The sequence below is a fragment of the Micromys minutus genome, assembly GCF_963924665.1.
Source record: "Micromys minutus genome assembly, chromosome: 2".
In the NCBI taxonomy this organism is placed as follows: Eukaryota; Metazoa; Chordata; class Mammalia; order Rodentia; family Muridae; genus Micromys; species Micromys minutus.
Genome location: NC_137971.1, coordinates 24,168,977 through 24,313,155, shown reverse-complemented (window position 1 = coordinate 24,313,155; position 144,179 = coordinate 24,168,977). Strand labels below are relative to the sequence as shown.

The 144,179-nt window shown below is 42.8% G+C and overlaps 1 protein-coding gene and 1 pseudogene across 6 annotated transcripts; one reads left to right on the top strand and one right to left on the bottom strand.

Annotated features, from left to right (window-relative positions):
- The first annotated feature begins 23,992 nt into the window (after nucleotides 1-23,992).
- On the top strand, nucleotides 23,993-131,984 carry PCGF5 (polycomb group ring finger 5). 5 transcript variants are annotated; one of them, XM_080911964.1, is made up of 10 exons: nucleotides 23,993-24,108; nucleotides 90,677-90,964; nucleotides 108,333-108,429; nucleotides 110,347-110,402; nucleotides 110,502-110,561; nucleotides 113,300-113,448; nucleotides 116,362-116,460; nucleotides 119,151-119,240; nucleotides 123,143-123,200; nucleotides 126,706-131,984. In XM_080911964.1, the coding sequence occupies exons 2-10, from the start codon at nucleotides 90,853-90,855 to the stop codon at nucleotides 126,741-126,743; spliced, it is 759 nt and encodes a 252-aa protein (XP_080768090.1). In that variant the 5' UTR covers nucleotides 23,993-24,108; nucleotides 90,677-90,852; the 3' UTR covers nucleotides 126,744-131,984. The 5 variants fall into 5 exon arrangements, with proteins under 5 accessions (XP_080768090.1, XP_080768091.1, XP_080768089.1 ...); XM_080911965.1 differs by lacking the exon at nucleotides 23,993-24,108 and adding an exon at nucleotides 88,563-88,675 and having other exon boundaries at nucleotides 110,505-110,561; XM_080911963.1 differs by lacking the exon at nucleotides 23,993-24,108 and adding an exon at nucleotides 88,563-88,675.
- Nucleotides 63,494-63,913, bottom strand: LOC308417029 (cyclin-dependent kinase 2-associated protein 1-like; annotated as a pseudogene). The gene has a single exon. The product of its transcript is annotated as a cyclin-dependent kinase 2-associated protein 1-like (transcript).
- Nucleotides 131,985-144,179: the final 12,195 nt, after the last annotated feature.

Sequence of the window (144,179 nt, the reverse complement as noted above, 5' to 3'; positions counted from 1 at the left end):
TCCACCAGAGACCCTCCCCATTCCACGATGCTTTGTCTGCTTTGGTCATTGAAAACTCATATCTAGTTTTCAGTAGTAGTCAGCTCCCTTAACTGAGAAAGCTTCCCTCGTCTTCCAGTCTGTCCGTTTCACATCAGTTCAGTCTCGGCCTTTAGTTCCAGAGTATGTATGAATCCAGTATGTCTTTCTTGTCACCGTCTCCACTAAAGTTCTGGACCAGATCCTAAAGGGAAGTAGGAGGTGTTAGAGCGGAGGAGAACCAGAGGATAATCCCAGCCAGATGAACACTATGCAAATTTCTTATGATGTTCACATATATAAAACAACACAGTCTTGTGCTTTTTCTAATGAAAAGATGACTTCAAAGCTGCATGTGCTTAGACTGTCTCTGGGATGGGCAATCACGCCCCCCCCCATTTGGAAGAATCACATGGAGAGTCTCCCATGTGACACCTGAAAACTGGGCCAGTACCCTATTCTAATTCCATGTAGCCACTGTAATTATTATTGGTTTTTCTAGAACATAATGCCTCTGTCCAGTGCTGATTCTTCATGGTCTGGCATTGGACAGTTTTCAGAGTGGGCTGCCTTTATGTCTACTTATAGGGATTTTTAATCACCAAGGAGCCATGTTTACAACCTATTTCTGTTTAACAAACATCCTGAATTTTAGCTCTTTATGATTTACTATAAGTCGTGATTTCAGAGCCTGGCCAAATAGTCCTTTCTCTGGTACTCTTTAGGCTAACTCATGTATCTGTATGCAGCAGAGAGGTGGCTAAGGGGTTGATGGAATGGCTAGGCATTTCTACCATGACCTATCATCACAAGATAGTCTCAGGATCTCAGGAGAACATGAACAGAAGCCTTAGAAAGATGTCTTTCTGCTGCATCTCAGTAGTCAAAGCAAGCCCTAAAGTCAATCCAGAATCTAAGAGAAAGGAAATTCATTCTGGTTCTTGACAGGAAGAGCTACAAAATCACGATGCCACAGCACACAAAAGGTTCAATATTGTGCCATCATCATAAGCAATCTAATGGACCCAAGGGAATATGAAAATATGCCTCTAATTTTCAGGATAATCCCTTTGTTTAAAAGTAATTTATCAATCAGGAGATTTTAATAAATTATAATTTTATCATAATATGTTATGAGTATATGATGTACAATAGTAAAAGACTAATAATTAAAATTAAATTAATATACTTCTCAAAATATAACATCCCTAATACTTTTGAGGTTCCCTAATGCTTTATTACAGTCAATACCCCCATTCCTCAGTGGTGGCCATGGTCCTGTATGTCTTGCTAATTATTCCACTGTACTATTTATATTTTTATCACAGGAGTTGGTATGCTTAAGCTATATATTGCTTACTTTCTTTTTGAACACCACATGAAATGTATCATTCTTTGACTTGCTTTTGGCACCCCCATATTGTGATTGTGATTCATACATGTTGCTGTGCAAATGCCGTAGGTTTTTCAATTCCCACTTCCATAGTTTGTGCTTGTGTAAATACGCATCAAATTATTTAGACATTTTACTCTTAGTGGACTTTAGATTTCCTCCTACAACTTGCTGATATGCATTTATAATCATTCATTTAGCGTGTAGAACCAGTCTTAAAAGAAACTTTTAACCTAAAGAATCTCCTTAAAATATAACATTACATACTCACATAGTACAGGTTATGATAAAATTAAAACTTGTCAAAACAGATGATTGATAAATTAATGACTTATTAGTTAAGGGTTAATCCTGAAGTTTAAGAGATATGTTTGATCCCCTTCTGTCTGTTAGATGTCTTCAAAGATGGTACAATCTTTTCCACGATGTTCAACTTTACTAGGCAAGCTACTTTCCAGCTTACACCCTTCTAACACCTTGTGAAAACTCCCAATACTCTATCTCTAAGCCAGCACATGACCCTTTAAAGTTATTGTTTTTCAATCTGGTGACAATTCAGCATGTCTTTTTTTTCAGCGAGTTTTCTGGGGGTAGGGGTGAGAATATTTTCATTTACTTATTGGTCGTTTCTATTTATCATTCTGTAAAATGTTTGTAGACACATTTTGCCTGTTTCAACTGTCCGTTTACTCTTAAAGAGCCTTCATACTTTCAAGACGCTACCTCATCACGTATACTAAAATATCTTCTTTTCCACCTCGTGGATCAGTTTATACAGTTGCCAAATGGTATTTCTCTCTTGGATATCACTGGTTTTATTTAAAAGCATTCCAAATCTTGGACTACAACCCTTCATCTTCGAACCTCAGGTCTTCCTGGGAAAATTCCTTTTCTATCCAGGCACTTATACAAATAGACTTTGGAAGGTCCACTCATTACCCAATGTCTCAGAAGATTACAAATCCTAGTTTCTTGGAAAAGGCCCTTTGTACCTCAAGTTGTGCCAGGAATTGGCCCGAGCAATCTACAAATGGAGCTAATGAGTCAGCCATCACAGAGAGATGACCTCCACACTCCACAGCTGGAGTGACGGACCCTCCCTAACCTGCCATACAGGAGGGCGGGGGAAGACTGGCGTAGAAGTCACACATACACTGGGAATCTACCTCTGTGTGCTTTCCAGTCTCAGTTCTTTTATGCTCTTACTCTGGTTCCTCGTCACTTTTCTTCTTTCCCCATCAGCAAGGTCCTATTTCCAAGCCAGAGAAGCACAAGACAGCTGTGTATGTGATCATCATATTGACAAATAAGTCAAATGTTTCACTCAGACCTTGATAGGAACTGCAGGTCCTGCCCTGATTTAGACCTTTGCAAAGCATGTCACACAGGAAATGACCTGCCTATCTACCAGCAGGGCTTTATTTGACTTATTTATTTGTTCCCCTTTGTGTTTGGCATGAAAAACATTAAGCTCCGTAGCCTTCTGAACCTTGCTCCCAGAGACCTGCAGCTTTACTTGGAAGAAATCATCATAGGCTCTTTTCCTCAAACTCCAAACACTCACCAAGCTTTCCTGCACCTGAGAGATTGAAGATAGGGTCTAGGTGTCAGGACATACATAGAGTTAAGAGAGAGAGAGAGAGAGAGAGAGAGAGAGAGAGAGAGAGAGAGAGAGAGAGAGAGAGAGAGAGAGAGAGAGCTTTATAGCTAATCAGAATATAAAGGCATTTATAGTAAGTCACCTTTTTTTCCCCAAACATTTTAAAAGAGTCCTCTGGGCAGTACCTAGAAATTCCTCATCAGGGCTCTCTTTGCAGGATGCCTGGTGGGTGGTGTTCACACTGTATATGTTACTTTCATCCAAGGCACAGTTTTCTCACTCCATGCCCCACATCCAGCCCCTTGGGGCTCCCATCACTCCCTAAGGCTCTCCTGCTTTAACATTAATCTTTTCTCCACCTTTGTTCCTCTACTCACTTCCCTGTCATAAGGCAGAAGGATCTAAGTAAGTATTTTGGCTTTTAAAAAGGGCAAGAAAATACTCCCTAAGGCAACTTTTGAAACATAGCCCTGCAAACTGCCTAAAGGCCAGGCATCCGGGAAAGCTTAGCGGGAAGAAATACAAGCAAAAATTGTCCCAAGCTACTGCAGTCCTTGACTTTCTGTTGCGATGATAAAACACCAACTAGAAGCATTGTGGGTGAAGAATGGGTTTATTTGACTGATGGCTTACAGTGCATCACCAAGGAAGGCTAAGACGGAAGTTCAAAGCAGGAACTGAAGGAGAGACCATGGACAAATGCTACTTACTGGATTGCATCCATAACATTCTCAGCTACCTTCCGTAGACAACTCAGGACTCCAGCCCAGGGGTGGCTTTATCCATATCATCCAACATCCATTGTGTTGGGCCCTCCCATATCAAACACTAACCAAGAACATGCCCACATGTGAGAGCAGGTCAACATGATAGGGACAATTCCACTCTTCTCCGGTTTTCTCTTCTCTGGTGACTCTGTTTTGTGTCATGTTAAGGAAAATTAGCTAACATGGCTTACCTTGTCTTACTAGCCAGAAGGAAGCACCTCTGAAGCTGGGGCTCTGGGTCTTACTCATAGCTGGTAGAGTCCGAGGTTGGGATACGTTCCCAGGATCAGGGCTGCAGTTCTAAATCAAAGTCAGTAGAACCCTAAATGTCCGCACCACTTTGTGTCTCCCATTGCCTTGTGGCAAATTCTGATATTGTTTTCTGTATCCATATTTAGATCTCAAATTCTCATCTCTCTTATTACAGTCACATATTCTGACTTGCTAGTTGCACAGCAGTTCCTACCAGAGCAGAGAACCACACATATATCTCCTTACATAACACATCAGACTCTACAGATGCTCAATAAATACCAATCCAAGGAAATCACGACTTAAAACAACTCTCCATCTTTCCAAAGAAAGATCCTAATTATTCCTTCTTCTCTTATAGGTAGCGCCTTCAGTCCTGAATAATTATAGATACTCTTCTTGCATTAATCTTTCTTGTTTGCAAAAAAAAATGTATTTCAGCTGCAGAAGAGTCATATTTTAAATGAAGCAGATATGTAAGTTTTTATGAAAGACATCATGTCTAATTTCTACGGTAGGCAGATGAGACTGTATTTTCTTTGCTATCTTAGGTGAGCAGGCCTCAGCCTATGCAGTAGATGCAGCCATTAAAGAGTAGCCATGGGGTTCTTGGAATACTCTTAGAGGAGCGTCAAGGTAAAAGTGATTTTCATTATGATACTGAGAAGCTATTTGCTTTGGTCGTCATAGGGTTTGTATTTTACATTATACATCAGAGATGGGCAGAGCCAATGGAGCCTTAGCAATGGCCATTGTTAGATTCTTCGTGCGATGCTCTTGACACGTTTTAAAGCCAATTTTACCTAAGTGTCCTTGCTGGGTCAGTAAGATTGACTACTAATGTAATCAAGTCTTGGCCATTGATAACATGTCTCTTTAATGCCTGAGTGGCGAGTGGGAAGTGCACACAAAGGGCTGTTGCCTCATTATGAATCTAAAGGTTTCTCAGGGGAATGCAATCATGAGGCTGACCCGTGGGTTCCCCTTGCTGCCTTTTCCACAGAATACCAGTTTGAACCTGAAGGAATAACAGGCAAAATGCGGTGTAGGACTTGGCAGACACTTCCCCCAAAAGTAACGATGTGAGCCTGTCATTTCAAAGACGTAAAATTGAAAATCCAGACATGGTGGCATGCCACAGTGACCCGGTACTCTGCCGGCTGAGCTAAGTGCGTCATAAACTCCAGGCCAGCCTGAGTTACATAGCTGTCTCAAAACAAAACAAAACAAAATCACATGTTACCGAACAGAACTTCAAACCTGAAATCAGTTTCACAACTACATTCAAGCATCATCTAATATCAGGGACCGGGGACAGTCAAAATGCAAGACAAATAAATCACTTGCTTTTACAGCACATGACCAGTTAGTTAACATGGGTTCAGTTTCCCATTGTAACTAACGTCTAAAAAATACTGGGTTGGTGGGATGGTTCAACAGGTAAAGGCGATTGTTGCTGAGTCTGGTTTAGGAGGTTGTGTTCAACCCCCGGGACAAACAGGATGGAAGGAAAGACACTTCTTCCATGGATGCAGTGACATTTGTGCACATGCATGTGGCTATGTGTATGCATATGTGCACACATGCATGGAACACATATACACACACACTAAATAAATATTTTAAACCTAATCATGGTCAAGTTTTAGTATATCATCAAAAATATTGCCCACTTTGTTTATTTACTTATTTATTTGTTTTTTTAAAGAGAAAATGAGTTTCTTTTTATTTATAGGGATGAACATCCTAAGGTTTTATCCAATCCCAAGAAGTTAACTTCAACATGAAATAAAACCAGTATGTTCTATTTATACATTTATATATTCATATACATGTACATGTACATATACATAGTTAAAACAATAATGATTAAAGAATAAGAATTCATAAATAAATGAAAATACAGGTCCTCTTTCATTTTCTAGATATAAATCTTTTCATCTTTTTTTCTATTTTTATTGGACAAATTTTTCAAAAAAATGTAAGAATAGAATAAAATTAATGAGCTATATATATTGCAATATCCTCTCCAACTTAAATCACCAATTTGTTGCAATATTCTCTTCAACCCAAATAAACCCATTCAACGAAAACACAACTCAGTAATTAGGAACACAAGCTGTGCATCTATATTGGGCGGATTTACCACCACACTCTCTATCCCCTCCTAGGAGATCCCTCATCACTTGTTGTTAGCCATCCTCCTGTTCCCGCTTTTTCCTCTCCCTCTCCTCCTCTGACACCTCCTCTTCTATTTCCTCTCCTTTTTCTCACAACCTGTTTAATCATGTATTGACTTAACATAAATGTACATATATATTGTCAATTTCCCGAAGGTAAAATATTGACATAGCTCTGGAGGATAAACTAGAGCACAGTAATCAATAGGCATGTACAGTAACGGGCAGCTAAGAAGTCTAAGTTACTAAGAGACCCCAAAGACTTTCCCCATACTCGCTCAAACAAAAGGAAAACTTGGCGGGTTATATATGTTAGTCACATACTCATATCTTTTTAAAATTCACTTTACATCTTGATCACTGCTGCTTTTCTACAGTCCCTGCTCCCCTCCCACCTCTGCTTGTCCTCTGCGAGAGTGGAGGTCCCTGACTGGTGTCCCCCTACTCTGACACATCAAGTCTTATTTATTTGTTTTAATTCTTTGTGTGCATATGAGCCTGTGTGAATATGTGCACATGAGTACAGATACCCGTGGAGGCCCAGAAAAGATGGCAGATCCTTTGCAGTTGGAATTACAGGCAGTTGAAACCACCCAACTTGGACGGTCTGCAGGAGCAGTATGTACTCTTTAAGCACCGAACCCCAATAATAATACAGAAAGACTGAAAATACTTCGTGTAGCTCAGTTATAAACAGAATTGCAAGGATATAAAACAATGGCCTGCTGGCTTTTAAAAAAACCATTACTAAAATTGTTCATTTATATTTATATTAATGTGTAATGAATGCTTTATAAATTTCACACAAACAATGATTTGTTGGACTCTTCAAACCATCTTGATTTTTACCACAAAGACCAGAAACCACTTGGTAGTCCGGCTCAATTTGAACATCTGTTTATTTGATCATTTACTGACCAGAGTAAGATGCACTCACTCTCTTTGAGGTACAAACCAGATCATTTTGTCTAACCCTTGTCTGTACTGGTTTCTGTGGAATGCTTGGGTTCACATGACTTGATGGAGGAACAGCTGTGTTGAGCTATATAGAGATGCTAAGTGTTATCTGAAAACACAGTTAATCTCCCTTTCCAGATCCTTCCTTAAAATGTGGAGTCAGATTGCCCTCTGTGCTTGTTTACTGATAAAAGCATACTTGCAGCATTATAAACTTTCTGTTTCAAAGACAGTCACCCGCCCTTAAGTAAACTCTGCCCTGGGTTTCACAAAGTCTTAGCCTGGGATTGTCTGCCTAACACGCTGTAATCAAAGGCTGATGTCAGTTAAAGTCCAACGTGGTCACAGCTTCTCTTGGGAATCCTTCTAGGTCTCCTTAGAGGAAGATTCCATCGAAGAGTTTATGATTAATTTGGTATCTTTGTTCTTACCGCTCATGTGGCTTGTTTGTAAAAGTATTAGAGATGACTCGTGTTAGAATAGTGTTCCCTGTTTACAGTGCCATTTTATCCTCTGCCTCATCTTGATAGAGTGCTGGTGTAGACAATCTGTGCTTTCCTGTGTTTGATGTCTACAGATTCCTTCCCCCCTCCACTGAAGCCCTCCAACCTTCAGTGATTTCTTTCACTGTGCTTTAAACAGTATAAGTTTTCTTCTAACATCTAATTTGCAAAAAATGGTGATATTTGTTGCCAGCAAACATAGTTTTAACATCTTCAGATCCTCCTTTTGTGTGTGTGTGTTTTTTTTAACTAACTTCAGGAATTCATTTCAGCCGAGTGACTTAGGGCTTGCTTCTTTTTTAAATTGAGTGTATGAATGATGTGTTTTGCTCTGTTTCTGTCTTAATTGCCCCCCCCCCCCAGTTCTGGATTCAAGCACATGGTCACTGTTACATGACAGTGCATCCACAGGTATCATCCCAGACCCATATGACTGCAGGTGGTCCTGATTCAAGAATGAGAACTGCAATGTGTGCAAATCCTTCAGGGACAGTCCCCAGTTCTTATCTCCTGCTGCTTCTTTCCGTCCTCACTGCAGTGAAGAAGCTCAGGTGCATCACTAAATTCAATGAAATATCTCAAGCACACACTGGGATGAATGGTGTGAGAGACAGTGTTATAGAAGACATCAGAAAGGTTTGAACACACCGGGCCCTCTGATCTCTACCCAGTTCAGTCAATGAAGGAGACAAGTTGACAGGAGCCATGGGATTTGGCACAAACACAATACTTTGGGACCATAAAGCAGGCCAACACTTACCAGAACGGTACTCTCAGTGGCAGCTCTGTTTAAAGTTTTCAATAATCCTCTTTGTTTAGCTCCTTTTTCTCTGACTATACCAGTCTGCCTGCTATGGAGCCCAGGTAGTAAACACAAAGACACTGCATAGATTTCACCCTCAAGGTTCCACTGGACGACCTCTACTTCCCAGCAGGCTTCCTCTGGATAGTTCACCAGCGGCCTCTTTCTGCGTGGCTTTCTAGTGTCTATTACACAAACACGCTGTGGCCATGCCTGCCACGGCCTTTGGAGCTGGGCATTGCTGATTTTGCCACTACCACTGAAGTTCTGGATGCCAGGATAATATTTTTAAACAGTCTTGGAGCCAGATGAGAGCCAGTATGCTTTTGGCTGTTAGAATGACTTATATTTCTGTCTATCCCTTTTTGGAGAGTCACATGGATCAAAGAGATGACCAGAGACACCATCATGTGTCAGAAGGACTTGTTTTTCTCCTCATTATAAATTCTCTGCCATCCTCGATGCATATAGATATCAGAGATTTTAAACAATCTTTTAAAAACTTTCTATATTTAGTTATTTATTCTCTCTTTCTCTCTCCCTTTCACTATAATATATACTATATATAGTATATGCTCATTCATGGTATATATCATAATACTGTGTTTACTCAATGCATTTATATAGATTTTTTAAAAATATACTCTATTATGAATATTTAACAACTTTTTCCCATATCAATGTTGCTTTCTTATCCTGTCAACTAATGTGTTTTCCTAAGTTTTATGATATTTTATAATGTGAATATACCATAACTTGTTTGTTTGAGACAGGGTCTTGCTATGTAGCCCTGGGTAGGCTGGAGCTCATTATGAAGACCAGGCTGGCCTTGAACATGATTCCATCTTCCTTCTTTCCAAATACTAAAATTATGGCCACGCACCACCATGCCCAGTTAGATGTATTATAACTGACATGATCATTTATCTACTAAGAAATATGCATATCGCTTCCATGTTTTGCTTTTATTTTAAACAACTAATTGCACATGTGCATATTTTATAGCTAATACACAAGCAACAGGATTTTAAAGTTTCCACCCATCAGATTGCTTCTCACATACAATGCTTTGGTATCGTCTATCCATCATCCCCATCATTCACCTTGTAGCCTTGGAGCAATGTATCCCTGTCACACCACTGTTTCCCAGGGCAGTGCACAACAGTTTACGAAAGAAGGAGGGATGGAAGAGAAGGCAGGCTGGTGGGAAGAAGGCAGGCAGACAGGCAGTCCATGCACTTTAGTGTGCACCCATTATGCAAGCTCTGTCTGCTTATCTTCTCTGTGACTCTTATGCCACTTAGCAAGGCATCAGGCTGCTTCAAGTCTTAGTCTGATCAGGAAGTCAGGATACAGATGGATGGGAAGGGACTGTAGGAATTTCTTTTCCTGAGACTCAGAATTGGAAAAGAGTCAAAATGTTTCAGATTACTTGCAAAAAGTGCCATCATGACTCTTTTTTTCTTACTTACTTTGCCCTGTCTTTGCTCTTAGCCACGCAACTATGGCCACAAACCTACTCCTGGTTGCTCACAGACCCAGTGGTCTGGTTACCTATCTAAGTGACATGAAGACTGTGCCAGTGTCAGATTTGCTCACCACTGTGATTCCAATGTCCTGCAAATAGTAGGTAGTTTTAATTTTTTCTAAAACACTCATAAGGTGACCAATTGCTTTACCTGAGATGAAGGGGCTCTCCAGTATATAGAGCATTCAATGCTATATCCATGAAGTAGACTGAGGACAATGGCTATTGTACCTGACAATAAAATTTAAAAAAAAAAACAGAAAATCTGAGTATCTATAGTCAGCAAAGAAGTAAGTCACTGTACACATGCACACACATGCACACACATGTACACACATGCACACATGGACATGATGGAGTACACATGTGTGATGGTTTGTATATGCTTGGTCCAGGGAGTGGGACTATTAGGAGGTGTGGCCTTGTTGGAGTAGGTGTGTCACTGTGGGCATGGGCTTAAGACACTCACCCTAGCTGCCTGGAAGTCAGTTTCCTAGTAGCAGCCTTCAGATGAAGATGTAGAACTCTCAGCTCCTTCCTGCACCATGCCTGTCTGGATGCTGTCCTGCTCCTTCCTTGATAAAAATGAACTGAACCTCTGATCTGAACCTGTAAGCCCCAATTAAATGTTGTCCTTTATAAGACTTGCCTTGGTCATGGTATCTGTTCACAGCAGTAAAACCCTAACTAAGACAACATGTAATCTCAGCATTTAGGAGGCTGAGGCAGGAGCCTCATGTCAGCCTGTTCCACACGAGGAGATTCTGTCTCAAAAAGCAAAGCAAACCACGAAAGTAGGTGAAATTTTACTGTGGTTGTTGATGACTAATTAATCAAATCAAACAAATTTAGAGTTAGGATATAAAACGGTGTCTCACTGTAATAAAAATACAAGGGCATTTGGGAACATAAGAAAACCTTCAAACCACCAAAACTATGTGAACCTTAAATATGAAATTCTTCTCACACTCTCCCTAACAGAATCTCAAAGTGAGAAGCCATAAAGAAATTTTCTTTATGAAATTGCAAGCAACTGCAGTATCTTTTCTACCAAAAATAATCCAAACAGATCAGAAGACCCTCATTGCTCTGGAAATAGTTTCAAAAGAATACTCATCTGATGAAATAACTATGCAAGATAAGGAATATAAATGATTAATTTGCATTACATTCAATACTTGAAAAATAATTTTTCTTAGACACCCTCAATAGCAGCACAGAGCGCTACTCCAAAATAGCATTCATTACAGTCAAAGCACAGAGGAGGGAACAGTGATGTAAGTTATTCACTAAGTAAATACCTGCAGGTAGGCATGTATGTGTGACCTCCAAAAGCCATACACTGGAACTTAGACCCTAAGAGGTACGTCAGGGTTTGGAAAACAGGAGGAGTGACTAATGGGCACAGGGCTTCTTCATATGATGACAGTAATATTCTAAAGATGACTGTGGTGTTTGTTGCACAATCTTGTGGATACAGTTAGAACCAATGAACTATATACACTTTAAACAAGTGACTTGTATAGTTTGTGAAATGTTCCTTACTAAAACTGTTAGGGGGAAAGAACTATAGGTTAGGAGGACTGCTTATATAAATGACTACAAATCTTCAACCCTGCCTGTGTCCACACCCTTTGCTATGGGAGTTTCTTTTTCCTCTCACCAGAGAAATGGAGAAATTTCCCTACCTGCTGAACATGAGCAGACTATGTGATTTACCTTGTCCAATAGGATGAGGGGAAGTGACTTGGTGCCTTCCACTTGATTTCCCCTTGATGCCGCATCAAGGGGCTCTTTATCTAATATCACCCTAAACCAGCCAACAGCCTGTCAGTTCTCAGACATGTGAATGAGTCCACTGTAGCTAGAAAAACTACCATTCAACTCATTTCTGTCAACTTTCAAAAGTGTAAAGTAATTGGATGTTTGATGTCTTCATTAGGTGTGTTTATGGATTTTCATCATTGGTGTGTGTGTGTGTGTGTGTGTGTGTGTGTATGTGTGTGTGTGTGTATGTGTTGGGGGGTATTTTCATCTGCAGTGAATATGGACAACCAATACACTAGGATAATGTAGCATTCAAATATCATCTCAGGAACTTAAAAGGAAAGGATGGGGAAAGTTAAATCCAGACTTGACTGGCTACCACATTTCTTGGTAAGAAGGGAGGACCTGGGTAGATAGGCATCCATTCAGATGTGTGTGTATAAATGCATATGTATGTTAAAATGATAGTTAAAATACAATATATTCTAGTTAGTATCTACAACAAATTACAATGACATTTTTCAATATGAAAAGTCAGGGCCAAGCAACATCACATCAATCCTTTTCTTACCCCAAAATTTTAATTTTATTTTACTCCTGAGAAAATGTCACAGTAATCCAGATTGTGGGGAATTTTAATAGAAAATTCAACATCACTAAGGAACAAAAAGTTAAGGAACTTTCCCGCATTTGAAGGAAAAAAATGGCAAGTTAAAAACAGAATCTCTGTGGTCTACAATCTAAAAAATAAATTAGTAGGGATGGTTGGAAATTTTTCGATGAGAGCTGTAGAATACTTAATAATAAAAAGTGTCAGATTGATATTTTCTGTTTTAAAAATGGTTTATCAGTTATCGATACTTGGACGAAGCTGGTTGAAAAGTTATGTGAGCATGCTGGGCGCTAGTTTTATAACTATAATTATGTTAAAACGAGAAGTTTTCTGAACGACAGAGCAAGTATAATATGATTGATTTGTAATTTTTAAAGAAGGACGCACAGAAAGCTGCCAACAGCAGTTTTGTCCCCTCCCTAAACATTGGCTGACATGAGGTGCGACAAGCAGACAACAATCAGAACATCCCTGCTCTCATGGACTTTCTTTCTCACAAGACAGACAGAAAATGTACCAGATCATTTCAGTGGGTGCCAAATGCAATGTGGAAAACAGAGCAGGCTCCGAGATAAGATTGGATGAACTGTTCTAGATAAGGTGGTCAGGGACAGGAAGCAAACTGTGAAGATCTGGGCAAGCATCTAGTGTGCTGGGAAGAAAAGGCCCAGCCTGCCCCTCTTCAACCAGTGTGAAAATCAACAGAGTGCTTTTACAGGGAATGGAATATGATACAGCAGACAGTTTTTAAAAACTTTATTTTAAAAAACAAAGATAAAAGAAAAAAATTTAAACATTTTTGCATAAATGTATACAAATACAATTGTGTCAGTGCACAGCAGACATTTTAAAAAAATTATTTAAGGTGCAAGATCCCTCAAGGAGGCAAGAGTGGCAGAGAGGATAGCCTTCTTGTTTGTATTTTCTGTAGTCCAGGGGGTGGTGTGGTGAGGGTCAGTAATGGCGGGAAGCAGTGAGTGGTTCGGGATATATTTGTTGGAGGGAGAGTTGGATAAGTCACTCATTAGTCAGATGTGAAGGCTGGGAACATAATCTAGAACAATTTTTTTTTCCTTCTTCTTAAATTTGGGTGGATGTTGGTGCCATTTAGCAGAAATTGATAGTTTTCTGATAGGCGTGTTGGGAGACAATGACAAGCATTCTGCTCTAGAAATGATAGATTTGAGGTATTCTAAGACTTGCAATATTTCATATTTTTGCAATGATTGCATAACATATATAAGTATACATTTTGAAGCTTACATTTAGAAAAACTAATGAAGTTGTACAGTGATCAAACATGCCAAGCCAGAGAAGGTCTCTCCTGAAAAAGTCACAGCCAGGAGTTAATATACAAGACAAATAACTCCATCCTAAAAACAAGCAGTGTGCAATTCACAAGTCCTGAAATGTGTTCTCAAGGATGACCAATGCTGAGCATCTGGAACGGACCTTCCTTACACAACCGTCGCCACACAGACTCGAGAGAAAATTCAATGGAATTGTGCAGTTGTTTACCAAGTACCGGGGAGAGATGCTGACCATGTGTGCAGTATGCAGAGAGATCGTTGTAATTTCACTCTCTCTACAGTATCAGTGCAGAGGAAACCCAGCAGCCATGACAGGGCCGTTATTAAGTAGACTCTGGTATACCGGTACCAGTATTGGGCGCTATGTTAAGCGCTCAATAGCCTAGTGCTCAAACTTCAGTTCCACCACTTGTGAAGCCTTCTTCAAGCTCTGTAGCATCTCTATGTTGCCGGCATGCATTCCATAAAACAAACATAACAGGATCTTGGTTTTCCTCTCCAACTACGGACACTCAGACCACACCCCCAGGTAAACATCCAACAGCCTTATCTTGGTCTTGAAGACTGCTTTCAATGGATTCTACCAGACACCACGATTGTACTCTCCCCTTAGGGAAGTCCCTGGGAAGAAACACACCACTGTTCGTAAATTGCTTAAAGAGAACTTGAACAGGAGGGGGTACGGGGGGGGGGGAATGCAAGAGTCAGCGGTTATTCTTGAAGCACCTTTCTTAGGAGGCTTCCAAAGTCTGCCGTAATCCTTACTTTCTCGGTAACTCGAGGCTCAGTGTAGTGCTTCGAGGTAAACAGAACTAATTGCCACGTTTTGGGTGATAAAAAAGGAAAAGAGGTTGTTTTGAACCTACTGTTGCTATGTGGAATTCATATATTCTTGGTATCTCCGGCCAGCTACATGTTTGCTACCTGGCTATACACACCACTCTCTATTTGTATAGTGAGCTTTGAGAGGGGTGTTGTTTTGGGGAGAAAGAGGAGAAGCAAATTATGTTTCCACCAGTTGGGATTTTGTACATCTGATGGAGAGTTATGGCAAGGATCTGAATTTGTAAGGTCCTTTCCTAGTAAGAGGGAGCCAATGTGCTGGGCTTACCCTGCTCTGTGCAGACACAGTTATGAATCTTAAGCTCACTTTGTTGCTACATTTTTGGGGGGTCTGGCTCTTAAATATTTCATATTTATAGACTGAAACGGAGATTAAAATTTCCCCACTAAACTGAAAGGCTCTAAAACAAGAATAACCAGAAGGCCATGGCACTCACAGCAACTGATACAAGGCCATGTGTCTAAGTGTGAAAAATAAACATTACCCCCAGAGCCATTTTATACATTAGATGAGTCCCCACCCGACATGTTTGGAGAAATAGCTGACAAATGCACGGTGGCTGAGAAGCAGAGGCTGCAGGTGGTGGTGGAGATATCTGTGTTTTCACCTAATTTCTCAAAGAACATCTTTGATGTACAACCTGGTTTAAGCAACGTATAAAACACGTTTCATTTCTCCTTCTAATTCAGAGCCACTCAGACTCACAATGTCATTCTCCTTTATTCATCTAATAGTTTTTCTGCTGTGCACAATTTGGGAAACAATCATCAAAACAGGAATCTGTGTTTGCGTTTCATCCATCCTGGATCATTTGAAGCCCTTGGGACCCGAGGACTCCATTTGTGACAGTCAGGGTACAGAGTCCTACTCCAATAGGCATCTCACTTCATGGTGAGCCAAAGAGGCTGGAAAAGGGTGGAATAAAGTTTGACTATACCAATAACACCCACCAGTTTTCCTTCTTTAGCATCATTTCCGACATTAGGAAAAGGTGGTCTGGTTTATCGCCTGTTTCATGTTAGTAATTCATAGCCTCTGCCTCCACAACGTGGAATTCCTAGGGTGATTTATAGCCTTCACAGCCTACACATATTCACGCAGAATCATGTGTGCAGCTGTTTTTTCAGCTCCTGGTAGGTATAGAGTTTGTAGCTTGATCACCAAATTTCCTCCTCAGTGTTGCACTGAGCTCTCTGAATCTGTCTTCTCCATCTCCTCTAAAATCACTCATTCACCACCGACTGCCTTTTCGACGGCTACAAATTGCAAAATGTTTCCCCTGGAAACACTCTGGTCACTGCATCTCTCTGGCTGTTGCCTTTCTACTCAGTTACTTTTTGGTATTGGCTGTAAGATTGGGATCCCAAGACATCAAAACCCATGCCCTGTGGGTCCTGCAGGGTTTCAGTGTCTGTCATTTTCAAACTCAGATAAGCCACTCCGACTCACTCTCTCCATGTGCTTACTGTGTTTATTAAAATTGGGACAGACATTCTTTTCATATACCAGGAGTTCTGCCCAAGACAGAGCAGGCAGTGCAGAGCTAAAGTCACACTGTCTCCACTCAACCAAACTGCTAACTTTCTTGATGGGGACCCAGCTTTGTTCTAACTTTAGAGCTAGGGTACTGAGATGTCCTCGATTTCTTGTATGTGGAGGGGAATCTAAGCAATGACTGTTGAATCCAACATGTTAGTTTAGGGGGAAAGAAACCCCACATGAGTAATGTTGGATAACTGCTGGATCTGATTTTTGTAAAGACCAAGGTCAAAGAAAGAAAAGAATTATCAAAGTTGTCCAGGCAGCATCCAGCTACCCACAACCCTGTGACCTGTGGGGTTTTGGATTGTTTTCTCTTGGTGGGCAACATCCACTACAGATCCAAGGGTCCTGTGAGGAAGTGGCCAAGTTTCCCTACAAAAGCCCCATGAGGACTATGCTTTTCTAACGAGTTTCTGATGCTTCCAATCGATTTCAGAAACACCAGAACCATGCCTAAATTTATCTGCACCCAGGGTTTCCAGGCACACAAGGCTCCCTGTTCTATTTCATCCCAACCCTCTGGGTCTTACCTTCTTTCTTCCCCCTCTTCTGAAATGGTTCCTGATCCTTAGGTGCAGGAGTTGTTTTGTAGATGTGTTTTACAACTCTGCATTTTGTTCCCCAACTCTGCATTTTGATTGACTGTGGTTTCTGTAAGGCTCTGTGTACTACAAAGAGAAGTTTCCGACTACACTTATCTGTGGGCATAAGGACAAATATCTAGAACGGAGCTAGAGATTCTGCTGGTTTAATAAACTAAAAGCTACTTTTAAAGTAAAAAACTAAATGAGAAAGGAGTTTCAAAATGCGGGTCCACCATTTTCATCATTTTCTGACTATATAGTTTGGTCAAGTTGCTTAAAGCTCTCTCCAAATTCTAGGTGTCATGCCAAGTACTGAGGGCTGGATCAGGAGCCCATTAGCTTTGGGCATTTCTTTAAAGATACGCCTATAGTGGGAAGGATGTACAGGTGGGAGTTAAACAAAAGTTCCAGCCCTGGCTCCAATTCTGGGCAAAGTTACTTAAGTTCTCCTCCTTTCCCTGTGTGTAAAGCAGAAACACTATTAATCCCTTATAAGATTATGGTAATAATTAGGTGGGGAGCACAACATAAGGTCCACAGGACACACTCAGGAAGAGCTAGCTGTCACTGTTGTAGTTAATTAACTTTAGGAAAAAGTCTACACTGAGCGAAAGCAATTGAGAACCGTGCAGCTCATGTTTGCCGTCAATCTTAAATAGCCTACGACTTCTCTGATGGAGAAATTCCAAGGCAAGAAATAATGGCATCTAAGTTCTGAAATGATAACCGAGGAGAAGAGACACAGTCTCATTCATTGCTCAGAGGGAGAAGGAGAAAAAAAAATCCTTGGGCCAAGTATCTTATCATCTGGAACATCTAGTTTTGGAACAAACTGAGTATGTGTGATTTGTCTAATCAAAACCAAAGAATAACACTTCCCAAGTTGGTTCAATCCTTTGGAAACACATTGAATAAATATTGACTATTAAGTTCAATTGTGTTCACATAATTGATGGGCCATTAGCTCTCTGCCAGTACAGAATTAACAACTGAATATGCAGACATACCTTCTCACAGTGTACCCCAAGAGTTATGTCCTTCACAGGACTAAATCTGCAGGATTCACATCAGTATCAAGACACTGAGAATTCTTCCAGAAGCAAGGCAAATCAACCCTAAACCGTGTGATTTTTTGTTTCTTTTGAAATCTTCCAAACTAGTTGAGGAGACGCTGCATCTTTTGTACAATAACTGGTAAAATGAAGAAGCATACTTCCTCAGATTTCCAAGGGTTTCAGAGTACTTATCCGTGCCCGTGCCTGCAGTGGAGAGTAGAGATTTCCATCTGATGTCATTTTAAGTCGTCCCCACTGTGACCATAGATGACAGTTACTACATCCCCACCCTATGTCTTATAAAGAGCCAACATCTAGACTCATCATTCTGAAAATCTTGAAACTTGGAAATAAGCAGGATTATAAAAACAAAACAGCAGGAAAGGTCTGAGAACACAGAAATATAAAACCCTGCCATAACTCACCATCACGGCCATCAACACTGTGAGATTGTACTGTGCAGTAGACTCTGAAGGAAGTACCACTGGGAAGGAAAGATAATCATTGGGAAATACAGACTTCTCTGCTTGAGCATGATTCTCTTCTCATTCTTGACATTCCTAGCCTCTGGAAATATGTTTCAAAGAACCACTAATATGAGAACTTAACCATTTGGGAGAAGATACTTGTAAATTCTACGCATTAGTATTTTCAAATGTCTTAACCAGTTCATAAGGAAGAAATGAAGTCTGTGCCTTGGGGTTGCCTCAGGCTTCTTCTTGCTATAGGTCATGTAGCATTCCATGTGGCTTCTCTGGATCTTAGTTCCTCCCTTTCAAAGGAATGTGTGAGCTTCTGTTATCTACAAAACTCCTTCCGGCTTTAGCATTTTATAATTCTAGGATCTATAAAAATCTCATTATTAGAAGGCCAAGGTCAATTTTTGCTATTAATCAAAAAGGCCAGATGTCCAAATATAAATGGCCAAATGCTAGGGGAAACACACACACACACACAGACACACACACACACACACACACACACACACACACACACACACACACGAAAAGCAAGAGAGTAAGGAAGGCACAGAAAGCCATGCACATTTCAGAAATACAAGGTCAAAGAAGAATTTAAGGAACATCTGAAAAGGACTTTCAGCCCAGAGATAGGATACTTTGTTTCCTTTTTAGCATCATTAAAGGACAAAAGACGGTCAAGTGGGACCATTTGATGACTACAGTGCACAAGATACTAAAGTAAAGAAATGAACAAGTTTCAAAGACCAAAAGAGTAATCTGCCTGGAAGCTGCTGGGGAGATTCCATTTCCTAAATTATCTTCTGGAGTAGAAGAACAGTTAAACATGGAAAGTGTTCTGGCCCTAAAGGAAGTGCCAGGAATAACCACAGAACAGAGCGTGAAAGGCAGAATGGAAGTGGGGGACCAGGAAAGTGAGAACATCCAGACAGCACTGAGTAACCATCATTTGTGCCCCTTAGAAAAGCAGAAACAGACATACTGAGTACTCGTCACTGAAATATTCACGTCTCCTTGGGGTGGTGCTGAGACCTGACTTCAGAAGGGAAGCTGAAAGGGAAGCTGGAGAACTTTTTCCTTCTCTGTAAAGCATTACTAGTATTGATAAATAAAGAACCAAAGAGAACTGCCATCTATAGGTTCTTTACAAGAATCAGACTGTAGGATACAGGTTTACCTGGTTTTAAAGCATTAGCTCAACCATCTCTTCGCTAGATGACCTTGGGCAAGTTTTACAATTCCTCCAGGCCTGAATTTTCTCATCCAATAATAGTGATATCTACATCGTAAGCTTGATATAAGATTATTTTATGTGAAGACCTCAATTCTTAAAAAGACTCCAATAAATACCTTTGGACTAAAGCAACTATTATTTCAAACGCTTTACACTCACAATCCCATTATTTAATTCTCAAATAGTCTTAGGATTATTTTTGTGCGTTCGTGTGTGTGTGTGTGTGTGTGTGTGTGTGTGTGTGTGTGTGTGTGACCAGTCACCATCTAAAAACACTGCAGTTCATGGAAGTTAAATATGTCCAAGGTCACAGCATCTGGTTGCTAATATATTTCAGGGTTGGAATAGTTTAACAATCATAAATGCATACTTGGTTGAAAGTTATAAATTCATGTTGAATTTTGGTTTATATGTCAAACGTTATTATCTTATTGTTAGTGTATAAAGTTGGGTTGCATTAAATGGTCCTGCTAGGCTCACTGTGTAAGAAACAGAGGTGAGAGGAAGCAAAGCCATTCCCACTGAGCTAACAGGACAGTAAACTGAAGAGGTCTTGGGTTACGGTCTAGTTCAGACCAGAAGGGTAACAGCTGAGGGAGACAAACTGAACTGGATGTGCATAAAGAGAAGGAGGAGCCAGAGATCACCCACTTCCATTCAAAAGTGCCCAGTGGGTTTGTAGTGACAGGGAGAAATGGAGGGTTAAGGGAAGGTGGCTCATTACAAGGTATGTTTCAAAGATGGAGCGTGGATGTATGAAATATAAGATTCACCACTGGCCCCCCCCCCAATTTCTCTCTCTCTCTCTCTCTCTCTCTCTCTCTCTCTCTCTCTCTCTCTCTCTCTCTCTCTGTGTATGTGTGCCACACCATGGCTTGCATATGGAAGTTAGAGGACTACTTGGAAGTTAGATGGAAGTTAGAGTTCTCTCCTTCCGTCAGGGATTGTGCAGGGCTCATCACATCTCTTGGGAAAGCATGTTTGCCTACGGAAGCCTTCATGCCACTATCATTTTGTGTCTCCGTTTCCTCTCTAATGAAACAAGGAGTTGATCTAGAACTTTCTGCTTTTTTCCCCACTTCCTTGAAAAGGCAAGTGAGTGAAGTGTAGGAAAATGAGGAAAAAGAGATCAACTATTGAATCATAAACCTGTCTCAAAGTAAGACAGAAAAGTGGAACAATTACTAACTTTTTAAGATTACGGAAAAAACGTGTCTTTTAAGAACTGACTCGTTTCAGCTGTATTTATCATGTAGACCAGGTTTTTCTTGAACCTACAGCAATCCACCTACCTCTCTCTGCCTTCCAAGTGCTGGGATTAAAAGTGTGTGCCACCAAGCCTGACTGAGACCTTCTTTAAACAGCAGACTAGTGGAGGGTCAGGTTCCCACAGATGCTTACTATACACTAGAACTGCCCCTATCAGGAATTCTCAATGAGGGCCTTAAAAACTGCAGAGGCTCATTCCGGCTCTGGTAGCTTCTAGTCTGACACACACGGGAGGCAGGATACTATGCCCCCGGATTTGTTGAGCCCTCCCTCATCCACTGCCAGCATGCAAGAAGTTGGCAGCTTGCACAGCTGAAAAGAAAAATATTCTCACGGACCTCCGAATTTTACGCTTCTGCCTCTAAAACCGTAAGGAAGAAATATTTGTTGTTAAAGTTCCTTGCTCTGTGGCTGTCTATGTCTACGTCAAAACTGACTATAGAATGTTTTATTTATAATATTTAATTCTCACAGAAGCCACTGGAGTAGATGACATTATTTTTTCCTGATATGTTGAAGGAATAATATGTGAGTTCAAAGGTCACACAACCCAACATTTATCACAGAGGGGATCTGAATATGGGAGGACTCTAACGGCCAGTTCAAGATGTTCAAGTACCCAAATGTTGCAGCCATGGATCTCTTACTTTAAAAACATTTTGGGCTGGACAGTGTTAGCACGTCTTTCTGGCTGTAAAACACGATACTTTGAGAAATAAGAGACTATACACATATTTAGGGTTTGATATAGGTTTCTGAACACAGTCTTTCAGGGGACTGTGATATAAAGACACACTTCTGAGACATTCCCTATTTTGTTAGCCCTCCTCTGCACGTCAGCCGAGTTGGAGCATGTTATTTACTGTTCCACCAAGAATGCTCTTCCCTGATCACTTTCTGGCTTTTCAATCTCATCCACACTTCACGAAACTGATAAGATGCTTCCCCCTCCCGTTAGAATTCTGGGTTCGGAGGGAACCCTAACGTGAAGTGCAGGGGGATGTCAGCAGGGTCAGCAGTGACCTGCATGAGAACGGTCTCCTGTGGGACAGACAGCAGGCAAGCCAGTAAATTACACCCAGGGGTGCTCGGCTACTGAGTATCTGTGAAGACTGAAGATCCGCCGCTGTCTATCAGTGGGTGTGGAGGGTCACAGCACCGTGGTGTCTAAATCTGAAGGCCTTAATGGGAAGGCGGGCATGACTTTTCATACCAGTGCCTGCAGCTGACACGGGGTGTGAACCCAAAGAGGGAGAATGGGAAGGAGACAGGAAGGAAGCACAAACAGGAAAGTGAGAAAGGACAGCCTAAGGAAGAAGCCATGGAGGAAAGGGGAAGACTAGGAGGAAGAAAGTAAACGCATGGGAAGGGTGAGGTGCCAGGGTTGGGGGACTGGGCAGGGCAGGGTGTTCTTCTACACTGAAGCTGACCTGGAGGATGACCAGAGGCCATTAGGAGCTGCACCCAAGCTTCCTCCATGTGCTGACTGTGAGGCCGAGAAGGAAGGGCAGGAGGAAGGACCCTTTGCTTTGAAAGGAGAAGCTCCACGCTGTGATATCTGCCCCACTGCTCTGGGTGTCTCCTTCCCCCACCCCAACGACGAGCCCTTTGGGGGGAGTTGCTTCTATTGGCAGCTAATCTCAGGGTGGCCTTACCCTCCCAATGGTTGCAACTGCAATTCCTTCGGTGTGTTTGTAGCTTGTTTGAATTAACTGAGGCAGAGACCATTCATCTGATGCTCCTCATCAGATGTTTTCTCAGTGGGTCTATATACAGCAAATCAAGAGAGAAATCCAGCCATCCCAGCAGTCACAAAGGACCAGGGTCCATCTCACCACAGACCAGAAGTATTTGATCAGCATAGATGAATCTATCTATGCTATCAGGGCTGGAGGACTCTTAGTATCCCTAACCATCTGTAAAACGACTGAATTTGTGCCTATTGCTTCATGACTTTTATTCACTTTGCAGAAGAACTCAGTCCCATTCCACCTAGAGCCGATTACCCTCCTGAGTACAGAAGGTGCACAGTTAGATGTGGGAAGCGAGTGCAGAGACAGGAAATATGGAGGAAACACTGGGGTGTCAAAAGCTTCTGCTTCCGACAAGATGGGGGTCTGTGCTGTCAGTTCAAAGTTCCCTGGGCCCAGTAGAATGACAGACACTGAGACAACACAAGATTGTTTTCAGTTTCGTTTCTCCCAGGCTGCTGGAGCCTTGGTGAAATCTGGCTACTTTCCTCAAGAAACGTCGTACAGAATGAGAGGGGAGGTGTGCCCAGGACAGACACTGATCCCTAAGTCAGACCAATGTCAGTCGCCGGGGAGACCAGAAAACTCACCTACTATAGTAGGAGGAAGGAGGAAGCTGAAACTAGGAGCACAGGAACAGGTAGAGGGGAAGCCCAGTGCTCTCTGGCAGAGAACAGAACAGGATCCAGGCAATGCAAATCTGCCAAAGCATTGAGGCATTGGCATTTAGCCTCAGGCTCTGAGGTGACAGTTGGGCGGTAGGACTGAAGATGTGGAAGTCCAGCTGTGAAGGAAGATGAGACCATGGGAAGTCTCAGAGGATGCTCAGCATCTGGGGGAAGAGGTCACTTCTGCACTTCTGGGAGGGACAACTTTTGAATGTCACAAGGGAGCTAGGAGATTAAAAGCAGGGAAGCGGGAGAAAGAGTACTGTGAGCGCCTACGATCACCTTCAACAAGAAGCCTCGACCAAAGACAAATTAATATTCTATCTGCTCAAGGCAAGCTTCCTGATGGGAGTTGGGGTGGAGGGGATGAAGTGGGGTATCTATCTAATCAGCCCCTGGAGCATAGGCAGTCACCAAGCCGGAGAAGTTTCAAGTTTCTTTTTGCCAAGGTCGCACTACTACAGGTGGGCTGCTTCAAGCTCCAGGAGCCTGCTTCGCTCCACGCCCACCCTGCCCGCCACCCCTACATTCCCCTCCAAGCCCAGGGACCGCGGTGGGCTGTGCCCGGCAGGCGCTCCGGGAGCTACGCAGCGGCGGCGGTGGCTGCTCCAGAAGGCCTGGCGGGCGGCGGCGAGAGGCTGTGCCCCAGTTTGTGTCCAATCAGGGAGTGCGGGCTGTGCCCCGAGCCGGGCAGCAATGCGTAAACAAACCCTCTGGCAACTCCTCCGCCCCCTTGGCGCGCTCGCCCCGCGCCCATCTCTGTCGCCTCCGCCGCCACCGTCACGGTCGCCGCGGGCTCCTCTGCCGTCGCCCTTGCCCCCGCCCTCCCGCCGCGGGGCCACCCGGACCTCCCGCCCGCGCGGCTCGCGCCTCGCCACCGGGTCCTGCTCCGCCCCGCCCGCGCGGGCTGCTCACCTACCGCCCCACGCGCGCGCGCTCGTGCACCACGCGCCCCGTGCGGCCCGCCCGGAACGTGGCCTCCTGAGAGCTAGGTAAGAGAGATGCTTGGGGACCCGGGAGGCTTCCCGGTTTGGGGAAGTTTTGGTTTTTTTTTTTTTTTTAAAGCTCGGCCGATCTTCCGCTGGGCCTGGGACCAGATCCCCGCGGGCGCCGCCGGGAGAGCTCGGCGGGCAGCAGGGGTCGCGCGCAGCCGGGGGTCCCAAGTTGCCCAAGCCGGGACACGGGTGCTGGCAGCGCAGCTGGGCCGGACGGGCGACGGAGAGGGTCCCCGGGAACTTTCTCCTCCCCGGAGGCGCGCTTGCCAGGGCGGTCGGCGGCCCCGGCCCCACGGCGGCGGCGGCGGCGGCTCCCGGGCTGGAGAGAGACAGGGCATGGTGTTTGAAGAAGCTGACGCAGTTGGTGACGCTCGCGGCTTCCTGAAGGGGACCGGCCACGATCGAGTGCCTTCGCGAGGGGACGCGCGGAGCGGGCGCTCGGGGCCTTTCTCCCCTCTCCTGGAAGCTGCGTGGGGAGCCCCTCGGGCTCCGGGAGTGAGCACCTCTGCCGGGCGGCCCGGGCAGCGCGCTCCCCGCTTCCGTTTGGATCGGCTGGGGCTATTATATAAGATGCCACGGAGAGCAGAGGGGCGATCGGGAGCGCGGCGGCGAGGGCGGCGGGGACCCACCTGTGCGCCACCGCACGCCTCGGGGGTCGGGTCGGAGCCAGCCCTGCCCTCCGCGCCCCTGCCTGCCCCGGGACACTCGCTCCCCGCCACCTCGCCCGGCTCCCTGCATCTCTCGCTGCAGGCGTCTGTACTTTGAAACATTTGTTTAATATTAAGGAAGCTGCGTGTGCGGCCGTCATAGTACGCCGGGAACGTGTGGCTTTGAGCTCCGGAGCGGTGAATGAATCATCGCCCCGGTGGACCGCGCTCCGATGATTCACGCGGGCTCCACACGCGCGCGCGTACTCGCTGTGGGCCGCCCTTCTGCGAGGGATGACGCCCGGAGGGGCGGGGGGAGCTCGTGGGAGAGGGTGGCGAGGTTTTTAAAATTTCAACCTGCCACAGTAACTTTCGGGGGTGTAGGGCTCCCCGATCTTCCCCGGCCTTGCTCCGCGTTTTCTGGAAGGGTAACATGATTCCACCTGGCTGGGTTAATGTGGCAGAGGAGGCGCTGATTCGCTGCAGGGCCCGGTCCAGTCCCATTCAGAATTTGAACAGTGTCAAGTAAGGGAGGTCTGCAGCTTGGTTGGAATTCTAGTAATTGCGTCTACTTAAGCAGTTGCCAAGTAATTAGCAGAATCCTTAAAAGTGAGTCAATCTTAAACAACTGGTCCCTTAAGTAAATGATATAAAGATTAGCTTTTTTTTTTTTAAGTTTAAAAAGGCCATCTCGTTTTTTATTCACGAATACAGAATGTTTCCTGCTGCCCTTGTTTTTGAAGGACTACAAAGCAAAGTTTTCTCATCCTCTGGGGCTCACCTCCAGTGTCAGGGCCTCACTAATACTCTTGAGCGCCATAGTTTCTTAGTTTTTTTATCTGCTCCCCCAAGCTACTCCATAGCCCTCCTATTTTCTTAATAGCTCCTAATTGCTGATAATATTTTGTAGAGGCATTATGTAAGTCCGCTTTTCTCCTACAAGAACGTAAGTTTCACAGAGGAGAAAGTGGGAGACCACTTGCTTATTCATATATACATTCGAGTTAAGAGACGCCTCATATAGATTCGGGGCACCCCCTGTTTGCTGACGAATATGCTGAACGAATGCATTCTTCCTCTCACTCTTGGCAGGACCACCATTGCCTTTGGTGGGCAAGTTATCAGTAGGGTACAGTTCTGATTTTCTTTTTACTGTTGTGATTTTCTCGAGATCGATGGAGTTCCCCTTTGTGTTGTTAAGGGCAGGGGATGGCAGACCTTTGAACATCCTGTTGTAAGATGCTTCGTGTGAAGAAGTGAGGAAAGAAAAATATCGGTACTAGTTTAAAGGGGAAAATGCTGACGTGAAATCAGCAGAATTAAGTCCTCACTGGCCTGTATGCTTGTGTGCATTGGAAACACTGGTGCTCCATTCCTCTTTCCTTCTACCTACCAACCAGTCAGCCTCATCAGTGGTGAAAGAGTAATATGGTGTGGTATTAATTTAAACAAACCCGAAGCTTTCTCCGTCAAAGGCCCTAACTCTAACGTGCTGTTAATGTTGGTAACAGACTAGTAGCTAAAAGGTGTTGCTTAAAATTATCCTTTAAAGGCCTCGATTGAATATTACACGGATTAAAGCTACAAGGCAGCCAAGTATGGGAGGATGATGTGGATGTAGTACGTGATACTCAGAAGACTACCTAGAGAAAGTATATTAGAAAGAACAAGCTCCGGGGCGTATTCCTCAGCCTCAGTCTCACATGTCACTCGGCCTCAGCTGACAGTCTAACAGTACTGTCAGCCCTCCGTGTTTCCCTGGTCCACTGCTAAACAGGAGGGGCCCTCCTGCTTCGTCCTAGTAACTGGTCATTTCTGGAGGTGACAGGACCTGGGACGCAGCATTTTAGAGCTAACTGCAAGAGATCTCCAAGTTGCAGGCTACATTCTTTCAGGGTCCTCTCTGAAAAGTCTTGGGCAGTAAAGGGATTTGCTCAAAATTCAGAACTGGGATTAGAACCAAGAATCTGAAGTTTATGTTGTTAGAAGCCCCCGAGTAAGTCCAAGCGCCAACAGGTGGGGAGGAATTGCCCCTCCCACAGATTGTCTGCCTTCTGCTTGTGGACACTTTAGGGGGGTGGGGGGGATCATGCCTCACTTGGATTTGGACCCTCCCATGTCTCCCATCCGAGGGATTCAACGAAAACTTGCTGAATCTGGTTGAACAAATAGCTTTTCAGTTAAGAACCTATTTAAGAAGTAAAAACTAGGAAAGGGTTTTTTTTCTAGCAAATAAGAACAGGGCTTTGCCATTTTGTGGTGGTAGTGCTGCCGTATTGTTTCAATGACTCTTAAGTTTTAATGAAAGTGGCACGGAACTTTTCATGCGCATTCCCTCTCAGTTGCCATAGTGGTATTTGGAGACACTGCAGAAGACAGACATTTGGCCATGTAATGGGAAAAAAAAAGCCTGAACTTCAGTTCTGTGTCTAGCAGGAAACCCTCTCTAGAGTGAGGTACTTACTTGACTTTGGGAGAAATTCTCTCATCTTGTGTGTGTGTGTGTGTGTGTGTGTGTGTGTGTGTGTGTGTGTGTCTGTGTGTGTGTGTGTGTGTGTGTGTGTGTGTGTGGTGTACACTGAAGGATTGTGTGAGTCTGGCCTAATGCTGGAGAACCTGGTTTAGACAAGGCTCTTGAGTTATATCTGGAGGCTGGGTGTGGCTGTGCATACACCTGTAATCCCAGTACTTGGGAAGCTGAGCCAAGAGGACCATCCTCAAGGTCATCCTGGGCTACATAATGAGTTCAGGGCCAGCCTTTGCTGGATGAAACCTGGTCTCCAAAGCAAACAAACAAACGAGGAATAAAGTAAACACTAAGTGCTGCACACACACTCCACACGTTTGCATCTGTGGGGCTGACCCGGAGGGGTTAAATGACCCCCATGACCCCTGAGGTACGGCCCAACTCTTTGATTTTAGGAATCGGTTACATTTGTGCTGTTCTACATTTTTAACTAAAGTGATTCCTATATCCTAACTATAAACTGCAAAAAAAAAAAAAAAAAAAAAAAGCTTAGTTTCTAGGCCTCCCAAGAATTTGTTTTAATAAACATTGATGAATTAACTGCATTTTTATTCTATACACTATGAGATTAACCTGAACATTCTCTCTTAGTTTACTAAGAAAGGCATATGAGATGTATATGGGATAATCAGAGGCCATGAGAGCCTACAAGTTGCTTAGAGAGGGTATGACGGATAACGTAGAGCCATTGGAGAGTCATGGCAGTTTTAGAAAAGGAAAACAAACCTACGATTAGCCAGAACATTAGGGAGAGAATCGAGGGATTTTGAGCAAGATCACACAGGAGTGGAATTGGCGGAAACTTGAGGAGGATGGAATCCTGTATTGGAACTTGAAGGAAAGAGTCCACAGCTGTATCGGGAACTGGAAGAAACGTGGTTGAGTTGAAGGCTGAAGAGCTAGAAGAGCGTTTAACGGGAGGGGCAATACATGGACATATTAGGGTCATATTATAGAGCATCTCCTACGTTGAGCTAAGGAGCCTGTTGGGTTTGTCCTGGACATCAAAGATACATTAAGTATGGGATGATGTCATCAAACTTGCATTTTAAGGGTCGCCTACATGAGGAGCAATGGTAACCCCAGTAGGGGCAGAAGGGACAGCATTGCAAACCTGAGTCAGGGTTGGGGTGGGGGTGAGCTGCCGTGGAAGGGGGTGCAACAGCACTTCCTGTGTGATTGGGTGAGGTAAATGAGAAGATAGCAGAATAATAACCTGAGGTAGGAGGAGCAGGTGTTAAAACACACAGGAAGAGCTGCTAACAAAGCATCTCCAGTCCACCAGGATGGGCCGGGTGAATGGAGGAGATCATAGAAAGGAGGGTGTGCTTGAGAGTCTTAGAGAGACAGTGGATGAAAAGTCCCGAAAACAGAACTGTGGGTTTGGGATTGGCTCAGCAGGACTGTGTTTCCTCACAATGTCCAAGGCCCTGGCTTCACTCCATAACACTGTCCCAAACAAGCAAATGTCTTCAGAATGGTGTCTGCGTGTTGGTGGGTGGAGTGGCTTCCCGTGAAGCAGGCAATAGGAAGGCCATTAATGCACCGGGCATTCCTCATACTGAAGCGGCAGGAGCAGAAACAGGTGACTTGACTACCTGTTATGCCAAACCAATTATGGGATAATATTTGGATAAATAATGCCTGCTCTTTTATTCATTTTAAATTCTGTTTTTATTTATTTGTGTGTGTGTTGGGGGAGAGATACTTGTGTGCCATGGTTTGTGAGTCTCTTCTACCATACGGGTCTTAGGGATCAAACTTAGGCACGTTCCCTGACTGAGCTATATCTCCAGGACCCATCTTGAATTTTTTTTAAGTTAAATTTTTTTTTTTTATTTACACTTCTGGTTCATTCTCCATCACGGAAGGGATGCTGGGCAGGAACCTGGGGGCAGGAATTGAATGAAGCAGAGGCCACAGAGGAGTACTGGTTGCTGGCTTGTTCTCCATAGTCTGCTTGACTATCTTATGTAACCCAGGACCACCTGCCCAAGGATGGTACCTCCTACTGTTGGTTAGGTTCTCCAAAGTCAATTGACAGGCCATGCTGTTGGAAGAGTTTTCTCACCTCAAGTTCCCCTTCGCTGGATGACTTTAACACATTGACCAACACACATGCACCACTGTTTCCATTAGAACACGAAAAGAACCATTGAGTTCTCAGTCTAACGAAGTATATGTAAGATCTGTGTGATGAAGGTACAAAACTGAAAGAAATCAAGGAAAAATTAAGTGGAAATCCCATATTCATGGATAGATTGTCAGGACTTCTGAACTTGATTGATAAACTCAATGGGGTCCCAAATTGAAATTCCATTAGTTATTGTATAGATATTGATAATTTAATTTGGCAGTTTACATAGGAAAGCAAGCACGATATTAAAGAACAAAGTTGTGTTGTTTGTAAGTCTTCTAGAAAGATGTAATAATAAAGTGTGAGCCTGGCAAGAGATCAGACAAGCAAGTCAGTCGGTGGAGCAGATCTGAGCTGCGGGCTTCTGAGGTCCCACAGATTTGATAATTGATCTTTGACAAGGAGCAAGGGGAATCCGATGGGGTTTTGCCTTTTCAGCAAGTGGTGTCAGGATAACTTGGGCTTTCTGTGAAAACTAACAAAACAGAACTCGGGATGATCCGTACACATGCATTTAATCTATAAAACCCTTAGAAAATAGCACCAGAAAATGAGCAGATAACTTTAAGTTTGAACATAATCTTAGAAGCAGGACAGCAGGCATAATTCACAGAAGGAAGGTATCAGAAGTCATGTCTATTAAATTTTATTTTAAATGAACCTCGCAAAAAGACAGTATCAAAAGAATAAAAAATGAGATGCCGGCAAGGAGAAAATATTTTCAAAAGACGTATCTGATAGGTATTTCAAATATCCAGAGAACTCCTGTAACTCAACAAAAACTCTTAGGTTAAAAATGGGCTAAATCCCTTACAAGCACCTAAGAAACTAGGAAAATAGCAAGGTGATCAAAGGAATATACGATCGACATCAGAGGCATCAGCAGGATGCAGATCAGAATAACAAATACCACTTGGCGCTGTTTGGAATGGCCAGCATCCATTACACAGAAAACACCAAGTGCTGGCAAGGATGTGGATCAACAGGAAACCCCATTCCTTTGCTGGAGGGAGCGCTGGATGGTACAGCCATCTTGGAAAATGTTGTAAAACCAAATACCCTTATCAAGCGGGTCTACCAGTTGGGCTCCATGGAATCTACCCAAGGAAGCTGGAAATTTACATCCATTCCAAAATTTCTATACAGGGGTACTTATGACAGCTTTGTCCGTAATTACTAACACAGAAGCAGTAAAGATAGCCTGTATTCTCCAGAATAAATGAAGAAGATACCTAGGCAGTGGGATATTATTTCTTGATGAGAAGACATGGACAGCGCTAGGGAGACCGTTGAGTTATTAAAGAGCCTCACAAGCTGGAGAGTCTGAATCGAACCCTCAGAACCACATTTTATAAAAGGAAGAACAAACAGAAACCCAGGCAATCCACATATTCTTATAGTCCGAGCTCTGAGATGGCAGAAACAGGTGAGTCCCTGGCTCCGTGAGGTCACTAGACTAGCATGTTTGGGTAAGCCCCAGGCCACTGAGAGACTCTGTCTATTTAAAAAAAAAAAAAAAAAAAAAAAAAAAAAGCAAGACATGGCTGATGAGTGAAACTTGAAGGTGTCCTAAAGGCCCTCCCACAAAAAGCTGGGGCAGGACTTCCGTACCCACGTGTTACTAAGGGAAGAAAGCTGAACTGCACGTCTTTGATTAAATGTTGGTGTGCCAAAGGAACCACTACAGAGACAGACTGATAGCTGGTCACCTGCACATAGCAGGTGTGTGCAGAAATGCACAGGAAGGATGGACGGGAAGAACATAGAGGGTCTGACGGCATGGGGAAAGTCCTGTGGTGACAGATGCTCACCACTATGCTGTCTCAAACTGTACACTCTAAATATCAAAGAGTAGCGAAAGGCAAAGATGGATTCTGAATTTTACAGTACTTTGTCGACGTGAAGTGGCTTGGTCATTTTTTGTCGACTAGTTGAAATTTGGAGAGTGAGGTGTGACGCTGAGGCCTGCATCCACTAGTGATCTGAAGGCAGTGAGACCTAGGGAAGTTTGTCTCTATGCTTCGGAAGGACGCGTCACTCCCAGATCCACGACTTCCCCCGGCAGTGCTCAGAACCATGGAAGTAGACATGGCTCGGGTGTCTCTGAAACCACCCACCCCCATGTGGGCAACTCAGTCCAGCACAAAGACCAGTGGGGTGCAGATGGCCTAGAGCGCATGAGGAACTCTCAAGTTCAGAAGGAAAGCTGAGCTTCAGGTTTGGGATGGTACCTAGGCCAGAGGAAGTAGAAAGCCAGTGGTCTTTGAGAAGTGTGAGGCCAGAGTACCAAAATCAGTATCTATCCAAGTAAATATCTCAGCAAGAGTGGACGATATGTAGTAGAGCTGTTCTTAGCGTTTAGTCCGCAGGATTAGAAAGATAAAAGGCAAGGAAGCTTTTTATTATGGCATTTAAAAGATGAGCGAGTTCTAAGGTCTTTTAAACACTTGGGACAAATGGGAGTGTTGCCGAGGATCCCAGACATGCAGGGCCAGACTGGAACTGATTAAAAACCTGGGGTTTCTGACTCTCAGGTAGCCTGGCTGGCGAAGCTAAAGCATCCGCTGACTGAATCTTAGCTCCCTCAGCACTCAGCTCCAATAGTGCCGTGGAAGAGTCTCTTGGCTCTTAGTCAGATCGAGGGTGTCAGCAGCTGCTTAGCGCACACAAATGGATAAAGAAGCAAAGCACAAATCTCTACGAATGAAGGGCAGGTTGGTAAGGACAGCTTGGTGCCAAGCTGAGGATGACTTTGTGCGCGCCTACTCTGGATCGTGGGTGGGAAGCCTTGAGGCTTCACAGTAAAAATGTTCACCTAAGTGTCTTTCCTGCCTAGGTAGAAAGATGTGCCGAATGCCATGTTTAATATCTTTGATAAAATAATCCCATCCTCCACCCAAATCCTACTATCTGGGAACTGGGACCCCATGACCGTCACACACCAAATAAATCGTTCTGCTTCCATGAATAGAAATGCAATGTACCCGGAGTACATTGGTACCGCTTATTTTGAAACCTCTGTGTGTGTGTGGGGGGGGGGGTATATTTTCTTGTTCTATGGTTATTGACTGTTCATGCGTTCCTTGCATCCGAGTTTGACCCCTGATGCAGTATTGCCGTGTCGATGTGAATGGAATGGTGAAGTAGAGTCTGGGTCCTTGGTTATCTCTCCCACAGCCATACTTAGCGGATCTCTCTTCTCGGGGAATCTCCGGAAACTTGAAAATCTCCGGACCATCTTCGAAATCCTCTGTTTGAAGTCAGAACTTCAGAAATGTGGAAAGTTCTCCATAAAAGGTTTAAGAAGCCCCTTGCTTGCTGGTGCACGCACGTGTGCATGTGTGTTCCTGGCACCACCCACCCCAACTAGCATCCTCTCTCCCGATTCTTTTAACTATTTGAAATCTTTGCTGCTGCTCACGTGGGGCTTCAGCCCAGAGCCCCGCTCTTCCTAGTCCTACTAACTGGTTATTAAGCCTTCCAGTTTCCTCACCCCTTGCTTAGAAGAAAGGAACATTTGCTATGCCGTCTGTGGATTTGATGTCAAAACTCTTTGTAAAAATATTGTTATGCAAATGTCAAGGTATCAGGCTTACATAGGAAATGCTTGTCAACCGAGTCTGCCATCATCCTTTTCAAGCAGATACTTGGAACATGACGACGCAGACAACTGTTGAAATTTGGCAGAATGCTGGTTTAGACTTTTATGTCCGGCATAGCAGCGTCCCTTCTTTACCCGTGCCAGGCTGGTTCTGTGAGTCTGGAGCAGAATATTTCCTGACAAGTGAAATTTCTGCCTTATGTATTCGTCTTTTGACTTCTCAAGACTTCTTCTTCTTCATTTTTTTTTTTTTTTTTTTGTGTAAAGTGTAATACAGGAACGGAAACATTTGAAGTGTAAATGTACACATTAACAAACTGTGAAAAGCGAGCAGCCATGTAATTACCACCCGGCTCAAGAACTGGACTCATTTAATTTCTCCCACATGGAGGGCCTTCTCTCCTCTTAGTGCTCTGCTTGTTCTTTAGGGGAGCCATAAGGAAGGGCCAAAGGCAGAAGGAAGGTATTAAGTTTTGACAGGTCAGAATAGACCGCTCTTGATTAGAATCAGATCAAAGCTGTAATACTGGTGTTTTATTCTCTTGGTAGTCTTGGGCTTGGTTTATCCAGGTAGCTGTGAATTTAGTGTTTGGGACAAGTGCTTGGACTGTATCTTTAAATACTGAAATCTTCAGGCTGAGTATTGTCAGTTTGTTGTTTGTTAGGTGAGCCTGAAAGGGCTCTGATCCTCTGGGTGTGAGGAAGCCCCCCACCCCCCTTGATTCTGTTTGAAAGTTTCTCATCCTCTGCCCTTTCCTATCTCTAGAAGCAGACAAACAAAGATTTCAGAATTGACAGCTACTTGGAAAATACTTAACACTGTCAAGGCAAGTGCCTTTCAGGGTTATTGCACAAAAATCCACATATTACCGTTAATAATCTAGGCCACAAATGATCTGTCAAGGCATACTTTTTAATTTTTTTAAATTAATTAATTATTGTTGTTTTTTTTTCAAGACAGGGCCTTTCTGTGTAGTTCTGGCTATCCTGGAACTCACTCTAAACTCAAATCAGGCATTCCCCTGCCTCTGTCTACCTCCTTGCCCTGGGAGTAAAGGCATGTCCCACCATTCCGTTAGCTAGGGCATTAAAAAAATCTTACAGATCCTTTGCATATATATTACAGCTTCTAGTTTTGTGTTTTTACGGGATTCCTGTTTGTGCAAACGTGTGCGTCTCTGTGTCTGTACATTGTTCTTGTGCTTTTTGATTGTTTGCTTTTGCTGTGTCTTATTTTATTTTATAATTATTCTTGAGGTGCCTCTCAGTTTTCTAAGGACCGACCGAAAGGTTGTGGCTTCAGACTGAAGGGTATGTGAAGGGAGGAGAACCGTCATCAGAATATATTGTATGGAAAATCTATCTTCAATACAAGAAAAATAAAGGGACAATGATCTTGTGCCACAAGTCATATTGTAAAAGTAAACAGATGGGTCAACAGACTAAAAGTCTTTTTTGCTGTATAGAAAAGAATTCTTAACTTGCTTCAGGCAACTTACCTGCTGAGCCTGTAGCCCCAACAGCCTTGTTAGATTTGCCTTCCTCTTCCTCTAGTCCTGAGAGGTGGAGCTACTGGTGTGAGCTACTCTACTTGACTTAGAGGGGGAGGGAGAGGGAGAGGGGAGGGGAGGGGGAAGGAGAGCATTCGTGAGATTTTAAAAAGACCTTTCCCACATCTTAAAAACTAGTAAGATGACTGGGAAGCTGTTGGTTACTCGGATAACCTACAAGTCATGAAAACTAGAAGTGTTGAAAGATGAAGAAAGACCCATCTTTGGGGGCAATTCCTGTGCCTATGGAGTCGGGTTAGTAATACTTCACGTGAGACTTGTTAGTCCTATCACGTGCATTTCCTGCCAGCCCTTCCCGAGATGCCCTGTTAGTTTTGTGTCCCTGTGATAAGATCCCTGAGGATAAACTTAGAGAAAGAGAAGTTTCATTTGGCTCGTCCTTTCGGAGGTTTTCACACGTTTCGTCAGCCATGCGGCTCTGGGCCTGGATCAAGGCAGGGCAACATGGCGGGTGGGGGGAGGGGAAGCAGATCTGTAGTGAAGCTCTTCACTGGGTGACAGGAAGCATGGAGATATAGACAGGATCAGGGCTAGTGTTCCAGTATACCCTCAGAAATCGCACCCCAGGCCCACAACACCTCACCCAGCCTCTCACAGCTTGTTGGTAGACCAGACCCACCGTAGTGGCCAGAAGCCACACCCTCGACTCCTCACAACTATTAAGGAATGCCATGTTATGTGGTGACCACAAAAGGCAACGATGGGGAGAGATGCACAAAAATGTGGGAGACAGGGAGCAAGCCGCCCAGTGGCCGCTGACCTAGTAGGAGAAAGTTGATACCGAGGTGTCCCGAGGGGTTTGGACTGAGTACGGAAGAAGTGCCTGGCTTATCGCTAGAATCTGGGAAGGCTCCGGAAACAGGAACAGTTGGGCAGATAGAGGCCTGAGTGAAAGCCTGAGAGGGAATTAGAGGTCTACTTCTACCACAAATGAAATCGTACGGAAATTTTTCTCCGAGGAGTGGAAAGAAATGAAAGATTCTGGCTTTGTCACTACCAGGAAAAGATAGAGAAGGGTAAAAATGATCATCGGTACCAGCAAAATGGTAATGAAGCCCTACAAGCTAAAACGGTGAGGTCCTACACAGTTCCCACATTTTCAGTCTCGGATAACCAGGAGAGTAGACAGACAGGTTAGCGAAGTTGAGTCTCACCGGGCAGACAGAAATTGAGGGAGAATAGGCAAATGACTAACTGAAGCAGGTCTGCCTGGTTAAGCTGTAGTGACATAACTTTCTCCCGTAAGAGTGGCGACTGAAAAGTACCAGTCAGAGGGTAAGAAGTTAATTATAGAAATTAAACGTAAAATCGGAATAACGGCGAAAAGTCATGGGGCCAACCAAGGGCATACCTGAAAAGAACACAAAAATACGGCAGAAAAATTAGAGTTAAAATATCGTTCAGTGTACGTAATATACTAATAAGAATTATAGAACGACTATAGAGAAAGGTAAAAGGAAATTACCAAAGAAATCAAAGAAATAATACAAGAGAACTTTCTAGAATTGGAAGAAATTCATTTTAGGATCATCTAGAGGAGACAATAAGGGCATCTCTCTCTCTCTCTCTCTCTCTCTCTCTCTCTCTCTCTCTCACTCTCTCTCTCTCTCTCTCTCTCTCTCTCTCTCTCTCTCTCTTACACACACACCTAATGTATAAATTGTAACACTGTAATATTGCACTATACTAAGAACATGAATGTATAAATCATATAGTAGGGAAAGGTCCTATGCAAAGAGATTGAAAATAGGATGGCCTTTGATAATTTCTTACATGCCTTTAGCCTCAGCAGTCAGGAGGCAGAGGCAGTCAGAGATCTGTGAGCCTCCTGTACGTAGTAAGTTCTAGAACCACCAGAACTACACAGTAGAGAAACACTGACTCGAGATAAACAAACAAGACAAAAAAGCCTCAAGATCACTTCCTTAAAAATTCCGATAAATACTTTTTTCAATCTAAAAATTAAAAAAAAAATCCATGTAAAGTATGAAGTAGAAGAAAGAATTAAGACCGTTTAATTGATACATATCACTGGGTGGTAGTTTTATATTCAAATGTGGGAATAAGTCAAGGAAGAACAATATATGGAATTCCAGAAACATGTAAGTAAACATAAGGAAAAAAGACTCAAGGACAGTTTAAAAAGCAGTCTGAGAGGCAGCAGGGTAGCTTTGGGAAAGACACTGACATGAATTTCCAAATAAAAAGCAAAACTGTTGCGCAATCTTAGCCTTCAGACCTAGCGTACAGTACCCTTCAGAGGGGCTTTCCAAGAGCGTATCAGCTAAGAAAACTGTCAGATGCGGTTGGTGGAAGGCCCTACCCGAAAATTCCAATAGCTGGGCTACACACAGTGCCACACTGTCAGTCCCAGCACTTGGAGCCAGAGGAGGAACGTGGATCTCTGAATGCCGGGCAAGCCTGGTCCACACAGGGAGTTGCAGAATAGCCTAGATAGTAAGACCTTGACTTAAACTATAAGGAAAAAACAAGGTCTATACAGCTTTAATATAACAGAAACTTTCCAAATTGTAATTTAAAGGAGAATTTAGTCACTTTTTGTTTCACAATCTAGTTCAGGGTGAGCATTTGAAGCTAATAATGTCACCATGCCCCCCCTCCCCCGCCCCATCGGTGAATGCTTTTACCATCTCTAGAGTTAGAACCTGGTCAGTCTGTGTTAGCCTCGGGATTGCAATAAGGACGTGTTTGGAAGTGTATCCCTTGCCCTTACGTTCAGATAGAAAGTAATGAATCACACGCATGCTCATACCTACAGGCGATATTCAGAATATTTAACAACCAACAGGTAGCCAGGCCACTGACAAGTCAGAACAGGGACCTTTGGTGGAGTAAAGGCAAGTTTTGAATAATCTGTCATTGCAGGAGCAGGTGTTAACCCCTTATTTGCTGAATCGTGGGGAATACTGGATCGAAGGGCAAAGCACCAGCTACCATCTGTTACAGAAGTATGGTAGTAACAAGGGTGCAGGTATATTAAGATACACGGGCCAAATACTGTTCCTGGACATACTTGATTGCAGAAAAGATCGACTATTCAAGATGAACAGGAGGGCCCAAGCTAGTTTACAGTGGGGCACCTGGGAACGTATTAATCAAGGCCTAGAATTAATATATCAATAAATTTTAGGCTACACATTGTTTTGGAATATAAAATGAAATATTGGAAGAAGCAGGTCACACATTCATGTCTGCTTTCGGGAGCAAGTGGGAAGTAAAGCAGGATACAGTGATTTTTCATTTTCAACTTGGTAGCATACTGTGAATTTCTAAATAATTCCCATGGGCTAGTGTGGTAAAAGCTAAAATCAGTAAGAAAAATGTAATGCAGCAGTCAAGAGAGGATTGGAGATTTACCTGGATCCTAAGCTCCAGAAACGTGTATGTTCAAAGATAAGACACACATTTGCTTTGAAGTTAGAATTCTTGGCCACAAGTCTGATTCCAGTGTGGTTCGTTCCCGCTAAGAACCTTTTGGATGAGCTTTTCAAATCTCAATTGACATCCCCAGCCCCAAACTCTGATGTGTTTGGCTTTGGGCTGAACCCAAGGAACCTGTTATTTTACAAAGCTTCCCATTCCTCATTAGCAGGAAGGGCCAACTCCTCTACCCAAGTAGTATTTACATATCTTTGCTTTCCAGAACGTCTGTACCTGTCTTGGCCTCTTTCCACTTTGAATATATAGTCAGAGATTGGATGGGTGCAAAAGCTTCTATTTTTATTGATTTATCTATTTTATGTGACTATCCTGTCACTCTCTTCAGACACACCAGAAGAGGGCATCAGATCCCATTACAGATGGTTGTGCGTGATCATGTGGGTGCTGGGACTTGAACTCAGGACCTCTGGAAGAACAGCCAGTGCTCCTTAACCACTGAGCCATCTCTCCAGCCCCACTGCAAAAAGCTTCTTAACTTTCATCTCAGATTTTTTTTTGTGGAGAGATTTTTAGGACTCAAATTCAAGTAAGTCTGACTTTACTGTAATTTTCTCACGTCTCAACCTCTGGTGCAGCCGCTTGGCGGTTCCTCGGCTGCACCCTCAGATTGTCCTTCCCTGGTGCGTTTGGGTCTCAGCTAAGGTCTATCAGGAATTCACCAAGAACAGTAATTCCAACTGTAGTTGGTGTCACCAGAAGCTGCCAAAGGAACCCTAAGAAGAATGATAAATATTCAAGAAAATGTCATAAGAACCATGATTTTCTAAGGTTAGAGGCCTTGGCACATTAGGTTCTTGGCTAAGTAAACTGTGGAAAAGAGTAAATTTTTGTGGCATAGATACATATTCTGAACATCAGAGAAAAACCTTCAATGGCAAGTTATATACAAAAGTTTTCCCGTCGTTGACTCAGTAAGTCAAAGACTCACCTGAACCAGGCGTGTAAAGGACCTACTAGGACCAGGTAGGTCAGGTCTCTCATGCTCTGTCTGTGGTCATGGGAAGTGCAGGCTGGTTGCTGGGATATTATTTTATCTTTATACATATTTAATATGAGTAGGCTAGTGTTATCTTTAAGGCAGTGGCTCTTAAACTCCCTAACGCTAAAGCCATTTAATACATATTGTGGTGGACCCCGACCATAAAAGTATTCTGTTACTACTGCATCGCTAACCTTGCTACTGTTATGAATCATAATGTAAATGTTTTCTCATGGTCTTAGGTGACCCCTGTGAAAGGGTCATTTGATGCCCCTCCAAGGGGTTGCGACCCACAGGTTGAGAAACACTGCTTTAACCTGAGCGCCTGACCGGGTCATACACAGTTCAGTTTGCCCGTTTCTCACAGTTGGTTGTGCTCCGCAGTTATTGGAATGGCAGAACATCCTTGGGGAGGGGATTGAGAATCTGACCCAAAGGCTGCCTTGGTGGAAGGGGGCTCTCAGAGTACATTAGTAGCAAGGGCAGTTAGTGTCTGATTCTCAGCCTTGCTTTCACTTCGGAATCATCTTGCTGGCTTTGGAAAATAGCGGTGCCTGGATCTATCTAGAGTGACGGTGATTGAACTGGGCGGGGCCACAGCCTGACGTGTGTACTGATGGATGTGAGTCACCTATAGATGCCGCTGATCTGTGCAAGGAGGGTTCAGAACCACTGCCATGAGATGGGCTAAAAATCTTCCTGTGTGGCTTCTGTAGCAATCCAGTAAGTACCGTAGATAACCTAAGATATGAGCACACCACTTCGTGGATGTCATCTGCGAAGAAGAGATTCTTCCGAGTAGGTCACTGGAGATGATTAACTACACTGAGTGTGGCTGTCACAACCCCAAGAAGAAGAATAGCCCTTTTTCTAAGTACCCAGAGGATGCCCTGAGATATAGGAAAGAGATCTGAACTGAGGAGTGAATATTAATTAGGTATCTCCCAGCTCAGGGGACCTCGGTCTTCTGTGTCCTTACATCACGAGATCAGGCTGACCATGCATTATGAGTGAAACTTGGATGTTTGGAGTTTCTTTAGAAACATCTATGCTTATGTCTTTCTAGCTCTCTGTGTGCTCATGTGTGAGTATGTGCACTGCTGAGATCCATACAGTGCTACAGTTCTAGAATTTACACTTCCTTTGCCAATTACTTAGGGGGTTTTAGAATATTTTCTGTACATTTACATGCCCAAATTGAGCGATTTAACATCCTGGTGGAAGGTCTGTTGTCAATCTCAGGAGCTTCCAGTGTCCCTGACAGATGGGTGATTCGACTTGCTCAAAACCACAGGCCTGGGTTCAAAAGTCAGCTGTTACGTTACTGTTGCAAGAACAGTCTTAGGCATTATATCAATGGCAACTTCTTGGGTCTCTCAACACCTCAGAGTTCGTGAATTAAAATTGAGTATGGTTGTGCTGTCAACAGACTTCGGTTTGTGGGGCCAACGGTATGGCTCAGCGCGTCAAGGTGCTTCCTTTAGATGTGATGACATGAGTTTGATCCTCGGCACCCACACAATGGAAGGATGGAACCGACTTCCTTCTGCTATCTTCTGACCTCAGCACATGAGTACCAAGGCACATACGCAAGCTCACGTGTGCATGCACACGCATTCTCATCACGGTCTGTCTGTCTCCGTCTAGAAGTTGGAATTATCCACCTTTCACACTATCAGTCATAGGGTGTGCCCGATTCTTCTTCGTGGCCACTTCCTTCAGCTATTCACTCCTCAGTGGAAATCCAGATTCACTTCCTCGCCCTCTCCAATTTCTATCTTTTATCTTAGAAAAAGTCCGTCTAGGCCTGTGCCCACCTCTTATCAGAGAATAAAGCCCAATCACAGAGTACCATTCAGGACCTTCGGACCTTGGTCTTCGCTTCCCACCCTGTTGGTTGCAAAAGCAATTGGGAGAGAAGGAGGGTAGCTCTTACTGGACAGCAGTAAAGGCCGGATTACCTGGGGGACTGTGGGCTTAAAGTGAGACCACTGAGCACACGGCCCCGGGGGTGTGAGTGCTGTTTGAACATTCCTTGCATTCTGCAGCACCTGACTAAGCCATTCTGGTCATCTCTGCTTTTGTGCATATAGGAACCTCCCTGTGAAACCCATTATCTTTGCTTGCCGAAATTAGTCTTTCTGTTTTAAGACTTCTATTGACAGTTCCCCTCATTCACCCGGACACTTGGCCACCTCCCTTCATTCTTTTCCCACTATTGGTGTGTTTTCTGTGCCACAACCATGGCCTGTCACACCTGTCTCCACCACCGAATTGTGCGTTCGGCAGTCGTTAAGTTTGTGACCTGTAGTCCAACATGCACTTATTTAGCACATGTAGTAAATGTCAGGCAAATGAATATGATTTCTCAATAAAAGTGGTGAGAGTCTATACATGAATATGATTTCTCAATAAAAGTGGTGAGAGTCTATACATGTCTGGTTGGGGTTTAAGATCAAATCCACTTAGAAATATATAGTTATAAGTTACATTGATTATTTTTTTTATTCTGTCTTTCCCTACCAGGTATGAGTCAATAAAGTTTTTCCTAAATAGTTACAGATACACATGAGTGTGGCATGCATGTATGTGTGTGTGTGTGTGTGTGTATGTGTGTGTGTGTGTGTGTGTGTGTGTGTGTATACCTGTCTGTACAAAAATGGAGAATGTAAAAACCATCAAGGACTATTCATAAATATTAAATATCTGAGATTAAAAAATCTTTAAGAATAAAACTAGAAAAAGTGTTCAGTGGTTGTGGTATACACCTTTACTACAAGCACCCAGGAGGCAGAGGTGGACACGTCTCTGAGTTTGAGACAAGCCACTTCCATAAAGTAATTTCCAGGACAGTGAGGGCTACACAGAGAAACCCTTGGGGAGGAAAAAGACATAGGCCAAACAGTCCAGTTGGTTTTTCTGCTGTCTTTCATAAAGCTTGTTCGGTTAAAAACAAATAGTCTAAAGCCCCAAGTCATACGCGGCAGCATGGAACCCAACTGTATTCAAGTGACACTGAAATTTTAACTATAAAACTTAGTTTCATAGGCTTTCTTTTTTCAACAGTGTAGAAACGCATGACAATTTTAGCCACCTAGACAGTTTTTTATAGTTTACAAATGAAATTGTAATTATTATCTACCCTTGGTCTCTGCAGTGACTTCTTAGCTCCATCAGGCTTCTGTGACAAGATGCCGTAAGCGAGGTAGATGAACAAACAAATGTACTGTAGTGGCATGGAAGCCCAGATCGAGACGAGCAGATGGACCTGTGCCGAGGGCGGGTTCCTGGTCTCTCTGCTGTGTGTCTCATGGGAGGATGTACTAGTCTCTGGGCTCTCTTTGATAAAGGCATGAATCTCAGCTGTAACCAATCTCATGGTCGTCATTTCATGATGTAACTGCCTTCAGATGCCTAATTGGCAGGGTCACCTTGGAGGTTACGGTTTCAGTGTATCGGTTTTAGGGGTGCAGACTTTGAAATCATAAAGCGTCATGATTCCCACTGGTCCTTGGGAGTGAGGAGGCTTAAGGTGCCCTTTCGTCTTTAAGCTTTAGTTTCTCTGAGTATCAGGTGGGGGATTTGGTTCAAATCACTACCAAGGTCATTTTGACTCAAGTATGATTCTGGACAGTTATGAAACACAGCCTGTAACCATGGTGAGGGCAGATGATTGGCGGATCCAAAAATATGTATTTTTCCCCTTCTAACAGCGTTGCTTTCCCATTGAATAAGTCACTCTGTGTATACTTTCTTATTAAACCAATTTCTTGATTTAAAAAAAAAAATACCAGCCGCTCAAGAGCGAATAAAAGACCGTTGAGAAATACCAAACAAATAATTTCTGGCCTCTTGTATTAAATAGAAATCTGCATTAGTATGCCGTTTCTCTTTCCTACTGTAGGGATTCAGAAAGCAGTGGATGATGGCTTGATAAATTTAGAACTTATTTCACATCAATTTCTGCTACCTTTTGTGTTTATGTGAAAATCCCATTAAAGGTATATATGATTTAGTCTCTTGAAATGTGATTTCCTTCATTTTTGTCTTTCTGTGGGCAGCAAGCTTGTGTCTATAAATACATGTTCTGTCAAGCTCCTTGTGTTGAAGGTCATTTTTCTCCATTAGCATCTAGGTAATATGATTAGACAATACCACTTTTGGCCCTCTTGGTTTCCTGATGGGTGGTCTCATCATTTTTCCCCTTGGGGCCCTTGGCACCTAAGCAGCCCTCCAAGAGCCACTGTGATGTTGCAGAACTTATGGTCATGCTCCTTGGGGACTGTCCCCTGTAAGGCATCCTGACCAAGTTGGGACCAGTTTACCCTCCGGCAATGTCTCACTGTTTGTTAATGTCCAGTCCAGATAGATTTAACTCTAGAGAATCAGATCATTAAATGGGCATTGATTGCCTAAGGGGAGATAGCAGGAAGCCAGGTGTGGTGGTATCTGCCTACAATCCCTGGGAGGTAGACACAGAAGGGTCAAGAATTCCAGGCCAACCTTAGAAGTGGCCTAGAATGCATAAGAACCTGGGACAGAGCCAACCAGCCCAAACCACCAGCAACAACGAAACCATGAAGGGATAGAGGTTTGCTTTTTCCCACTGTTTTATTCAGCAGTAGCACATATGTGACGTGTCACATCACTGGCCAGTTGCGTGAGAGGAGATGGCTGTTCACCCTCCCTGAGCTTTAGTTCTCTGTCCCATAACGTTTGGGTTTTATTTCTAAAACCCCTTTGGTTCTGAAATCCGCCCATCTCCGCGTCCTGTCTGTCTCTCCCCACCCCTCTCCCTGTTCCTGTTCTTTCCCGTTCAAACTCAGGAGCTTGTTGGGCAAGATCTGCACTCGAAGCTTAAGCAGCTTCCCCTTGTGTCTCACAGCCCTTTAAAGGAGGCTGTTAGAATGCATTTATTACTAATTTAGTCCGTTTGTTTTCTAGAGGCGTTGAGACAAGATTAACTCAAGAACTCAATATGTACAGCTTTTGTATTTGGATAATGGTCTACAAAGAAACCATTCTCTCTGTGTTAATTTATTCTCTCAGAGGTTGCATCTGACCACAGTTTCTCCTCCCTCCCTCCACCCCACCTCCTCCGTCCCTCAAAAGAAACCTTATTTTCATAGAAATTATAATTAGATATATCCCCCCCCCCCAAGCAGGCATTTCTGTACCTTTCTCCATGAGAGTCAAGCCGAGTAGATGCTGCTGCCAACGGTTCCGGGATATGCTTAGAGGAAAGGTGTCTCTGCCCCCTCACCTTTCTCGGTATCAGTGCTGAATCTACCCTGCTTGATGTTCGCAAACTGTTGGAACGAAGAGAAATGTTGATAACAGTAGAGTCTGTAGCCATGGGTTCAGAACTAGTCTAGGATGGGACAGTCCTTGAGGCACTAAGTATTGAGTTGTGTGATAGCTTGTCTTTGGCACACCATCCTGAACAACAGATACTCTTACCTGTATGGAACTTTCTCTGCTAGCAGAAAACAACCGCAGTAAGCAGAGCATTATTGTGTTTTCAGAAGTAATAAAAAGCTATGGATAGAGAGAAACTGGAAAAGGACCGATCTGAGAAAATGGGCAGCAGAGAGCTTGGCTGTAGTCTAGGTGCAATCAAAATTAAGTGTCTTAAAATAGGAGATTTCCCTTAACGTAGAAAAAAATCACACTGGTCAGTGCATGGAAGTGTCTGTTACAGTGATTTGATTCCAAATCAGCATGAAGGGGTCCGTGGGGAAACATAAGAAGGACAGGGAACAACAGCCTTGAGGAAATAGATCAGCTTCCCACTGGCTGCCACCAGGGACCCAGCCGAAATTCAGAGCAGCTCGAGGAAGATTCGTTCACTGGGCTTGAGAATGTAAGGAAAAGAACCAACTGTACAGCGACCTACAGAACTGAGAGAGTAATGGGTACCTTCGGAGATTTCGTATGTCAGTGATTGAAAACCGATGGAATGAGGGAGCTGGCCAGAGAGAGCCCCAGCTGAGAGCCAAGTCCTGAAGTAGTGTAGCCTGGTGGTTAGAGGGGGCTGCAAGGTGGCCACTGAGACTGGAGTGCGGAAGACAGAGAGGTTGGATGGGAGCTGAGGCCAGAAAGAAATTCCGTGGAGGACAGGGACCATAAATGGCTCCAGCTTTTATTCCAAGTGAGCTATGGGGACACTGCCCATTTTGATCATAGAAGCAGTGGACTTACTTAGTTTAAAAAAGAAAAGAAAAAACAAAAACAAAAACAAAAAAAACCCAAAAAACCAGTCTCATTGGCTGATCTGAAAATAGACTCCAGGGGAGAAGCAGGAAGAGCAATTAGAAATGACTGCAGGATTCCCTTCACAAATCAGTAGTAATGGAGATACCCAAGTGTCCAGAGTCTAGATATACTTTAAAGATGGTCTGTTCTTTGTGGCTTGGATGGGAATGTATGTGTGTGGGCAGGAAACCAGATACGTGTACAGGTTCAGGTCTGAGCACCTAGAGGATGGAGCTGCTGTCAGCTAAGCTGAAGGAAACCGGAAGTGCATACCTTTAATCTCAGTGGATCTCTGAGTTCGAGGACAGCCAGGGCTACACAGAAAAACTCCTGTGGGGAGGAGGAAGAGGAAGAAGGATGAGAAGAAGATGGCGGGTGTTGTGTTAAGAAGAGGAACGGAGGCCCGTTTGGACATATTGAGTGAGAGATGTCTGTCAACCCTCCAGCAAGGGACATAGTGTGGTTCTGGAGGCAGAACAGGGCTTCTCGAGTGATTTGAATTCTAGTCTCGATAACGTGGCTGTGTCATTGTAGGTGGCGGGAGGGCCTTTGCAAAGGTCAGTGACTTAGCCCTGAGAGGCAGATTATCTGGGTGGTTTCTCCTGTTTCCACCCGTTCCTAAAGGCTGAGAACTTTCCTGCCATGGTCAGACACTGAGGCAGCTATGGAAGGATGACTGTTGCTGACTGAAGATGGGAGAAGGAAGGGTTGGGCCTGAGGATGTGAGCGTCCTCTAGCAAGTAGACATGGCAAAGACCGCTCACGCCTCACCATAAAACTATAAAATCATAAAATTTTAACCTGGGTAATTCATACGGTAGCCAAAGAAAATCCACAGAGTAAACAGTTGGATACAAGAGTCTGTAAAGCAAAAAGGGTAAAGGTTTGAAAGCACAGAGTTGGAAGTCCTGACTGAAGGAAGCCACCACAGTCAGGGAGATAAGATGGAGAGGCATTCCTTATCTGTATACCTCTGCTCCCGTTCCCTGCTGGCCTGGCGCTCCAAGTGAGGCCTTACGTCTGTTGCAAGACCGCGCATGTGACTGAATCGCTCAGTGGGTGTCTCCAGGTCATCCACGTGGTGGTGGCTGAGTAAGTCCACGTGGGCGCTGTGAGAAAGACAGGAAAGAGATGACACAAAGTGACATCCTGATAAAGCCGGAATGAAAAAGTGACAAGGGACTCGGGGGACGGAGGAGTGACCATTGCAGAGATGCGCTGACTGTGAAACCTCCGCTAAAACAAAACACGGCCAGCCCTGCATTCAGGTTTTAAAGATGTTTTTCTATTTTTGTGTGTATTGAGTGCTCTCATGTTTGTTCACCACATGTGTGCCTGGTGGCCCTGGGGGAAGAAGAGGGCATCAGTCCCAGGAAGTGGAGTTAAAGGTTGTTGTGAGCCCAGTACTTGGTTGCCGGGAATCAAGCCTAGGTCTTTTGCAAGGGCCAAAAGTGCTCTTAACCACTGAAGCGTGTGTTCTGCATTATAAAGTTCACATTTTGATATGGTCAATTTTTTGGTTTGTTGTGGTGTATGTGTGTGTGTGTGTGCTTGCGTGTGTGCGTTCGTGCGTGTAGGCAAATCCTCTCCCACTGACCTGTACCCAGTCCTGGAAAGCTTTGACTTTGTAAGCCATGTCTGTACAATGTATGAAAAGAGCTGAGCAGCCCTGGCATTATGGAAACCCACATCCCACACCTCCTCCCACCCAGGACCTTCATGTTTATTGTGATGTCTTATTCCTTGTTATCTGAGCCTTTCCATGGCTTCAGTCTTGCAAGTTTTAATAGAGGTGTCACATCCTCAGAGAAGCTTTCCACACTCCGCTAACAGAGTATCACACAGTACTGTTGGCACACGCAGTCACCAGCTCCTTCTCAATGAAAACTCATTCGCTGGTACTCCTGTGAATCACTGTTCATCCTTTTCCCCAACTACATCACACACACAGTCAGACTAATACTCATTCTTCTCTCTGTGTCTCTGTGTGTCTCTGTCTGTCTGTCTGTATCTCTCTCTCTCTCTCTCTCTCTCTCTCTCTCTCTCTCTCTCTCTGTGTGTGTGTGTGTGTGTGTGTGTAGCTTAAAAATAGCACCTCCCTGACCTCAAAACTTCCCCCATATGGAAGGAGCCAACTCTATACTCGTTAACTACATAGTTTTCATATTTATTATTCTCTGTTCATCCTACCCCCTAGTCTCACCCCCTCCCCATGGTCTGTGTTTGTCCCAGTTTATGAAGTCACTTAGGGGCTAAGGAACCACTGGGACTCACTGGAGGACAAGCTACGGTCCTTCCCCAAGGAGCTTTCAGGTGGTTCTTGCTTCCTTGTGCAGGGTGGAGAGGAACTCACATCTTTCTGTCAGACAGGCTGAACGCATGATGTGGTTTCTAGGTTAGAAGTGGACAAGAGACGGGTTAACCGTGGTGCTCAGGTTGACCGATGCTGTGTGTCAGACCACCCCAAAGCATGATGACTCTAAACAACCGTAACCACCTGTTATCTCCCACAGTTTCTTGAGTCTGCAGTTAGGCTATGTAGACCATTCCTGTTCCACACGGTGTTGGGCAGACTCAACAGCTTGTGGCTGGGATCATCTTCAGGGCTGTTGACGTGTCTGGTGCCTGATCTGAGTTCTTCAGGCATGCTCTTGTCTGTCTGTCACTGTGACTTCTCTATGCCATATTATTTCCCAAGGCTGGTTGCACTGTGTATGGCTGTGGAAACAGGTCTCCGCAGGCGGTGCTGGTCTCACTGAGAGCACTGACATTTATTGTGGGCTTGCTGCTGTCCGAGCATTGTGCTAAGTGTTACGTCTGTGTTACATTATTTAACCCCTGGCAGCTGCGATTTGTAGGGCAGCCTGTTTTATACACTGAAGGGATAGAGTCAGTGGGGTTAAGTGGCGGTTTTAAGCTCACAATGGATTGTGAATTTTGCGATAAAAGGGCTTTCGGTGAAGAGTCCGCGGGAGTCTTCTTCCAGAGAGACCCTCAGCTTCGCTGCTGCTTCTGTTGGCCCATCCTGGGCAGTGGCCTCACCTCCAATACAAGCACACCCCTCCCTTTCTCCAGGATCAGAAGAATTCATTTTGTTCAGTCACATCTTGATAATCCTTTCCTTACTCCCATTTTCCATTAAAAACGTAAGTTGCTTTTGTTACAGCCTGAGTCAGCGAATTGATTAAGGATCAAGAAAAGATACCCAAACTGGGAGTCAGCAGCATAGCACACACCTTTAATCCCAGCACTCAGAAGGCAGGGGGATCTCTCTGAGTTTGAGGTCAGCCTGGTCTACATAATGAAACCCTGTCTCAAACAAAAAAAGAAGGTGGGTTGCAAACTAATGGAGTGTTACGAAGATTCAAATATAGAAGACACATTTGGCTTTACGGGTGAATTCCAAACAGTTTTGCAAACAGAGGCCACACCCGAGACTCAACTAGATCAGTGGAAGACCTGATGCTGGTGGCAAAGCAAGTGTCCAGTGAACCTTTGGTCCTTCCCCATAGCGGCCTTCCTGCCCTGAGCAGGCCCTACCTACCTCCTACCTTCCAAATCCTGCCTTGATACAGTCTCATTGTTATAATGGCCTGTCTTGGATACTCTGATTGAGCACGTGACCAGGGAATGAAACCCACATTTTCGAACTTTCCCACACAGCTGCTGCGCCTGTGTCCATCCCTTAACACTTGGCATCAGTCTTTGGAAACATAATTTGGTTTGGGGACATCATCGAAGTCCCAAAGAGATACAGACGTTTGTTGTTTTGCCCTTACAGTAGTGGGTTAAAGACACCTGTGTGTCTTTGAGTTCACACCTTCATTCATGGAGGAAACGCAGGCTCTTCCCAAGATGGTGTGTTGTTAATTCCTTGTGTTAATTAAACGTCCTAAGTGAGACTTGGGTGAATTACTCCACCCTTCAGCTGTCAGGAAAGGTCCTGTCTGGTGGTGGCACCCTGGGGATCCCCCCTGGGCTCTACAGTAGAACCAATTCAGCCCTGCACTTAACTGGGAATTTCCACATGACATTTGGCCTCTCCTCTTGTGGATCTGACGGAGTGTACTGAAGTCCAGCTCCCTGCTTTAGACAGGGGTGGTTCTACTCCAGGAGTCTTGGCTTTGTGTCTCTCCACTGTGTCTTCTGCCAGGAAGCCCAGTCTAGCTCTCCTCAGATGCTTCTCTTACATCATGGTCTCTGGCTGCCTCAGCTGTGTTCTCTACTTTTGGTTTCACTGGCCTTACCGACCTTTTATGCATTTTTTGCTTGGTTCAGAAACTGAAACTGTACCCCAAACCTAACAGGTCTGTGTCTCCCTTGTTCCAGTCTGTTAAACCCCACCCTACCCCCTGCTTCCTTTCTCTTTCTCTACTGCTCACTTCTTGGTTCTAGGGCATCAGGAAAGAACAGCTCTGCCTCCATGAGTTCCGCACAGTACAGTTTTGATGACATTAGTATGTAAACTTTAAAGTTTTCTTGTCACAGGTTTGGTTCTCACAGATGAAAGACGGTGTTCTTTGTATAAGAAAGACAGGAAGGAGGGAACTGGAAAAATAATTCAGTGGGTTCTACTGCTTGCTATATAAGTACGAATTGCTGAGTTTAGATCTCAGTACCCACTGAAAAATCTGTGCTTGGCTGTGTGTGTGTGTGTGTGTGTGTGTGTGTGTGTGTGTGTGTGTCCCCAGACCTAAGGGGAGTAGAGACCACTGAGGCTTCATAGCTGCCAGCCTGGCTTCAAATTCAGTGACAGGAACCCTGATTCTATCTGAAAGGAGTAAAGCAGAGACCAATAGAACAGGATACCTAATATCCCCCTCTGGCTTCTGCACGTGTATACATACGTGTACTTGTGCCACATACATACACCTCCCCCTCTCTTTTCTGTGTCTCCCTGTCTCTGACTCACTCTCTCTCTCTCTCTCTCTCTCTCTCTCTCTCTCTCTCTCTCTCTCTCTCTCTCTCTCTCTCTCTCTCTCTCTCTCTCTCTCTCTCTCTCACACACATACACATACACATACACATACACATACACATACACACAGTCAGGGGTAAGGGGATCAGAGGAGAAATTAAGCAAACTTGGCTGTCTTACCAGCCTCAGAGGGAGTCTGGAGCTAGAATGGCTCTTTAGACCTCTCTCAACTTGGCTGTGATCATCAGACATTGATACCAGCCTCCCTCAGTCACTGCCTCTTGGTCACCTGAGGAAGTGACCTGGACAGAGCCCATCTTTGCACAGCCCTAAAGCAGGCCTTGAGAGCCCAGTTTCTAGGCCTCAGCTGTGCCCCTGAGCACCTTCCACATGACGGTAGGTGAACCGTGGCCTCATCTTAGATATGATCAGGACTTTCATTAAGAACTAGTGACCTCTGGAGCTGATGGGATGGTTCAGTGGTTAAGAGCTCTTACCGCCCTTCCACAGGTCCCAGGTTTGGTTCCCGGGACCCATGTGGTGGTTCACAGTGATCCTTAACTCCAGTTCCAGAAGATCGTATACTCTAGTATACCAGGGCACCACAGACATGAGGTACGTAAAACATACATGCAGGCAAACGCTCGTTTACAAAGTAAAAGTAAACCGTTTTTTTTTCTTAAGAAGAAAATAAACTTTATGATGTCGTAGTTTGCTACTGAAGTTTTATAGATGTCATTGACCAAGCCTTAGAGTTCCTTATGGAGCCCTTCTGTCTGACGAGTGAAGAAATGGGGTGGTAAGGTGATTAGAGTTGCTTTCCATGACCCCCTCACTGCTCCTATCACGAAAGCTTGAGAAGCACCCTGTCTGAGTTAAGGTTTCACTGCTGTGAACAGACACCATGGCCAAAGCAACTCGTATAAGGACAACGTTTAATTGGGTCTGACTCACTGGTTCAGAGGTTCAGTCCATTCTCATCAAGTCGGGAACAAGGCAGCATCCAGGCAGGCATGGTGCAGGAGGAGCTGAGAGTTCTTCATCTTCATCTGAAGGCTGCTAGCAGAAGACTGGCTTCTGGGTAGTTGGGATGAGGGTCTTAAAGCCCATGCCCACAGTGACACACCCACTCCACCAGGACCACCCCTTCTAATAGGGCCACTCCCTGGGCTGAGCATATGCAAACCATCACACATCCCTCCCCGAAACATACCAGGTAATTATGGAAGTGGGATGAAGAGAGAAAAGTCACTCGAGAAGGGTGACTTCCAGAAAGAATCTCTGCTGTGCACCCTAGGAGACCAGACCCTTCAGACCACCCCAGAGACAAGTCTCCATTCTCCAAAGTTCCTCCACCTGGACATTTTGGATTAGCTGTCCACCTGTCCCCTCCTGAGGTCCTCCAGCATTTCACTCGGTCTGCAGAGGAGACCTGTCAGTAAGGTTGTAACATTATATTTACCCGGAGCAGTGCTGGAGACCTCTGTCCGAGGTTAGCTTCTCAGGATAGCTTAGCCTGCTTCCAGAACCAGAAAAACTCCTTCCAGGTGAGCCCTTGAGGAAGCTGGGGAGGGGACAGTGACAGCACTTGTTTCAGGGATTTTGTCAAAACTTGAGTGCAGATGCCCCGACTTCCTACAAAGGCTCTTCACATTGATTATTAAACATCTTCTTTCCCTGGGCCCAGAGCAGGGAACGAGGTCTCTTTCTGGGAAGCGCTCTAATGAGGGAAGGACTGGCCAATGACTGTGACATTGCGAGCAGATGCTGCTGCCCTGTGATTGGGCACTACAGAGCTCAGTGGTGTCCAGGCAACAAGGGATGCTGCTGCCCGGTGATCAGGCACTATAAAACTCAGTGGTGTCCAGGCAACAAGGGATGCTGCTGCCCTGTGATCGGGCACTATAAAGCTCAATGGTGTCCAGGCAACAAGGGATGATGCTGCCCTGTGATCGGGCACTATAAAACTCAGTGGTGTCCAGGCAACAAGGGATGATGCTGCCCTGTGATCGGGCACTATAAAACTCAGTGGTGTCCAGGCAACAAGGGATGCTGCTGCCCTGTGATCGGGCACTATAAAGCTCAGTGGTATCTAGGCAACAAGGGATGATGCTGCCCTGTGATCGGGCACTATAAAACTCAGTGGTATCTAGGCAACAAGGGATGCTGCTGTCCTGTGACAGGCACTACGGAGCTCAGTGGTGTCCAGGCAACAAGGGGAGACCTGAGCAACAGTCGCAGCATTGCAGGCAGATGCTGCTGTGCTGTGACAGGCACTGTTGTGACCAGGCAGTGCTCAGTGGTGTCCAGGTCTTGCTGGAAAAGCTGTTCCAGAGAGAAAGGTTCTTCCTGTTAGTCTTCTGTTCTCAACAGACTGAGTCTTGAACAGAGTCCCAGTGGGAACCGGAACAGTATTGAAGTGGATGAAGGGCAGGGTGGCCTGCTGGTAAAGAGTCAGGGCCTCTGGAGTGGGCTGACTAGATTTCCATCCTGGCTCCATTACCTGCCTAGTGAGAATCCATTCACTGGGCAGCAGGCAGATTAAGCCTTAGTTGCCTACTCTGAAAATGGGACCAGTGTCATAGAACTCGGTTTGCAGGGGTGTTGGCTCCACGATGTAACTGATATGCACACTAGAGCTTGTCATAAGCATTCGCTGCGATGTGCATGATGATTAACAGGAGGGAGTGGAAAGGGAGGGTCAGGTGAGAGAGTGGCCAGAGCATGTTCATGAATAAACATGACAGGCAAGAAACAAAAGGGGAAGGCGTCACAGCTGAGGAGGGCTGCCCACTAAGAACAGAACCTCATCGAAAAATGCAAGGGGAAGCCCAGCATGTAAAATACACCAACAGAGTCCCTTATTTGAAAGTGGAGTTGGAGACCATTTTTTTCCTCCTCCAACTACCCACAGCACCCCAAGGAAATTCTGAGAAACCCCGGTGCTGCAAGAACAAAATTAGTTTCTATAGAAGGGTTTGTAAGAAGCCACTCTGGTGCCTCCTTCGTTCTGAACTGACTTAAGTTTTCCAGAGGGGGGGAAATCCTTCTCTTTCAAAGTATCATCTTGGATGCAACTTTGCTCAAGCATGTTACTTATTTTGCCTTCTTATCAAGGCTGAATGAAAACCTCCTAGTCTCTTCTTGGTGACTTTGGGTCAGTTCTGGTTCTGTGCTTTGATGTGGTACTCTCCAGCCTCTGAGGTTCTCAAGAGTAGATACTCCAGGCTGCCTTATGCTCTCAAGGTTTCTGTGGACAGCAGCTTGGAGTCGGGGCCTCTGGACATGGGGACCAGATGCCCCGACTTTGTCCCTTTGTGCATCTCATTAGGTCTGTGAGCTTGAACAAGCACTTGACCTCCGTCTTCGTTTCTTCTGCAGACTGTGAAGAAGTAGCCACACTTACTTAGCTAGGCTGTGGTAAGAAGTAAATGTTAAAATCTTTATGCGTTCAGAACAATGATTTATGTAAGCACTATCTAAGTGTGATTGTGGTGGTGGAGGAGGAGGGGCAGGAGGTGGTAGTGATGATTTTTTTAAATATGATTTTCTGTTGTCTCCTTTCACATAGTTTAGGGCTTAAGCCTATGAATTATAAAAGTTTGAATAACGTGAATTTGAGTCCCACCAACATTGTAACCTTAGGAAAGTTAACTTAATTTTGTAGTTCAGTTTACTCATCCCCCGCCAAAAGAGGGCTAAAGTACGAATGACTTCATAGAATTTCTGCAAAGATTAAAAAGAGAGAAAGAAAAAGAAAACAAGCCACAACAAAAAAGGACTTTTGCCTCCCTTTTGTGCGTCAGGGGAGATGGTCACCTCCGTATGATTTTACAGGCTTAGTTGAGTCTCTAGAGCAATGGGTCTCAACCCCTTCAAGATCACCAGCAATATTGGATATTTACATTACAGTACCCAACGGTAACAGAATTACGGTTATGGATTAATCTTATGGTTGGGAGTCAGCACAGAATGAGGTATGAAAGAGGCGCAGCGTTAGGAAGGTTGGGAGCCACTTCTCTGGAGCATGGAACTGTCAAGACGAGCCCTGTATGGGAGAGTTTGGAGAAGCCAGGATTGTGTTGCATTTATTTTAAAAATGTTTACAAAAATGATCTAGCTCTCGGGAGAGAGGTTGGGGCGGGTGTGCGGTGGAAGTTAGATTAAGGTGGGGAATACGTGTCCTCTCTCTGTTATCCTGGAACAGTTACATATGCTTGGGACATAGTTAGGAAAATGTGCTTTTGTCTAAGTTTCTGTTGATCATTAAGTAGAATCCCAAATCTGAAAAATCAGATGTTATATGTAGATTGGCGACCTATGAAAGAATTCTGTGTGATTCAGATCTTGCCCTGTTGTGTGAGACTTTCCCGGGGAGACAGGGCACACAGACGTCTGCTGCCCTATAAAGAGTCCCTCTAGAGTCCAGCTTAATGAACCGTGAGGTTTATTGGGTTTCTTACAGAAGCCAGGGATGACCCAAAAATGTCTGCCTCATCAAAAAAGCTACACACAGAAAAAAAAAATAGTTTTTTAAAAATGTTTATTTACACAGTTGGTGTCTTCAGACACACCAGAAGAGGGCTTCAGATCTCATTATAGATGGTTGTGAGCCACCATGTGGTTGCTGGGATTTGAACTCAGGACCTCCGGAAGAGCAGTCAGTGCTCTTAACTGCTGAGCCATCTCTCCAGCCCATTCTTGCCTATTCTTATGCCCTATTTTTTTTTAAAGCAAATGAGTCTAACTAATTATGTAGTCCAGACAGGCCGTGAACTTAAGATTCTCTGCCTTTATCTCTGGGGTGTAGAAATTACAGGCCCAGTTAGCTGCTTGTTCTTTACTCTCTGTATATTCCAACAAGGCTTGCAGTGGGCTAGAGGGTGAGCTATTAAGGTTCCGGGACTGGTTGACGTACTAAATTTACCCACTTCAACTTAGCTCAGACTCTTCAGACTTAAGGTTTTCATTTTAAAAAAATTAGTAGACTCATCTTTTGTTAGAAATTTTTACTCCAAGGATGTCAGGATAACCCAGCAAGTAAAGGCACTTGCTGCATGGACTGTACAAACTGAACTTGATCCCAGGAGCTATGATGGAAAGAGAAAATCAGCTTTTGAAAGTTTTTCTTTAACTTCTACACATACATAATGGCCAGGACACCTTCATCCATTAATAATAATAATAATAATAATAATAATAATAATAATAATAATAATAAATTGTATATTATATATTATATCATATTATATATAATAATTAATAATATAATAATAGTTTCTCTAAACATTTTAAATATGCAACAGAATCCTGGCTTCTCCAAACTCTCCCATACAGGGCTCACCTTAACAGCTGCATGCTCCAGAGAAGTATTATTATTATCTGCATGCATATATAATAACAACAAAGCCAAGAACAACAAACACCCTTTTAAAACAAGAAAAATGAAAGTCTGTGTTTTCCTAATTTAGACTCCTTTGCCTTTACTTACTTAGCAGATATTAATTTAATTAATACTTAATTCTTCTTAAACATGAGCTCCTTGAGAACACGGGTCTGCTTCTGTGTTCACCACCACGTTCACTACCGTGCCCCAGGCACCTCACACGGTTCCGGGTAGATGGTCCGCAGTCCTCTAAAGAGTCATGGGATGACTTAATCACTCTCCCCATACGGTGCGTCACAGAACGAGGACCAGCTTTGGAACTTGGTACTAGATGATTTTGAATGCTGCTAAGTGCTGAGCCAGGGGCCTTGCCAGGCTTTTAGCATCCTAAAAGCACAGTGTGAGTCTCTCATTGGTCATCTGTAGCAGATGCTTTCATTCTTTTCAGCACTTTAAAAATTACCCTGCTTGAAAATCACCAAAAATGAGGAGCAATTGGCTGTAAAATAGGTGGTGCAGCCATTTCTCCAGGGGAGACTTGGTTCTTTGAAGTCTTAGATGACAAGCATGGGACCCCAGAAAGTGCTAAAGGGATGGTCCAGAGGATAAAAATCAGTGATTCAGAACTGAATCCCTCCCCCCACACTCCTAGCTCACTGCTGCCATGCTGACCCTCCCCCTTCCTCTCCCTCTTTCTCTTTCAAATTCCATACTGCTTTAACTGCTTCAGTTTCCTCTGTGGAGGCAGTGGTGTGTAGGCCAGCAAGTTCAAGGGATGTATGCAATATTGCTATCTAGATACAATGTGGCAAGTTTTCCTTGAGCTTCAGGTTTGGACTTCTCCATAAAATGTTAGAAATGGTGTTGTTCCTAAAATTCCAAACGTGCAGGCTGCGTATAAATGGAGAAATCAGTGAACTATCTAGTGAACTTGTAACTGTGGCATGGGCAACAATTTTCGTGATTAAACTAGGTTTTGTGCATCCAGGTTCTGACCGGAGCCCTTACTCTCCAGTGAGACTAGAGATGCACAAGCTGTTATTTTTATAGTCTCAAAGCTACTCTTCCTGCCCTCACTAGAGTCACTCAACTGGTCATAGTCTTCGCTCTTTTGATCCTCCATACTGTCCAGTCTTGAGCTCAGATATTACGTACTGGTAATGCTGCCGATTTTCTAACTACTGGACACAGCAGCCATGGTACTCTGTCACAAGTAACCTATGAGTAAAAATATACCCACAATCACAGGTGCTGGTATTCCAAATGGCAAGGCTGTATGCCAAAGTTTATTGGTAAGTTGATGATTTGAGCGAAGCTCCAAATTCATTCTTCCTATAAAAATAATGTTGTAAGTCACTATTGGTAGACTTCAAACTGACAGCCCGAGCACCTCTCTGATGTTTGCCTGCCCATGCTATGACTGCCCATCATCTGCAGACAACTGTTCTCCCTTTGGGAAACAGCTCTTGACCTGCTATTTGGGCCCTCGCGGAAACTGAACGTTTGACAATAGGACACCAAGTTGCCATGTGACCTGAGCTGCCCATCATGAGCTGGGTGCTATGAGACCCTCCGAGTCATAAAGTAGGACGAGCACAGCAGCAGTCTATTGACAAATGGAAGTAGTACATACGTGATTGGGCCCGAGCAGGTTCTGAAGGCACAAGCAAGTTACATGAGCTGCTTAAATGCCTATGGTTTCTACTCCTGTTACAATGCCATCTGCTGCGAAGCATGAATCTATAGCCTCATGGGGTGTTCCCTATAATCGGCTGACTGAAGAAGAGAAGACTAGGACCTGGTTTACTGATGGCTCTGCACATTATGCAGGCACCACCCAGAGGTGGACAGCTGCAGCATTACAACCCTTTTCAGGAACAACCCTGAAAGATACAGGTGAAGGGAAATTTTTAGTGAGCAGAACTTTGGGCAGTGCATATGGTATTACAGTTTGTTTGGAAGAAGAAATAGCCAGATGTATGATTGTTCGCTGACTCATGGGCTGTAGCCAATGGATTGGCTGGATGGTCAGGGACTTAGAAAGATCACAATTGGAAAGTTGGTGAGAAAGACATCTGGGGAAGAAGTATGTGGATAGATCTTTCCAAATGGACAAAGGATGTGAAGATATTTGTGTCCCATATAAATGCTCACCAAAAGGTGACTTCACCTGAGGAGGAGTTTAATAATCAAGTGGATAAGATGACCCATTCTGTGGACAGCCAGCCTCTTTCCCTGTCATTGCTCAATGGGCACATGAACAAAGGTTATGCTTGGGCTCAACAACACGAACTTCCACTCACCAAGGCTGACCTGGTTACAACTGCTGCTGAATGCCAGATCTGCCAACAGCAGAGACCAACACTGAGCCCCAGATATGGCACCATTCCTCAAGGTGACCAGCCAGGAACCTGGTGCCAGGCTGACTACATTGGACCATTGCCTTTCCTACACGCAATGCTTCTGCCACAACCACCATCCGTGGACTTACAGAATGCCTTATCCATGGTCATGGTGTTCCACACAGTATTGCTTCTGACCAAGGAGCTCATTTCACAGACAGAGAATTGTGCAACAGTGGACCCACGATCATGGAATCCACTGGTTTCACCATGTTCCTCATCATCCTGAAGCAGCTGGTCTGATAGAAAGGTGGAATGGCCTTTGAAGACACAGTTATAACACCAATTAGGTGGTAGCAGCATGGAGGGCCTGGGCACAGTTCTTCGGAAGGCAGCATGTGCTTTGAATCAACGTCCAATATATGGTACAGTTTCTCCCATAGCCAGGATCCATGGGTCCAGGAATCAAGGGGTGGAAAAGGGAAAATAGTTCACTATCACTCCTAGTGACCCAATAGGAAAATGTTTACTTTCTGTCCCCAACAACTCCAGGTTCTGCTGGCCTAGAAGTTTTGGTTCCAGTGGCGGGGAGTGCTCCTACCAGGAGCCACTACAAACATTCCATTTAACTGGAAGCTCAGACGTCCCCCTGGTCATTTTAGTGCCCTTGAACCAACAGGCTAAGAAAGAAATAAAAGTGTTAGGAGGGGTGATAGATCCAGATTACCATGGGGGAAATTGGATTGCCTCTCCACAATGGAGGTAAGAAGGATTATATCTGGAGTTCAGGAGATCCCTTTGGGCGTCTCTTAGTACTACCATGTCCTGTGATTAAAGTCAATGAGAAACTATAGCAGCCTGATCCAAGCAGGATGACAAAGACACAGAACCATCAGAGATGAAGGTATGGGTCACTCCTTCAGGAAAAGAGCCTGAGGTGTTTGCAGAGGGTGCAGGAAATGCATAATGGGTAGTAGAGGAAGGTAGTTATAAATACCAGCCAAGGCCCCGTAACAAGTTGCAGAAATGAGGATTATAAAGTAATATGAATGCTTCTGTTTTATTTTGTTAAGAACACATTTGTGTTTCTTCTATTTTCTCTAACATCCATTGGTATTTAAGTTGAGATACTAAAAGAATGTTCCCAAGGATCATTGTCCCACTGTAATTTACAAATGTGTTATATCATGTTAGGTTATATCATATATTCAAGACCTTGTCATTGTTTCATGTGGACATGAGATATTATTTCTGTCAAGTTGACAACGGGTGGGTTGTAGTGGCTATTCCTGGTTGTCAACTTGACTGTATATGGAATGAACCACAATCCAGACTTGGAAGGCTCACCTGTGATCCTCATCTTGAGGCTGGGAGATTCAAGTTTCTGACTTGGATCTTGGCATGGAGATCTTGAGGCATAGTGCCTATGAATCCCAGGAGACTAAGGCAAGGAGATCTCTGAGTTCAAGGTCATCTGGGACAAAGCAAGTCCCAGATCCAGGCATGGTGGTGCACACCTTTAATCTGGGTCACACCTGCTGGAGACCTACATAAGGACATTGGAGGAAGGAAGGCTCTCTTTTCACCTGCTTGCCTTGTGGGACTGAGCATCTGCTAGATCCTTGGACTTCCACTCACAGTTGCTGCCGACCATTGTTGGGAGTTGGACTACAGACTGTAAGTCACCAACAAATTCCCTTACTATATAGAGACTACCCATAAGCTCTGCGACTCTAGAGTACCCTAATACAATGACCAAGATTCAAAGGGGTCTTAAGATATGCCATCTCCTGCACCATGTGCTAGATTGTACCTGAATCCATAGTGGGGTGTTTATGCTTAACAGTAACTGGAGGACATGCTGTATCCACACTTTGGCAACTCCGATCAGATTAATAAGAAGTTGCCTTTTTAATCCCTGGGGTAAAAAACAGCCTCACATCAAAGAATCACTAGGTGTCAGGCTCCTAGTGATTCTTTGTAGTGACCATCACTACAAAGAGCAAACAGGACACTGTCTCTGGCTGCAGAGCTTAATTTGAATCTAGAAGAAACACAAGTTGAATTGACAGAGAATGGAGACATGGAAGGAAAGCTGCTTCTGTGAAAAGAAACCCTGGAGGTTGTAACTACACCACCAGCTAAAGAGCCTTGACTAGACACTTCCAGAACAAAGGAGAGCCTTGGTGGGGGTTGAAGGATTAAAAGGTATCAGAGAAGAGGGGAGTGTGTGAAGAAGGTATCCCCTGAGGTGACTGACTGGTAGGTGGGGAGGGAAAGCCTTGCAGAGGTTCCCTCACTGACTGGAGCAAGGAGGCTGGGCCCTTTCTTAGGGTTCTACTGTGCCAGCCCTCCAGAACAAGTGGGAAGCTGGGTAGATGGGAAGGGTGGGAGGCAGCCATATAGGGGTCAGAACAAAAGACAGTGTCCCAGCAGGGAGCTAGGACTGGCCCTGTGACCTTTATCCCCCATTGTCTGTTGCAGCCTTTAGACTCTATCTTCAGCCCTTTGCTCGGGCCTTGCTCTGAGTTCTTTTCCTTCCCCCACTACCTACCAGCCCAGCTGAGCCCCTTAACTCCTCAAGTACCCCAACTCTAGTACTTAACTAGAATCCCCTAATCCTGTCCTCCGAAAAGAAATGTGGAACACTTTGAAAATGTGTGTGTTGTTCTTGCACAAGGGCAGTGCCATCTCTAGACTGTTCCACTTTTGGTCTTTGTGCAGCACTAACCTCCCTTGTAAAAATACCACTCCGTTCGCCCGAGGTTCCCCTCGGCTCTCCTTTCCTTTATATACAGCGGCTATTGCTACCTGACTTACATTCCTTATTTTCTGTTTCCTTCCACCACACTGTAAATCCCACCAATCAGGGAGCCTGGTTCTCAGCTGTGTGTCCCATGCTGCGGACAGAGAGAGCACTTGGCTGGAAAGAGCTTTTCCCCGTTCATAAGTATTTGCAGGAAGGATGCTTTCAGCCCCGTGTCTTGTATTCAGTCATGAGATCATGCGTGTGCCTGTGTGGAGGGTGATTCGGTTAGTGCTGAGATTTCTCTGTTAGAAGCCTGTGGGGATGGGCGCCATTTGTTACCCTTTTGGTGTTGGGTCTTTCACTTCTCTCCCAAGTTTTATTTTGACATATTCAAAGCTGGGAGACAAGTCACAAGAGCAGTGCAAGGGAAGTCCGTGTCCCCCGCCGTTTGCCCCGGCTGTACCTCTCCGTTCTGTGTATCTCCGTATAATTCTCAGGGCTGTTCACGTCACAGTTCTTCTAAGTTCTTCATTTTGTCACCCAAGAAGGAGACTTGTCACATCCAGGGATTGTGCTGTGGGCAGAGCACAGCTCGGTGCACACATCCTTCTGAACTGTGCCCACCAGTATAACCTGGCAACAGCAGTGGAAGCTGTGCCCAGCCAGGGTTACACATTGCATTTAGTTGTCCCATTCCTTTAAGCTTTATACTGCGTATTTGGTTTTTGTTGTTTTTCTAAATCCTATGTGTCAATTGTTTCTTTAAATGGTCCTTGCTGGGGCTTCTTTTATATTTCCCAATTGTTGGAGTCAAGATAGACTCCAACAATTTGGCAGAAGCAATCACACAGGCGGCAATGTACTCTTGTAAATACCTCGACTCAGGAGATATGTGATGTCGAAGCGAAGTGTGTCCTTTCTAGTGTTTTCGACTTTGAGCCCTTGGCTTTAGGTAATGTTTGTCCCATTCCCTCACCAGCATTTAGCGCATAGTTAGTACTTTGTGACTCATAGTTTGGCAACATAAAATTTTGTTACATAGAACTATAGCATTTGACAGGACAAGTATCATAAAATTACTTAAATACCCTGTTTCTCAGCATCTTTTACCTGATGATTTATGATCCCTAGAAGTTGTTGCCCGAAGCCATGGCATTAGTGTGGAATCACTATTTTTAATGACGTCTTAGAGCAGTTGTCACAAGGAAGAGCCCCCTCTTTCCCATCTTATTTGCTTGATTGCTCTTTATAAATAGGAGCTCAGGAATTATTTTTAGTGTGTTATCATGTATTAATGACATTCGTTTTAATGTTCCGATTAGCCTAACTTCTAGCTTCTGGAGAGAGAGAACTCACAAATTCAAGAAGTAATGAGTATTTTTAGTCCACTTAGCATGCTTCCCAAGTTGATTGCATAGGAAGTAGCCAGATTTGGCCCACATTCATCCTTCCTGTCCCGTTGCTTGGTAATAGGGTGGTCGGTGGACTGCATTGACGTAGTGATGTCCTGCGACCCCGTAAGTGTTTAAACATATTCTATTTAAAAAATTACCTTCTAGGGCTGGAGAGATGGCTCAGTGGTAAAGAGGACTTGCTACTTTTACAGAAGACCTGGATTTGGTGCCCAGCACCCACATAGCAACTCAGAACCACCTGTAATTCCTGTTTGAGGGGCTCCGACATCCCCTCTATGGTGCAGAATCCTCTATGGCTCCTGCACATACACGGTACAACTCAGAACCACACACGGTATGTTTATGTGTGCAAGAAGTACACAAGAATGTAAAACGTGTCACTTAGCATGGAAGAAGTTGCTCTTTTAGAGCCATCTGCCCTCTGATGGACATAGTGGGAGAAGAGACACACTTCAGCCAAGTTCTGGAACCTTCTAGTGCGGAACGCTGTGTCCTGTGTTCACACTTTCTCTTGCTAGTCCTCTCCCTTCAAAGAAGTTCTTTCAACCCCTCGTTTCAGTGACCATGCGAGATTGCAGAAGTTGTAGCTGTGTATGTTCATCAGCTAAGGTTCTCCTTGGTCAAACGAGATGGGTTGAACTTTCTGGACCAAAAATGACCTACAGGAGTATGTTTTAGTCAATTAACTTCCTTAGTCCCTTTAGAAGTCATTTCGAGACAAGTTATTGTTAACACTCTGACTATTTGTAGTTTGTGAATTTTACATTCATAAAAATCCCACACATGCATGGCATTTGTGTTGCTTAGTAACCTTACTTCTATACACCCTTACTTCATTCTACTAAAAATGGAGGGTTTGGGGTTTTGTTTTTAATGAAAATAAGCTGTATCACATCAGGTAATAAATACAAAGATGCAATGGTTTTAGCTGTTTTCTTCCAGATGTTGTGATTGGCTCACAGTAAACACGGAACTGAGATCTACAGTCTCAGGACGGACATTTGCAGGGTGCTTGGTAGGTTGGGTCGATTGCTCTTTCTTCTGTATTTATAGCCTGTGCATTGTAAAGATTGACTTCAAAGCACCCAGTCATGCAAACGCTTAAGCAGAGAAGCTCCAAGAAGCAGGGTCTACACTGTACACAGGCGGGCCAACTACTAAGTTAGGTGAGCTCATGGAAAGGAAGTCAACTGGGGTGATGCAAATGGAAAATGTATCCAAAGGGAGGTTAAAGGGGACACTGGTATTTGGGGACAAACAATAGCTTGCTGTGAAGTGGCTTTACAAACATCGTTCAAATGCTTGAAAAGAAAAGAGCTGGGTCATTCCTAACTACTTAAAATGCACATCATTAGTTACTGCAAAATGTCTTCTCGATCTTTTGAGTGTGGGTTCAGAGCTTAATGACTGTGGTAGAAGAATTACTGCCATTTTGAACAAAGCTTCTCATCTCCATGGGGTAGCGAGATGCGCCTTCAGATTGGCCAGGGGCTAGGACCTTTTTAGCTAAGCACTCCTGAGCCAGGCTTCGGGCATGAATGATGAATGCCCATTTTAGCCTTTTTGTGGCACTCTGGCTCCCTGCATATGTGGGTCTGATCTCTTTCCCCAACTCCAGTGATGGCCAGCAGCTCTGCATATTTACTCGGAGGCACCTGGCTATTTCCAGTTCCCTGGGTGTAACCTAGCAATGGAGGCCCATAGTCACTCAGCAGCTGATGATATTGGGAGGAAGTCGCCATGCTAGTAGATGGTGAATGGACACTTCCGGCATTGAGGGCATGTGCGCAGTCAAGTTCAGCTTGTATGACATCCTTGAGGGCGGCAGGCTTTGGTTGTTGTTTTTGTTTTGTTTTTTGTTTTTTGTTTTTAACAAGAGGACATCACAAGAGCACTTGCACTCTAGTGGACATAGAATGAACTACACACCACTCACTTCCCCCTGTGGAATCCCCAAAAGATGTGCCAAAAATAAACGGCACCTGATGATTTAAACTCTGATCCTTTGAACACCACAGCCGCAAATGGACATCAGAGAGTGAACAGAAAGGAGTAGAGTGAACGATCGTGTCAACTCTGTGTCAACAGAATCGGATTTCCCAAGGGGGTGCTCAGGGTTTGCGTGTTTGTTTCTATACTGTCTGGCTTCTGGATAGATAATAAGTTAGACCTCAGTTTGAAAAGGCTCAGTCAACTTCTGAAAGAAATGCCCTTTGACTCCATGTCATCTGCTCTCAACTCTTCCTGAAGGGCGGTAGCCAACATTCTTCCTGTTGCAGTCCCTTTCCATACCAGGAGGTGGTGCTCTGGTGACTTGCCCCCTTGTCTCATCACATAGCTACAAAGTCCATTGAACAGTGTCATCAGTGGGAGTGGGGTGGGTACTTTCCTCAGTGATGTTTAACAGTTTCTCTAAAGCTACCCTGGAAATCATCTGCCGCAGAGTTTAAGCCAGTGAGTATCTGCTTAGTCTTTCTGGTTGGAGGGTAACACCTGAAGGTTTTGAGGATCAGGCTTTGTGAGTAGTCCAGTCTGGGAGGGACAGAGGTCCAGTGTTCTCCACAGAAGTACCATCCATGGAACTTGTGGTCTGTGCAAGCCGCTATCTAGGTATTAGAAGCTTGCCCATGGCTGGGTGCCAGGCCCTGTGGCGAACAGAAAGGTTCTATCAGTGCCTCTAATGTGTGACACCTGTTACCAATTAGTTCACACCTGCCTTGTGTTGCCCTGCCCTACCCATCCCATTCTCTCTCTCTCGTGTTAAAAAACCTTGAAAAATCAGAAGTGTATCAGATTCTGACCTAGATCTCCATGTATCTTTATAGCTCGGAAAAATGTAGATGAATTCTCGGGGTAATAAATAAGAGATCAAGTGTTACCTATTTAAAGGTAGATAAATGTCTTTTTTTCTGATACCGAATATATCTCAGATGCTCTACACACACACACACACACACACACACACACACACACACACACACACACACACACACGAGAGAGAGAGAGAGAGAGAGAGAGAGAGAGAGAGAGAGAGAGAGAGAGAGAGAGAGAGAGAGACAGACAGACAGACACCCCGGGGGGAGTGGCGAGGGAGAGAGAAGAGGAGGAAGCAGCATCCTTCATGTTACCCAAAGAGTGTTTAACATACACACAAGAATTTGCTGAACACATTCAAAGCCAGAAAGGACAGCAGATGAATACATTTTATTTTCACTTCCAATTTCATGAGGTTTTCCAATTGTAACTTTGATTCCAACCAATTTGGATGTCTCCCTATGTTCCAGTGTTGTTTGAGAGATGATTAGGCATTGGTCCCTTCCTAACTATGCTCACTAGTGTACACACTGACCTGCTAGGTCCAAATGCACAAATGTGCCCTTCGTATATACAGTTAGCTAGAGGATTGCTAGGTTGAAGGAAGCAAGTGGTACCTTTAATGGTCCTTGAAAAACCTTCAGATTGTCCCTTAGAGTACTACTTTATGACAGTGTACTGTGTTAGCTTAACTTACTGTATTGCCATAGAAATTATTGTAAACTCAGCCAGCATTTATTGAACACCTGCAAAACTTATGCACCAACCTCTTCTTGATGTCCTATTATTACTATCTTCCCTGATCCCAATAAACAAGATCATCAATACTGATTCAAAACTCCTTAAAGTGTGGAGTCTCTAGCAGTCCTCAAACAGAAGAATCTTCGAAGGTAGAGAGGGCAGAGGAGCTATTTTGGATGCTTCACAATTGCAGCTGGGCTAAATGGGTGTGAAAGGAGGGGTGGGAGGGAGAGTGGGAAGCAGGGTAGGCAAGAGCTGGAATTTTACACTCACTGAGATTTTGAGTCCCAGGCAAGCTTTTTCATGGGGAAGGGTGGAGCTCAGGCCTGACAGCTCCATCCTAGGGCAGAACGCAAAACACCAGGACGAGGCCACAATACTACTTTTCATCCTTGATGTCATGGGACATCTCAGTACCAGGGTATCCTCATTTACAAAGTGAACGAAGCAACTGTGTTTATCTCGTAGACTTGCAGAGGAAATGAGAGAAATAATGGGCAGAGGGAATGGTGGGCTTGTTCATGCTTAGCTGTTGGGCAAGGAAGAAGAGTGGAAGCTACTTGGGGAAGTTGGTCTTGACAGGCATCGGTTGACTGAAGTTTTGTGGGGCTGCTGTTCACCTGTGTGGTATTAAAGATGGGGTTTGAGAGGTGTTGCTCTCGTTCCCGGTGGACTTCTAGACATAGGAAGGCACAGGGATGTACTAGAGTGCTGTATCAGCAAGACCATTCTGTTTCCTCTACACCTGCAGGTCACAGAGTTGAGCAACAGTCCCATTTAAATGATTTGACTGTGGCTGTTGGGAGGTGTTCGGTAGCCACAAAGAACTCTAATTCTGGTCAGTGAGAGGAAGTAGATGACGTGGTTAGCACTCCACGTTCGTTTCTTTTATTTTTGTTAACAGTATAAACATTTTATATTGTGTGCGTGGTTCTTTTCTGTGTTTAGGCTCTGTTCTTATGTTCATACTATTTCTGTTTGCCATTATTCTCCGCTCCCCAATCCCTTTAGGTCTCTTCCTGTCTTCTGATAGTCCCTCTTCTGGTTTCACTGCCCATATAGGCACACAGTATAAACATATGGATATACACATACACACACATTTAAATTTAGGTTGTACATATAAAAGAAAAAAACATGATATTTTCCTTTATCCGTTGGACTTCATTTAACATAATTTACAGTGTAATTGACTTTCTTGACTATCTTTGTGTTAGTCAGTGTGTTGCTCAAGAGACTCTATGACCACAGCAAGGCTTCTAGAAGAAAGCATTTATCTGGGGCAGCTTTTCCTTTTCTGTAGGCTGGATCTTCACTTTGATCCTGGTTTCCTTCGCTGTGCAGAAGCCTTTTGATTTGATGCAATCCCATCTCACAGTTCTTGATATTATTTTCTGTGGCTCCGGAGTCCTCTTCAGAAAACCCTTGCCTATGCCCATGTCTTGGAGTGTTTTGCCTGTGTTTCCTCCCGGTGCTTCTGTTTGAGGCATTATGTTAGGGTTTTTGATCTGTTTTAAATTGACTTGTGTACACGGCTGTAGTTTTACTCTTTGAGAAGTGGGATGGGAATTGAGCTTTGCCCCTGTTATTTGTTGAAAAGGTGGTCTTCAATGTACATTTTTGACACTTTGGTCAGAAATGAGACGATTGTGGGTGTGTGGGTTTGTTTCTGAGTCCTTTAGACTGTTAGTCTGCCTGCTTTGTGTCAGTCCCTGCTGTTTGGTTAACTGTGCTGCTGTAATGTAATTTGAGACTGGTATTGTGATATTTTCAGTGTGTCTTTTTTACTAAGGATTATTCTCTCTCTTTCTCTCTCTCTCTCTGTGTGTGTGTGTGTGTGTGTGTGCGCATGTGTGTGTTTCCACTTAGGATTTTAGGGTTGTTTTTCTTTGGTTTTATGAAGAATGGCTGCAGTGTTTTGATGAGGATCGCATTGAATCTGTAGATTATGCATAGTAATACCCCACTGTAACAAAATTGACTCTGCCCATCCATGAGCAAGTGTGACATCTCCACTTCCTAGTGTTCTCCTCCATGTTTCTTATCAGGGCTTTTCATTCCCATTGTACATTTTTGTCACTTCTTTGGCCCCTTAGTTAGGATTTTACTGCTGTGAAGAGACACCTTGACCATGACAACTCTTATAAAGGAAAACATTTAATTGGGGCTGAATTACAGGTTCACAGGTTGGTCCATTATCATCATGTTGAGCAGCATGGCAACTTTCAGGCAGACATGGTGCTGGAGAAGGAAGGAGCTGAGAGTTCCACATCTTCATCTTCAGGCAGCAGAAGGGGACTGTGTGCCATACTGTATGTATCATGAGTATAGAGGACCTCAAAGACCATCCCTGCAGTGACACACTTTCTCCAACAAGGCCATACCTCCTAATAGTGCCACTCCCTATGAACCAAGCATTCAAACACAGGAGTCTGTGGGATACACATACATGTGTGTGTGCACACACACAAACACACACCTCACAATACTTGGATAGGTCTATTCCTAGCTATTTCTAAAGTATTATAGTTAATTGAATAGACAACTCCACACATGCACACAATATATACACGGACCACTCTGACCCCTCATCCATTTTTCTATCACCCTGTCTACCTCCCTCCTCACCACAAATCTCTGTCTTTCATTCATGTCTTTTTGTGTTGTTTTATGACCTACTGAGTTTAACCAGGGCTATCCATATGATCATGGGTGTGATGGTTGGTATATGCTCTGCCCAGGGAGTGCATTATTACAGGGTATGGCCCTGTTGGAGTAGGTGTGTCACTGTAGGCATGGATGTTAAGACCCTCATGGTAGCTGCCTGCAGGTAAGTCTTTCACTAGCAGCCTTCAGAAGATGTAGCACTCTTAGCTTCTCCTGCACTATGCCTTGCCTGGATGCTGCCACGCTCCTGCCTTTGGTGATGATAACGCACTGACCTGTGAACCTGTAAGCCATTCCCAATGAAATGTTGTCCTTATAAGAATTTCCTTGGTAATGGTGTCTGTTCACAGCAGTAAAACCCTAACTAAGACAGACGTTGTACCAGGAACTGGGGTATTGCCGTGATAGGCCTGACCATGCTTTTGTTTGGAAGAATGGATTTTGGGACTTTGGATTTGGAAAGCAGTGGAATGCTTTAAAAGGAGCTTAATGGGCTGTTCTAGTAGGAATATGGAAGACTTTGTTACTAAGAGTGGTTTGAATTGTGCAGATTTGCCCCAAGAGGTTTCAGTGAAGAATTCCAGTATGTGGCCTAGAGACTGTTTATGTGGTTTTCTGGTGAAGAATGTGGCTGCTTTCTGCACTTGTGTGAAGAGTCTGCCTGAGACTAAGGTGAAGAGACTCAGATTAATTGCATTGAAAGGGAAATCTCAGAAATGCCCATTATAGACTTTGTTCTCTGGTTAAGTCTCATGAAGAACATTTTAAACAAGCATAGCAAGCTGAGAAAAATAAAATATTATATGGCTTAAATTTTAATGGGGTACCAGGAAGTGAAATGGAGCTGAATCCTGTGTACAAGGCAAGATCCCACCCAGCTAAATTTAGGTCCAGGCATGGTTATACATGCTTTTAATTCCAGGAAGCAAAGACAAGCAGATCCTCTGACTTCAGTGCCAGCCTAGAACAGAGCAAATTCTAGGTGAAATAAAATTTAAATCCAGTCTTAGTGGACCACACCTTTAACCCCAGTGTGCAGAAGAAAGGTATGCAGATCTCTGAGTCCAAAGTCAATCTACAGAGCACGTTCCGGGACAGCCAAGCTTAGGCAGTGAAGGATTTGGAAAACAGAAAGCTGATGATAATGTAATCGAGCAAGGGGCCATGTTCCAGCCCCAGCAAGCAGCAGAACTTGGCAGCTTTGGTTATGTGGCTCTGGCTTTATTTTTAGAGCCCAAGGGGGAAAAAGGGACTACTGGGAAAATTGATGCTGGTTATCTGGAGCTAAGAAATTAGTAGTGATTAAGAAGAGACCAGCATCACTGAGGTGAAATCTTCTGGGAAGTGTTTTCTGAAAGCACAAAGCTGTGTTCCAGAGATAGCCGAGGTTGTACCTCAGGCTGCAGCTGTACTTGGTAATATGTAAAAGTCATGCAGGTGGTACTGATTTTGAAGGCATGAAGGGGTCATGAAGAGCAGCTGAGGCTCAGCACTGTGAGACTGTGGAAGGCCATTGGTGAAGGTGAAGCCTCAGTTACAGTTGATGGCCCAGGACTAAAGGGGTCATGGAAAGCAGTTGAGGCTTGGTACCATGAAGAGAACCTATGTCTATTGGTGAAACCTAATTGCTGCAGAAGATCCTGGCATATTGGAGATGCCATTACCATGAGATGATTACCAAGAAAAGCAGCAACAGTGGATCAACCTGAGCTTAGAGTGTTACACAGGGCAGAGCTGGAGAAGTGACGCCAGCCCTTTGGAGGAGCCCAGAAAGTCAAGCGTGGATCCCAGATACTGAAACAAGAAGCTGTAACACTGAAGTTGCCTTGGAGACCCCCAGGATATTTGAGTTGTCAGAGCCGTGAGATGCCTGCTGGGGAAAACTGCTAACATGGAAAGGAAGCAGCCCAGGAAAAAGAAGTTTGTTTCAGTTGACAAAAATGAAAAAGGAGTTGGGAGATCTGATGACTGCTTTGACATCAGCTATGGAGATACGGAGTTTGGAGTTTGCCCAGATGGTTTCTGTCTTGCTTTGGGGATTACACGAAGTGATCGGATGACTCTCAGAAGAGACTGAACTTTGGATTTTTAACATTGTTGAGACTGCTATAGACTATGGGGACTTTTGAAGTTGGACTAAATGTATTTTTTTATTATACTGTGTTTAGGTATGGCCCCTATGGACTCATATCTTTGGACAAGCCTATGGGGGCCAGGGAGTGGAATATGATTGTTTATATATGCTCTGCCCAGGTAGTGGCACTATTAGAGGGTGTGGCCCTGTTGGAGTAGGTATGGTCTTGTTGGAGTAGGTGTGGCCTGTTGGAGTAGGTGTGGCCTGTTGGAGTAGGTGTGGCCTGTTGGAGTAGGTGTGGTCTTGTTGGAGTAGGTGTGTCACTGTGGGCGTTGGCTTTAAAACCCTAATCCCAGCTGCCTGGAAGCCAGTATTCTGCTAGCAGCCTTCAAATGAAGATATAGAACTCTCAGTTTCTCCTGCACCATGCCTGTCTGGAAGCTGCCATGTTCCCATCTTGGTGATAATGGACTGAGCCTCTGAACCTGTAAGCCAACCCCAATTAAATGTTATCTTTATAAGAGTTGCTTTGGTCATGGTGTCTGTTCACAGCAGTAAAACCCTAACTAAGAAATTACCTATTGGAACCTGGTGGCTCAGCAGAACAGGTATTTAATTATGTACCCCCTCCCAGAATCATAGCCAGTAGTTCATCAGTTAAGGGTAAGACACCAACAAAGCCTCTCCCTTCTGTGACTGATAGTTGGCAGGGCCAGTCTTGTATGAGCCACAACTGGTTATCAGTTATGAGTTAATAATCACAACAGTTGTATACAGTCTATAGGATGGTATTTTATAGCCCTTCACCCATATTCTTTTTACATATTTCCTAGCCCTTCTTCCACAGTGTTCTCTGAGTCTTAAAAGGGGTGTCGTGAACGCCTTGTTTAGGGCTGAGCCCACAACACAGAATTCATCTCCATTTCACTTCCTGGTACCCCATTAAAATTTAAGCCATATTATATTTTATTTTTCTCAGCATCTTTGGCTCCTGTGAGACTCTGCATTCACCACTGTTCATTGTAAGGAGAGACTTCACTGATAAAAGCTGGGATCAACTTTTGTTTAGAGATGTAAACCTGGGTATTTAGAAGGGAGTTTAGTTTTAACATCAGTAAGTTACTCACCTGGGTCATTGACTTCCCCAGACCCGGGTTGTTAGCCCAGTGTATGGTACCTAGCGTGGATTCCCCATCCTCAGGGAGCAAGCCTCAAACCTGATCAGAGAGAAATTGGTTATCTCCACAACAGCCAAGCGTCAAGCTGTTACACTCATGGGTAGGTCTGGCGTGGCAGGCTGGCCTTCTGATTAACAATCACAGCCTGGAAAGATCCAGGATGCTTTTTCTTGTGTAGTAACCCACTCAGCCTGATGGTTTTTATGCTAGCTATCCGGGAAATTTGTAACTCACTCGTCCCCTGCTTTTTCTTTATGTCTCATATCCAGGGAGCCTGTTGTCTTCTGCAATATGATCTTATTCTCTAGCTCCGGTGGGAAACTGTCTTCGTTTGCTTTCTATCGCTGTGACCTGAGACAACTTTTGGAGGGGAGGGTTTCTTGGGTTTGAACATTCTGCTCACAGTCCATTACTAAGGGAATTCTGGGCAGGAACTAAAGCAGAGGCCCTAGAGGAACACTCTTTACTGGATTTCCTCCATGGCTCGCTCAGCTTGCTTTTTCTTTCTGCCCAGGACCACCTGCCCAAGGGTGGTCCATCCCACTAAACTTGGCCCTTCCACATTAATCATTAATCAAGAAAATGCACCACAGACGTGAGTACAGGCCAGACTGTTCCTCAGTTGATGTTTCCTCTTTCCAGATGTTTCTAGGTTGTGCTAGGTTGAAAACGGCAACAAGCAGCCCAGCAGTGAGGAGGGCTGACAAGAGCCACAATAGTTTAGGGCCCAGGATTTCCTCAGCAACTTCTCCGGCAATATCTCATAACTGGGAACCATGTTCAGTGGCCCACTTCTTCAGGGAGTCTTGCCATTCAGCCGTACAGGAGGACCGTCTTCAGTCTCTTTTGCAATTTTCATTTGGGTTCTATATACCACACTTCTATATGGCTCCTGCCTCCCCCCTTGGTCCCATTTACATGCCCCAAACCTTGAAGTAGAGATCTTACTCCCCTTATTGGCTCCTCAGCAGATCCACTATTGGCAAACACTGAAGCTACTGGCTCTAACTCGTTGATTTCCTAATCGACTGACACATTCGACACGTCTACCAGTTCTAAGAGCTTGCTAGTAGAGTCTTTTAAACGTAGGATTGGGTCTTCTGCCTTATTTTGAATTTTTATTATTCTGATTGTTCTAGCTAAGATCTCAAGCAAAACTGGATAAAAATGGGTAGAAGCTCTTGTCTCATTCTAGATTTTAAAGGAAATGCTATCAGTTTTTCGATTTAGTATGTTGTTGGTTATAGGCTTGTCATATATGATGTGGTAGCTATACTTGATTGTCACCTTGACTATATCTGGAATTAGTAAACCCGAAAATGGAGGGGCACCTGTGAGGAATTCTTGCCTTATTTGAAGTGAGAAGATCCACTTCTAATCCAGATCTTTTGAGTCAGGGAAAACCTGCCTCTAATTTGGGCTACACCTCTGCTGGAACCCTAAGGACATGGAAGAAGGAAGCTTTTGCTCTGCCCGCTTGCTCTTGCCTCTCTAGCAAGCCCGTTCCTTCACTGGCACTAGAGCCCGCTTCTTCGGGACTCCAGCGTATGCTGAAGACCGGCTGAGACATTCAGACTCATGTACTAAGTAACTACTGGATTCTTGAACCTTCTGTTCATAGTCAGCCATTGTTGGATTAACTGGACTATGTGAATCATTCGAACAAACTCCCTTTCTATGTGTATTTAGAGAGATTCATTCCATATGTTCTATTACATTAGAGAACTCTGACCAATATGTATGATCTGTGTCATGCTGGAATATGTTTCAGGGCTTTTATTGAACTGATACTCAATTTTGACTAAGGCCATTTGCATCAATTGAAAAGATCAAGTGACTTCTGTCCCTACATATATTTCCATGCAATCCATCAGTTTGCAACTGTTGAGCCATCTTTTCACCTCAGAAATAAACCCAGCTTAGTTGTGATCTATGATTTTCTTAATGTATTCTTGAGTCTGGTTTGTGAGGATTATATTCAAATTATTTTTTCGATACCTGTATCAGAGATATTGGTGTGTATTTTTCTTTTTTGCTATTGTTGCATGCTTATCCAGTTCTGGAGTCAGGGTAATCCTGGCTTTATAGAAGGAATTTTGTTGATGTAAATGCCTTCCTTTCTCTTTTATGTGACTGTGGGGAACATTTGTGGAAGATTCTCCTCAGTAATTATACCTTCTTCATTTAATTTTGGTCATTCATATGTGGCTAGGAATTTGTCTATTTCTAGGAAATTTCTAAAATCCCCAGGGTTTCTGCAGTACAGATTGTCAAAATTTTGTCTCAAGATATCTGGGTTTCATTGGGATTTGTTAAAATGCCCTTTTTCATCTTTATGTAAGGGATCTGGGTCTCTTTATTTTGGTGATTTAGTAAAAGGTTTGTCATTCTTTAATTAATTAATTAATTCTTTAATTAATTAATAAAACTGAGTATTATTCTCAGTTTCTTCCCTGATCTGTATTACTTCATGCTGTCGGTTACTTTGGGGATTGTTTTGTTATTTTTACAACCTAGGGGCATATTGTTACTGTATTTCCTTTGGGATCACTGTGACTTTAATGAAAGTACATAAGTATAAATGTTCTTCATAGAACTTTCTTAGTATTTATCAAAGATGCCAGTGAGTTTCATATTTGCTTTCATTTGGTAAGTGCTTCAACTCTTTCTCTTAGCTTTGTTTTATAATCTCTCTTGCTGTTGAGTCCTAATTTTATCCCACTATAATCTTAGAAGATACAAGAAATGAGTTTTTCATTGGTTTAAGACCTGATTTGTGATCTAGAGAGGTTTATATCAAGAAAGGGTCTAAGGCCTACTGAGAAGGAAGCAGATTCTTTATCTGATGAGTGGAAGGAATGTTCTGTAGCTGTCTAGTAAGTACATCTGATCTAATGCGTAGCTTGACCCTGTTTCTTCCATTTTTAGCTTTGATAACTAAAGATGGGAGTAAGTTATTGAAAATCACTCACTGTTTTAGTATCAGGGCTTAATTGATCTTTTATGTATATTAATGCTTGTTTTATAAAATTGGGAGCTTCAAATTTTGGTGCAAATATAATTGTTATAACCTCCTTTGTGATTTTTTTATTTATTAATGTGTAGTGAAGATATTTACGTCTTCTGCCTAAATTTTGTTTAAAGTCTCCTTTATCAAGTGTCAGCATAGCCACACCAGCTTAGCTTTTGGGGGCGGGCCTTCCTTTCACTCGATAGAGTGGCTTTACCCTTAGACTCAGTGCATGGATGTCTTCATTAGTTAGATCCGTCTCTTAGAGACAATAGAAAGTTGCATCTAGTTTTTGTTTGTTTGGCTGATTGATTTGGGTTTTTCAGGACAGGATTTGTGTGTGTGTGTGTGTGTGTGTGTGTGTGTGTGTATGTAGCCCTGGATTTCCTGGAACTAGGTCTATAGACCAGGCTGGCCTGGGACTTAGAGAAATCCCTTGCCTCTGCCTAAAGGCTTGACAACCATTGCCCAGTGGATCTAGTTTTTTTGTTTGTTTGTTTGTTTGTTTGTTTGTTTGTTTTTGTCGGCTTGACACAGTCTTTCTATTGTACAGCTCTGGCTCTCCTGGAACTCTTAGGTAGACAGGCCTAGAAATCCCAGGGATCTGCTTGCCTCTGCCTTCCTGGTGCTGGGATTAAAGACGTGCATCACCACGAACAGTTCTTGTTATTTTAAATATAGTCAGCCTGTCTGCCCTTCTTCATTAGCGTATGAGGGTATTAGTGATTAAATTTTTATCAGAAGATGTTTACTAATTCTTGAGAGTTTATTCTTTTTGGTGGTGGTGGTGATGGTTGGCTACTTCTTTCTTTTATGTTAATATCAGGGATTTTTCTGCCTTCTGTATCGGGCATGATAAATTCCTTGTAAGAACCCATTCATGTATTTCTCTTGAAAATGTATCATTTCCTGTGTTTTCTTTTTGGCTAACGTATTCCTTTAAAATCTTGGTGATCATGCACTGCCTTAGTTTGTGTTTATCTTGGAATATTATTCATCAATTTTAAAAGAAAGCTTTGCTGGATATAATAGAGTAGTTTGCAGGTATTTATTTTCATAACCTGAGGTGCATTGCTTCATTTATTTCTGGTCTTTAGGGTTTCTCTCCTGTAAGGTGAGCCGTCACTCTGATGTGTTTGCTTTTATAAATGGGTTTTTTCCTTTTTGTTGTTGTTTGTTTTGTTTTGTGTTTGAGACAGGGTCTCACTATAAAGCATGGCTAGCCTGGGGCTCACTGTTTGACTAGGAGGACCTTGAAGTCAAAGAGATTAGCCTACCTTTGTCTTTCCTGGGTGCTGGGATTGAAGGCATGTGCTGCCACACCTGGTTGCTGGATGCTCTTGGCATCTTGACTGTAATGTGTCATTACAGGGTTCTGTTTTGATCACATCTCTCTGGGGTTTTAGAGGCCTCTTCTGCTTGAGCATTCATCTCTTTCTTTTCTTTTTAGAAATTTTCAGCTGTACTTTTTCAAGTAGATTTCCCAGGTCTTTAGGGTTTGTTGTGGCTGCATGTTGTACATTTTTAAGTCTGGTCTTTTGGTTATGGTCCAGAGTTCTTACACAGCATAGTCATGCTCACCTATTATTGATTATTGATGCTGAGATGTACCGTATTCGTCACTGATGTTCCCCCAGTTCGGTCGGTGGGGGTGTTTTCTGAGTTCTTCCCATCCGTTTGTCACAGTTCTTTTTCACATCACCGAGCGTTTCTGCCGCAAGCTGAGAATTCTTCACCCCGCACTCTACCTATTTCACCACGGGCTTGGGTTTAGTAGTTGAGGAGTTGCGATCTTCTGGGGAAGTCACGTGGCCTTGCTTCCCGTGGTTCTGCGTTGTGGTTTTGCATCTGTTGCCTGGAGTCGACTTTCTGGTTTATTTGGAGGGTCAACACTCGAAGCCTGTACTCGGAGGCTGACTTTCCCATCCCATTCAGAACAGAGAAAACAGACTGCTTTGGCAGCAACACCACCAAACTATACCAGACAGAGAAATGCACTTGTGGTGCCGGGAGAAGGCTTCAAAGGTAAAATGCCTGCCTCACAAGAGCAGGGACCTGAGGGCAGATCTCAGACAGTGCTCTCAGGTACCTGTAACCCTGGTGCTGTCGAGGATGGGGGACTAGAGACCAGCTGGTCTCTTGAGTTCCTGGCCAACCAGTCTAGTCCATAAATAAGCCCCAGGCTCCATGAGAGAGGCTGTCTCCAGAGATAGAGGTCAAAGAGGATGCTCAGTGTTGACCTCTGACCTCTAAACATGTGCCACTTTTCTGTACATGTACACATAAGGCACACAAACATGCACAAAAAATATACTTAGAATTCCTCTCCAGTGATCATAACAACAGAAAGTGGTAGAACTTTCTTTAACAGGTAAATCTACCTTTTAACCCTGAAGTTTAAAAGTTAATTTAGAGGGGGGCTGGAGAGATGGCTCAGTGGTTAAGAGCATTGACTGTTCTAATTTTGATTATCCTCACACACATGACAGCTTACAACTGTCTGTAACTCCTCTTCCAGGGAATCTGATGCTTTCTTCTGGCCTCTGTAGGCCCCGGGGACACATATGGTATACAGATATACATGTAGGCAAAACACCCATATACATAATAAAATTAAATTTAAAAAAACTTAGGAGCAAGCATAAAAATAGTACATTATTTTTAATATTAGGTTTCATGTGTGGCATAAGGAGTTTCCTTACTTAGAACTTAAGTGGCCAAGACTCACAAATTCTAGTAGCTTCTTTCATAGCCTTCCAAGTATGCCCCTCATTTTCTGATGTCAGCAAAGCTGTTCATGTTTATTTCTGTGCTGTGTAGAAATGTGAGCCAGTGAGATGTGATGGTTGATGGTGGGTAGCTGTGATGCTGGTCCTTGGGAGCCTAAGGCAGGATGATCCATACGGTTTCAGGCCGGCCTTGGCTGTGTAGTGAACTTGTTCTTAGCACGGGCAGCGTAGTAAAACCTTGTCTCAGAAACAGAATAGGAAAACAAAGTACCTGTGTAATGCATGAAAAGAAAGTACTTGTATTTTTAAGGTGTTGTCTTTAAACTACACGAGTGTAAATGTGTATAAAGCAGTTGCAGTAACTATTTGGCTATCTACATACAATGCAAATTAGTTCCATGCCAAATAGAAGTGACTGATAGGAACAACGATGTAGGGTGATCTTACAGATCGGCCTTGGAAGTGCCCCGTTTCTTCTAGTTAAGAAGACCTCTGCACCCCGTCTTCTCCGGATGAAACTGAAGCCCTTTAGCCTCTGGACAGTCAGTCCATTGTCATTTGTTATATCTTTAAAGAACTTATTTCTTCCGAAAGTTCAGGGTCAACAGTTTTGGAATTGCTTTGGAGAGCAGACAGTTTCCCATAACTGACATTTGAAATAACTCTGTAATATTTAACATAGAATGTTTAACACATGATATATTAAACTTATAATTATATATATATAACTTTATATAAAGTACATATAAGGTTTATAAACCAAGAAGGAAAACACGGCATATTTATATATGTGTCAAGAACGTATATTACAAGTTCTACTTGCTTGACTAGTTAATGACTTGTTGGTTGCTGAATGTGAGCGGTTTTAATTGACATAAAGGCTTCGTGTTTGTAAATATCGGTATTTATGGACCTCATGTCTGTGCTTCCAAATCCTGTTTCTAATTACAAAAAAATGTTTCCTTCTAGTGTTAGGAAAAAGATGAAGAGAGTGGTGGGGGAAGATATGCTCTATTGAGGTGCTTCAAGGCATGGGGTCAAGAGGCAGGAGGAATGCCTCTGGGCACCCATGTTGTGATTCCCTTCCCCTTGAGGTTCCAGCCACACAATAGTAGTTTATTCGGGGCATAGGGAGGGGAGAATTAAGAGGGTAGTAGGGGGGTAGAGAAGGAGAGGGCGCCTGGCCATGGGCTTGTGGAGAGAAAGGGAGGAAGGGAATGGGAGAGGAGTGGCAAGGGGGGAGAGCAAAGAGCAGGAACACAAGAGAGACCAAGAGAGAGAGGAGGGGCTCCCTTTATAGTGTCAGGTAACTGGTGTGGAGCATACCTGGCTGTTGCCAGGTAACTGTGGGGTGGGATTTACAGAATCCTAACATCTAGTAGTAGAAATGAATTGCTTCACTTAAAACTTAAGGCTTCCTCTGTTAAGAGGATCAAAGACTTAAGGAGACACTCTAAGGGATATGATGGCCTGCCAGCTTCTAGTTAGTTATCAAGTCCCAGGGACCTTCCCTGGCAACCTCCAGATGCCCAACATTTGTTTAGCATTTGAGGAAGTGACATCATTGTAAATGCAAATCAGTTGCATCATTGTAAATGCAACAGCTCCTAACAACACTTGCTTTTCAAAGGATAAGAGTATGTGGATTTACTTCTCTTTGAATTTGGGAGCATTCAGTCAATTAAAACTGGAAGTTTTGAAATGATCTGTTAGCAAAGCTTCTCATAACTCACCAGTGCTAGAGGTAATGAATGAGCCTTCGTCTTGGTGGTTCTGTGCTTTGTGCCTTGAGATTGCACATTGTAGTCATCCTCAAAAGCTTGGCGCCAGGAGGGCTACATCTGTCTGCAGCTGAGGTCTGGTTGAGAGTCACAGCCTCAGAGCATACCTCCTTCCCGCCAGCTAATCAAGACAGATCTAGGTCTGCAGCTGCAGTTCCCTTGTTTTCGGAGGCGCCCTACCTGGTTGCAGCTGCTGTTTCTCCAAGGTGAAGAGATTATGGGCTATCTCCACCTTTGCCTCCAGGGTCTCTTCTCTGCCAGAATCCAGCTGCTGCAGCCAGCTGCCCGGAGGCTATAGCTACCACAAAAGGCACACCAGCTTGAGTAGATAGTTGACTGTTCTCTTTTAGGTCAGCACCCCAGAATCTCAGACAAAATGGAGGAACAGATCCTTTAAACATCATTAGGGCTTCTGGGTATTTTGAAATGAGAGGCGAGAGGTCAAGATCCTTGATAAATAGGACAGAATGTTTCTGATTAATGTTTGTTGACACTTTTTCTCCTGTCATGTACTAAAAGGAAGCGAGGTGCATGAAGAAACTTGTGTCTAAGCATTTGTCTGTGCAAAGGACTTTAATTAAATAAATGTTCCATTATTGTTGTGATTCCACAGTAAGGAACAGTACAGATGTGGGACTTTTAAGTTAACCCAAAGCATGTTTGTCTGTTGAACATGTCATCAGTGGAACCGTGGCGTGATCCTACCTAATTCACAAAGCCCCTATGTGCTGTGCACTTCCTCCTATCAGGGCCATTTAACTGATGAAGAAACTAAGGCACGGCTAGTTATTTGGCCTGCAACATAGAACGCAGGAGCAACCATATCATGATCTGAACATAGGCAGCCTTGCCTGCAAAGGTGGACGCCGTGCCTTTCCTTGTTTGCTCATGGATGCATTCAGCAAACATTTAATAAGAGCAGGGGTGGCATATGTATGTAGCCATTTCTAGATACGTATGTATCTGACGCTTAGCTCACAGTCCACCCATGTGACCAGCTCACATTTCTATGTGCTTCCTTTGTTAAGATACTTTGACACAGGTGCTCCTGGTCTGGCTTTTTGTCAAGAAGACATTACAGATTTCCTATCAGGAGAGACTGTCTCTAGGTGATAAGAGAATTCTCAACAGAGGTAACTATTCAAGACAGGTTGTCTTTCTTTTCCCCTGAACTATGGAGAAGTTACCGTGGTTCCAAAGGCTCGTGACTCTGAAATTCAAGAGTTAGCTCCTGTCTCCCTGCTTTAAATTAGGCCCTGTCTCTGGCATTCTAAAACCAAGACAGGAAAAAAGAAATGTCTAAGGTAGTCAGTCATTAAGTCCTTGAATACCTGAAAACGACAAATAAACTGTTTTTACCTTTCGATTTTTTTAAGAGTGATTTTTCCCCTCCATCCTCCCCTTAATCTGAGCTTCAAGCTCCAAGATAGGCTTGTGAGTGGAGAGAGAATAGCTTCCACCCTTGGGGCTTCCTTCCTCCTCTTCCTCTTGTTCCTCCTCTTCCTCCACCTCCTTCCTCTGTTCTCTCCTCCTCTTCCCCCTTCTCTTTCCCCTCCTCTTTCCCCTCCTCTTCCCCCTCTTCCTCTCCCTTCTCTTCCTCCTCTTGGCTGCTTGCCTGTAAACATGGCTTACCTGAGTCCACTGCTGACTCTGGACTCTTCCCTGAAGCCTTGCCTCCTTCTTTAGCCTTTCTTCCTTTGGATTTAGGTGTCTGCTAATCCTGGCAGATGTGGGATGGATAAGTGAAGTCTCATTAACTCCTCATATGGAGAATTTGTCTTTTATTGGGTGAAAAAACAACTTCTGTTACTCTCTCGGTAGAGGGAAGTAAATTCTTAATGTTGAAATAGTTATTAAAACTTTTATAGACACTATTTTCTTGGTGGAATCTTTAAGAGTCTCCGTCTTAGTTTTAAAGCTTGACTGTGCTGCAGAGCTAAGGAAGGGGTACCTCTTGACCATGCCTCCTTTCGTGTATAATTTCAATTGGATTAGTTACAATGGAAATATATGAAGAGAATCTTGCAAGTACAGCGGGAGGGCCTGAGGACCCGGAGGCCCAGGATTACGAGGCCGCTTTGGCTTCTGCAGAGAAATTGGCCACGGTTTTAGGGACCTCGGCCGCGGTTTTAGGGGCCTCGGCCGCGGTTTTAGGGGCCTCGGCCGCGGTTTTAAAGGCCTCGGCCGCGGTTTTAGGGACCTCGGCCACGATAGGTTGGGGTTGGGCCGCGGCGGCGGCCGAGGCTGTGGGGCTCCTGGAAGACAAGGAGTGGATCCCCGTCACCAGGCTGGGCCGCGCGGTTAAGGAGTCCTTGGAGGAGATCTACTTGTTCTCCCTGCCTGAGATTGTTGACTTTGCCCTGGGTGCAGCTCTAAAGGATGAGGTTCTGAAAATCATGCCTGTGCAGAAGCAGACCCTGGCTGGCCAGCGAACCAGGTTTAAGGCTTTTGGTCGCTATTGTCGATTATAGAGTGGTGACATTGGTCTTGGTGTTAAGTGCTCAGAGGAGGTTTCCACTGCCATTCGAGCGGCCATCATCCCTGTGCAGAGAGGCTACTGGGGGAACAAGATTGTCAAGCCCGCACTGTCCTATGCAAGGTGACAGGCCGCTGTGGCTCTGTGCTGGTGGTCTCATTTCCTGCCCCCAGAGGCACTGGCATTGTCTCGGCTCCCGTACTCAAGAAGCTTCTGATGATGGCCGGTATAGATGACTGCTACACTTCAGCCAGAGGCTACACTGCCACCCTGGGAACCTTTGCCAAGGCCACCTTTGATGCCATCTTCAAGACCTACCTCTGGAAAGAAACTGTGTTCAAGTCTCCTCATCAGGAATTCTCTGATCATCTTGTGAAAGTCTGGTGAGAGACTTTTCAACGCCAGAGTCTGTTGAGAGGACCTAGACTGAGGATGTAGCTCAGTTAGTACACATGCCTAGCGTAAAAAGACATCCCGATTTTGATCCCAAATGTGCCTCTCCCCCTTCACCAAAGGAAGAAGTAATCTCCATTTTTCATAGGAAGGAAACAAGCTGAGGGAATTGACTTATTCTACCAAAATGCAGGTTCTTGAGCTTGCAAGATGGTTGGTTACTCAGTGGCCTGAGTTTTGGTCCCAGAACCTATGATAAAAGGAGAGAACCAACTTCTAAAGTGTGTTCTCTGGCCTCCTCGCTGTGGAGTTCACTTACTGTAAAAGTGTGTGAAGACTCACCACAACATACAAGGTGGTGTGTGCAGGGAATAAGCGTAAACTTTTAACATAAAAACTAAATGAAAGTAAAACCGGACTCTTGGTACTAGATCTGCTGTTTAATTCTAATCCACAGCAACAGATAAAGTAAAACAACTTTTCCTGGAATATGTCTTTCTGGTATTTGGTTGTTGATGTTGCTAGAGTTTCACGTTGTCTCCTCACTTAGAATAAATACTCTGCTTGGAAATTTAAGCAATTCTTCTTAGTTTCTACCCTGAAACTGCCTGTGTATTCATTACCCCAGGACTTCAGTCTGACCTCCTGCAGATTTGAAACATCAAGGTCCTGATGATTGCAGAAATTCAGTTTTCCTTACAGTTTGATAGTGTTTGCATTGTATTCTTTGTGAGTGTGTGACAGGGGTGGTTTGCTTGTGTGTGTATCTGTGCATTACGTGCCTGCAGTGTTTGTGGAGGCTAGAAGAGGATCTAGGATCCCCTAGGACTAAAGTTACAGACAGTGTGAGCCACTAGTTGGAACTGAAATTGGGAATGAAACACTGGTACTCTGGAAGAGCTCTCAGCCTCTGAGTTCTCTCTTCAGTCCCTCAGTTCTGTTCTTCAGTCCAGAATCACTGGAACTTGCTCCATCCAACCATTAAACACCACAGTAAAGAAGACCAGGCTCGACGTCCACACCCACCTCTACTCTCCAAAGAAGGGAAAATGTTGACTTTTCATGTTAGCATAATACAGTTAAAGGGCTTTTAAATATTAGCCTAGGGGGATAGCTCAGCAGTTAAAGCCTCTGCCACAAAAGCCTGGGGGCTTAGGCTTGGGTCACCAGCTCCCATGTAACAGCTGAGATTTGTTAGGGCAGTGAGGACAGAGACTGGTGGCTCCCCAGAGCTCACTGAGTAGCCCCCTGGTGTGACTCAGGTTCAGGATAAGGTGAGGAAAGATGGAGACACAAGATGCTGTCGTGTCCACACACTCACATGCACACTCACATCCACGCACAACAACAAAGAAAGCATGTTTGCTGTTCCGAGCCTTAGTCTTGTTCCTGTCCCTGCATTCCCCTGCTAGTTTCCTTTGTCCCACAGATCCATAGGCGTTGAGGTTGTACCTTGTGGCCTTTCTAACAGGCAGGGTGGGCACGTGGGGCTGACCTCTCGATCCCCGCATACTGCTGCTGCTTTTACCCACATTCTTGGCATTTGCTCATATTCTGTTTAACACCATTCACAATCTTGATAATGTCTCTATATAACTCTGTCCTGTGGCTAAGTCTCCACTCCCTGGTGTGATTTCAATTAACAGTCTTAGAAGGCAGGAAGTATACCTCTATGATTATACCTCTATAAAGATTCGCCCAATTAAAAAAATAATCAGAGAAAAAGAATAAAATAGGAGGTCTGTCCTTAAATGTAACTATCTGGGTTGTTTGTTTATTTCATAAACATTTCTTTGAGTGTTTGCTGAACTGGGGATGCACAGTCAGGGCAAATACCCTGGGCTCACATTCACGTTCAGACTACTAAATGAATTGGACACTCCAAGTCAGAGGAATAGGTGAGTTCAAAGGAGACGATCCATCAACTGTGGTGCTTGGGGCAGAGGAGATGGCTCAGCAGGCAAAGCAGTTGCCAAGCAATGTGAGGACCAGAGTTTGGATCCTGAATCCACATAAGTTCTGGATAGTTATATCAGCCCACCGGTAATCTCAGTGCTCAGGTGACCAAAACAGATCCTGGAGCTATCTGTACCAGCAAGCTCTAGGTTCCATTAGAGACATGCCACAGTGGACATGATAGAAAGCGATCAGGAAACATAACTGACATCCGTCTCAGCCCACACACGACAACACCGTGCACATAGACACATGCAAAAACAAAATATGTTGCCGTGTGTATATGTGTGGTCTGTGTCTATAAAGAAGTGTGGGTCTTTGTACCGGAGGCCTCACACAGAGGGGGAAGGAGAGAGGACTCAGGCAGGGAGAGGGAACCGCTTCCTCTGCCTCTGCTGCTGGCACTGCCTCACCTCCTCCGTTTGTGGTGCCCCTGCTGCTGGGCATCATGCAGGACTGAACCAGCAGGAGACTGACTAACCATCAGGGGTGCAGGGGGAGCTTTTAGTGGTGATTTTGGGAGAGCAGACCTCTTCCCCAAGTGGTGGTGTTACAGCTCTTATGACAGAAGCTCTCAGACAATGGAGTAATTCCTGCACACCTTTAATCCTTTTAGATAGGATTCTTATATATGGTTTTGGGATGGCTTGGCCTGAGAGCTTGGGAATATCTCATCTACATATTTGGGGACGTGGTCCTGCTTCTATGCGACTGGCCTGTCTTGACCTTATGTGACCCATGGTCATATCCTTATTTGTGGAGGAGGGACTTAGGGCGTTACCCTAAGTGACTGATCTGGCTGTGGGGGCTGTAGCTATGTGAGAAGGACCTGATCTCCTGGGAGATTAGAAAGCTCCTACTGTCTCTTAGGGTCTCTGAGGCTTCCACCTGTCTGGACCCAGAATCGGGATACCTTTCACAGACCACAGAGAAGGCATGGAGCTTTGAGGAGTCTAGAAGATGCCATTTGAAATCAGTGGATACCTAGAAAGTACAAAAGGATTATTCAGATTTAACAGGAGTAGACAAGATTGAGAGGGTTAGATTAGGGTGTCAAATTGTAAGGAGACCAACCCTTTAGCTAGCCAGAGGTAAAGGAGGTTCATTAAAGCTTGGGTCGTGGAGGTCATGAAGGACTATGGAAGTGACAGAGACCAGAGATGGCCTTATATCAACTATTTTAGCATTCTCTTAAGAGCAAAAGGCTCTTCTAAAACAAGGGAGCAAGATGTGGCACACTGTAGTTAGGAATCCTGTGCCTCTGCTGGGTGGGGACAGGCTGACGGTTCTTTAGGTTCTGTAAGCAAGACTGACTCCTAGTCTGCTGGGTATGAAGGGAAGAGATGGTGGTGATCTGAGCAAGCAGGGTTAGGATTCAAGAGAAGCTGGCAAACTCCTGACAGTTACTGGATTGTGGAAATGGTCATAGTAAGAGAGACACACAGTCAAGGTCACAATTCTGTCACCATCTTCCCCACCCCCGCCACTCCTCCATCACCAATTTTAGGCATTGACTTTGAGCTATAATATTTATGGTCATTATATAAAGGCACTTGGGCCCAAAAGAATATTTACATTAAATTTTAATAATTTTCTACAACCTATATAGGAAGACGTTTACATTACAGAAGACAGTTTATATGTTAAAGATGCTCTTAGACAGTATTGAGGTACATAGACTAATTTACAATAATGAAAAGGTCATTGTTTAATTCCCAAGGGACTGTATCACCCTATTTTTTGTATAACTTATATGATTAAAATCAATTGATAATAACTTACTAATTAATTAGTGAGTGGTAGAAATGGCCACTGTTACTGGCTCCTCCCCCTTCCCCATTCAGGATAGTTCTTGTTACTCTGTTTACTGTATGTCCTATGACTTCATGTACTTGAGAATTTCTCAGAGGTATAAATAAAACTGGACTGATGCTTTTGGTTTTAGCCTTGGCTCAACTCAAATCAGCCTTGATTCTTGGAGGGTTGGTGGTCTTGTGTCTGTAAAACAAAGTCAGAAATCCATCCTTCGGTTCTATGTACTTAGAATGCACACCAGGAATGCTGATCTTTCCTAGCATCGATCTTGCCATTGTTTTTGTTATTATTTTTTAATCAGACTCTTGTTTACATTTTAAATTGCTTTTCTGTAGGTTTTATTGTTTTATTTTCTCCAAGCACTGGGGATTGAACCCATGGGTGGTAAGAGAATGTAGGTGATTATTAAAGAAGAGGGAGAAGAGTCACAAACCAGTGAATAAGAGCGCTGCATTTGAAACAGCCCTATCTTTGACTGCTTATTAGTTACTAAGTCCATCAGGGGTGGGCGTTGGGGTATCAGAACCACATGCCAAACCCAGTCTCTGTCTAGGAGATCGGGAAGTAGCTCTTAGCTACTTTTCCAGCCTGGCACTTCACACCTGCCTGCCACCATGTCCCCTCCCAGGATAGTAAGGAGCTAGTCCCTGAGGTTGTTAGCAAGCCCCAAGTTAAATGCTTTTTCCTCTAGAAGAGTCACCACAGCAATAAAGTGACTAAGATACTGTTTGACTAAAAATGTGGGTAGGGACACAAAACACAGGTGTCCTCACAAAGGATGGGACCCAATCCCACCTCTCAGCTCTACCATCATACTCTAGGACCTCCACTTCCACATCCACCAGGGACTGACTGCCTACAACTTAAGGATTAGCACTTCCTCCCTCCTTAGCTGGTGTGAGTCCTCCTTGAGTGTATGATCAAGATCATTTTTGAAAATACCAGGCAGCTCATTTATTGATCACCAATTGCATTCCTCTTAGAGTTCTAGGGCTGTTTGTTACTCCTGGAAAAGACATTTAAAGCAATTTCAGACACAAACTAGAACAATATTAGGCCATTTTTTCAGTGTATACAGTGGGATCTTCCATTTCATATCTTAATAGAATTTAGTGTGCCATTCCATTGCATATTTTAAAAATACCAGAAATAGGTTGTCTTTTCCCATTTGGATATGTTCAGTATGAAAGACATAAAGCCTATAGTCACTTGACCTGACTTGTTTTCTTTTGCTTACTGTAATTGCTGTGTCTTGTGAAAGTCATCCCATCCTGGAGTCTTAGCTTCTGAGAGGGGTTCTTAAGACGATTATAATCACTCCAAGCTCTATCAGAAGATGCATTCTTCCCTCAGCAATATTCAAATGAGTTTGTTTTTACCTGCATCTGATTTACCCGTTCAGTTATAAAGATGGATATTTTTTTAAAACCTCCTGTTGTATTCCACACATTTTATATTTGAGGTGTGGTCACCTGTGCAACCGGATTGTTGTTTTGTTCTTGAAGTCACCTCTACAATCTGTCACTCGCCAGAGGTTCTGCCTGTCTGGAGGAGATAAAGCAAATGCTCTGCATTCTCTCGGAATTCTTCAGCCACCTTTGCTCTGGCTCTTACACAAGAGATGCTGGAATTTCAGCCCCTAGTTTCTCTCTGGTGTGCAACAGTGCAGGTTGCCTTGCAGCTTGGAATTCTCCTTTCATATTTGGTCAGTCAGTGATGGCTGCCTTGATTTGCCTAGGATCCTAGGAATCCTAGATTCTAGTCTTCTAAGAAGTGAGGCACTGGGTCTAAGTTATGCTTAGTAGGAACTTATGAGTTTGGGAAAAGCAGTAGGAGAGGAGAACAGGACACCTTTCAAGGAGTCCTCCTTTTCAGTCAGTGAATGTCGCCTCGGAAGTCTCAAAGTCCACTAGAAAGAGCACTGGGGGATTTTGTTTGTTTTGAACCTTGCAAACAGCCATACATTTTTACCACTTACGGTCCTCAGTCCTACACAAATTTCCAGTTTACCTGTATCTGTCAGCGATTCTGATTGCTAGATCCACGGTATTGTAATAAGTTCAATAGTGATTTCTAAATAAGGTTCATAGCAAGACAGGTCTTCATGTCCAATACAGCCCGGTAGGTCCAGTATGGTGACTCACACCTCCTATGAAACAATTCTTGGATGTTTTCAGTTATATTTATTTACATGAATGTCTGTGGGTGTTCTTGTGCCACCTTGACCCTGTGGAGGTCAGAGGACGACTTGCAGGAGTCGTTCTGTCTATTCTCATCTTCCATTGAATACTGAGGACTGAACAAGTCTTCAGATGTAGCTTCAATTACCTTTACCGGCTGAGCCATCTCACAGCCCCAAGGAGAAAATTTCGTGAGGTGACTCCGTTCTCAGCGATGACCATTGCTTTTGAACAGGCCAGGAGAAAAACCTACTGGTCATTGTTAGACTGAAAGCAACCCTGAGAGGGATGGCGAGGATAAGAACAGAGATAAAATTTGGCCACAGCTACGTGTCACACAGGAGCAACAAGGGTGGGGGGCAGGGCACTCAGGGTGTCCCAGGCGCCTAGGAGGAGCACGAGCCGGCGGGCGTGGGCTGGGGGGCGTGGCCGGCGAGGAGGGGCGGGGACCACGAGGAAGGGGCGTGGAGATGGGGCGTGGCCGGCGAGAGAGGCGTGGCCTGCGGGCAGGCGGGCGGCTCTGGCGGTTGAAGGTGGGTGGAGCTGCCCTTGGAGGCGGCACCCGCCTGGCCCCGAGGCCCGCCGCGCCCTATCGCGCCAGAGCGGAGTGGCCCCGTGGAGCCCGCGCGCTCTCGCCTGCTGGGGGAGGGCGGACAGGGCGCGGGGGACCAGACAGGCCTCGGCGGGCGCTGTTTCTCTTTCGCTTTCCCGGGCTCGGAGGCGGCCGCGCCGGCGGGCTGAGGAGCGACGGCGGCCGCTGGGTAGGTACCGCGCGGGGGCGACCCGGCCGCGCGCCAAGTTTGCGCCGCCGGCAGCGGCGCCCCAGACACCTGCCGCGCCGGGCGCTGAAGCCGGAGCCGCTCGGGGGCGGGGCGGGCGCGCGGGGCTTCGGGGCTGCGCTCGGGGTGGTTCGGCCGGCCCGCGGAGGAGACTAGTCGGGTCCCGCGGTCCCCGCGTGAGTGGCCCCGGCTCCGGAGCCGGGCACCTGCCGGGCGGTGAAGGGCTCGAACCTCCGGGACCCGCGCCGCCTGACGCGGAAAAGTTGCCTCCGGCCGGCCGCGCAACTCGGCAAGCGCTCGCTTCCTTTCCGCGTCGGGGTGACAGGGCTCTGGGCTTGGGATCGGAACTGCGTTTCCCAGTGGTCTGCCTCGAGCGCTCCAGTAAGTCCTGGGAGTAGGAAGCGTGAGAGAGGAGCCAAGACCCAGGCGGGGATATTAATATTTTGCTGAAGGTCATGAAGGGCTAAGGCCAGAACCCCGACGTTGCAATGAATTAAATTACACTTTCTGTCATATCCTTAACACTATTTCCCCAGAGGGTAGGCGCTCAGAGCCTATATCCTGAACGTTCACAGTGGGTGTGTGCTGATGGAATGATGCCTTCTAGACTTTTCCAGATAGCTTGTACGCGCCTGAGAGCTAACAGCCAAGATAGTGGAAAAGTTTCCGCCCAATAAGTGCTTAGTGTAGGATGAACTTACTGAAATCGGCATCATTGTTTTCTTCGAGCAGCTTTCTTGTAGGGAATTTGCAAAACTTTTAAAATAATCTAACAAGTTAAGCAATTTGTAAAAGTTGTAAGAAAAATTAATGACATTTCTTTAGTTTTCACTGTGCACTATCTCATTTAATCCTCACCTTTCTAGGTAGCTAGAGCTCTTATTTTTAATCTTACAAATAAAGCAACGAATAAACAGCTACTTGAGACTTTCTGACTGTGGCTGGTATCTGTTAAAACTTTCTGTCTAGTAGAGGAGAAAAAGAATGAATGTTGGTAGAGTGCTTGCCTAGCATGCACCGTGACTGAGTTTGATCCCTGTCATGGGGCAAATTAGAAGTGGTGGGTCACAGCTGTATTGCCAGCACGCTAAAAGGAGGAGGCAGGAGGATCAAAAATTGAAGGTGATCATCTAAATCAGGAGTTCTGTGCCAGCCTGGGCTATAGGAAACCCAGCCTCAGAAAGCAGAATAAATGAATGTTAAAGAGAGAATGAATGTTAGGATGGAAGAAAGATGTGGTTGGGGAGAGGTAAGCACTAACAAATAGGATTGCAGTGAGGACAGCATTGGAGAGGGGGTCTCGGGGACAAGCAAGGTACAGTTGTCAAGAGGAAAGGCATGTTATATGGCGGATAGGAGCCTGCAGAGTCCACGGTGGGAGAGGGCTGAGCTACCCGAAGTGGTGAAGGAAAGGTTAGAGTCAGTTTAGAATTGAAACCAGTTAGGAACGTGGTTTACATCTCTTGGGACAGGCTAAAAACCCTACATACCCTTTCTGTTTGCAAAGAGGAAGAGCTGGCTTTTCTTTTTGAGAAGAACTGAGTGCAATGGATAGAATGAACCTGATGGCAGAATGGAAGATGCCCTGCCTGGAGAGAAGGCATGCACATCAGGCTGATTCAACCTTTGACTAGATGGAAATGGAGACACTCTGATAGGGGTGGTTAATGACCTCAGTTGTCCTTGTCACTGTGTGGCAGAGACTCCTGGTAGGAAGTCAAGCAGGTAGTAAAAGTCCAATACTGCTGAGGAACGCTAGAAACTGGATTCAGTGGCTTTGGGTGCCGTGAGTTTCGGTGATAATTGAAGCTTCGGAACTGGGTAAATTTGTTACTCTCAATTAAATGATAATAGATTTACAGGTTAGTTGTACAGTAAAGGTTGTGTCTTGGTCACCAAATTTCAGCCCTGAGAATGTACTGTTAATGATTTTAAATAGAGTCTAAAAGCACTGATGCGTCCTCTCTGTGGTTTTGGGAACAGGTATGAAGAAGCGGGACAGCCGGAAGGAGTGATGCTCTCAGTGACCTGGACTCAGGTTGGATGCTCACGCTCAAGCCTCAGGACACCTGCAAGAATATTGCGCTAGCTCCTGGGACCAGCTTTTTATCCCCTTAGTGCCCCTCTTTGCTTGAACTGCTAAAGCCAGCTGAGCACAAATGGCTACCCAAAGGAAACACTTGGTGAAAGATTTCAACCCTTACATCACCTGCTACATCTGTAAAGGATATCTCATCAAGCCCACCACAGTGACAGAATGCCTCCATACCTGTACGTATCTCTGTCATCTGCTTTCTGTGTGAAGCCGAGATTTACCTCTGCGTACGTTCCTTTAAGGCTGTTGGGCTCTGTTTTTGTCTGGATTTTTGAGTTTTAGAAAGTCTCAATTACTTTCAAGTTAATTTTCAGAATTTGTCACTGGGATGTTAATAGCATGACTTCTTTTCAGTTGAATCCTAATACATGTTCACCTTTAAAACCAGATTGTAAAACGTTTTAAAAGTTTTAATTGATTATGAATTTGCAAAAAGTGAAGTATTTCAGGTTTTTAATATTTTCAAAAATAACCCTGAAGGAGTTGGATCATGTGTGTGATTGACCCCTTCAGCAATCACACCATTGTGGGCATGCTCCGAGGAGCTGGTAGGAATGCATTGTCCCGAGGGGCTCCTGTATCCAGCATCTGCCATGGGGGGGGATAGCTTGGTAATTCTGAAGCATGCTCAAGTTTGAGAATGTTGCACCCTCGCCATAGCTGAGGAATTCCTAGGATTTCACTGTCTCCTGCCTTACAGAGAGAAAGAATGTTTTTGTAACCGCTTGCATGAGTATATACACTTTCTGTGCTTTCTGTTACTGTAATTTTATTTTCTTACTCAGTGAAACTTAATCCCAGTAGCCTCAGTTTAATATCTGTCATATGTTCTAAACTAGATGCTGCCTGCACTGAAGTTTTAGCTTTTCAGTAATCTTGAAGCAGTTTGCAGTGGTTATAGGGGAAACAGTATTCGGATTATCCCGATTGTATATGTGTGAAAAGTAAGTTTCACTAACTATCTCACAGCTGCTGAATGGTGGGCCTGAATTCAGATTCAAAGCTGTTCAGTTTCTCATGTAACAGCAATGCCTTCTTTCATAGCTTCCGTTGATCTCCTCTCCCCTGCTGAATGGATAGACTTCATACCTACAAATAAATGAGCCAGATGAAATGACTAGAAAATTAGAATGACAAATGCTGTATTATATATAGTTTAAACACAGAATTTTACTAGGAGCTGTTTGAACATACTGAGAGCTTATAGGTCCAGTAGTCAGGTCTGTTACATGTACTGTGGAAAAGCTGTCTAGTGGTATTGATGGATACTCCTCCGGGATGTTAGCTGCCTCAATTAGCAGTTAGCTATGAGATGTCTTTTATAGTTAATTTGCCCTTGCCTTGTTTTTAACTTGAACAATTAATTATTAACTGTCATTGAAAACAGTTTGATTGCCTACTACCTGTCAGGTACAGTGCTAAATACAAATACAAGTGTTCTCAAATTAATAAAATTCTCTGACCCCTTAGGAGTTTACGTTCTAGGAAGGGAAACTTAAATATATTCAATATTGGTGATGAATAGCATGAAAAGGAACAGATTGTAGGCAGGGACAGGGTTACTTACTTTATATGACTGTCATATCAGCCTCTCTGTGTTGTTTTAACAGGAGTCTTAAGTGATTGAGCTCTGTGGGAATAAAGGAAGAATCTTCTAGACAGAATAGCAATGAAGTTCAGAGACTTTGACCCTGGAATATTCTTGGCAGGATCTAAGAACATTGGATCAGTTAGAAGGCTGTCCTACCCATAGGTCTACATACACACACACATACACACACACACACACACACACACACACACCACACACCACCACCACCACCACCACCAGTAAGACTTAGGCTTCAAAAGTAGTGTGCTTTTGGGATGGAGGTAGTGATGAGTGATTGGACTGTGGATGTTTTGGGAGAAAAGCCATTAAAGAGTTCACGCTGGAGTGAGATGTCAAACATTGTCTCTTAATTCCTATTGTACCTGCACATACCTATGTATGGTCCAAAGTCTTCACTGATCATAATATTTGCACATTTTTATATTTGGATCTCTCCAGCAGAAGTGGCCAATTATGAGAAATAAGACAAAAGCACAATCTCCCAATTTCTCTCCACTACAAGTTTTATGTCCTAAAAGACATTTTGAAATAAAACCTCTTATTTTTAAAAAAAGAAAACCAAAAGATTCTAGATGTGCATTTATCACTAGTTATAAGCAAAAATTATTTTATGTTCTTTTTCCTGAAATTCCATAAAATTCCTGAAATTTCCAAGAAATTTTATTTAGCTGCTTGAAATAGCACTTCCATCATTGATTTTTAACACTGAAGAATACACTGTGTCTTAGTTAGGGTTTTCTTGCTGTTAACTGACACCATGACCAAAGCAAGTCTTATAAGGACAACATCTAGTTTGGGCTGACTTCCAGGTTCAGAGGTTCAGTACATTATCATCAAGGTGGGAGCAGGGCAGCTGAGAGTTTTACATCTTCATCTGAAGGCTGCTAGTGGAATACTGACTTCCAGGCAGCTAGGATGAGGGTCTTAAAGTCCACACCCACAGTGACACACCTTCTCCACCAGGGCCACACCTCCCAAATAGTGCCACTCCCTGGGCCAAACATACTCAAACCACTACACACTGCTAATATGCTTTATAAAGAAGTATCATTTTCCAATGGAAGATTGGTTGAGATTCTCTTTTTTGCCTTTTTTAATTGAAAATTTCATGCAATATAGTCTGATTATTCTTCCAATTCCTTCTACTCCCTGAACCTACCAACCTAACTTTATGCTCTTTTTCATCTGTTTAAAAAACAGGGCTGAGCATGGTGGTGCACACCTTTGGGAGGCAGAGGCAGGTGGAGCTCTGTTAGTTTGATGCTAGCCTGATCTACAAAGCAAGTCCAGGACAGCCTGTTACAAAGAAAAAACATGTCTCAAAAAAACCCAAATCAAAAAGTAAAATAAACAACAAAAGACCAAGAAATGCACACACTCACAAACACACAGTAACCCACAAAAACACAAAATCAGAAACCAAACACACAAGCAAAAGACCAGTAAGACAAAAAAAAAGTTTTTTTTCCAAACAAAGCAATATTAGACAAAAGGTCTATAAAAATACCATTTAGTTTATTTTGTGTTGGCCATCTGCTGAGCATGGGGCCTATTTTGGGTAATATGCCCAATGAGACTCCAATGGAGGAGACTAATTTTTCCTTTGCCAGTGGTGCCTATTGTAGATTGGTTAGGGGTGGGAGCTTGTGTTCACTTACTCCTCTCAGTGCTGAGACCTCATCTGTCTTGAACCTGTACAGGCCCTGTGTATGCTTCCATGGCCTCTGAGCACACATGTGCATCAGTCCTGTTGTGTCTAAGGACAGTTTCCTTGGAGACCTCCATCATTTCTGGCTCTTGCAGTCTTTCTGCACAGGTCCTGAGCCCTGAGGGAATTGACTGACAAAGGCATCCCATTTAGGATTGGGTGCTCCAAAGTCTCTTACTCTGCACATTTGTCCAGTGGGTCTTTATTAGTTCCCATCTCCTGCAAGAAGCCTTTCTGATGATGGCTAATTGAAGCACTGATCTATTAGTATGGCTGTGCTGTTTGGAGTCTTTTTATTGCTATGCTTCTTTAATAGAGCAGAGGTTTCCCTTTAGGCTCTGCTTCTCTGTATTCAGTGAAATCTTTAAGAATTGTCATAAGCAATAGGGCATTACTGTCAGTTGGTGGAAAGCAGCTGATATCCCTGGCAGTAGCCTGTTGAAATGATAGTTGAAAGTTAAGGAGGTAAGTAACAAACTGTACAGATCATGCTGGTAGAAACCATCCTTTGGCCTGGCCCCTTTACTGAGAGTTGAAGTGATAGAGTTTTTGATAATACAATGATAACTCCAAATGTGAACTTTCTCATCCACAGAGAACCCTGGATGGTAAATGGTGGATTCAGGTATTCAGCTTAGTGCCTGAGATCTGAGGATTTTATAGCACATAGAATGAGGGTTAATAATGCTTGGATATTTGGATTTCTGTGATACCCATATATAGAGAGAGCCTTTAGGGGAAACAGTCCTATTTGCAAAGACATAAATAAAGCCATAGAGCAGCATTACTAGACTTTCATGGGCTGTTTTGATGTGTGGTCATATTTGGGGTCTGTGTCTTCTGCCAGGGTTTTTTACATTTAATAATGTAGGACAATACTGTTTTACAATGGTTTGGAATGGGGGTAAAATTGAGAAAAGCAGCCAAGTGGGAAAGGCAGGAACTGAGAAAGATTAGTGACATTGTGGTACCTTCTGGTTTTAGATGTTGATTTAACCTTATATGAAGAGTTGATATGAAGTTATACCTGACAAAGGCTGCTGTGGGATGATTTGTGAGTAAAGAATGAGTAAGCACTTGTTCTTGCTGTGGGAACTTAGACTTATGTTCCATTGGTCAGTCAAGTGGAAAAAAATTAGTGAAGTTGTGCTAGTTAGCAAAACCAGACATAGAATCTGCACCATCTAGTCAAGGTGGTAAAGAATGAGAGAGTAAAAACTGATAAATGCAGTGAGGAAAACAGACCTGATAGAATCACGTGTGGGTTCTCTGTGCGCTCAGGATGTGAGAGCAGAGTGGAATTAGAGAACTGAGAGTCCTGGAGCCTTAGGCCAGATAACCTTGGGCTGGCTGCACCATGGACGTGGACAGTTACCTCTGCCATCTCCCAGATTACTGTGTATGTATATTTACCTCCCCTTCTTCATCCTCACTTTTTAAAATATTTTCAGTTGCAATAGAATTCCATCATTTCCCCCTTTCCTCCTTACAGCCCATGCCAGGTACCCTCTCTCTGAACCCTTTCATTTTCCCTATTCTCAACTCTTTTCTTTGACTATTGTTACATACATATGCACACACACACACACACACACACACACACACACACAGAGAGAGAGAGAGAGAGAGAGAGAGAGAGAGAGATAAATAAATATAACCTGCTGAACCTGCTTTTGTTATTTGTGTGTATGTAGTTTCAGGGATGACCACGTAGCCTTGGACAACCAATAAGGAGGACTGTCTCTGGGGAGGCTAGTTCTTCTAGCACTTATTACTTGCTGTAGTTCTTTGTAGTGGTGGGCACCCATTGAAACAGCCCTGCTTCCACTTTGATATGCCCATTGGTACTGTCATTTCTAGGAGAGACTGTTTCACACTAGGCTTCTTGGTGTTCTGGCTCTTCACAGTCTTTCCAGCCTGCTTCCCCAGTGTTCCCCAAGCCACATCTGTAGGAGTTGGGATAGCTATATATCCCATAATCCACTGCTGTGTGCATTGTGTCCATTTGTAGCTTTCTGTGGTCATTTCCATTTGCTGTAAAGACAGGCTTCTTGTGAGCTGACAGCTACAGTTATCTTTGGGTCTAAGAGTAAGATTTAGAAGGTAGTAAGGGATTATGCTGGTCTAGTAAAATGGCCATAGTTGATTCTTTTTCAGTGACCATGAGCTCACTATGGCCAGGAAGCCGGGTAGGTATTCAGTACCAGGCACCCCACCTCACCATTGTGTGGGCCTTTGGTACAGTGAGGCAGCTGTTGGTTGGTTCTCTTTACTCTCAACAAAACTGTGACAAAGACTGTTAAATTCCACACCCGACCCCCCCTCCCCACCCCACTACTGTCTCATTGAGACCTTCCTTCTCACCAGACCCATTGTAGCAAATTCTTAACCATTATGGGGTGGCTGTAGTGAAAGATATAATGTTTGTCACTGTCTCTCTCACACATACACACACACACACACACACAAAGTCTCAAAGGTGCTGCTGACTCCAGGATAAGCTAAAGCTGCTTACCTGTGGCTTGTTTGCCTTGCTCCTCCTACCTCACACACATGGGGACACACTTGGTTCAGTACTTACTCTCCTTGCCGTGAACTTGTGCTCTGTTCTCTGTCAGCAGTCATTGATCCTTTAATAGTCATTCCCTCTAGGTTCTGTCTAATACTCTAATACATGCTCCTCTCCTACACTGATGTAGGTGAGGCATCACCTTAATATCGGGTGTGTGAGGAAAGCGTAAACGCACAGCTGACTGATTACCACGTTTTTCCTTTCAGTAGTTCACATGCAGTGCTAGTTAACTTGAAAGACATGCGCACTGTTAGTTAGGCATTTTTAATTAGGTTTTTAAAAACTATCTCCTAGAACCGCCATCTGTGAGTATTTAAGAAAATGATGGACTCTAGAGTAGGGATTAGTTTTTGATGGCAGAGATCAGAGGCTGTCCTTTGTCTCATAGGAGGTCCTCAAGAGTGTCTGGGAGTTGTCTAGGGTGTGACATACACCTATGATTGCATATGTTGTCGACTTAAGGGGCTTATCACTTAAATTAAGGACACAGGAGCTTCCTTGCAGAAGCTCAGATGTAATAAATGAAAGGCTGTGCATTGATTAGCATAGCCCTTTTTAGATTGAGATTCCTGTAAGAATCTTCTAGTTCTTCCTTCAGGAAAAAAAAAAAAAAAAAAAAAAAACTATTCATAGTCATGGGATTTTGTGGTATGAGACTTTCTTTCTACTCTTTGAGAAATTATGATAGTAATCCCTTGGAACAAGACACATACAAAGAAGACAGGTTAGCTAATAGGTATAGTTGATGTTATGATGAAGAACTTGGTGATTTTGTCCTACAAATTAAGAATTGAGGAGTTTACTCAGTGTGTCTGCCACCAAGCCTAAGTTGGATATCCCTCTCTCTCTCTCTCTCTCTCTCTCTCCCTCTCCCTCTCTCTCTCTCTCTCTCTCCCTCTCTCTCTCTCTCTCTCTCTCTCTCTCTCTCTCTCTCTCTCTCACACACACACACACACACACACACACACGGGGTGGGGGAGGGAAGGGAAGAGAGAGGGAGGGAGAATATGTTGTAGAATGTAAGTGTGGCTTTTAATCATGATGGCAAATTTTAATTGCTAATTTATTTTTTGTTTTAAAGAGTTATTTTTTATTATACATACGTGTTTGTGGATTTGTGCACTCGAGTGTAGGTACCCACAGGGGTGTCGGAACCCATGGAGTTGGAGTTACAGATGGTTGTGAGCTGCCCAGTGTGGGAAGCAGAACCAGAAGGTCCTCTGTAACTGTAAGAGCAGCACACACTGTAAGTGCTGAGCCAGCTCCTATTTATTGTTTTTTGAACAAATATAACCATATGATTACTTAGTTAAGGAGTAGGGGCTGATATTTAATGCTAAAATCTTATGCCCCATACTCTTGCTATTCAAAGTGCAGTCTCCAGGCTAGCTGCATCCATGAGCAACAGTGTCACCTGGGAACTCATTAGCAGTGCAGATTCTTGGGCTTCACTGTAAACCTGCAGGATCAGAACCTCTGGGGATAAGGGTAGAAATCCGTATTAACAAGCCCTCTAGGTGATTTTGTGTTCTACTAGAGTCTGACAAGCACCACTAGACCAGACCTTTGTCATCTTAGCATCCCTTAAATTAGACAGCTTATAGTTTAATCATAATGTGATTAAAATAAATGCTAATAAAAGATTGAAGTTCTAGCTATTGTTTATTGAATGTCATGGGAAGTTTGACCTTTCTTTTCATTCATTGTCTTATTGAATCCAACCAAGACCTCTTGTAGCTGGGCAGTATTGTTTGATTACTCAACAAATGTTTATTGGCACTTATATGTGCCAGGGATTATTCTTACCACAGTAAACAGAAAGAGACATGACATGCCCAGCCCATGACCTTCTAGAACTTATACTATGATAGGAAGACCAACAACAGGCAAGAAAAGAATGTGTTTCAGGTTCTGTGTGTAACAAATGCTGTGGGTGGAAATGAAGCAGGAAAAAAAAAAGCCTTTCTTGGTAGTTGCTGAGACTAAAGAATAGGAAGACACAGGCTACCATGAGGAAAGTTTATTTGAGATCCTCATTTCAAATTCTTGTCGCAGATGGAGGACTGAGAAATACTAGAAGTCACCCAGTGAGTACCAGAGCAGGGTCGTCAGCTCTGGCCGGCTCAGGCACATCTGCAGACACATTAACATTCCTCTCACTCTCTTCTTTTGCCATCCTCTTAACCTTTATTTTTAATATTTCATTAAGTAACATTAATTACATGTGAGAGAAAAAAAACTGGTTTCATGAGGTATTATGTACTCAATAAGGATATGAATCTACTGATTCTGAATTGAATAGCTATTCTGATGAAAAAAGACATTATTTTGATGAAATTTCTGATGTTTTCTTTATAAGGTGCATGATTTTGGAGTAAAAAATCTGTTATTAGAAAAACAAAACATCCAGATTGAAACTACAGTACCATAGGCATACAATTCCATAGGTGCAGTAGAGACGAAGTTGCCATAATACTGGTGTTAAAGCTTCAGGTAGTGCTTAGGCACTCATTAATAAGAGCGGTTACAATGCTCATTCTGATGAACATCACATAAGAACAATTGCCGATTTCAAACAGTCTAGGTACTAGCTGTTATGTCAGATGGATTATGTTAACTTAGCTTTTGGATTTTTTTTTTTTTTTTTTTTTTTTTTTGGAAGCTATGAGATAGTGAGAAATAAACCAGTTAGTATGCATCATTCTAGGAGACACAGGATAAACTAGGGATAACAAATTTAAAAACTGAAATTATCTTGTATACTGATGTCTGATAAATAGGAACAGAATAATAATAAATAAATAAACAGAATGAATTAGAACCAGTACCAGTATTGAACTGAGATAAGAATATATAACAGAAATTCATCAATGCTAGAGATAACAGTAAATAAAGAGTATTAAGAACCCAGCATGTAGGTTGAATGTAAACTGAAGAGCTGTGGTCTGATATTATAGAAAATATTTCTTTTGGATTCTTTGAAGAATCTTCAGAATTTCTGATGCTTTATACATACTGATTTCAACAGACTATTGTATAAAAAAATTGAATGACCAAAGCCTTCTTCATTAGAATACACAATTGCCAATTGAGAAAATGGTTCCTGTCAGAATGGGTATGTTTTTATTGTTGCTTATAAGCACAGAATTCCTTCATTTGCCGTGTAGCCTTCATTTTGACTTGACAACGGTGATATAGTGCAGGCCTAGAATCTGGGTTCCCTTTAGTATCCTAACCCCTGTGGCTCCTTTTGTCTGTACATATTTATTGAACCTGTTTTTGTTCACATTCTGGTCCAGATACTTGGGATGTAGTATGCAGTAGAGTATTCGGTAAGTTAATAAGTATATATTAGAAGGTTCTCACTATCTGCTATAGATAGGGGAAGGTCAGACTGAGTTCCAGGTAGAGGAAGTACTGAGATGGAAGACTTGAAGGTATGAGTGTGGCTGAGCAGCAGTTCCTGCATGAAAGTCCAAAGGTGAGGTGGGGTGGCTATGGGCCACAGGCTTTGCACATGTAAGGATTTGGGCGTTTCGTTCTGTTGGTTTTTTTTTTGTTTGTTTGTTTGTTTGTTTGTTTGTTTTATGAAGGCCTATTTCATGGATGGATTTGAGTAGGGAGTAATACAAACTGGATTGTAATTAAAAGAGTCACCTGAACTACTGTAACAACACTAGAAATGTCAGAATCTTACTGCAGTATTTCAGGAAAGTCATGGTGATGTTTGTACCAAGGTGGTGATGCTGGTAAAATATCAGATGCTGAACACATTTGAAGGTAGATCCACACTTGTTAATGAACTGGAGACTGTCAGCATATAGAAGTACATTAACACTGAAAACAGGAAGGAAGTGAATGTGGATGTCAGAGAATACCAAAGGGCACAATGTAGCTTTAACCCAGGAGAAAGTCAAGAGGAGCCAAGGGATAGGACGACTCTGGATGTTAACAACAGGGGGATTGGCTGAGCTTCCTGTGTTTGGTAAGTTAGTAAGAACAGATGTAGCTGTCAAGACCCTTTTAAGAGCAGTTTAAGTAGATGGAAGGAGAGAAAATCCAAGTATATTTTGGAAGACAACAAGCCTTTACTTTTCTAGTTTGACTATGAATGATACATTTAACTCTTGTGATACTGGAAATTGAACCTGAGCCTCACAAAAACTACGCATAGAATCTACCATTGAGATGCAGCCAAGCTCCATACTTAACTTTAGTAAAGGCAAACAGATGAAAAATAGGTTTTCTGGGGGTGAGGTAGGAAATATTAGTATCAATTTCCAGGTGTCTTGCAAAGGAGAACAAAGCAATGGATCAATAGCTGGCAAGAGATATAGTCAGGAGGCGGCATGCCTGTGTGCTAGTGAGAATCTGTAGTAGGGTTTCTGTATCCTGTGACAAGTGTTAGGTAAGTCATGGGTGCATAGGGCTGAAACCGCAGATAGGCTCGTGAACATTGGGAGCGGTTAGAGCAGAGTGGGGGTGCTAGTGGAAGAGGACAGGTTCTTTTGGATTCCAGTATTTTCTTCAGTAAACTAGGAAGCGAGGAATTCTGTGAGGATGGGGAGTATTTGATGGGGTTTGGGAAGAGACCAGCAAGGAGCACAGTAGATTTGGGACATTGAGTCTGACTGACTGGCAGATGAGAGCCCCACTTTGTGAGGTTCATGCTCATAATTGACAGTGAAATCCATCAGCATGGTTTCATGTTTTTTTTTCTTCCACAATACCCAGCTATAATCTTGTAGCATCAGGATTCTGTTTTAATTGAGCTAGTGTAACCAGAGAGGGCATTTTTAGTCAGCCTTTTATTATAATGAAACACCTAAGGAAGACAACTTAAAAAGAAAAGGGGTTTATTTAGCTCACAACTTAAGAGGTTCAAGGTTATAATCCAGGACCTATTTAGTGTGGCTTCTGGTGACTCTACAGATGCCATCACAGTGGTCTAAGCATTTGTAGGAGTAAAAAGTCAGATTTCAAATCAGGAAGCAGAGGCTTCGAGCTGGCTCTTATTATCAGCTATCTCTGGGAGTTAGAGAAAGGACTGAAAGAGCTGAAGGGGTTTACAACCCCATAGGAAGAACAACAATACCAACCAACCAGACCCCCCAGAGCTTCCAGGGACTAAACCACCAACCAAAGAGTACACATGGAGGGACCCATGGCTCCCACGGAATATGTAGCAGAAGATGGCCTTGTCTGGCATCAGTGGGAAGGGCGGCCCTTGGTCCTGTGGAGGCTTGATGCTCCAGCACAGGGGAATGCCAGGGCAGTGAGGTGGGAGGGGGAGCACCCTCATAGAAGCAGCGGGAGGGAATGGTATGGGAGGGAAGGTTTCAGAGGGGAAACTGGAAAGGGGGTAACGTTTGAAATGCACATACATAAAATAATTTTAAAAAGAAGAAACTCCTAATGAGTAGAAAGCTACCTTCCCTTTCAAAGGCAGTGCCTTCAGCCATGCAGAGACCTTGCTCTGGGTCTGACCTGCATCGTAACACAAGGGACCAAGCCTCTGACATACAGATCCTTAGGGAGCAGACCTCATCCAAACCATAGCAGTGGACACAGGAGGTGGCGTGAGAGCACATGTACATGTACATGTAAGGACACTTGATTGGTAAGGAAAGTGGTGACACTGCTGCACCTACTGAACTTTACCTGACTCTTCCCACTTGCATCCACTCATTGTTGAAGCCACCTAGGGAAGTGTCACCTTTCCTACCTTCCTCAGCTTAGAAGGGTCTCCTTCCTCCTCAGTACATAAAGCCTAGTCTCTGCCCTGAGCTGTTCAAAACCTCTCTCCTGATGCTTGTTCCTTTGTTCAGTGGGAAGGGATATAGCTGTCTAGAAAGTAGGAAAAACAAAAATGCTATTCTGATCTACTCCATGAAATTGTTATCACTGTAGGGTTTTGAGGCAAGCAGTATGTAACAACATGGGGAGAAAACGAAGCTCATGGAAGCAAATTGTAGCTGCTAGAGAATTTTTAATTCAGTGCTAGTTTTGCATATAGGAATATGTGTTATGAGAAGCAGGAAAGATACCTCTTCTGCATATAATTACAGTCTACTTGCAACCCGTTAGCAGATAAAGTCCTCAATACAAAAACTATGAAAAATGTTGCCCACAGTAACCTATAGGATTAAGATTCTAGTGGATGGCTTGACCTCTAGGACTGCAAAACGTAAAGAAATAGAATGGCTCAAAGTCAGACATGGTTGTATAGGTTTTAACCCCATGCCTAGGAGACAGGGACAGATCCCTGTAAGTGTTAGAGACCAACCTCAGGACAGCCAGAACTAACTGCAAGTCAGACTGTTTATGTTTCTTTGTTTTTGGTTAGTTTTTCTTTTTTGTTTTTGTTTTTTTGGGGGGGTTTGTTTGTTTTTAAAGAATGGCACATTTAATGATACCCTAAAAGAAGGAAAGGAATATGTTTTAAAGTTGGAAAGTAAGACCAGTACACCTAGATGTTTCTAAGGTCAGTCCTTGGGCAGTTTAGGAAATAGATCATTATTACTGGATGGCAATGTTCAAGATAAGAGATAAAATCTGGTTATTATTTTATGGGCAGTAATGTCAGAATTAATGCTCAGAAAAAAAAAATCTGCATTACCTTGTGCTGTCAAAATTGGAATCTTGGGCTCTGACAGGTAAGAGATGTGGACAGACTGTATATCCAAGATAGGCCAACAAACTGCTTTCTACCCATTGTGTAGATGGTCCCAACCCATGAAAATAAGGAAATGGATAACTCAGCTGTGAAGTCAATGTGTAATAGTGTATTGACGCAGTTTTCTTCAGAATGACTGAGCTAACTGCTAGCTCAGGAGGCAAGATTGGAATGTACTGAACATGGAGTTTAGGAAAAAAGTGTCTAGTGGAGAAGTGTTAGTTGATTTTGGACAAGGACAAAAAGAAATGTCATACTTGAGAAGATAGTTTTCATGGAGGTGAATCAATGTATCTTAAACATTACCTCTGAGTTACAAAGTAGACATGGTTTATAAGGTATTAACCACAAAATGATAGCCATTCCAATTCTAGTGGCATGCCTACCTGTTATGGGTGTATCATATCAGTCATGGTCTGATAGCATTCAATACTTCATGTTAATTACATTAATTCTGACAGTTTGCTTGCCCAGTAATCTAATTTACAGAAAGAGCTCACATTTAAGTTACCAGATACTATAAACCAGTAATTACATTTGGTCCTCATAAAAACCAACTAAGGTAGATATTTTTAAATCTCCCTTATACACAGGTAACAAATAAATAATTTGCCTAATGACTGCAGGGTGTGAAATTCAGGTGTGGGCAGTGGCAAGTGGAATGACCATGCTACACTACTTTGGCTTCTCTATGTTGCACCTAACTCACATACTATTTGATTATATCTTGTCCTGTGACAGTGATTTATCCTCAGGGTTAATGAAGTGCTTCTGATTATAGTTTAGCAGAGAGCCAAATCTAGAATGGGGTGATCTAATAGGTTCTGTAGAAGAAGATATCTGTGACCAGCTTCTGCTCACTGTTTCTGTCTTGGCCAGTGGTTCCCACTTACATTCTGGCTACCCTTGTGAGGGAACTTTGCAGAGTTAGACTCTTAGGGCAGTTGAACAATTTCAGAAGGGAACCTGCAGATACCTTCTTTAAAAACTCTCTGGTCCAGTTTGTGCTGCCCATCTCAGTTTAGAAAAACTGTATCAGATAGCATAATATCCACCTCCCTGTAAAGTGTTACAAAAGTCTGACCTTGTTTGAGCTTAAAGAATACAGTTAGTATTTCTTTTCATTTTAAATATGTTTCTGGTGAGCTCATGATGAATAAGGATACAAAGTCTTACCTTTTGAACATTACTCAGAGGCCAGATGGGTTAGCCAGGAGAATAGAGAACATTTACAGAGCTTGGAATTAAATCTTTGAGGTTCCTGAAAGGGTGCTTTTTTTGCTGGTCTAGATTTCAGTTTATAAACTAACCCTTACAGGCAGTGTCCAAGTGATAAAGTTGTTAACCACCAGAAACCATGTCTCACTTCTTCCCATTGTCACCAACACCAAACTGCAGGCCTGAGTTCCCTCGGGCTCCAGTCTGTGCAGTATATAAACATGGTGCTTATTTAGCACCTATGCAATCCAACAGGGAGGGGTATTCCCTAGAGTTTTATTTCCTAAAGTAAAGAACAAATTGAAAGGCCATTTTATTTATGTAGTATGCTAAAAGAAATCTAATTCTACAAGTTTACTAGTACAACTCCCAAAATAGTAAATAATGCAGTCTAAGTCTATGTTTTATAGATTTGTGGGGGAAATTAGCAGCAAGAAGTATAACATACAGATAATGTGTTGATTTTGGAATAAACTCCAGATTCACGTCTGCCCTTCACTATGTATTGTCCTTACATCAGACATTTGTCCTCTGCTCAGTCTTCATTGTATGAGGTTGAATACTGCTGCCCAATTTATAGGATTATGGTGAAAATTAAATTATTAATGTATCTGATTCAGTGGTTCTCAACCTGTAGGTTACAACTCCTTTGGCAAATTTTTGTGTCTAAGAATATTTACATTATGATTTATTACAGTAGCAAAATAGCAACAAAAATAATTGTATGGTTGGGAATCACCACAACATGAACTGTATTAAAGGGTTGCAGCTGTAGAAAGGCTGAGAACCACTGAACTGATGTACTGAATTGAGTGTTGACTAGGATGATGACTGCTGTGTGTAATTCCTTTCCTACATTGATGATGATGACAGCCATCCAACCACCACCAAGAACATAGAGAATTAGGAGGATAAAATGGGGCATTGTTCTACATTTTAAACTTTTTTAAAATATATTTTAGAATTTTAATTATGTTTAGTGCTAGTTCTAAGCATTAACCTCTAGAAAGAAAATTTCCAATTCATGTCTTAAAGCCTGCATTTTGGTCTTAGTGCTGCTGTTCATCAAAGCAGACCCAGAGAAGCTTTTCATTTGCAGAGATGAATACAGTACTATCTCAGCTATCCCATTGGAAAAGAAGCTTACTCCTTGATGGGAGTTTCAGTCCATTTAAAGCAGTATTCTTCAGTAGGCCTGCCTGTGATCCACAAATAGGCATAGTGGCTCTGACCTGTAATTTCCAGCTGTTCAGGGGCTGAGGCAGGGTAATAACAAGTTTATAATGTGCCTGAGCCATGCAGCAACTCAAGACCACGCTGAGCTACTGAGACAGTCTCAAACTAAACCTTTAAACAAGGCTGGAGATACAGTGATGCAATACATTCTTACCATAAGCAAAGCCCCTAACCACCACCCCCAAAGTAAGCCCATGTATGTAAGGCTAGAAAGGCTGTTCTTCTGGGGTGGGGGGAACTGGCTCAGATTCTGTTGACAGCACTGACATGGTGGCTCACAACCATCTTAGCTCCAGTTCCAGGACATCTCATGCCTCCCTCTGGCCTCTCAGGTACACAGTTCGTGTACATAGCACATCCATCTGCACAAAATAGTAAAATTTAGAATATCTTATGGCCACATTTAAAAGGAACAAGTTTAGTATTGAACCCAGTATATCTAAAAAATAACTGTCATTCCAATGTCATAAAAATTATTGGTTATTTTTATATTAAATGTTTCAAATCTTAGATTGGCATTGGAGTCCCTGAGAGGGTAGAGTCTAACCCTTAGTGTCTTGGCTGCCCTAATGAGGATTTGCTGTGGGTATGCTGTGTACCTATGTTTGGTTAAGGCTAGAGACAACCATGGGTTGCTGAGTTTATTGAGTGAACCACAAGAATCAGAGCTGCAGGTCAGCACTAGCAGTATCAGGCTTTGTCACAACCCCTTACTCCTGTTTCTTATTTTTCTTCTTTCTTTCTTAAATTTCATAATTAGCTAGTGACTCTGGAGAAAGAGCATATACCAGGAATTTTCTAAAGGAATTCTGTCTCTGTTTTCTGTCCTAGTGTGGCTTAACAAGGCAGCCCTCTCAGGTTATTTTGACTTTGAACAAACATTTGAGAACCCTTTTGGAATCTGGGTGTGTTGCTTTCCTGTAATCCTAGATACTTGAGTGGTGGAAACACAAGGATCAAAAATTCAGAGCCAGCCTGGGCTACATGAGTCTCTGTATCAAACAAACAAACGATTTTAAAATAAACCCTGTAGGGGTCAGTATATTTTGAAGAACAAAAGAGATACTTCTCTAGTTTATACGGGACTAACCTGTATTATCTTAGTTTTAAAATATGCTTTCTTATGTCTTTCACCTAGATTTCAGGAGAATGATAGTGAGTCGGTTACAACCCTTAATGTTTGGACTAAAGAGAAATAGTATGGGACTTATGTGCCCCCATCAAAGGACACAGAAAGACCTGTTGATTTCAACTTCTTAGGAGGCCTACCCTGATCATTGCATCTGTACTACTGCAGACACCAGGGGAGGGGAGATAAGGCTCCCACTTTCTAACTAAAATTTGCATGCACACTCTTTAAGGGTGAGAACTTTATGTCACATATTCCTGCATTGTCAGTTCCTAGTGTAATGCATTGAGCAAATGAACAATTAAATGAGTGATACTATTTCCTATATTTACCAAATAATTTTAAATTTAAATGCCATCAGTGTTCTTATTGTTGATCTAAGCAGTGTGTATGATATGCTGAGTTTTCAGTGGTAGGACTCTTGTGTTTGCTCTTGACCATTTAGATAAACTCCCTTCTGTCAGAGCGTGTGGGGTATACTGAGAGGGAAAAGAGCAGTTTGGCATACAGTTGTAAAACGAAAAGAATCAGGTCTGTAACCAGAGAACATATGAAATTACATAAAGAAATACTCTGGAAAGGAGAGTTACTGGGATAGAGATTGGGTTGCAGTTTCATAGTTCAGGTGTTAAGATGTTGTATAAGACACATTTGGGCAGAGCAGTTGGCTTACAGGGTAACAGAAGCTTAGGTAAAGATAAAAGGAATTCATGACCACAGAGGTTAGAATTGCTGAGGGGAAATGTGGTCTGTGTTGCCATATGGCTCTGAACTTCCAGTCTTTATTTAGAATCTTTACTTAAAATTCTAATCACCCTTGTCCATTTCTCAGTCATTTTTTTCAGTTCACCTCTTGTGCCTTTGTGCCAACATGACACCGTTTCCTATACATTGTACTTTGTGACACTGTGGCACCTGTGATCACAAATTCATCATTTTCTTCAAAGTTCAGAAATTCTATGGTCCCAGGAGTCACCCTGCTGGTATAGGCAATGCAAACATGTTGAAGACTCTGCAAGGTTTTGTTTTCCCAGGCTATAGATTAAACCCAGTGCCTCACAGACAATATATACTTTATCACTGAGCTATGTGTCCAGCCTCTCAAGTTTTATTGAGAACTGTTAATATTGCATTCAAATAAACTATTAGTGAAGGAAATAAAAGCAAAATTAACAATTTTTGCTTTTCTCTGTCCTGCTTTTTAAGTAATACTCTTTGCTGTAGAATATACATTTTTATATGAGTAGAGTATATTTAGTTAATTTCCATATATATTAATAGAAACAATAAGTTAATTGGGATTTTTCTTTTGATATTGTGACAGTGGGCTTTGATTTTGAAGGTGTAATTCTAGAAGTTTGTAATTTTAACCTACTATTGTATCTATTCCTAGTCTGTAAAACCTGTATTGTCCAGCACTTTGAAGACAGCAATGATTGTCCAAGGTGTGGCAACCAAGTTCATGAAACAAACCCATTAGAAATGTTAAGGTAAAGAAATATATTTCATACTTGTTTGATTTTAATTAATTGTATACATTTGAAAGCTTTATCATTTATTATGATATTTAAACATATTTCAGGTCTTAAGCATTTACAGTCTTTTCAGAACATTTTATTAAATCTTTTTGAATTTTCTTTGACTATTGTGTCAATGTTTTCTATAGTATCTTCTGCCCCTGAGATTCTCTCTCTTGTATTCTGTTGGTGATGCTTGCACTCCTGATCTCTTTGCTGGGTTTTCTATCTCCAGAGTTGTCTCCCTTTGTGATATCTTTATTGTTTCCGTTTTTAGATCCTGGATGGTTTTGTTCAATTCCTTCACCTGTGTTTTCCTGTAGTTCTTTAAGAGATTTTTGTATATCCTGTTTAAAGGCTTCTACTTGTTTACCTGTGTTCTCCTGTATTTCTTTAAGGGAGTTATTTATTGTCCTTTTTAAAGTCCTAGCATCATTATGAGCTATGATTTTTAAATCCAAATCTTGCTTTTCCAGTGTGTTGGGATAGTCACTACTTGCTGTGGTGGGAGAACTGAGTTATGATGATGCCAAGTAGCCTTGGTTTCTGTTGCTTAGGTTCTTGTATTTGCCTCTCACCATCTGGTTACCTCTGGCATTAGTTGGTCTTGTTGTCTCTGACTGGAGATTATCCCTCCTATGGGCCTGTGATCTTAGGAGTGAGAGCACTCCTGGGAGACCAGCTCTCTCTGGGTGGGATTTGGTTGCACAGGGCTGTGAGACAGCCTTAGCTCTGGGTGCAGGTGGAGACAGGAAGGATCCTGTCCCAGGCTGCTCTTGAGGTTCCTGTGCCCTGTGTGCTACTAGAGGGTCCCTCTTCTGATAGTTATTGGAGCAAAAGTGGGGTCTCACAGGCCTAGGAGTGAGAGCACTCCTAGGAGACCAGCTCTCTTAGGGCAGGACTTGGGTCAGAGGGCTGCAGGACAGCTTCAGCTCCAGGGTGCAGATGGAGACCTTTAAATCTTTAAATAAAAGTTTTTTTTTTTAAAGATTACATAATATTTAGGAAACATCTGCAATTAGAATGACAATTTTCTCGTGGAATTTTCAGAGTGACTTTAGTTATTTTCAGGTGGAAGTGAACTAGGTTTGATAAATATATTATAAAATTATCAGTAAGGTAATAGTAGGGAAAAATATGTGTTGGGGAAAAGAGATTGACAGGTGATAGGACTGGAGCAGAAGGGTGGGGTGGGGTGATTAAGAAGGGGGAGATGGGAAACAGACTAAGGAGTCACTCCTTAAGTCACTCCTTAAGGCTGGGGAAAGGAGGAAGTCAGTGCTGCTTGACAAAGCATGCCTAAATGACTGCTTCATGGCTGTCACCCCCCACTCTACCTTTGGTGGGTTAATGAGCAACCTGACTTCAACTCTGCTCACTCCTGCAACTTCAGGTAACTACTATGTTCTGCCATGTGTTGGGATGGACTGCCACTGGAGTGATCTGGGCCACCTCAGCCAGGCAGTGGAGCTCTTCTCTAGCTGGTCCACATGGAGCACAGAAGTGCAGTGTCCCTTTAAGACCTAGACTAGGTCCAAGCTCAGCATCATTTGTCCAGCATTCTTTGGTTAAAGCCGTTTTCCAGCGCAGTTCTTATTCTCAGGATTGGGAGTTCTCTGAGATCTGGGATCTACCTCTTAAACAAAGGAAAGATGGCAAAGGCAGAGTGTACGTGCATAGAAGGCTGGGAACTTTGGGACTATTTTTCTCCATTAGTATACCACCAGAGGAAGGCTTTGAGAAGTGTGTGCTCTGCATTTAGGCAACAGTGGTGTAGTAAATACACTAAAATTGTCTGCCTGTTTCATAACGTGTGTAAGAAATTGGGAATTGTTTGCATATTGGGTTTTGATATCTTCATTGTTTATCCCCACTGCCTACTCCCTGAAGGCTGGATAATACGTTGGAGGAAATTATATTTAAGCTGGTGCCTGGACTACGAGAACGTAAGTTCCCTTTGGATTCTACAGATTTGTTTTTGTGTTTTTTATTCCCATTAAAGATTTTATGTTCCTATGGTTTTCATTTTTTTTCCTTCAAATTAGAAGAACTTCAGCGTGAGTTGGAATTTTGGAAGAAAAATAAACCTCAAGAAAATGGACAAGGTAACTCTGTGTGTTTCTGACAGCTTCTCTCGTTGTTCTCTTTTCTGTTATGTTGGTAATGTCTTTCCACACTCAAAGTTTTCCTGTGCAAGACTCATACAGCCCTACATGAGATTTTATCTAAATCTATGCAGAACTGCATGACTCCTTGAAGGTAATTGGAAAGAGGAAATTGGACTTTGGGAAGAAAAGGAATAGGTAATAATAGCAGTAGTTTCAAAACAGAAAGTCTGAAGTAAGAACAATCTTAGTGTGCACCTCGATCATGAGAGCATTTCAGTTTTACTTCCATTATAATGGCACTTTAATAGGAGACAGAAGTGAAGTGTGGCTGAGAGCCAAGTCAGGATTTGTTGTACTCTTACACTCTGAAGGGAACGCAGGTGGAATGGCAATGGTTCAGGTCTTGGATCTGTCAGAATGGCAGTGGTTCAGACTTAGGTCTTGGATCTGTCGGCAAGTGTCTCTGTGCTCATCACAATGCTTCCATCACCAGGCCCAGTGTCCGGCTTTCTACTCAGAGACCTGGGTAATAATAATTTCAGCAGGGCCGGGAGAGGGGGAGGGGAAAGAGAGAAAGTATGAGTGCACATTGGGTAGAATGTTTGCCTCAATAATTTGTAATCCTCAGAAGTCACATAAAGTAAGGCACGGGACAGCAAGATGCTGAGGGAGTAGAAATATTTGCACAGACTCTTTGGTCCCTCAGTCCCTTAAGATGACAAAAGAAAACTGACTTCATAGATTTGTCCTCTGAAATCCACATGTGTACCTGCACACACAGTTTTTCCATAAGAACTGGGAAGGCAAGATAGGCTGATCTTTGGGGCTTGCTGGACAGCTAGACCAACCTAATAGGCGAGTTCCAGGCCAGTGAGAAACCCCACTTCAAAAATACAAGGTAGACAGCACTTGCAAAAGAACAACCAAGATTGACTCCTGACCTCCTTGAACACATGCACATACACGCACACATTTACACACAGTAACAGCAAGAATTGTAGCAAAGTGGAACATATTAGTGACCAGAGAGTGGACTGTTAGTATGTATATTATCCACAGGAGGGATATCTAATTACAGAGTAATATCATTCTTCATGTTTTACACAGACTTCATTCAGGATTCTAAAATCAAAGTGGCCTTTATGCATATGTGAACTTAGTCTCCCAACTCACATATGAGTTTTTATGAGTTATAAAGTCTCATAAAATCAATGTCATTTAAGATGGATTTAAGGAGATGCTGGATCTCCTTTTCTCATGTATAATGGGGATAATGGCTTTAATAGTAGTTAGACTTAACTTGTAGAGGGGAAGGCTTTTCATTGAGCTAGCTGTTTGGTTCGTAAAAGACAGTGTCTGTACATAGGTTCTGTGTAAATGAGGGTGGGAAAGGAAGCCACTTTCTTTGTTACGTACAGTGTACGGGCTTTCACTATCTTGAACAAGCACTAGCCTCTCATTGGTAGGGGAACTTTATAAATTACTTCTTGGCTGATTTTTCATATTTGGCTTAGGTAGATAGATTTCAACTGAAAATAGTACTGAGTCTTACACAGTCACATATTTCATCCTACACTTGCCCTTTAGACCTTTTCCTGTGCCCAGGCACCATAATGACGAGAATGGTGACTCTTTGTTTGTCACTCTCATTTCTGTAAAATGTTTGACGAGAAGCAACCAGGAGGGGATGGAAAGGGAGGGAGAAAGGAAGTTGGTGGCTCTGGCTGACAGTTCAGCAGTGCTGTCATGACAGGGAAGACATGGGAGCAAGAGCAGGAGGCTCCTGGTCACATTGAATCCATTGTCACAAAGAAGAGACCAGGAAGTGGAGCTGGACAATAAAACCTCAAGACCTATGCCTAGTGACCCCACTTCCTCCAGCAAGGCTCCACCTCAGAAAGGCTTCATAGCCTCCCAAACAGCACCACCGTTCTTCAGGCCCTTTAATTGTGTTATTGTTACCTCAGACTAAGCACACTTCACATGTTGTTCAAGGTATTTCATAAATGCATCAATTAAATGCAGTTGTATTCATGTAACATAAATTTTGTTATATAAAATATATTCAAATTTTATCATGTTAAGTGGATACAAAGCGTGTTTTTAAAATTTAATTATTTTTTCTGTAGTTGGTTTTATAAATAATTCGAAATTCTGAGAACTTGGAGAGAATACCAACTTGGTTTTAATTTGAACATATCTATTATTGAATTAGGAACAAGTTTGTATCCTATTCACCTTTAAAGTGTCTTAATCACTAGGTGCAGTTTTGTGACCAAAATAGTTAATTTAGAATCTTTCTTAATCCAGAGTCTTCCACTGTGCATTACAAAAGTGAAAAGGTGGCTCTTTCTTTTCCCACCCACATTTACACTGAACCCACATACAGACACTGTCTTTTATAAATCAAACACCTAGCACAGTGAAACACACCCAAAATTAAAAACCAAATCCAAAAATATTTTTAAAGGATAAAATAGGAAAAGGAAGATAAAATTCATAAACCAGGATATATGAAATGTCTATAATCTAGAAATCTTACACTTTTTTAAAGTTTTTGATATCCTTTGAATATTCCATTGTTGTTTATTGAAGGGTTTCAAAAAGTATTGATATTTTCAGTTAGTCTTCAGAGAAGTTATGAAATATTTTCGGTTGGTTATTGTTTTGGTGAGTACCATATTGTTGCTTGACTTTAAACTTTGTGTTACATGAGTCTTGCTTCAATTATATAGATGATGTTTCGAAGGTTGACAAATCTAAAGCAGATGAAGAAGGTGATGAAAACCAAGATGATAAGGACTATCATAGAAGTGACCCACAAATTGCTATCTGTCTGGATTGTTTACGAAATAACGGGCAGTCGGGGGACAATGTAGTGAAGGTGAGTGAGCAGAAGTCTGTTTTTTGGTTAATGTAATGCAATTGAGTACCATTTTCTAAAAGTCCAAAACGGAATAGCCAAACCCTTGCTTTCCAGGTACCTTGTCCTCCTAACCCAACCATCCTAGGCCAATACCACCATCTAGTGGCTAATTTTTAAAGTGCATCAGCCAAAACTCAGACTGATTTCTATTTAAGCAGTGTCTCCAATCTTTTTATTAACTGTCTTTAAATTGATTCTTTTTAAAGGTTAGTTTTATGTGTAGATGGTTTACATGCATGCATTCCTGTGCGTCATGTGCACCCCCAAGCCAGCAGAATCCAGCAGAGGGTGTAGGAGCCCCTGGAAGTACAGGGGTGTGAGCTGCACTGTGGGTGCTGGAAATTGAACCTGAGTCCCTATGGAAGAGTGCTGTTGCTTTTACCATTGAGACATCTCTCTAGTCCTGACCTAAATCATATTCTACAGTCTTCTACTTTTATTTAAAACTCTATAAGCCTAATGCTGTGTCTAATATGTTTTATTAATAGAACAGTAGGTTTTAAGTGAAGCTATGTTATCCAGTGCCTATGAATGGATAAAATCCTTGAGAACTTCCATTATTTTCTGCATAATCTTCGTTCCTTATCCTGTTTCCTATGTCTAACTAAATATTGCTCTGACTCTTAAAGACTCTGAAAACTCACTGCTGTCTCAATGGTTCATTTTCCTTGGTGTTTGGATACTATCTAGTGTTTTCTAGTTTTTTAATTGGCAACAGCTTTTATATAAATATTCACTAACTTAGCTCTTAAGTAGTTTTTTTTTTGTCACTTAGACCAAGCACATATTAGTTCCTGGGGGTGTTGGTTTTCTCTGCCCTTTGTTTTATGCACAAGTTCATATTTATACTTTTTGTTTCTAATTTCCTTCATCTGTGCTAATCTGTAGGTCTTTTGGGTGAATTTCTTTGCTATTATATTACTAATTATGGTACTTTATATTGGGAAATTAAAATTTTAACTTAGATTTTTATTTTATCAGCATCTTGCAGCAATGAATATATTTGAGTATAATAAGCAGGTGCATTCATTATATGGTAATGATATAATTAGTAAGAAAAGACCTGTCACTTGAGATACATGAATAGTTGCTAGGTGGGGTGCAGGAACAGGAATCTGAAGTAACTAATTGCTCATATGTAAAGGATTACTTTGGAGAACAAGGACAATTTTGGAATTAGATATTGTAATTGTTGAACAACTTTATAAAAACTACTAAATTGTTCATTTTAGAAAGTGACTTTATGGTGTTATATTTCAGTTAAAGAAGTTTAAATCATGCTTATTAACAACCCTGATTGGTAGAGATTAAATCATAATAATAAACACAGGACTGAAAAACGATTGAGTTGTATCCTAGAACTGCAAGTCCCTCTGAGCTTACAGAGAGACCACTGCAGACTTTGTATTTGGTTTTTGGACTTTTCAGAGTCAGGCAAACAGAATCGGCCTCTGACAACTGCCTCTGAAGTCATGAGTCTGGGCATCTCTCACATCATAGCCTTAGGCAAACAACTTAGAAAGGAGACTTTTCTGAATTCTGCACTTTCTGAATTGGACACATGACATAGAGGCAGGGTATTGTGCCATGGGAAACAGAACCGTTTCTTTCATACAGCATTTCTTCAGATCTGCAGATATACTAGAAATACTGATCTTCCAGACAGCCGAGCAAGGTAGGGTTAGACACAGATTCCCCCAGCAGTCTCTTGTGAGCTACAAGTGCTTCTATTTTCCATGTGTCAGGAAGGAGATAATGCTCTGCTCCTACTTCCTCGCCACCAACCTGTCTTCTACCCAGCCCCTGTCCGCCATCACCCGCTTTCTAGCTAGCGATGTATAGTTCTCAGGTGCACACAGCCAGGTAGCAGAGCAAGTTTCATTTGGTTTCATTATAAAGTATTCCTGGAGAAAGTGTTCATTATTTTATATTCTAAGTATTTCCAAATCAACTTTTGCATAATACAGATTAGAATTTTGTTAGATTTGTGAATTTTGTTATTATATCATGAATTCTAGAACACTCTTTCGTCCTGTCTTAAAAATGTTTGACAACTCTGAGTCATTAACTTGTAGGAGGCTTTGAAGGTCAATTGGGTGGTAGGCTCAAACAAGAGACACATTAAGGCATACAGAACTTAGTGATGTGCACTCTGGGGAATGCTTTTCCTCATCTGGAGCCCATACTGCACAGCTTAAAGGTGCTAAGGCTGTGGATGGAGCAGATGCCTTTCTGCACTGTCCAGAGCTCTCCCAAGTATTGTGTTAAACTACTGTCTCTGAAGTTATTAAAGGTTCTCCATTATACTTAACAAGTGCCTCAACTGCTTTCAGAAGTTACATCATTTAATAAAATAATGATAGTTTTTTTTTTGTATCCTTTTTACTTAAACTCTGCTTTCTTTATAGAAAAAATGTTAGAGAAAACAGATTACCTACTTGACAGGGTTTTGCTAATTCACACACTAGGGCATTCTTGAAGAATGTCATGTAAATAGCAGGCTATAATTAAGAGTTACTTATGAGAATTCAAAGTTTTTGTTTTGCATTTAGAAAATACTCAAAATATATAGTGAAAAATATATAGCCAAAGCTTTCTGCTTAAGTTTGCTTTTGTTGGTTTGTTGATTTGATTTAGTTGGTTTGGGGTGGGTTTGGTTTGGTTTAGTTGGTTTGGGATGGCTGTAATTTAGTGTGGTTGGTTTGGGGTGGTCTGATGAGACTGTCTCACTTTGCAACCCAGGTGGAATCAAACTCCAGTCCTGCCTCCTCCTGAATGCTAGGGTTAGAAGCATATACCTCCATGACTGTAAGAGCTGAAGGTTTTTAGTAAAAACAAATCAGTCTTTAATTTGTCATTTGTTTCCTTTAGGGTCTCATGAAGAAATTTATTCGCTGTTCTACACGAGTTACTGTGGGAACTATTAAAAAGTTTCTAAGTTTAAAACTAAAACTTCCAAGTTCTTATGAGGTAAGTAAAATCAAATAAAATTGTGATTTTGATTATTCTGATCTGTAGCAAAATTCTATCAAAGTAAAATAAAATATATTCAAGATAAATTTTTATAGAAAATGTTTATTTTCATGTTTAAAAATTCATGTTTAGAATGTCATATTTATGTAACACTTTGTAACAATGTATCCCAAGTAAATCACATTGGTGCGTTTGTAACTAAGATGTTTTAAAATTTTGTTTTAATACTCAAAATACATCTAGCTGAGTTCTTTTTTACAGTGTCAGCATGCTTTAAGATATGTCACTTCTTAAATTTTTTTCTTTGACTGTTTGACAGCTTTATACATTTAGTGAATTTGAATTGCTTTCCCATCCACTCCCTCTCATCACCCCCTTCTCGGGTTGGAACCCTTCTCAGTGCTCCTACCTCTGAACCTTTTGTTTATCATCCACTGGGCTTAATAAGGGTTTCTTACCTGAGCCTGCAAAGGGTTATGTATGGGATGTAGGACAGCTTACATTGGCTGTAGCATCTCTTCCTCCAGCAACCATTAAGTGCCAGGAGTCATCCAACATGAGGGAGCTCATGGACTCCTCTCTCATCTATGATGAAGTGCTGCTTTTCCCAGCCATGGAAGTCTTGTGTGGATAATTGCACAACCGGAAAAGCATTAGTGTAGGTGCTATGTCATGTCCATGGCAACTTCTTTTTGCTACCTACCTTCCTATCCTCTGATCCTTAAAGTCTTTCTGTCTGCTTTTCTTTAATGTTCCCTGAACCTTGGAACACATAGCAGGAATCTCAAGTGGCAAACAGGAGATCCAAAGTATAGGCAGACTCCCAATTTACCTAGTGGTGAGCTGGAGCAAGGGCCAAAGTACTGGCACACTCTGGAGATGTGTGACTTTTCACAAGACTCTCAGTCCGTTATTAAGGAGAAGTGAGGTGTGAGGGGATTTAAGCAGAAGCTGACAGACAGGTGTCTTATCTGAGGAAGCATCTAATCTTGAACCTAATGGAAATGTCTGTCTCATGTGACTGATGACTGACTAATTTGGGTTAAATTTTCTTCTATTAGTTTAGGTGTACAGTTTTTTTTTTTTTTTTGTTTTGTTTTTTTTTTTTTGTTTGTTTTTTTTTTAAGTTTAGTTACAGGACTGGAGGGATGGCTCAGTGGTTACAGCACTGACTGTTCTTCCAAGTGACTGAGGTTCAATTCCCAACCCTACATAGTAGCTCATAACTGACTGTAATTCCACTATAAGCAATTTGGTGTTCTCACACAGATAAAACATATACAGGCAAAACACCAATGCACATAAAATAACAACCAATAAATCATTTTTAAAGTTCCAGATACAGAAAGTGTCAGAGCCCACTGTTTTTAGTAAACCTAAAAGGTAACATTTCGATAACATCTGTAGTGAAAAATAGACAGTGACATTTTGTGCTATATGGCTTCTTTTTTTCATGCAAAAATACCATGCATAGTTTTACTTCAACGTCTGGTTTTCAAGTTCATTTTCTTATCTTCAGGAAGTACCAGAGCTAAGGAAACAGTTTTCTGTCTGTCTTCTGCCATGTACTGTGGTCCTTTTAAAACAGTTCCTTGTCTATTCCAATCAGAGAACTTGTCCTTTGCTCTCTTTATGAGTTATGGATTGGTTTTCCATTATTCTGCTGCCCAGTGTATAGGAATGTAATTTAGCGACATGTCTGAAATGTCCTTCACAGCATTGCTAATTGGGACTGGGTGCTCAAGTTGCTAATGACTGGATGCAGCCTGCCTGACTAGTAATTGCACCTTTACAGCTTTGCTTATGTATTTGTTTTATAGACAAGAGAAAAAAGAGTTGTCTACTTTTAATAGTTAGTTTATATCAGCATAAATTATTAAAATATCAGTAGTTCATATATCCAATATAATTGGGACTATATTTTGTGTTAGACTTCAAGTTCAAAATTAGTCTATGTCTAGATAGATGCAAATGAATTTAAAACTCATTTTCCCCTCCACCCTTGAAATAAAATCTTAACCAGTTTCTTTTACTAGAAACGAGAGGACTGATTTGTAAAGATCTTTAATACAACATTTTTTATTTATGCTTTGTTGCATTAGTAAACCACAAAGTTTTTGTGGCTTTTCGAAGCTTTAGGGGTGGTTTTCTAAAGCCTAGAACAAAAGGGAGACTTTGCAGTACAGTTTGTTTTGACATTTCATACAAGTATCCACAAGCACATCAGAGGCCAGATCACCATGAACATGTAGATCTGTGCCATAGTTAGAATGCCCCATGTCTTTGATCCCAAACTAAGGAGAAGGTAAAACTCTTTTTCATCTTAGGAACTTCAGAGGATTCTGAGATGTGGATTTATAATGAGCTTACCACACTTTTCTTCTCATTCAGTAAGAGTGGTCCCCACACACATCTAACCCCTACAGAGTTGTAGAAACACGAATCAGGATAGCATTGCGCTTATAAATTGTCTATCAACTTGAGGTACAGTCATGTGGTACAAGATAGATGCTGTTTCATGTCACATCTGAGCTGTTGACATTCTGTGACAGAAGGTTTAATAAAAATAATCAGTGTTCTTATAAAATTGGTGCTTTTATGTTGGATCTTTTAAAATTTGAAAATGTATAAAAATGTATGAATTCAAATTTTCTATGCATTAATATATTTTAATTATTTTTTTAAAGTTGGATGTGCTGTGCAATGGTGAAATTATGGGAAAGGATCATACTATGGAATTCATCTATATGACAAGATGGCGACTAAGAGGAGAAAATGTAAATTGCTTTTATATTTACCTTTGTCTATATTTAGTTACATTTATTATATAATTCAGATTTAGCAGTATTATTTAGGGGTATTAGGAAATTAGAAACATTAGTTTGGGAAAAAGAAGAAACGAGTTGTTTTTTATTCTCCAGCACCTAAAAATGCACCTAAGTACAAGACCAGTGTCTGTTAAATATTGTGAAGGTGAGTTTTTAAGTCCAGCTATAGGTGTGTCCGGGACCCTGCTAGCCTGAGTGCAGAGGAGGCCTGTACTTCAAGTGCAGTGCCGGCTGCATTGAAGGTTGGGGGTAGGGCCAGGTGGACGCTGTGCACCAGCAGTCAGTAAGGAGAACGAACTGTTGGTCAGGGTGGGAGTGCATGATCCATCACTAAAAGGGTAACATCAGGCTTGAGGAAGGGGATTTAGTGGGGGGGTGTCTCTGCTGTCAGAAAATTACTGTGACTTAGACTTTAGTGATGATGGAGAAAAATGTTCACAGGAGAAAACCTAAAATCAGAAACCCCCCTTTCTCCCCCCAAAAGGAGTTTTAAATGTCTTTGCTTGGGTTAACTCTTAAGCTTGAGTCCACCTGAGCCAGGACTGTTAGGAAATGTGTGGCACCCTGCATTCTGTGACACAAGCCTGCCTATGGGAATCAAGCACTGTGGGAATGCTGACTGACTGAGAAAGACTGCGGTAGTTAGCACTCACACTCACCCATCAGATGTTTCTATCAGGTTTATTATATTTTCTTATGAAAATGTTAATTATGAAATACAACATAATCTTGACTTGTTACCTCACACAATATAGACACTGTAGAATTTCCAAATAATGTGGGCTGTCGTGTTTCAGTGGTTCAGTCATAGATTCACATCACATAAGTAACATCTGTTGAATTGCTAGAAAACCTTCAAAAATCCTCGTGCTTTATGGTGGCTAAGATATTTAACCTTTCAATTGTCCATTTTCTTTGAAATTTTAATATGTCTTATTTAAGGCCAATAGTTAGGCCTTCTAAATTGCTTTATGATGTATATTGGTACCAATGAGACAAAGAAATAGATTTTCAAAATCATGTTGCATTGCTTTACCTATTCTCTCAGATTGGCTTCTGAATGGGTTTGTAATTGACACTGGGTTGTATTTCTGGGCTGCTTTGGCTTGGAAACTTTGCAGTTTTTCCTTCTCGTCAGTGTTGTGGGATGTTTGCTTGTGAATTCTGCACTTGGTCAAGTCTGTGACTTAGGGCAGCTTTCATTCCTCTCACCCTGGAAGAATGGAGTCCTTGGCTTGAGGCAAGGGTATTCCATCTCCATGCTCCTTCCCTCTGCGTCCAGCTTCTGTGCTTCTGCTTCCCCTTTCCCAGCACAGCTCCACTTTGTCTTACTTAGTCCCTTTAGAGAAGATGCACACCTTGTCTCCATGATAAATTAATCTTAAATCTTTATCCTTATTAATTAAAACAAGCATCTGGTCAAACAGCTGCTATACATTTTTATAGTTAATAACAGTATTTTTGTTGAAGATTGCTCTGCTGACTGTTGGAGTTGATCTGTTGTTCACTAGTAGGGTGAATATTCAACAGTAGTTCTTAAGTCTTAGTGCAAATACAAATTGCTAGGAAGGATGACAGCTCCACTCAGCTGGCTTGGGGCAGCCCTCAGATGCATTTCTCAGAAGCTCCACTCCTGTGTGAATATTTAAAGTGTAGGAAGACATGGTCTGTGACCAGGTTTCTTCTGTGGCTTCTACAAGTTGAGAATGTGTAACTAGATTCACGTTTCAGACAGGGCTAACTACTATCTCTCTTCATAATGCCACGGCAGTGGGCGTAAAGTTGAAGAAGTTTTCTGAGATATAAATGGAGTCATACATACTGCTAGCAACTTTGTTCTCATTTAATAATATGTATTATAAAAATGACATTTTAAAGATGCGCTTTTTGGTATATTAGTACAATTCAGTTTGTGTGACTAGCGGGATTTAATTATTTTCGTGGGCATTGGGGTTTGGTTTAATCTTTCACATTCCAAGCAATGCTGTATCTTTTCCAAGGCATGGACTTTACAAATGCACAAGCATATCCATTGCCTAGATTGCTGGGTTTATATCGTGAGGGACTGTCAATTGTCCTCAAAGATTTCATAAGCTATAATTAGACCACACATTTTCTGACTTCTTGACATTCATATTAGTAATAAACATTTCTGTGAGTGTTCATATTTATTATCCTATTAATAATGAGTGTGTCTTTTCTTATTGATTTCTAGGAAGTACTTGTGTGTTCTGAACACTAACGTTTTGCTATAAAATTCTCCCACCTGTGTTCTACCTCCCCTTTTTTTTCCCCTGTTTTTGGGATCCTTAAAATTATGATAGTACTGTGTAGGAAAATTTAGCAAGAAGTAATATTGTAGCCAAAGTACTTAGCAGACTGTCTAATCTAGAAAATGTAAGAAAGTAACTGTCCGTTAAACTGCATTGGAACCACAGTCCACTCGCTCGCACTTAGCGAGAGCTACACTGTCAGCAGCTTTCTGCTCAGCCTCATCTTTCACTGTGGGTCATGTTCTTTCTGCCCACCTTGTGGGTAGATCAAATACCCTCAGTCTAGCTGCCTTTTCCCGATGCTCCTTGCTGCTTTCACCTCTTCCTGCAGCCTCAGCCACACCCCAGCACCGTTCCTGCCTCTCGTTGGCTTGCAATCTTTGGCAATCTTAGGAAAGCAAATAAACACATCTACTTTTACCGGTATCAAAAAAATTAATAGGAAAAAAATTAATGAAATCACTTTGATCTATCTTAAATCTGTATTTTCATTAAATTTTTGCAGATTGCATAGTCAGACAAAATGTGGCAGGTTAGAGCTTGGAGCTCCATCTGAGTCAGTAAAGGACAGCGGTGCGGGGCTGCCTGACTGCATGGTGATGAGCACTGTGCACATCAAGGACCAACTTCCAGAGAGAAACGTGAACATTTAAAACCTTCTAAAGTAGATCCTTACGTCTCCTTTGGGAAGTTAACATTTTTCTGATTAACGTAAACTTGTATATTGTTTTAAAGATTTTTATTTACTCATTTTATACATGAGTGCTCTGTCTGTATGTGTGTATGCCTATGTGCCAGAAGCAGGCATCAAATCCCATTGTAGATGGTTGTGAACCCCTACATGGTTCCTGGGAATTGAATGCAGTCAGTGCTCTTAACCACTGAGCCATCTCTCCAGCCCTTAAACTTACATTTTTATGTGTTTAATTTTTTACCTATTTGTACACTTATTTTTTTCAATTTGGAAGAATATGGGGTGTTAAAATATGTGAATAATTTAAAGTATAAGTTGTGTAGCTATTACAACTGCAAACATGAATATCAAACAGATTCAAGAAACTCATCAGTGCTATTGAAACAGACTGACCAATACAGAAGTAAAACAGCAGTGGACCAGTCCCTTAGGTTGAATGACGTTCAGTGTCCTCTCAGCGTAGATGAAGAGGAGGCATGGGAGAAACTGATCTGAGGAATAAGTGAGGAAAGATGGTATCAGTGTACTAAGAGGGAAAGATGATGGTACCCTCTCTACTAAAAGATGAAGATTCCCTGGAAACTAGCATTTAGAAATGAAACGGAAAAAGTAGGATACCGCCTTGGTAGTTTAGAATAGTAAAAACAAAAACCTTCATAGATGAATGTTAAAGTTACTTTACACTAAAAGTTACCAGTCACCAAGTTATTAAATACTTCCCTTCAAAAATTAAAAAAAAAAAAAAAAAAAACCCTACCATTCCTCAGTGTTTATTTAAATTACTTGTGTGGGCACTTAGTTTGAGTTCAACTACTTTAAATAACAAGTTTTAAATGTGTCCCGTTGTGGATGCCTCTTATCTGATGGGTTCATCTCCTCCGCAGTTTTGCTGTCTGAACTGTTCAGCTCCCAAGTCTGCTGTCAGGATGGCACTTGTATCAGGTAAGAGGCACTCATGACGGTACACATGGCTAGGCTATCACAGTGCCCTGTGCTGACCACTCCCATCCCAAACTCAACTTCTCAGACATGTCACTTTGTAAAAAACTTTAAAAATTAAGTCTTTTCAAACTTCAGTAACAAAAGTTTCCCATTATTTTTCTCCCAAGTTAACCATTTTACTGAACTAAAAATAAAATTATGTCTTAGCAGCTACTGTTTATGAATCTAGAATTTTAGCCCTTGAGACATCGCTAATCTTTAGCCCTGAAGTGTCAAACTGAATGACTGAATGGGAAGTGTCCCAACTGCTTCTCTGGGGCACAGGAGTGACTGTGAGGTCACTTAGGAACACAGAGAGCTTCAACTTAATATCCAAGGAAAGCTTGTCTAATAAAAACACATTTTAGAAATTTGGAAAATGGGCTGGAGAGATGACTGCAGTTAAAAACTACTCTTCGAGATGACCCAGTTGTGATTTCCAGCACCCACATCAGGTTACTCCTAACTGCTCCAGCTCTAGGACATTTGATACTTCAGCTCCACAGACACCCCCACTAATTTGCACATGCCCATACATGTTTAAAAATAAATATTTTTTAAAAAAGAAAAGAGTCTGATACAGTGTAGTAAAGCATTACTATATTACTAAGTGCAGAGGTAATGTGCTGTCTTAATCTTATAGGTGAGTCATAGTATTTTTTAAAAAGTAATCTTTTCTCTAACAGTTCAAATTATCCATCTAGTTTCTAGTAGTCAGTAACTAATAAACTTCAGTATTCCAGTCTCCAGTTGAGACAAATTAGTTTACATTGTCTTAAAAGAATACTATAAAATCACTAAGCAAAAATTCTAATGGACGGTATATCTGGAATTTTGCTTAGTCTTTTGATTACTGCTGTGATATGGGAATCTCAGTTCACCATTAAGATACGAACTTCTTGATACATCCTGTTTAAGTCCTACCTATTTGGAAGTGGTGTAACCTGACATACATCTAGATAGGCAATGGAAAGCCCCTCAGGAAGGAAGATGTTCTCCTTTAGTGCTCAGAGGAGGGAGGGGCTAAGCAAATGGTTTAGTTGAGTCTGTAATGAATTACAGTGATAACCTGTTTGTAGCTATAACCCAGGTACGTGGGCTTCCACTTTTCTCTTTGTGTTGATGTGTGTTTTCTGAGAGGTGAAGTTGCTCTTTAGCTCTGAGTGATAGAGGACACTGGAATAAGGTGTGCAGCTGTACCCTCACTTCCTTTTCATCCTTTAACACTTCATTGTGGATAACAGCATTGTAAGAAAGTTTAAGTCCTCCCAAATCATTTCCCATGGGAGCATCACTATGACAGTAAAACTTGACCAGAGAATGTAGTTAGACAGTGAGTACCGAGGGTGGGAGAGGTGGTGCGGGCATCAAACATACATGTTCTTCTTGCAGATCCTTTACCTAGAGTTACCAATTAATATTTCACATTTGCTATCTCCTCTTTGTCTGCTTGTATGCATCTTAGTTTATTTTAAATAAAATGGTTGAAAATAACACTTTAAGTAGCATCTTAGAGAGATGTCAGACTCTGTATTATGAAGTTAAATGTACCTTTCTATACTTTTACAGGATTTTATTTAACCTAACAAAGTTAGCCAAACTGTTGTTAATCAGGAAGTAGGTATTTCTGGTCAGTCAGATTTTCAGGCAATTAACAAATGGGACTGGATCACTGTTGCCCACCTACCCACCTGCCCACCTGCCCACCTGCCCAAGACAGTGCTTTATGCAGCTCAGAGATCCAATTAGGCCAGCCCACACACACACACACACACACACGCACGATGAGAGAACTGTCCCAGAACAAGCCTCAGCACAGGAGCCCCTAAGTGCTGAGGCTCCAAGGACTGGGGCAGAAATGCTCTTTAGCAAATAGCTGTTGAACACGTTAAACATACTCAGGGTACTTCTGTCCTGAGGCTATAGAAATAAACATCAGACACAGCTTTTTTCTCTGAACTTATATGCAAAAAACAAGGGAATTTTAGTGTCAGAAGGAAACTTTAAGTAGATAAATATAGTTTAGTTGGCTGGGTAGATGTCTTCGATGGTAGTATGCTTGTTTTGTAGACATGGGGACCTGTATTCAACTCCAGAAACCATTAAAAAAAAAAAAAAAAAAAAGCTGGGCAGGTGTAAATGTAATCCACACTGGAGGCAGAGACAGTAGATTCCTGTGGCTAGCTCCAGGTGAATGAGACTTCCTTTCAAAGATTAAAGTGAACAGTTCCAAGATTACTCTCTTGCCTCCACAGGTACACACACATACACACACACACTCTCACACACAGTGTTGGGAATAGGGGAGTACAACTACAGCTCTAAAAATCTAACTGGACTTCAGAAGTAGAGAATTTTGTGCCCAACTAAGGTTCAAACTGGGTCCTTAAGACCAGAGTAAAATGTTAGATGAAGAATACAATTTAAAAAAAAAAAATTAAAAGGAAGAATAAGGCCATTGGAACCTTGCAAGTCTGAGTTAGATCCTAAGTGGCACCTTTTTATTCTTCAGCTGAGAACAAGGCTAGGGTATCTGTCCCCACTCTTCTGACCTCACTGGAAGTTAATGCGTAGCAGTATGTCGGTCTTCTCAGCTGTGACATGCATGTGAATGCTGAGAGGCCACTGCAGGGCTCGGGGGACCTCAGTCTGACTTCTTTTAATAAAAGAACTTGATGTTCTCTGTACAGAGGGTTTCATACCCACCTACCCAGAGACAGTGGACCTTTGGTCAGTGACCATCTCAGCGTTTTCTCTGTTCCTTGGTAGTTCGATCATTGATTTCACTTAAAAAGTGGTAATATGCAGATTTTAGAACAGGGAAATCATTGATTCTCCAGACTGCTTTCTGATTCTTTGGTTCTGCTGTAGTGAAGGTGAAGTTAAAGCAGATGGAGAAGGAGTGTGGTGCCTGCCTCCATCTGCAGGAGGCTCTTCCTCCCTAGCACTGTGGTAGGTAACTGGATGCCAGAGATTTTTACGTAGAACAGCACCAAGGCTATGAAAGCTTGTGGTGACCTCATGCACTGTGGTGGCACTGAATCGTATTGAAAGGAGCTGGTCACCCTTTCATGTAACACTCAGGTGCATACTAAAGGGAAGACTATCAAATGTATGAATAGTATTGTGGAAATTCCAATCTCACCGATTTGCAAAATAGGGTCTCTTTACACTTGTGTGGTTCAGAAGAATCTGCTGCTCAAATACTCAGCCCCAGAAAGTTGCTGGGGGCATGTAGTTGGTAGTCCTCCTTAGGCCCTCTACAGGAAGGGATGGGAGAGGAAGGAGAAGTCAGAGGGAGAGATGTATTTAGATAGTTTAAATTTTGAATGACAACTTACACTTTAACTTTTGTAATCATTATTATCAGAAAATATTATAAATCCCCAATTCTTCAAGTCTTTCTGTAGAAACCATTGTTTTTATGTAAACGCGTTCTTACTCATACCTTTTTTTTCTTCTATAGTCATACCCGATGGTATTGCAGTATCGACCAAGAATTGACTTTGGATAGGCCTAGGCCCAGGCTGCACTGAGTGGATCCTGCACTATTTGTTTACTCGTCGACAGATTGCACAGTGAATGGTGTGTGGACTCGAGAGACACAATCCGATTTCAGCATGCACATAAGGCCATTGCCCATGTCTAAATTGTCGGTGTCCTTCATGTTATTTCTGTTAGGAGCAATCCAAGTGCCCTTCTGCCACTGACCATCTGCATAAGATATTCGTACGTCTCGGTGTGCAGGGCGCGGCTCAAGTGAGTTAGGTTTCCAGCCGTGACTCTGCTTCCTCAGTGTTTTGCTTGCCTGTTGCAAGATTGTTCTGTTAATTACACTAGTAAAATGGCTCAATCCTTGTGGTGTTGCAGTTTTCACATACTTAATACTTTTATTCTTATTAAAATAGAGTACTGTACAAGAACCTAGTATAATTATATCTTGAAATTATTTTGTATAAGAATATATTTAGAAAAGTGGTTTCTGAGCCACTGTCCTATTCTTGGTAAACTTTTATGTAAAAAAGAATAAACAACCAAAAAAAAAAAAAAAAAAAAAACCAAAATGCCAGCTTATTCTTGAGTGTGCAAGTCTTTTGTGAAGAATTCCAGGTATTTTTTTGACTAGAGCACATTGCAATTGGAGATGTCCTAAATGTCTGGGTACTCTACCATTGCACAGGACAATGTGTTAGGCCTTCATGTTGAAACATGTGACTTGGACAGCTGAAGTTCATAATGTTGGCAGCTGATCATATCAACTTCTAATAAAATCAGTGTGTAAGTACATTAACGTTTGTTCCTGTCTTAGGCAAGTGAGTGCTGTCTCGCCAATGTCGCATGCACATCATTATATCGTTGACACCATTTTATGAAAGCGTTGCTGTTTGCAGTTGGCCTTAGGTGTGTATTGTGGAATGCAGAGGGTTATATGAGGTGATTTTAAATACTAGAATTTTTAGATAACATTCACCTTTTTACGGATTTCCAAACAATCCCAGATTGTTAGCTGCTTATCACATTTCCAAACCCTATACACAAAACAGAATAAACACCATGTAGTAGATAAATATTCTAACCAAAATTAGTGGTTTGGGGATACTGTTATTTTAAATACTGTAGTAACTAGGGAAGGTGGGGTTGTTGTTTGAACTGAGTTTATTAAGGGTGAGTGGATTAGAAGTCAGAACTATGCTGATGTCCTTGATGTTGGCAGTCTGGTTAAATCTTCCATTCATTTTGAAATTAGCCTGCAAATCAAACTCCTCTGCTACCTTACTACATGAAAATCATTTTAGACCTTGTAAAATACACAGTTGTTTCAAAACAGGAAAACTGGAATATGTCTGCTGGTTGCTTTGAAACAAGCTAAGTTCTGAGAGGAAGGGGGAAATTAGGACATCAGATAAGAGCACTGTGTGTGGTCCACAGTCTTCACACCTCGAACACAGGTGCTCCTGTTTCCCAATAAAATATTTCACGTTGCTGCTTTCTGGGTTCCAGAGTACTTCACAGAAATGAACATTGTGCAGCTCTAAGAAATACACAGAATGCAGCTTAATCTTGGTTTATTTCATAATAGTAAAAGACTGGGAATTTATTTTTCTTTAAGTCAGAAAGTTTGCATTGAAGTTGTTGCATTAGAAGGCCTCAGTAAAACTTCGTATTGTTGGATTGGATGTTTCTAGAACTCACAAGTAGGATTTAAAAGGCATTTGATTTACTCTAAGTGTGGAGAAGACCATAACACTTGACCAGAAAACCAAATTTATTATTTAACTACAGAAATTATTTTGCTGTTTTGTAAAATCTTAATTTATAGTTATTTTTAAGAAAAATTTAATGTTCCTACAATTCATCACATTTAGATCAATGTGTTTTGCATATGAAGATTAATTTTAAGTAACTTAAATCAAAATTAGCTTTGAAAGCCACATTCTAAGAGTTGGTTATTTGGCTCCTCAACCAAAATTTAAGGCCATAAGTGAATTTTATATACAAGGTCTCTTTAAATTTTGCTTGTTGCCTGATCACATATAATGACTATTTTCCAAGGAATATGTAGGAAACAGTAATTAGAATGCAGTTTTATAACAGTTTTTTAATGTTATTGCATTGATGTTTTCACTGAGATGCAATAGACTATGTGCCAAAGCAAAGCATTAAGGATGCACAGTGTCACACAAGAGGCAACATGAGTAGTGTGTTGCTCATGGATGTTCTTCTGCCATCCTTGTCTGGTATACCAAGTGTGCAGCACGTTCTTGTCTGGTGTGACATGCACTGCACTCTTAGTTACCCTTGTCAGGAACCCACAAATAGGTACTGCAGCCAGCATTACATTACAGGGTTGCTAACAAATCCCCCCGAGTTTAAATAATCTCCAGGAATAAACTATCTGAATCTATAAATGTAAGAATAAGTCAAAGTTATTCTTCAATCTCTTGTTTCTTAAGCAATAAACTAAAGAACTCTACTCCAGAAGAGATATGTTACCTGTTTTACCTGCCTTAAAAATCAGACATAAAAGGGCCATGGAGTCTTGGATATAAAGAATGCCTGTGGTCTATAAAAATCACTTAAATTGCAGTAATGGCATCACTTAATAGAGAAGAATGTCCCTTTCTCTAGATTAGAAATAAAGGAAAGGCTCATTGATGAGATTATATTAAATCTGAGGTTTGGGTGACTAGAATTATGTTTGTGACAGCTTTTAAACATTCTTTATTCACTAGGCATATGCCCATACTAATATGTCACATGGTACAAATGTAGTGAGTTAGCACAAATGTTAATTTAAACTGAGTCCTTAAGGAAAGCACAAGTGCGTTATATGACATTATGACCTACTAAGCTTTACCAACTACACATGAAAGTGCCTCATTGCTGAAGTGCATTTCTGCTTTTGTTCCCTGCGTTCCTGCCTACGTCTCAGCTATTTGTTCCTGTCTCACACGGCCCCATAGATAATGGGCACTTACAAGCTAAAACAATCTTTATTAAAACGTTTTGTATGAATATAGGTATTGCCAAAGACATTTTACTGTTAGTAACCATGTTAGAGACAGTTTGGACAGTCCAGAAGATGGAAACTTACATTGTAACCTGATTGTAAATAGGCGGTAGTAACTTTGATTGGTTACTAAAGTGGGTTCTTGGTGGAAGGAGCAAATGTGTCTTTCTTGCTACAGTGGGCGTGTTTCCCTTTAGATACCTTCACTGGTTTGGTTTGGTTTTCTGTTTGTTTTCAGCATCATCTGGTAGGTCATAGAAAATACTCAAATATGAGAAAAATAAACAATACAAATACCCTTCCCATGAAAAATGGGAGAAATACAAATTTATAGAAGAAAATTGAAATTGAGAGTTTTAAAATTTTAAAAGCCTCTTATTCTGTGGAGGTGGTATGAAGGAAATTATGCCTCTTTAGCTCCATTGAAGACAGGTTTTAATAAAAGTCCTAACAGGCCTGCCTGTGTGGAGCACAGTGCACAGTCAGCTGGGTTCACAGATAGTAGACATGCTGACAAGCCTGTGTAGCACACAGTATATTCTACTGGACTTACAGAAGTACTTTTGTTGGTATTTAAAGTGAAATTCCACAGGGCCAGTGATTGAATTTTCTCTAAAAGTGTTTCTCAGCAGCCACTTCATTGTTACTAAACTTAGCCATGTGGCCAAATTTTGACAAATAGAGCGCTGAAAAATTTCCCAGTATGCCATTCTCTCTTTGGGGTTGGCAGTCTGCTTTGCACTGAGGTAAGCCTCTGCAGAGGTGACAAACCATCCCAACTGTATGTTTGCAAGCACTGTGCGACTGAGCCTTGTCCCTCTTCCATTCCTCTGCCTGGGTAGGAATTCTCTAGAAAACTAAGCCTTATACCAGTAGACTATTGGTATGAATTTGCCAAAACTTTTTCTGGATTAGAATCACAAAAACTTGAAATGTGACCACCATTGTTTCCAGCATGTAACTCCTGGAAAGCAATAAGGGACATGTCTGCTAGGTCTGGTTCATGACACACTGAACAGTTGTCAAATGCACTAAAGAGTTAGAAATGCTTCAAATACCAGAATCACCAGTTGTTTGGGTTTACTTGATAAACTTGACTCAGTGAGTGTTTTCATTCAAAAGCAAAAATGAGAACATGAAACTAAAATAAATAACATGTCCTTTCACAGTAGGAACTTTAATGTTTTATGTTAGGTGGTTTTTCTCAGGTCATTTGAAAGTGCTTGTCTTCCTGGAATATGATTTTCATAAGTAGTAAGTTAACTGGCCATCGTATTTTCTAGTAGGATTAAAGTATGGACACTTTGTCAGAAAAATGATAGAAGTTAAACTTAACTAATTGCAGTAAATTCTCATGCGACTACACCTATGCTCGGGCCACTTTTCCATGATACAAAACAGTTTTCCAGAGATCTGTTAAGTGCTAGGTCTAGTTTTTCTTCTGTTTTGTAGCACTTGTTAGAAAAGGAACCAACTGTAGCACAAACACAGACTAACCATTCTGGGGACATCTATACAAAGTCCAGTGTGTTGACATAAATCCAGGAGCTCTTTCTACACATTCACATCGTTGGAGGTCAGCCTGGTTCTGTTGGAAGCCATTTTTTCTTTTGCAGTCTCTTTAAGAATGGGGATGGGGGCCTAAGTGTCCTTATGAAGCTGTGGTCCAGGACAAGAGCGTGGGGGCGGGGGTATGTGTTCCTTCACTTTCCTGTGTCTGGCAACTCAACAGCGATCATTTCCTAGATTAGCCCTCATGGTTATTAAGTCTAGCACAGAATATATTGTAATGTTACGTTGCTAATTTTATTTTGAAATACGAACTATTTTAAGCTTTTTGTCAAAAGTGGTTAACATCTAAATACAAATAAAAACCTTTTTGTGGTTGTAAGATTTAGCTTATGAATCATTCAAATTGAAGTGAAAGAATTTCCAGGTCATTGTTAATGACTTAGTCTATTAAGAATCTATGTATTTTTGTAAAGGAAAAGCACTCGTAGATATTTAATCAGTACAAGGTCTGTGTCTGTTTTGAAGGAAGAAGATGCTGCTTAGAGATTCTCTTTAAATATTTTTTTTATTTTTGTGCTCATATATATTTTCTGTTGATCTTCTGAATGTTCTGTACAAAATTGTATGACTGTACTGTTGAATTGGATACATTTTTTTAACTCTGGGCTTAGCTATGTATATTTGACCATGTTGAAAATAGTATCTTTGTTATTAAATTTTGATTGCACATTTATTGTTGGCCTATTAATGTTTACTTGATGTAGATCACTACTTCTTAAAAATGTTTTAGTGCCATTTCCAAAGCAAAATTTATAGATTTATTTTAGTATTTGAGAGTAGAAATGAGAGTATTACCGAGCTTCTCTAAAGATGAGTCTGCCCCTTCTTTTATACTTCAGGAGCCTGTCTATACACACACACACACACACACACACACACACACACACACACACACACACACCAAATTATTCAAACCAGGGAATCTTTAGTAAAACTAGTTCTGGATCAAGGGTCTCAAAACATCTGAAAGACTTCTACCAACCAGAGAACTTGTCTTTGAGTTTTCCTGGGCTAGGTTCTTGGGTGGTTGGCTGGCTGGCTGGCTGGCTACTGGCTGCTTGTTTGTGGCTGGAGGCAGATTTTTTTTTTAAATGTCTTAAAAGCAATGCTTAATGACCTAAGGGTTCTATCTAATAGCTGATGACACAAAGCTTGACTTGTAATTAGGGATTATACCTTTTACCATTCTATGTCTGGTAACAACTCAAGGCTTACAAAAAGATGAGGATGACAATGACGATGAATGTTAAGACATTTCTGATGTGCTGTGTATTAGATTATTTAGTTCTGATGCAACCCTCTGAGATACAGTTAGCTGGTCCATACTTGAAGAGAATGATTCTCTTGAAGCCTGCTGTAACGCCCTGCTGCTCCTACAAGCCTGCCCCCTTTTTGTTTTTTATTGGATATTCTCTGTATTTACATTTTAAATGTTAACCCCTTTTCCCCATTCCCATTTCCCTTCCCTCTCCCCTTGTCTCCATGAAGGTGCTTTCTCTCCCAACCACTAACTCTACCTCAATAGCTTGGCATTCCCCTACACTGGGAAAATGAATCTTCACTGGACCAAAAGCCTCACCTTCAATTGATGCCAGACAATGTTATCCTCTGCTACATATGCAACTGGAGTCATGGGTCTCTCTATGTGTGCTCATTGGTTGGTGTTTTAGTCCCTGCAGTTCTGGAGGGTATGGTTAGTTGATAATATTGTTCTTCCCATGGGGTTGCAGACCCTTTTTGCTCCTTCAGTCCTTTCTCTAGCTCCTTCATTGGGGCCACCGAGTTCAGTCCGGTGGTTAGCTGCAAGCATCCTCATCTGTATCAGTATGGTTCTGGTAGAGCCTCCAAGGAGGCATCCATATCTGGCTCTTGCCAGTAAGTACTTCTTGGCATCAGCAATAGTGCTTGAATTTGGTGGCTGCATATGCAGTGGATCCCCAGGTGAGGCAGACTCTGAATGATCTTTTCTTCATTCCCTGCTCCTCTATTTGTCCCTTTATTTCCTCCTGTGAGTGCCTTGTTCTCCCTTCTAAGAAGGACTGAGACATCCACATTCTGGCTTTACACCAGTCAGAATGGCTAAGATCAAAAACCCAGGTGACAGCAGATGCTGGAGAGAATGTGGAGAAAGAGGAACACTCCTCCATTATTGGTGGGATTGCAAGCTTGTACAACTCTGGAAATCAGTCTGACTGTTCTCAGAAAATTGGACATAGTACTACCTGAAGACCCAGCTATACAACTCCTGGGAATATACCCAAAAGATTCTCTAATATTTAACAAGGACACGTGTTCCACTATGTTTATAGCAGCCTTATTTATAATAGCCAGAAGCTAGAAAGAACCCAGATGCCCTTAAATAGAGGAATGGATCCAAAAATTGTGGTACATTTACACAATGGAGTACTACTGGGCTATTAGAAACAATGACTATGAAATTTCTAGTGCTTGAGGTAACAGTCACGAAAGAAGACACATGCACTCACTGATAAGCAGATACTAGCCCCAAAAGCACTGAACAACCAAGAAACAATTCATAGACCTTATAACGTTCATAAAACAAGCCTGCCCTTCTACAAGCCAGACTCCTCTTTCCCACCCCCTGTTCTCTAGCAAAACAGCATAGCCCTCCTACAATGCCCTGCTTTTTCTCCCCGAACTGTTTCCCCTTAAGTGGCTCTTTTCCACTTGGAAACCCACCGATCTCTGAAAACCCTCTTCCCTCTTCCCTCATGAAGGGAAGACCCTGCTGTCTGCAGCCCTCATCCCCAGTCTTTGCTCTCATGAAGCACCACTCCTTTGCTTCAAGTAGCTCCTCCACATGAAGCCCAGCCCTAATACTAAGCCCTGCTCCTCCTGAGAAGCCATACTCTTGGCTGAGCTATGAGATCTGAAGTCCACTACTTGCTGACTCTTCGGGAGAAAACCAGGAGACATGGCAAATGCAAGTGAGCTTGGTTCATGGTTTGGGACAAAAACTGGAAAGAGAAACTTTCTTAGCCTGTGTTATCTGCAGTAGTGTTAAAGCTTGGAGGGAAAAAAGGCCAGGAAATAGTACATGAGCATTTAGTCATGTATGAAGTTGGAACTGTCTATCCCAAGGGGTTTCAACATGTGCTCAGGCTGCAAGCTGGCCTCACCCATGAAGTTTCCTGGAGTTTTCTTTAGGGTGAATTTTTATAAGACTGTACAAGGTTATATTTTGATACCCATAGATCCCCTTAGGAGACTGTTGTCCGTTCTTCAAAGCCTCACTGCCCCATATAGCACCTTTTCTTATATGTCTCTGTTCCTCCCAGTTCCCACCTGACTCGCCCAGAGTCTTTAAAATCCCATGCCCCCTGCATGGCCTGGAGCCTTCTAGGCTCACTTGCATGGTCCAAGCCCATCCTTACAAGCATTGCTCATTCTACAAACCGTGGCTGTGTCCTAGAAAATCTTTGGTCCTTTCAGCAAGCTCTCCCCTGCTACAAACTCCTGTGCTTTCTAGAAAGTCCTGCTCTTCATGAGCCCTGCCTCTCATGAGATCCAGTCCCCCGTCGAAGCCTTGTCTCTCTACCTCCCTACCAAACCATTTTTCTCCCTTCAAGCTCCTGATCCTGTTGAAATACCCTAGCCTGAAGAAGTGATGTGTGCCTGAAGTGACAGCCACTCAGAAGATTCAGGCAGAAGGACTGATGGAGCCCAGTAGCTTGAGACCATTGTGGACAGCCCTGACTCCAAGAAAAATACTCAAATTATCTGTGCTCAACCAAAGCCCCTCTCATCCCTGAAGTCGCTGCTTTTCCTACAAACCCCTGCACCTGTTTGCCCTGCTCTGTTTCTCCTGGAGCACAGCCTATGTCCTGTCAAGCTCACTTGGCCATACTTTGTCTTCCTCCCGTAGCACTTCCCTCAAAGCCACTGACTTCTTTCCAGTAGATTATGAGCTAGAAGGCTGCTGTTCGTGTGACATGAGCTGGTACGCCATAACCAGAGGCTACTTCGGAGTGAGCGATGCCTACGAGAGTGAAGCTTTGTTCATTGTTTCCTTCCCTGACGTGGGCTCCATCTTCACTTCAGAGCTTCTGTGCGGTCTGGACGAAAGGCGCCAGTGAGCATCTCTTTAGTTCATAAATACATCGTTCCTTTGGAATAAGATTACTATAGTAAGTGTAGTGGAGGCGGGATCTGCTCCCACTCTTCCCTCCAGCATTATGTAAAAGCAGAATGAAGGGGCTGGAGAGATGGCTCAGTTCTTCCACTCCCCCTAAATTTTCTATTAGAAATTCTCTGCATTTACATTTCAGATGTTATCCCTTTCCCACCATCCCATCCCTCCTCCCCGTCCCATTGCCTCCATGACGATGCTCTCTCTCCCACCTCAGCCCTTGGTGTTCCCCTCCACTGGGAGAACGAGCCTTCGGTGGACCAAAGGCCAAATCGTGTTGCTCTTGCAGAGGACCCAGGTTTGATTTCCGACACACACATAGAGGCTCACGGCCACCCGTTTCTCCACTTACAGCAGATCCATGTCCTTTTCTGACCGCATCAGCACCAGGTATGCCAGGACACCCACTCCTAGTGCAGCATTCCAGCCTAGAAGACACAAAGGGGTCCAGGGCAACGTCAGTGAGACCCAAAATGAACAGAAGTGTGGAGGAAGGGAATTTCTTTGACAGCTCACAATAACCACCAAAACCACAACCATCACAAGTACCATCTCAATACCACCCTCATCAAAACTATCACAACTACCACCAGCATACCACTCTGAACATTACCATCACCACCACACCAAGCCCCATCATCGTCACCGCCAGCTACCATCACCATTCCCACTACAGTAACCATCTCTCCCATCGCTAGCTGTTGTCGATATCATTATCATCCCAGCCACCGCTATCAAACACCCCCATCACCATCTTCATTACCACTCATTACAACCAGAAATAGCCATTACAGTGTCCTACAAATTACTTCACCCTCAAGTAAATATGACATGCATGCTCTGGTATCGTGGCATCCCAGCTGAAGAACTCTAGTCTACAGGTTTACACTACCATAATATCGAGTATGTAATGGAAATGAAATCCACAGCAGCACTGTTTGTAATAGCAAGAGAATCAAGGCCGTGTAAAAGCCCACCTGCAGATTCATAAATTCACATTGTGACATCATAAAGAATGTAACAGATCTGTGTTCTGGTGAGGGGAACTACTGTCCTGCTAAGAGGAGGGAGCAGTTGTGATCTTATATGTACATCATGATTCCTCTGAGCCACGAGCCTATTAGTACATGCTGGAGAGAATCATCAGTGTAGGAATGGTTGTCTTTGAGGAAGGAGTGCAGAGAGCTGACCAAAGTGATCGTCATGCTTATGGTCAAAGGGCCTTGTGGTTTTCAACCCCTTTGTCTCAGAGCCAATTATGTGGGTACATTGGTGGTATTTATTCTGTGTTCCCCTGGAGTATCCAAGTTGAGGGTATGGAAACGTGCACCACATCCCTGACTTTAAACATACATGCAACAGGACTGGAGAGATGGCTCCGGAGCTGAGTGTATGCCGCTCTTCCGGAGGTCCTGACCCCAGTTCCCAGCATCCACCTTTCCTGGCTCATGACCACCTGAAACTCCAGCTCCAGAGGATCCAGCGCTCCCTTCCAGACTCCGTGGATATTTCACTTACATGCACAAATCCAAACTTGGGCACACACATACACGTATTATTAAAAATAAGAATTTTTAATTAAAAACTATGATAATGTAAAAGAGACGTCTGCTTCTCTTCCGGCTTCACTGAGATATAAACTACACATGAACCTTATGTCTTTTCCCTGTCACAGGGACTGTGACTAAGAATAGCGACGGATACTCAGTGGCATTTAGTACATAGTTTTTAGCAAGGAAAAAAAACTACATTTAAGTGGGATTTTAATTGAGAATTTTGTATAATGTATTTAGATCAGATTCACCCTCAGCTCTTTTCCTTAACTCCTCCTGGATCTCCTCACTTCCCTTTTCCTCAATTTTATATTGAGTATCTGTGTCTCTCTGCCCCTCTGTCTCTCTGTCTCTCTGTCTCTGTCTCTCTCCTTTCCTCTCTTCTCAGTTTTATATTAAGTATCTCTGTGTCTCTCTGCCCCCATCTCTCTGTCTCTGTCTCTCTGTCTCTCTCTCTGTCTCTTGTCTCCTTTCCTCTCTTCTCAGTTTTATATTGAGTATCTCTGTGTGTCTCTGCCCCCTATCTCTCTGTCTCTCTGTCTCTCTTTGTCTCTCTCTCTGTCTCTCTGTCTCCCTTCCTCTCTTCTCAGTTTTATATTGAGTATCTCTGTGTCTCTCTGCCCCTCTGTCTCTCTGTCTCTCTGTCTCTCTCCCTTTCTCCCTCCTCCTCACTTCTGTCCCTCTCCATTTTAATGGCCCATTGATGCTAATTTGTGCTCCCCATATACTTCTTGCTGTGTTGTCATCCACCGGAGTGTGGTCCACTTACCTACCAGGGGCCACACCCTTAGAGAAAACTGTCTCTTCCCACCCCAGAAATTATCAGCTGTCTGCAGTTCCTCTGAGTCGGGGACTCATTACCTCCTCCCCAGCTGGTGCTGGAATGTTGACTGGCTTGATCTTGCGCAGGTGGGAGTCTGTATGAGCGGCCATCCTGTCACCTTGAGAAGACACTGCTTTGCTCCAGTCCTCTGACAATGGGTCATTAAAGAAAATTCTATTTTAACAAGTCTATTTTCCCATCCTTTCAACACTCCTGGGTCTTTATTGTTGAACTAAAAATTAAAAAAAAAATCAAAATTACTAAATGATGAAGCTTTTTATCTTACAAGGCAAGGGTTGTCTTAAGAAATCTGGATGCCAGTTTATAGTTAAAGTATATAATATGAATGATTCAAAATCGGAACAATTAATAGTTGGGCATTAAATCTAAATCAGTTGCTGTGTACATCTCCCTAAATGTTCTAGTGTGTATCTCTTCCAAATGCCCATAAATCGTAAGAGCTAACTCCCCTCTCTCCTTGGCCAGAACTCTTCTTCCATTTCTTGTAATGGAACGGAGAAACCGTGAAGGAGACCTCAAGCCTCTCCAGTCATGGGAGGGAGGTGACTTTACTGTAGAGGTTTCCCTGGGAGTATCCTAGCTCTGACACTTTAAAATCCAAGACCCTCTTTAGTCCCACGCATGCTGGGGGTGGATGCTCCTTCTTCTGGGAACCTGGTTCCTTCCGCTGATTGCACTCAACTCCACTGTAAAGCCAGTGACAATTCCTATTCTTGGTAGAGTTTAAAACTACCACTTGATACTTGTAAGTTTTTTTTTTCAGATGTAATTAGAGAACAATACAAATGGAAGAAGAAGAAACTGGAATTATCTATACCCATAACTGAGCCAGAATTCAGGTGATGTAGGGACTGTATTAAAAAGAAGTCTGTGTGTGTGTGTGTGTGTGTGTGTGTGTGTGTGTGTGTGTGTTTTGAGGGCTTTACTGTGCTTATATGGAAGAGGGAGAGGGCAGAGGGAGAGAGAAAGAGATAAGAAAGAAATGGTATAGTCAAGAAATCTGATCTCAGCTAGAGTCCCAAGAAAATGCAGGAAAAACTGGGAGGTAGTTACAAATGTGAAATTGCACCACACATCTCCCCAACCCTGTCCTGCAGGGGGCGCAATCAACACGCAATAGTTCTATTGCCTTTGGAGGGGAACAGGAGAAAGCAGATCTACCTTGAAGGTGTAAAAACAGGGGATACAAAATAGCTCTAGGAATGGGGTGTGCAAGGATGAGGTACTGACACCTCAGAGGCCAGCCTGAAGGTCCTTGTGAACCCCAGCTGCTGTAAGCATCCCACCTGCGAGGACTAAAGTGCTTTATCACTTTTACTTTTCCAATCTCCTTTACCTTGGAAAGAATAGAATAGGCGGCATCATTCCAGCAATCAATCACTAGCAGACCTGCATCCCCAGGAGAAAGAACTCTGAAAAGCGGTTAAACGCAAAGAACGCTGTGCCCAGGCCTCCATGAAACTCAATAGTGCCCTGTCAAATGGCTGCATCCATGGGGGAGCCTGAAGCCTCTGGGTCACCTGCTGGCGTGAATGGGGAGCTGATTGCTGATTGCAACTCCGTGCTGATTGAGATGCATTTGTTCCCTTTGAAACACTCTGCAGAAAGCAGTTTCTAAATGAGAGAACTTTGTGTGGGCACAGGAACATTGAGGGCAAGATTCCAAAACCCCCAGGTGGGTTAGCCTTCTTTCTCTGCAACAATGGCCTACAGCAAGAAGAAAGATGGTTTCCTGCAGCCTTTGGTAATCTAGGAACACCCTTGGGAGAACTTCAGAGTTCCTCCTTTCTGTATATCTCTGCTGAGAATCAAAAACTGTAGAAACTGACATCGAGCCAATACTAGCAATTGTTCCAGTGTGGCCTCTGGACAATCCACATGAAATCTAAACCTTGGTTACGTCAGTGTAGGTGTCAGATAGAGCTACAGGTTGTGAGCTGCCAGATATGTATGCTGGGAACCAAACACTGGTCAACTTCAAGAGTGGCAGGTGTCCTTAACTGTTGAGCCATCTCTCCAGGGCTCCCCCCCATATCTTTCTTAAACATGTGAATTTCAGTAGAGAGTCTCAAAGTGAGTTTCATATTTCCTTAGTAGTTTTTTTTTTAATTAAGGTAGTGTGTGTGTGTGTGTGTGTGTGTGTGTGTGTGTGCGCGCGCACACACTAAAAATCCTGACTACTAATGAAATGCACATACCTGAGCAGAGCCCAGGCATTATCTGAAGCTTTCTTCACAGCGTAAAAGGAAACATCGTCTGTGGAAGAAAATTGGCTTGGCAAGTTTGTACCACAACATGATAAAGGCTTTCTTTGAAAATCCTACAGCCAATGCCACACTGAATTGGGGGTGGTAGGTGGGTGGTGGTGTGAATGAACGTATTTCTTCTAAATTCAGAAATGAAACAGAATGTCCTTGGTCAGCAATATTGTTCACTAGAGTACTTGAAGTTTTAGCCAGGAAAATAAGGCAAATAAAATTAAAAGCATGCCAATAGGGGAGGAAGAAATTAAGTTATACTTGCAAATGACATGATTTTATGCTTAGAAAACCCTAAAGACACTGCAGGACTATGGGGTGTGGCTCAGGGGTAGAGTACTTGCCTGTACTCATGAGGCCCTGGGTTCCACCTCTAAGACTACAACAAACTCCACTAAAAGACTTCTAGAGCTCATAGACAGGAGACAAAGCCAACACACAGACCTCAGAGGCTCCTTTCTATACCAATAACAACCCTCCAAAACAAAAATCGTCATATTAATGACATCCTCAAAAAGAAAGTGACAGACACCACAGAACACTGAAGAAAGAAACTGAAAAAGAAACCAGAAGATGGAAAGATTTCCTATGTTCATGGAACAGCAGGTTTGCTATTATAAAAGACCATATTGTGTTTTGTCTGCAGTGATCTACAGATTTGGTGTAATCGCCATCAAAATACCCAGGACTTTCCTCCCAGAGACAAAAGAAACAATCCAAACATTCACACAAAAGTACAAAAGACCTTAAGTTGCTCAAATGATCCTATGTTAAGAAAGGAAGAGAAGGAGAGGGAAGAGGGGCAAGGCTTGAAGGATCACAAAACCCAATTCTAAATTATACTGTAGAGCCACAGAAGCAAAACGGCTTTGTGTTGACTGAAATAGATACATATGTGTGTGCACAGATGGGGTGAACAGAGTGCTCTGAGGCTAATTTTCATTGTCAATTTGACCAGACTTAGAGTCACCTAGGAAACAAATCACTACGTCTGGGAGATTGTTTAACTGAAGAAGAAAGATGATAAATATGGTGTCACTAGTCCATGGGGCAGGGTCCTAGACTCAATAAAACAAACAATCAATCAAAAAAAAAAGTGAGTGAGTGTACCAACATTCCCATTTTGCTATGGGCTGCTGAGATGATTTTGTGAATAAAGGCCCTTTCCTCCCAGCATGAAGACCTGAGATCTGTCTTCCTGAATGAGAGAACGGATTCCCGCAAGCTGCCTGCCGATTACCGTCCACATGTAACGTGTGCAGTCACATATATACACTCACAAGAACATAAAGTAAAACAAATAATAAAATAATAAAAATGTTTTTGATACTTCATGTTGGCCTCTGGGCTGGGATTTCAGCATCATTATGTCTTCCTGGTCATGATAAACTGTGTACTCCAAACTATGAGTTCAAATCAACCCTTTGCTGATGCCTCTTTGTATTCTGAGCCTTGAGGGAGGTTATGTAGGATATCTGTTTGCTTGTGTGCCTGCCCTGGTGTTGGTAAGAGGCAGTCTGGTGATGTCTGCAGCTTCTGCTCATTTCCATTGCTTTGTGGGATCCACAAGTTTGAATTTTTAATGTTGTTTCTACCTACAAGGAGTACATAGCTATTTCTTCTCCTGGTAGCAAGTCAGTCCTCGTGGTGGAAGATCCAATTCAGCCATGTGGTCTCAGGAAGACTGGAGTTCTATCCAGATCATTTGTGGCTCAGCTCAAGGGAAAACATGAGCTGCTTCCTCCTTCTGAAGGATAAGAATGACCAATGACCTCCTCCCTGCCCTCCTTCAAATGGAGTTTTCGAAAGAAAAACTTGACACCATTTTCCCTAGAAGTGGCTCTCTCAAAAGCCTCATCAGGTCACACAGTGTTCATCTCAGCAAATGGTGTTCAGTGACTCTTAGGACCGGTAACCCCTGGATCCCATTTACATCATAATTTCTGGAGAAGACAACATTCTAATTTTTATCAAACAAGCAAACGGCAATTTATCTGCAAGGCTGGTCTGGCAAACCTTGCTTCACCAGGACACAGTTTGATTAGAAGAATCAAAAAGGATATAATGTCGAGAATTTCCTCATTTACTGGGGATTTTTAACTTTTAGATAACAAGATATAAAGTTCTGTTCTGTGGGCAGTCCTTGGTCACTTCAGGAGTAAAACCTGTCTTTATGTTTTATTAATAGTGATTATTTTTCCACCACCTCCCCCAGTGAGATACAAGGAAGTGGGCACTCCTGATATCTCTAATCTTCACATGGCTACCCGAGATCAAACTTTTAACCTTGGTATACATTGCGTGCACATGGAACCTCACAGAGCCAGGAACCCCGATGGTGGGAATGCTGACACCAGCATCCCAAGACTGGCCTGTCAGTCCCCTCCGTGTGTTTGACATTATTTAAGTCCTATCCTTAAAAATGTATGATGTGGGGCTGGAGAGATGCTCAGTGGCTAAGACCACTGACTGCTCTTCCAGAGGTCCTGAGTCCAATTCCCAGCAACCACATGGTGGCTCACAACCATCTGTAATGAGATCTGATGCCTTCTTCTGGTGTGTCTGATGACAGCTACAGTGTACTCATATATAATAAATAAATCTTTTAAAAAATGCATGATGTGGTACTGGTTAGATGTAAATCAGTTCTCTTTACACATGCCCAGTATTTCTGAATATAATAGAGCCATAATCCTAAATAAGGTTGATGCAGCACAGTATTGAGCAGTCTGTCCTTTGTGGGTACTGTGACCCTGACACTCGGGAGGCTCTCAATAGCTACTCTCAGCAAAGATGAACAAAAGAGGCCTGCCCACTCAGCTACCCAGTCAGCCTGGACACTAGGCACTTCTCCAGTCTTCTTAAGTTGTTTGCAGTTTACTAACAATGCACATGGATGCCAGAGATGGAGGGGAGGAATTTGTTCATTTGAAGTCGTTTATAGCTTTATTAAATGTTGAGTCTTGCTTTTCTTGTCCAAATAATATCTGTCAACGTCGGTTCCTTACCAGGTAGAGTTCCTAGACAAAATATAGGAAGTAAAACCTTGAGAATCAATCTGTATGTTGTCCTTCTTCTGCCCAGGGGAGTGTGAGAATCAGCCCGGAAGCCTCGTGGCCATCAACCCCAATGGGACTTACTAGGCTTTTCTTCTAGGTGATCCTCCCTCAAATCTCAGAAATTCCCAGTCTCTCTCCCCCAATTGTTCTTTTTCTTAAATTTTGGTCTTTTTCTTGGTAACTTCATACAAAATTACAGTGTAGTTGGATCATACCTACACACACCCCTACTTGACGCTTCAAACAGCTAAAGAAAATTGACTCTCCACCCCCACACTCCAGCCACCTGAGCTCATCAGCCAGGGATAGAACCTTGTGAGTTCCTTCCCTGGTCAGACTGCCGCGCTCACCCGCTCACCCGCTCACCCCTCACCGGCTTAATCTTGAGCCTGTCTTGTGCTGCCAGTCCCAGCTGTGGTGAGTCCAGAGTTCCGTCATATCCAGAAGATGCTTTCAGAACATTTTCCTCCAGAGTCTGGCACTCGGGATCTTTCTGTCTCCTCCTCTGCAAGCGACATTGTTTCCCCGCGCCGGCTTGGTCATTAGTGCTGCGCGTTTTATAAGGATGGACTAGAAAGTGGTTTCGTTCCTCATTGAGCTGTGTCAGGAACGCTTGAGGACAGGACAGGACACATTTGTCAACCCACAAGTAAACGGATGAGATACGTTTCTTTCTCTTTTTGAATTCAGAACTTAGAGGTCAAGAGGGGAGACCTGCAGAGCGTTTCTTCTCTTGGGACTGGACAAAGAAGAGGACGTTCTGGGAAAATTCCACACTTTTCCACAAAACGGGTGGAAGAGAGAAGGGAACCGTCCTTCAGGAGAATATGCCGGGCAAGCAGAAGCACCTGGTAACCACATCTAATCTAATCTGGTGCCAAGGTCGCAGAAGCCAAGAGACACAAGCTCTGGGGCTGTCAGGCCACACGTGTCCTTAATGGTACTTATTCTAGGGGAGGCTGCTCCTACCCCCATGCAAGGACCCTAGTGACC

Bases quoted from the DNA above. Each gene is read 5' to 3' on its own strand.
- PCGF5 (XM_080911964.1), top strand. From the start codon at position 90,853: ATGGCTACCCAAAGGAAACACTTGGTGAAAGATTTCAACCCTTACATC. The intron at 108,430-110,346 runs GTAAAGAAATAT...TACTCCCTGAAG, and splicing joins AACCCATTAGAAATGTTAAG to GCTGGATAATACGTTGGAGG. The intron at 116,461-119,150 runs GTAAGTAAAATC...ATTTTTTTAAAG, and splicing joins AACTTCCAAGTTCTTATGAG to TTGGATGTGCTGTGCAATGG.